At 40.2% G+C, this 144,179-nt stretch overlaps 2 protein-coding genes across 4 annotated transcripts; both read left to right on the top strand.

Moving 5' to 3' along the window:
* Positions 1-33,832: 33,832 nt before the first annotated feature.
* On the top strand, positions 33,833-54,963 carry mtdh.S (metadherin S homeolog). Of its 3 annotated transcripts, NM_001092994.1 has the most exon segments (13): positions 34,066-34,461; positions 41,323-41,427; positions 43,673-43,757; positions 44,108-44,260; positions 45,853-46,065; positions 46,700-46,789; positions 46,964-47,062; positions 48,110-48,231; positions 49,145-49,261; positions 49,595-49,711; positions 49,986-50,145; positions 53,670-54,576; positions 54,902-54,963. In NM_001092994.1, coding segments are annotated over 12 exon segments (1,686 nt in total). In that variant the 5' UTR covers positions 34,066-34,107; the 3' UTR covers positions 53,741-54,576; positions 54,902-54,963.
* A 12,820-nt stretch (positions 54,964-67,783) lies between these two features.
* laptm4b.S (lysosomal protein transmembrane 4 beta S homeolog) lies at positions 67,784-132,722 on the top strand. The gene is made up of 7 exons (XM_018223879.2): positions 67,784-68,124; positions 97,181-97,292; positions 101,103-101,176; positions 104,487-104,609; positions 113,504-113,602; positions 114,793-114,888; positions 129,814-132,722. The coding sequence occupies exons 1-7, from the start codon at positions 68,026-68,028 to the stop codon at positions 129,886-129,888; spliced, it is 678 nt and encodes a 225-aa protein (XP_018079368.1). The 5' UTR covers positions 67,784-68,025; the 3' UTR covers positions 129,889-132,722.
* The last annotated feature ends 11,457 nt before the right edge of the window (positions 132,723-144,179 follow it).

Below are 144,179 nucleotides of genomic sequence, written 5' to 3'. Positions count from 1 at the left end.
GGGCCATGTTTCCTTTTTTTTTCAGTACTGCCCTGATTTATGGCTGAACATGTAGTAATCTTTTTAACAGAGCCTTTATTCACAAATCTAACCTGCATCCCATGGTTTACAACACTGTAACATTTAGCGGCAGATTTATCAAGGGTCGAAGTGAGTTTTCGAAGTTAAAAACGTTGAATTTCAAGTTATTTTTTGTGTACTTCAACTAGGGAATAGTCCAACTTCGAATTTGAAAAATTCTTCGAAATTCGAATATTGAGATTTATCATGTACTGTCTCTTTAAAACTTCGACTTCAACCATTTGCCATCTAAAACCTGCCAAAGTGCTGTTTAGCCTATGGGGGACCTCCTAGAACCTATATGGAGTCAATTGGTGGACTTTGAGAAATCTAAGTTTCTTGGGGAAAAAACTTTGAATCGAATTCGATCGAATGCGCTATTCTTTCAATCGTACAATTAGAATTCTGCCGAATACGGACCTCTTTGAGCCAAAAAAAAACTTCGACTTCACTTCGGTTGGTCTTTTTGAAATCAAAGTTTTTTCAATTCGAAACTCGACCCTTGATAAATATGCCCCTTAGAGTTCAAATATCCATAGTCTCTTATTCAGAAGAAAATCACAGGCCAACCTCTAATCTTTAAGTAGATACAAAATAAAAGCAAAAGAAGATAAAAAGAGACAGGTCTTAAGTGAAAGGAGCTACGTGAAATAATTTATTGTGAATATTAAAGAAGATGTTTAGAAAAATGGGATGTCATGGGTAAATTATTACATAGTTATATAATTAGATCCATAGTTTGGGTTGAAAAAAACATGATTGATGATCCCCAACACACACAGCACTCACACACATACAGTCATATCAAAACAGTTTGGGAACCCCTCTTAATTCTTTGGAGTTTTGTTTATCATTGGCTGTGCTTTCAAAGTAGCAACTTCCTTTTAATAAATAACATGCCTTATGGAAACAGTAGTATTTCAGCAGTGACATAAAGTTTATTGGATTAAAAGAGAATATGCAATATGCATCATAACAAAATTAGACAGGTGCATAAATTTGGGCACCTCAACAGAGATATTACATCAATACTTAGTTGAGCCTCCTTTGTAAATGCCTTTGTACAGGGTCGGACTGGGGGGGTCAGGGCCCTGCCGCCCCCCCCCCCCCAGTTGCAAGGCCTGCACTGCTACCCCAGTTTCCAGGCTCCCCCTCCTCAAAAGCTGCATCGTGCCATCCTTATGCAATCAGGCGGGGGGAGGTCAGAAGCACAGGCTATGTCTGGCAGATCTGGGACCAGGGTCAGACTGTGGAGGTCAGGGCCAACCAGGGCTGACAAATCAGGGCCCCGCCATGGTCGCCCCCCAGTAGCAGGGCCCTCACTGCCCCCACCCCCTTGTAGCAGGGCCCCCACCACTCCCCCCCCTCCTAGTGGCAAGGCCCCCTGCTGCCGCAGTCTCTGGCTTCCCCTCCCCCACCCGGGTGTGTACCTGCATCGTGCCTTCTTCATGTGAATATCCAACCCCTACGTAACTTCAACTTTGTGACTTATGCTTGAACATTATCCTGAAGAATTTGTTGATATTGGGTTGAATTCATCCGACCCTCAACTTTAACAAGGGCCCCAGTCCCTGAACTAGCCACACAGACCCACAGCATGATGGAACCTCCACCAAATTTGACAGTAGGTAGCAGGTGTTTTTCTTGGAATGCGGTTTTCTTCTTCCACCATGCAAGGGGCTTTGTGTTATGACCAAATAACTCAATTTTTTGTCTCATCAGTCCAAAGCACTTTGTTCCAAAATGACTGTGGCTTGTCTAAATGAGCTTTTGCATACAACAAGTGACTCTGTTTGTGGCGTGAGTGCAGAAAGGGCTTCTTTCTCATCACCCTGCCATACAGATGTTCTTTAAGCAAATTGTGCTGAATTGTAGAAAGATGTACAGATACACCATCTGCAGCAAGATGTTCTTGTAGGTCTTTGGAGGTGATCTTTGGGTTGTCTGTAACCATTCTAACAATCAACCGCATATGCCGTTCCTGTATTTTTCGTGGCCTGCCAGACCTTGGTTTTACAGCAACTTTGCCTGTGGCCTTCCATTTCCTGATTACATTCCTTACATTTGAAACAGAGTTTAAACCTCTGAGATAGCTTTTTGTAGCCTTCCCCTAAACCAATACTGAACAATCTTTGTTTTCAGATCTTTTGAGAGTTGCTTTGAGGATCCCATGCTGTCACTCTTCAGAGGAGAGTCAAACAGAAGCACAGCTTTCAATTGTCCACCTTAAATATCTTTTCTCATGATTGGACACACCTGCTTATGAAGTTCAAGGCTTAATGAGCTAATCCAACCAATTTAGCGTTGCCAGTAATCAGTATTGAGCAGTTACAGTTTTCCACATTTGATTTAATTCCATATAACTGAATACTACTTCACTGCTCAGAAAACACCCCAGTACTCAGATGTTCCTGGGAAATGAAAGACATACCACTGCAATCTTTTTTTGTTGAAAGTGGAGTCAATTATTATGCAGGCTGAGAGGGGTTCCCAAACATTTTCATATGACTGTATGTAATCCTGAATTACAGGCTGACAAACAGACCTGGACTGGCAATCATTGGGCCTTTGTGTAAATAAAATGTGTGAATTTGTGTGAATTGTATGCAGTTCTGGGGAAACAAGTAGAACCAAAATAAAGCAGAGCATTAAATGCCTAAAGATAATTACGGTCCACATTTGGGTCTAGTCTAATAAAATGTCTTCTTGTATATACCATGGAGCTTATTTGAATTTGCATCTTTTTTGTCAAAATTCATGAGAAATGGTATAAGCACATTATGCCTCCTAATTTTGGGCAAGTAATAAGGGGAAAGGCAGTGTCGGACTGGGACACCAGGGGCCCACCCAAAAACCTTAGACCAGGGGCCCACAAAAATACCTTAGATCAGGGGCCCACTCTCACTACTCTTATAATTCCTCTCCTCATGCAACCTCTATTCTGCTAGTCTTTCATTTACATGCTATAATCTATTATTCAATCTATTTAGTCTCTTTGTTCCCATAGAAATAGGGAATGGCCATGAAATAGGCCAAATGTTTTGAAGCAGGAAGACCCACTGACACCTGGGCCCACCAGGAGTTTTCCTGGTATCCCTGTGGGCCAGTCCGACACTGGGGAAAGGTACCTATGGCCATAAAAGTGGAGGAAATCGAATTTGATACAAATACACAAAAATGGTCAATATGAGAAGCAATAGCAATGTACACTTTAGTCTCTCTTGCATAATACCGGTGTTATATAATATTTATTGTATTTAATTATTTCCTTGAGAACGTAAAACGTAGCTTATAACTAAACCAGAGGAAAGGAAATAAAACATTTAAAGTTGTCTTTTACCAAAGAAGGGGAAAAGAACTCTTCCTGACCTCAAAAGACTAGCCATTGACAAGTCCCTGGACCAACACTTTAATATATATTTTTATCAGTAACCATGAATTCTTTCTTATTACATCAAGAAGGAGCCTCCTGATGAATAAGCATCCAGAGGATTTATTGTATGCCCCACTTTCATGCAGTTCCTTGCAAAAATATTCTGAGCCATGAAATTGTCTTTAAGTGAGAGGCAGAATCAGAGTAGTTAGTAAAGCAGCCAGAGGCTCCAACAAGGAAGCAATGAAGGGTTAATGCCCTGTGGTGACAAGGCTGCTAGTATAGGAACTCAAGTGGTTAGGCTCAGGGATAGGAGATGTGAGCTTCAGCTAGTGTAGAGGATTGATGACCGAGGGAGTAAGTATTGCCTCTGGGGCATTGTGGAAAACTACAGCTGAGAAGTGTGAGTAACATCTGATGGATGGAAGTATTCGAATCAACTGTAAAGTGGTTGATGCATTTACCATCAGCACCTATCAAAGCACCACTAGCAACCAAGTTATTTGTGAAATCAAGTTCCGTTTGTAAAATTAGTGGGGGTCATTTATCAACACTGGGCAGTAACCAATGGCAACCAATAAAATTATTTCATTAGTTGTCCTACCTGCAGCTGGCTGAAAAAAGCCACTCACTTATTGGATGCTATGGGTTACTGCCCATGGGAAAATCAGCCCAGTGGTGTTAAATAAGCTTCAGTGTGTTTAACCCTTCGAATAACAGTAGATCGAGTGCCCACCCAAGAGGAAAGAGTCATTGTAACACAGGCTGAACAGGGAGTTGCAGGGAGTTACTGCTCAAGCTTAGCCTGGGTAAGACCTATACAGGTACAAGCAAACAGTAAGCAGGTCATTTTCTAAAATTTGTTACATGTACGTGTTATTATATCTGCAAAAAACTTTGCACGTGTTATTCCATTGCCCCCTTGTGTTTAGACTAAACTTATGTTCTGTTTGTTTGCTGCACAGAAAGGAAAGTTTGACACTTCAGTTTAGTTTGGTTTTAGACAGAATTTAATTTTGTTTTTAGAGTCAACAACAACGCAGTTTATCACCTTTTTTACACAGGGACAGTACGTAGGCTACAGCTATGTCTATGCAACAAATCCTGATTGATGCTTCTAAAGTGGCCACTGAACAAACAACAGCGGCTCACGAAAAAAGTATAAATTTCTTTTATACCAAAGTCTTTGTCAATCTCTTTTCACAATTATCAATCAAAACAGTTCTTTGTAAAGACCATGTTACCATGTTGATCCTGTCTTGGGAAAATTTAATATATCAGATAAGGTGTTGAAATGCAGAAAAGGTAAGATGTCTAAATGCCCCTGAGTTAAATAAATAAACCCTTTAAAGGGAAAGTGTTCTGTGTAGTAAAAACATTCCAAAGGAAAAGCCAAATACAGATGGCATATCTATATTCTTGTTCCTTATTTGCCTGGGAAGTGTGTCTATACAGAAACCCCCAAAAAAAGCTCAAATACAAAGGGGTTGTGGGAGTTCTCCAAGCACTCCAAGGTGACATTGCTCTGGCCAAACTTACAAAAAACATACAAAATAGAGAGTGGATTGATCAATGCACATTCCTTGGTCCCATGTTGTGTTAGAAATTTAATCTAAGAGCAAATAGGATAGGCTACTCATCTGAAGAGGTCACTCTATGAGTAAAAAACAGTCAGATTATTTATCTGAGCAGCCTGAGGCTCCTACAAGGTAGTGTGAGTGGGATTAAGATCCCAGGTACTAGCTGCCCAGAGTAGGGACTAAGTGTACAGACTTAAGGATGTAGTGATTCCCCTGGGTTCCACTTAGCGAAAAGGCTGAAAGCTGGGTGTACCTTCATCATTGTTACACTGATCCTTGGTGCCTGTGAGTATATGCCTATCCACTGTTGCTCTATGTTCCTGCTCGATCTTTATGTACACTCCTTTGTTGACTACTCTGTTCAATAAACACGTTCTCTGGTAAAAGAACCACTGGTGCCCAATTATTGTGCACTGCACATTTTTACAGTTGTACTTTACCCTGCCTCCACACCATTGTGAGAGCTTACCCCCTGAGAATGAAGGTCTCATCTGAAGCAAAGTATTGGGGTAAAGCTCATAGAGAACAGTGCCACTCAATTTACTATAGGGTTACAATAGTAAAACTGGCAAGCCTCCTTAACATGCCAAGTAAACCCAACATGGTGCCCCTTACAAATGACCTCTGCCCATATTTATACTAGGCTGGTAGTGGCACCGCATTGGTTAGCAGTATTTCTTGGTAAAAGCAGGCCCAGACTGGCTTTGGCTCTGTGGATTCTTGCAAATGCCAGAGGGACTCTGTAAGATGCAATAGAAAGTCACTATTTAGTGGGTTGGTGGGGAGTTGTTTGGGCCTCTGTGTATTTGGAATTTGAGGGCCTACTTTGTCTCCAAGTTCAAACCTATATAAAATAGTCTAATGGCCAAAGCACTGGTCCAACAGACTGATCCTCTATCACTGTAGCTTTCATAGGGGAGAGGTCTTCATGTCAACATCCATCTTTAAAAGCCTAATGCCACCATTAAAGGGATGTGGGGAATGCTGCAACCACATAGAAGTCTGGCCTCCCTTCTGTCCGAATACCTTTCCTAAACTATATCTATATATACAAGCTAAGCAGGGTTTTGAGTCAGCTAGGACACATAAGTTGGGGGGCAAAAGATTTTACTGGGGGACCCCTGAGATATACAATAAAGGGGCTACGACAGCAATAATCTACTTGTTAAATAAATGGTTCCTTTGTTTCTACTGAGACTAGTGATTCATATTTGTATTGAAAATTAAACCCCTGTTTAATTCTATGATATCTAATCTGTCAAAATATACAATGTAGTCCAATGTATGTCCTTTGTGATTGTATCAATAGTGATGGGCGTATCTGTGCAGCCTTCGCCGGAAAATTAAAGAAATTACCGCGAAATTCACGAAACACATTGAAGTCAATGGGTGTCAAAATAATTTTGCGCGCGTCAATTTTGACAATTTTTATACGGGTGACTATTTGGTCCAAATGCATTAAAGTCAAAGGGCATTTGAATAATGTTGAGGGGAGAAATTTTTTTTTGCAGCAGATTTTTCGTAGGCGAGTTGTCACCACAGTTTCGCAAAAGAATTTGCTTGCAGCGAAACTCAGAAATTCACCATAAATGTGTCTGGTGAATTTGTTCCTTTCGCTTTGCCAAAAAAATCACGAATTTCCCATGAAATTCGCGAACTGGTGAAATATTCTGAAAACGGAGTGAAGTCAGTGAACATCAAAATTATTTTGACGCTTGTCTATTTCGACACCTGCGACAATTTTTATATTCATGCCTATTTTGTCCAAATGTATTTAAGTCAATGGGCATCCAAATAATTTTGACGCTCGACAATTTTTATTTGCACGGCCAAATTTTTTTGATGCAGCGGATTTTTCGCAGACAAATTTTCACCCCAGTTTCGCACATTTATTCGCTGGTGACAAAATGCGGAAATTCACCGCAAATTCTCGCCTGACCAATTTATTCACCCATCACTATGTATCAACATTGTCAGGCTCTTGACAAATGCTCTATCCCTGATATACCACTATGAAATAATCTCCTAGTAAATACAGTACAGGTATGGGACCTGTTATCTAGAATGCTCTGGATCTCGGTTAATCCTAAATCTATTAAAAATCATTTAAACATTAACTAAACCTAATAAGATTCTACTTCCATTAAAGCGTATTATATCTTAGTTGGGATGAAGTACAAGGAAGTTTTATTATTACAGAGAAAAAGAAAATCATTTAAAAACGTTTGAATAAAATGCAGTCGATGGGAGAGGACCTTCCTGTAATTTTGAACTTTATGGATAATGGGTTTCCAGATAACAAATCCCATACCTGTACTAAGATACCAGTCCATACAGTAAATTTACAAGCAAAATAAGACCTTGAAGGGGCCCAGATACTTATTTGACTTGTAGTGAAAAGTCTGCCTTTTCAGCAGTTCCGTTATATGCCCCAGATCAGAAAATGGGCATTATTTAACGAAACGAAAAAGTCGATAGCAACATGGCAATGCTAATATGGAGAATGGCATTTCATTTAAGAACACAGGCTGTTAAGGTTAGTTTGGTTTATTGAGAGAAGCCAAATGATTAATAGGTTTGCACAGAGGGCAGCAGGGTATCCCTTCCCATTAGATGAATGGAGGTTTCAACATCAGCTGCTGAAGGTGCTTGTTACAGTAAGAGATGAATGAGCCCTCCCGTTACAAACAAAGCAATAACGGAATGGAAGGGGCTGCCTTTTTCAATGTCCATTATATATCAAGAATAAAAGGAAAACCCAATCCCCCATTTTTACACATCTGAAAAGTTCATAATAGGAATCTCTCGTTTTATTTTGTTGCTAATTCATATATCATCCCCAATCTTTCCTCTTTTATTCTCTGTGATAAACAGACAAATAATCTGAGCAGTGGGTGCTGGGAAGATAATTGATTATCCATTAAAAAGTGACTGCCACAGCTATTTACACACCATTTACTGTCACAGCAGAGCTTCACTTGCATCCGTATAAGTAGGGAATGGACCTGGGAAATAATGCATAGTCATACAGGCTCATTTAACACTGCAGTATTAAACTAAATGCAAATTACACTTGGAATGTATCCTACTAATAGCAGGGATGGAGTCTTCTATTGAGAGGGAATTAATACTGGGAAATAGTTCTATCTCAATGTGCTTATGGCTACGAGTTCTGTATGTGTTTCAGATAGATAACTCGTGCCTCTTGCTTTATGTCCAACCATAAAGCTTGACCAGCCCTTCTCACAACATTGGTCATGTCTCTCTGAACTTCATGTATAGAATGCACATTTGCAGGCCCAGATTTGTGGCAAGGCCACAAAGGCCGGGACCTAGGGAGGCAGAATTTCGGGGGTGGTGTGCTGCCAGCCACATCCGAGTAAGTAAGAAGCACTGGTGGACCAAATGGGGCTGATTTGGTCTATGGAGACATGTCAGGACAAAATATTTAACCGTGTCTGATAGATCTGGCTAATCCCTAAACAGATATCAGTTGGCTGTTTTGGCATTGTATAAGGTTCAGGGCACACGCTCAGATTCGGGGAGATTAGTCGCCCGCAACAAATCTCCTCTTCTTCGGATCAACTAATCTCGTCGAACTGCCTCCTGCCGGCTAGAATGTAAATCGCCGCTGGGATGGCACTTGGAGCACTTCGTGTAAATTGCCGGTGGGATGGCACATTTAGAGCACTTTGCTTTCCAAACTCGGAAAACTAAGTGCTCCGAGTGCCACCCCGCCGGCGATTTACATTCTAAACAGCGGGAGGCAGTTCGGGAGATTAGTTGCCGCGAAGAAGAGGAGATTTGTTGCCAGGCAACTAATCTCCCTGAATCTGAGCGTGTGCCCTGACCCTAAGGGTCAATAAACTGTTGCCTCAGGCTCACAGATAAGGAGGTTTATCTCTGGGTATTTAATTCTTAATCATGGGAATGGGAAGGAAGTTATTTATATAGTTATCATAAAAAAACTTGATATTGTGGATATAAACCATCTACATGTGAGCCCTATGCAAAAGTCAAAAAGCACAAAGCAATTAATCAATGAAACATGCAAATTGACTCACTTTAAACATATATTTGCGCAAAATAACAACAGCAAATAATTTCAAAATATGAAAAATCGACATAAAGGCATTACATCATAACATACCACTAGGCAATGTCTTCCCCCTGTCTGCATACCGCTTGTCAGCCTTTCCTTCCTGACACGTTTCGCCAGAGGAGGTATAATTTATATAGTGTTTTTCTTCCATGGGACTCAAAGCATTTTAGAGCATTCAAGTCATTTTAGGCACCCCTAAATGGGTGATCTCCTGGTGCCCAAAGATATAAGGGGACATAGCATTAGGGTTTGGCCTAGGGCGGCAAAATTATAGGGGTGGTATGCCGCTCAGCTGAAATTTAATATTGTGTGCCTGCATGCACTCACAAAGGCAGGGACGCAATTGCAAGGGGGAGCACGCTCATGGAGGGGCAATCTCATTGGAGACCCGCTGGACTAGGCACGGCCCAAATAGAAATACAGGCCTGGAAAGGAATGGGACTTGGGCAAACTCATTGGCAAACCCTATTCATTAAACTGTTGAGCAAGGGGCATATTGACACTTTAAGGCTGCTCTACAGTGATGCTTATTAGGCAATAATAAAATAAATACATTTAGGTAGTTAGTAATAAGGGGCACTATTCTAGTTCACCGATTCCAGGGAATCACCAGGGGGAATAAAGGCCATTGTGAGGCTAAAATTTTACCTGGGGGAGCAACTCTGTCCTTCAGTTTAATCAGTTTGAAAATACATTATAATTGTCATGTAATAACTCAGAGTTCCTAAGTCCTTTGTGATCTTCAGGGTACATCCAGCAATGTTAACACAGGAAATATGTGGAGAAAGCTGAAAGAGTTGAACAGGGGAGTTTCAGACTAGATACTGTCAATCTTCTAAAGGTTCACTTCTGCTCTCTGACAAAAGGCACATTCCAATCAGTGAAGCATGACAGGGAAGCAGATAGAGCAGGACAGAAGGTCACTGATAACTGCCCGCTGAAAATTTACTCTTCTTTTGGCTTTATCCATCAGTTTAATTGGAGACAGCGCTGGTATGCGGGCAGCAAAGCCCTCTTCTTGCTACATACATGTGTCTGGGGCTTGTTTACATTGTTACTGCCTTGCATTTAGTACACCAAAAAAAGATGCATAGCTTGGCATTACACCATAATAGGGATGTACCGTATCTTCCAGCATCTTCTGAATTTTGCACCGAATCTGAACCCTAATTTGCATATGTAAAATTAGCATTAAAAGGGGGTAAAGAGAACCACGTGTATAACATGCAGTTAACTTGATTTTCTTCCACCTTTGTGTTGACGACAAGCCATGTTATTTTACCTTTAAAGTAATTTTGAGTATGATGTAGAGAGTGTATTTGTATTATTTGTGCGTATTTAGTGATGGGCGAATTTATTCGCCAGCGAATAAATTCGCGAAAGGCCCGCGAAAATTTTTGTCAAAAAAACGGACGCCGGCGTCAAAACGAGACGCCGTCGGCGCTTTGCGAATTTTTTGCCGTTTCGCAAATTTCGCGCGAAATTCGCGAATTTTTCGGCGAAGCGAAACGGCACAAATTTGCCCATCACTATGCGTATTATTTGACCGGAATATGAATAGGAGAGGGACTGATTAGAAGGATCAGTAATAAAAGTAGCACTTATTTGCCCCTAGAGAGCAACTGATTATAAGGAACATCCTGTCTCTATTTTACTCTTATGTGTTTTATCCGTATGTTCGCACACTCAAAACAGACACAATTTAGAGAAAAGGTGGTTCAAAAAAATGATTTTTACTCAGAGAAAAATATTTTACATGAACAACGCAATAAGAGAATGGCCCCAACGTTTCGGCACCAAGGCCTTTGTCAAGGGGAATCCCCTTGACAAAGGCCTTGGTGCCGAAACGTTGGGGCCATTCTCATTTTTCTAAATTGTGTCTGTTTTGAGTGTGCGAACATACGGATAAAACACATTGGTATAGGTTACCTTAGGGGTAACATTTGTTCTTGCACCTCTAATTCCTTTTTGAAAGTTTTGGTGTGCCCTCCATTCGCTATTAATTCTATTTTACTCTTATAAAAGAAAACTAAACCCCACCAATTAAAAAAAAACATCTACTACCCAAGATTGTCCACCCTCCCTTACTATCCACATGCATTATTCCAGAAATTATCCCTGGTAGCTGCTCATTTATTCATGCAGAGCAGTGCAGCGGAGCTCATGGTTGCCATCTTTAGGGTCTTCGGTCTTCTTCCTTCTCTTCGATAATACACAGAACTTTTTGGTGCTTGTACAGTTGGTACGAATACCGGACTGCTCCAACTGTGCATGGGGGGGGGACTATCTAGGGTAGTAGATGGGGCTTGTCTAATGGGGGGGTTAGTTCTCCTGTAAAGGTTATTATACCCTTGTCACTAATTCCAAAAAACAGTACTGGGGGAGCAGCAGAACTCAGGCCCACTCCCCCAGTAGGGCCTGCTGGAGTCATCAAGTGCACCACAGACAAGAAAGTTTATTGTTATTTCCTTCCCCACTCCCACCCCTGTGCACATCCACTTTCCACACTCACTTACATATTACTCGTTACTCCCCCCCACACATACATAAAGATACAATCTTGTGTGAGCATATACTGCCATAAATACATGTGATGAACCCTAAACAACAATTTGTGCTTGTAATAAACGCTTACCCTGGTGGTCTAGTGGCTGGCAGGGACGCCACGTGGTTCCATGCTCCTCAATTGCCGGTTTCTCTATGGCGCTTATGGTGTGCACTTCCCGGGTTTTACGCGCCGGCGTGATGACGTGCTTTGGCGCAGAATTCAAAGGTATTAGTTGCCCGTTGTTAGGTCTAACTTGTTTAGTTCCTGGGTGCTTTTTATACGTGAATTCTATTGTGTATCCTGGTTTTGACCGTTGCCTGCCTGACAATTCCGAACTCTCCAATCCTGATCCTATCCTCTCTGACTATCCTTGAACTCTGCCTGTGCCGACCCGGCCTGTCTGACCACGCTATTCCGTTTGTTCCTCCTGAGTTGTGTGGCCTTCTCTCCTAAATCCTTGGAAAACAATTGTGCCCCTTTGCTTGTCCAGAACTCTTGCTTAGCTCCTCTCTTATTAAGACCTGGCGGCATCCGATTAGCCGAGGGCTCCTCCCGAAGTGACAGGCGGCTGCTATAGGCAGAAGCGGAGCCTAGACCAGGGAGCCTAGCACTTCTTCTGGATTTAGGGTGCTGATCGTGACAGTGCAAAATACTTGTACGTATAATACGTATACCCTATGCAACAGTTTGTGCAAAATACTTGTATACTCATGCACTAAAAGAAGATCCAAAAGCAAGAACGTGTGTGCATGTCCCAAGGGGGGGCAGACTGGGTTACACCTTGTCTTATAGCACATACTATTTACTGAATTGCATGCTAGTGTATGAGGTCAAGCCAGCATACTTATTTCTCTCTGATAACACCACCATACATATTGCAAGCACTAAAATTCATCCAGCTTAGTTGCTTAATATTACTGTGGTTTGAATTGGGTCCAGTCGTGTGTCATCTAAGCACTATTTCAATATCCAAGACTTAAACTTTTGAACTTTTGTTTGGAGAATCCCAAAGTGTATGGATTTCTTCCCAATAACCTGGCGGAATTGCAGTATGTATGGGATTACCTCATGCACGATTACAGGATTGTTGGTTAAAAGCAATTTTATTCCGTACACGAAGAGCCTGGTCAGATATCTGGAGGGAAAGATTTAGAGAGAGCGGAACACGCACATGAATAAAGTAAATGTAAGCCTTCCCCAATCTCCACTTCTGAAAAGTGAATGGTTTTAACATAATAATAAATAAGAGAGTTTGGCATTTGCCCAGCAGTTTGAGCCTTGGCCTTCCCTGAATCTCATCTCACCTAATACTTATCAAGTAAAAGTGTCTCCCCATAAATATGTCACAGGGCCAGTGTGAGTCATGCGAATGGATCCGTCTGTCTGGGCATTGTGCCTCAGTGACATTCAAGTGTTTATATCGCACGTGTGTTAACTGCGACCAGAGTCCATGACGTGAGAAACTCAATCAGTGGGCCAAGCTAGAACTTGCAACTGCAGCACCGGGGACTCTTTAAAAGCTGCTCATAAAATGCAGTTCTGAAAATCCGATCTTCTTATTAAAATAGGGGTATGCTGACGTTTGCAGCAATACAATTCCTCTCACTTTCTCTGATCTCTGATATATACAGTATATATATTACATTACAGGTCCATGTTTTATACATTAAACAAACCTGAGCAATCACCCGGAAGAAAACCTCACCCTTATCATACGTGCAGTTAACAGTAAACATTAAGGTTGCCCTAGACGTACAGATTTACCTTCACATCGGACAAACTATTGTTCAGTGCCATCTCAGGCGATTTTCTGACCCTAACAGCAATCCGACAAAAGCTGGTGACAGTCTCCCACTGATATCATCAGATCAGCAATACATGCAGAGATATTATCGGTAGCCGACAGAAATTTTCTAATCTGTCAGATCGTCTGAACAACTGATCGCCATGGCACGAAAAATGTCGGGACACTGCACACACGGCCCCCAAAATCAGACGAATCGAAGTCCGTACAAATCTTTGTGTCTATGGCCAGCTTTAGGTTGGGGATTCCAAAGAGGAAACAGTAATATTATAAACTACAACACCCATCATCCTCCACAAACAGGAACAACCCACCTAAGGATATCTAAAAAAAACTAAAAAAAAACATACATTATTCCACTTATTTAGCCTTACAAATAGAGCATGATTATTAAAAACACTTAAAAACAATTATTTTAGCACCATGTTATTGCCACAACCCCTTGCATTCAAAATAAGTGTTAAATAAATAAATAAAAGTGACCTAAACATAATATAATACTCACCTAAGCCTAAGGGGGTTTTTTTTTTTAATTATCCTTTCATTTATATAATTTGGTGTGCTCCAATATGGTGCTACTGGTCCTTTACTCTTTCATACAGTACTAATTTCAAGAGTCTGTCTGTTGTAACAAAGATATCAGTAAAGCCCTTGGACTGGCGGGGGGGCCACAAGTCTCTTGAAGGGTCACATCCATCCCAAGGACTTCCAGCCCTGGATCAGAGGAGCAAAAGAATCTTTTCTTTAGCTTCATGACCTTTTATGTGCTGTTGTATCTGAAAGAATTTAGTTTACATTGCATTTACCTGCTTTATTCTAAATATAACAAATATGTGACGTGGAATCAGTTGCTCTGGACTGAATTTCAAAAGTTGTCTTATGTCTCTGTCTGTTTCTCCATTGTACTGTATATCAGCTGCTGTTGTTGCTCAATACTTGGTATTACACCCTATTCCCATTACTAATAGTCATACAGGAGTGAGTCAGCCCAGGGAAGAAACAAACATAGAACAGGACATTTTGCCATAATATATGACTTTGTTGAGGAAGAGTCAGAAGCCCCCATTCTGTCTCCCCCTCAGATTTTTGTAGTTCATACAATCCATACACATCTGCTAACTCTTAGGGGGTTATTTATTAAAGTCCAATGCCAAAAACTCGATATACTTATACTATAAAATCCGAAAAAAACTCAAAAATTTTTCATGATTTATTATACTGCAAAAAGTCAAGAGTCACGAGAGTCAAGAGTGATTTTATTGTCATTTAATCCATATACGTTTGTACAGTACACAGTGAAACGAAACAACGTTCCTCTAGGACCATGGTGCTACACACAACAGAGATGTACTGGAAAACAGACAAAAAGTGCAAGTGCAAAAATATGCAACTCCTGCAAGACAGGACAGCACAGTGCAGGGACAGGACAAGACAGTGCACAGATGCAATGTAATATGTTAAGTAAATAATGCTAAACGTCAGACATGATGGGTGTCTAAATCCGAAAAGCTGTCGGATTTATATTTGAAGATATCATGGTCTGCGCTGAGTTTTAGCCAAAAATCCGAAACTTTGAGCATTTAGGGCATAAAACATCAAAAAACTTTCTTTTTCACAAAAACCTGAATTTTTCTAGTTTTTTTCTGAACCAATTTTAGTGAGTTTTTTCAATCATAAATAAGGATGCTAGTCAGACTTTTTTTTACCTAAAAAACAGAAAAAAATCAGATCTTGAAAAATAACCCCCTTAGTTTGGCTGGATTCTTCAGGCCATTGCTAGTGATTGCTAACCATTGCTAACCATTGCTAAAGTTAACTATACATTATCTTTTAACAGCTGGGACCTCTGCTGGTGGGACGAAGGTAATAAGAACATTTTTTTAACCTGCTGATTCCTGTTCCACTTCTTCAATAAACACCTGCTGTCTCTGCTCCCATTTCACTAAACCTTGCTATTGTTATAAAAAGGAGACAAAAAGGAGATTGCTATTGTTATGTTACCACCCCTAACTCTTCTGGATTTCCTTCTACCCCACTAAATCATAGTATCAGCCCTATCCATTCTGTTAACCAACACTGTCTCATCACATATTAAGCAGTGCTGTTTTCACCTCTATTATTCTAGTACCACCTGTTACATCTGTCACCCTATTAACCACTAGTGATGGGCGAATCTGTCCTGTTTCGCCAAAAAAATTGCAAAACTCTGTAAAATTTTGCAGATTCACAAAATGCATTGAAGTCAATGGGCTTCAAAATTCTTTTGATGCGTGACAATTTTTACACATGCAAAAAATTTTTTACACACTCAACTTTTTTGTTCAAATGCATTAAACTCAAAGGGGGGTCAAATTTATTGGCGAGAATTTTTATATGGCGACAATTTTTACGTGTGTGACAATTTTTACACGCAACTTTTTTTGTCGCAGTGAATTTTTGCAGCAGTTTAGAGAAAAAAATTGCAGGTGCTGAAATGCAGAAATTCGTCTAATCCATGCCTGGCTAATAAATACTTTGCCTATTTGCTCTGTATCCACTGCTTCCTCTGTCTGCTATGTACTTATTCCTACTATCACTCACTGCCTCTTTCTGCTACTCCTCTGATAACTCTTTCTCTGATCACCATTGCTGCCATTACATTCACATCTGTATGAACAACAGCAGTCTCTAGCAAGTCTCCCAATTACCTCTTTTCTGCACTCATCATCCCTCTACTAGAATTCATTTCCTGGTGCCAGCCCCTCCATTTATTAACAGCTGAGAAGTCATTTTTAATAAAATAAATGGAGCCACTACTTAGCAGAAATAGTCTATTTACACCTATCACAGTGTTGCTTCCAATGAGTTTATCAAAGAACTAATAGACAATCTCTGCAAGGTTGTGTATTAACTAATTCTACTGCTTAGAGCTGGCTGCCTTCAGTTCCACAACATGATTCTGTGCGATACCAGTGAAACACAGAACTCGGGCTCCCTCTGCTTCCCAGCCTCATACAGCTCACAGATGCCTATGCTTAGAGCTCATTCGTATTAATCGTGGCTTTAATGTTTAAATAGTGACTATTAAATACATTACATCTAGGACTGTATACAGATTTTCAGAGGATACAACAGCAGCTCATTTAGGAGATAGAAAGACAGACAGACAGACAGACATAGAGAGAGAGAGAGAGAGAGAGAGAGAGAGAGAGAGAGAGAGAGAGAGAGAGAGAGAACGATAAATATGTACATAGCAGATAGATAGATAGATAGATAGATAGATAGATAGATAGATAGATAGATAGATAGATACTGTAGATAAATATGAGAAAGAGAGAGAGAGATAGATAGAGAGATAGAGAGAGAGAGAGAGAGAGAGAGAGAGAGAGAGAGAGAGAGAGAGAGAGAGAGAGAGAGAGAGAGAGATATGAGAAAGAGAGAGAGATAGAGAAAGAGAGAGAGATAGATATAGAAAGAGAGAGAGAGATGGATAGATGGATAGATAGATGATAGATAGATAGATAGATAGATAGATAGATAGATAGATAGATAGATAGATAGATAGATAGATAGATAGAACTAAGATACAACAAGGTAAATAAACTACAAGCTTATAATTAATGCAATTCATAAAATTAGCTTTCCCTTGCCCTTGTGTGTCAATCACATTCTCAGTAATAATTTTTTACACCGTAAGGGGCAAATCTACAAAGCTGTGTTAAAAAGGTGCAAAACTCATTGTACGGTAATATATACAGCATATTTATAAATAGTGATGGGCGAATTTATTCGCCAGGCGCGAATTCGCGGCGAATTTGCGCGATTCGCGCCGAGCGAATAAATTCGCGAAACGACCGCGAAAATTCGCGGTAAAAATTCGTCGAAAACGAGACGCCGGCGCCGTTTTGCGAATTTTTCGCCGTTTCGCGAAATTCGCGAATTTTTTGGCGAAGCGAAACGGCGCAAATTCGCCCATCACTATTTATAAATCTTTGTCTTCCTTACGTGTGAATTATCGCCAAGCGACGTGACTGTAGAAATGATGCATTACACAGAGCTTTACGCTAGAAAGGTGTCTATTATTATTAATGGCAGAACAACTCTGAAAATGACAACACCTTAGACCGGATATAACTTATTAAAGGCTGCAAAGTATATCTGGAGTAATAAGAGGTTTCAAAAGAAGCAGCACTTAACACAGTCCTTTAAGTGGCTTTTTTCAAGTTATAATGTTACAGCTAGATATTTGCATAAAATCATTATAAATACTTGTGATATTACATTGCCAATCTTTTTTTTTTTATTTGCTCCCCAACACCTTTATAATATGCTCTTTAATCAGCGACCTGTTCAATCCAATCCCATTTTAAGCAGCATATATATAAGGCAAAGACAATTCTTTATCACCATCTAGTGGCTGATATTAAGCAGTAACAATAGATATAGAATAACAAGGGCCGGGTCACCTGATTGCAAAGCCATATATCATCACGTGAAACAGTATTTATAACTCAAATAAGCCCTGGGTAAAAGTTTTCCAGACTGTATGGCCAATTGTTTTGTCAATTAGGGTGAGACTTTGGGTGCTTATTGTATATCCTGCAATAGGTCTCATTTCCATAAACAAGTTGAAATGCAAAGTGCAAAATTGTGCCCAGAACAAACACACAGTTTGTATCCCCTTTTCTGGATAAGGTGCATGGAAGTACAGGGTGCATGGAAGTAATGAAGTCCTACAATTAATATATACTTGATGAGATGTTTCTTGCTGCACCTACATAATAAGCACAAAGACCCAAGCCTGATGACTAGGACGACTATTACAAATTTGCTGGCAATGTATTTGACATTAAATCTGAAATACTCTCTTGTTCTGTCCCTGGCCCATGCACTTAAGCCCTGATCCATCCCAAAGCCAGCTCCAGTCACATATCCTCTCCATTTCTATCACTATTCCACCCAGTGGTGTTACTGATGCACCCATTTACATCTTATTCCTGCTTCCTACATCATTATCCCTGGTACCAGTCTGCCCACCCAATGACCCTGACCGTAAGTTAAAATTTAAAGACCTAGTGGGAAAAACATAGCAGGTTTCACCAGTTTTTTTTGTAGTTTGTGTAATGCCCTGCTGATCATAACAGAGCCCTGATGTCTTAAAGAGTTCCAAACACCTTTTTCAGTTGAGTTGGTTTCAAATTGTTCACCAGAAATAAAGACTTTTTTTGATTGCTTTCCATTTTTTATTTTTTATCATTTTTACAAAATTGAAGTTTAAAGTTCCTTTCTCTGGTTTTTCAGACTGGCAGATTCTGAGCTGTTACAATTTGCTACATTAAGTTGATACCATTTGTTGATACATTTCTCAGCAGCATCTGTGGAATATTAGCAAATATTGTATCAGTTCCTTTAATGAAACTCAGGGATTCTGCTCATCAAGGGACAAAGATAACAAATGTAACAACTATCAATTTAGAACAGTTACATAATTGGCGACCGCCCTCCCAGAACTGCTTTAAAAGCTGAAACTTTGTGTTTGAAGGAGAACAAACCCTTTAAGGGTGAATGAAAGCGCCAATTTAAGCTACTGCTGCTCCTGTTAGCAGGTAAGTCATTACAATCCTTCAATCCCCGCATAGGTGATTAACCTTGAAAGTGCCCCTAATTCATTATTCACGTATAGGCGCAGAGTAAGTGCAGCGGAGAGCCATCTTCCGGCTCTCCTGTATTCTTTGGAAAGTTAACACCGTATTGGTGCATGCACAGTTGGAGCAGTCTTCCTGTTCATAGAAACTGCACTTGTGGAAAAAGTGCCAGAATTTGCTGAAGGGAAGGAAGAGGACCCAAAGAATACAGAAGAACCGGAAGATGGCGCCTATGAGCTCTGCTGCATGTGAGAAAATAGCCCATCACTATTCATGATTACCCAATGGCTCATACTATTAAAAAGGTATATTATAAGGAAAAAGGTTTATTTACATGAAGCAGGGTTTTACATATGAGCTGTTGTATTCAATATATTTTTATAGAGGCCTATATTATTTTGGGGTATAGTTTTCCTTTAACCAACAGATAGTTTTAATCATATTAAGTGGCCTATTAAGGGTCAAGCCACACTGGGCGTTTTGGGGAGATTTGGTCGCCTGGCGATTTGTTTTCCGAAGTCGCCCGAAGTTTCCTCGTGAGGCAACTTCTGACGACTTCGAAAAACGAACTGCCGCGTGTGATTAGTGCCAGCGTTTTTTCATTTTAAGCCAATGCAGAGTCAGGGAAGGCATTTGAGGAGATTGGTCACCGCAAAGACGAGGCGATTAGTCGCAAGGCGACCAAATCTCCCCAAAACGCCCAGTGTGGACTTACCCTGAAGAGTTTTACCAATCTGTAATATAGATATGAGTAAATATTGTCCTTTTACACCTTTTTCCTTAAGCCACCATTTTATGATATTCTCTGTGGCCAACTCAGAACCCTAATTTGTATATGCAAATTAGGCATAGACGGAAGAGAGGGAAAAAAGTCTGACACATAAAAGAATTTTAATCCCCTTAATCACATCAACAGAAATGATCCATTACCCAATGGCTTCCAAAAAGGTACACTGGCACACAGGGCAATTGAAAAAGCAGGGTTACCCCTTGCTACTTTTATTTAAGCGGACGTGCGACGTTTCGGGGTTCCTACCCCTTTCTCAAGCATGGTATGCTTGAGAAAGGGGTAGGAACCCCGAAACGTCGCACGTCCGCTTAAATAAAAGGAGCAAGGGGTAACCCTGCTTTTTCAATTGCCCTGTGTGCCAGTGTACCTTTTTGGAAGCCTTTACCGAGGGGGTTGCCGAGCCCTCTACCCTGAGCACCGGGCGTCATTGATTACACTGAGGAGTGTGCTCTGCTTCACCACCTATTTTAGCCATTACCCAATGGCACATACTGCTAAAAAGTGTATTTTTATGAAAATTGATGATTTGCATGAAGCATGGTTTTTACATATGAGCTGTTTTATGCAATATATTTTTATAGAGATAAGAGACCTACATTGTTCAGGGGGGGTATAGTTTTCCTCTCAATATAGCACCAACTCTCAATATTGAGAGTTGGTGCCACCTGCTGGATAAACTAAATATTGTCTAAATTATTTCCATTGATATAAAGTTACATGTCACCAATTTACACACCTTAATGTAAAATATCCCCATTACCTTAGGCTTAAGGTGTGTAAATTGGTGACATGTAACTTTATATCAATGGAAATAGTTTAGACAATATTTAGTTTATCCAGCAGGTGGCACCAACTCTCAATATTGAGAGTTGGTGCTATATTGAGAGGAAAACTATACCCCCCCTGAACAATGTAGGTCTCTTATCTCTATAAAAATATATTGCATAAAACAGCTCATATGTAAAAACCATGCTTCATTAATTAATTAACCCTCGATATTCGACCCTTAGTGAATCGGCCCCCAAATGTTTTTAATAGAAATGTGCAAACTCATTTTTGGCCCTATAGCACCATTTGAATTATACTACTATGGATTTATAACAAAAAGACTTTGCACACAACATACTGTACAGTAAGCGCAAGACTATAGGAACAGTAATAGATTAATTTATGATTAAAAGAACCTCACACTGAGATAGTTTTTGAATGCTGTTTTTTTTTTTTTAAAGTGTAATCTCCCAGTAAGCTTTTAACTAGGAGGGTGAATAAATGGGTTGAACACCTTTGCATCCTAAATTTGTGGATTGTGATGTGTGGGTCAACAAACCAACAACTTCTAGAGAAAGTGGGATGGGGCAAAAGGATGCCAGAAGAGAGACATGAAATACCCTATGTGTCTCTTTAAAAGGCATGTAAAGGCAAAAAATAAAATCCAATTTTTACTTTCTTTAATGAAAACGAAACCTATCTCCAATATACTTATAAGAAACCTGACTGTATGCAGTGAAATTCTCCCTTCATTTACTGCTGTGGATAGGAATTGTCAGATGGTCCCTAACTGCTGAGCAGGGAAACAATCATACTTATGAACAGCAGGGGGAGCCCCCGCCTTACTTCCCAGCAATGCAGAACTCAAGCAGCTTTGTTTATGACGATCCCTAAGCAGCCCAGACCACACTGAGCATGTGCACAGTCTTAGTCTTGCAAAGATGTTTAACAAAGTTACAAGATGGTGACCCCCTGTAGCCAACTTTGAAAGTATAAATTATTTGTTTGATTAGGCTTGTGGTGCAGTAAGTTCATGTTTATATTTAGTATACAAAATACAGCATTTCTAGCCTTATTCTATTTTAGACTTTACATGCCCTTTTAAGTTATAAATGGCATGTTCTGACAGCAATACAGTGTCACACACTGTACCCTACAGCTCCTTGACACTGAGCACTTAATCTGTATTGTAATTATATTTTATATTTATGTGAATTGTATTTCTAATAATGCACTTATTGTTACTTTTTATTGCAGTGAACCCTTGTTTGTTACTACTAATTTATTGTTTTGCTGTAAAGTACTTTGCCCTCAAGGAGTGCTATACAAATAAAAATATACATACATACATACATACATACATACATACATACATACATACAAAACAAACAATTTATAGGGATATTTTTTAATTTACAGTTTGTCCCAAAAGGAAATGGACAAACTGTAGATTATAAATTGGGTTGCTACCCTTTAAATTGCTTAAAGAGTACCTGTCACGCAGACATAAAAAGCTGTATAATAAAAGTAATTTTCAAATTAAACATGAAATCCAAATTTATTACAGCATTCATATCTAAGTTTGGATCAAGTACAAGGTAATGTTTAATTATTACAGTGAAAAGGGAAATCATTTTAAAAAATTTGAATTATTTGCACAAAATTAAGTCTAAATTAAAGTTTTCTGGGAAATGGGTTTTTGGATAACGGATCCCATACCTATATATAAACTGGTTTATGTTTGTTCATAAGTTGATAGCAGTTGCAGGGTTCACTAGGGGGATTATTATAAAAATCTGAAAATTTCTGATAATTTTCTGTCAATTAGTCTGACCAAATCCGCACTGATATTTTCACCTTAATTATCAATACATTTTTCAGAAAATTTTCTGTGTGGGAAAAGACTTGATAAAAATGTGACAAAATTTGAAACGTACAAATTTTTCTGATTTGACGCCCGAAAACAGATTTTTTTCATATTCATATTTTTACCCGAAAACCCGACTTCCACATGAGCTCGGCAGGTCTGAATTGGAGTACTTTTTTATTCTGACATTTAACACCCTCAGGGTTTTTTAAAATTTCGAGTTTTTGGCATTCAGACTTTAATAAATAACCCCCAAGGAGTCAGGAGTTCATAAAAGAGATAGCGAGGTTTGTAAGGGCCCAGTATGTGGAGAGCACCATAAAGGTGACATCAGTCTGCAGGTAGGGGACAGCTATTACATCAATACTGAAGAGACAAATTAGGTTTGGAAGAGAACCTTTGGTAGCTTCAAACTTGAAACCAAAGGGGATGCCCAGAAATGCCACAGGAACCAGGCAAGGCAGATGTTATGGATTCAGCTCAATTTAGGATTTTAAGAGAGGTTCCCTGGTAATGATGAAATGTTGGGGTAAATAAAAGCATCAAATGATTGTGATGATGTTATTGACACCAAGGGGCACATTTACTTAGGGTCGAATATCGAGGGTTAATTAACCCTCGATATTCGACTGTCGAAGTTAAATCCTTCGACTTCGAATATCGAAGTCGAAGGATTTACAGCAATTCGTTCGATCGAAGGAACGATTCGAAGGATTTTAATCCATCGATCGAAGGATTTTCGTTCAATCAGAAATTGCAAGGAAAGCCTATGGAGACCGTCCCCATAGGCTAACATTGATGTTCGGTAGGTTTTAATTGGCGAAGTAGGGGTCGAAGTTTTTTTTAAAGAGACAGTACTTCGACTATCGAATGTTCGAATAGTCGAATGATTTTTAGTTTGAATCGTTCGATTCGAAGTCGTAGTCGAAGGTCGAAGTAGCCAATTCGATGGTCGAAGTAGCCAAAAAAAACGTTTGAAATTCGAAGTATTTTTTCTTCTATTCGTTCACTCGAGCTAAGTAAATGTGCCCCCAAATGTACTATCCAGTAGCGTAACTAGAGGAGGGCGGGCCTTGGTGCGACACCTCACGTACGGCCGCATTTTCTGTGGCGCACAAGCTGCCAGGGGGGCCCTGCACCCCCTGCTCCCCCGGTAGTTCCGCCACTGGTACTATCAGTCTATTTGTAATGGGAGAAAATATATAGAAATAAGTCTGTCTGTGAAGGAAACAGCTCGAGCGTGATAAAAGCTTTCTAGCTGCCTGAAAGGCGGTATCTACAACCTTATTATATCTAGGCAGAGGAATTAATCCAAAGTAGTGAATGTGTAATCATCAGTTTCAAACAACCCCTCCCCAGGAATTACTAGCACTAACCTTCAATGAAAGCGCCTGCAACACACGTTTCACTAATATAACTTTCTCAGGCAGGGCCGATCCTGCGCATTTCGCCGCCTGAGGCGGGCTTCGTTTTGCCGCCCCCCCCTTCCCCATGGTACTCACTTTTCCTGACATGGACTGGGTAGGGGAGGGTCCACGTCGCTAATGCAGAGCGCGCAATTGCGCGCTCTGCACTAGAAGAGCCGAATTTCCGGGTTGAAAACCGGAAATTCGGCTCTTAGTTACCAGGAGCGGCATTTTTGCCGCCCCTGGTAACCAGGGGGGCGCTGCCGCCTGAGGCGAGTGCCTCAACTCGCCTCATTGGCGGAGCGCCCCTGTTCTCAGGGTATTTTAGTCTTAAGTCGACTAAGGAAAAAAGCAGTATATTTATGATAACTCTGTTGCAATTGCATCCACTTTTTCAGCAGGTGTTTGTGCATAAAGTCCGAAGCCCTTCTGATTTACTGGTTTTGACCCATTCTAACTAGAATTGCTTTCAGGATTTCCCCCCTGTTTGACTAGCTGCCCACTTCCTGATTATACACCTAATTTTTCATTTTGAATTCTGCTGCCTCATACCTGTCCTGGTCTGACCTAACCAGTCAGGCTTGATTGTCTTCTCCATGTAGATCTGCTGATCTTTTTATGGCAGGTGCCAGGGATGCCCAAAATGTAATGTATAAAGGCTGGAGTGACTGAATGTCTAACATAATAGCCAGAACATTACTTCATGCTTGAGAAGAACCGAGCATGCTCAGGAGCCCCAACAGCCAACATAAATTCCCAAGGGAGGAGGAGAAGGAATCCTAAGTGATTATGTGGATGCTGCAGCCTTACTATTAACATTTTAGCAATCAGAGTGTCAGTTATTTAAAGGGGTGGTTCACCTTTAAAGGGTACCCGTCAACCAAAAAAATTATTTACATTAGTCAACTTTAATTACACTATATAAATAATTTGAATCTTGTTTCCTTCAGTCTGGGAATTCATAATTATAACATGCAGGCAGGAGCCATTTTGTGGACACTGTTATTAAGACAAGCCTTGTATCATCTCAGAATCTTGTTTGTGCATCAGAATGGGGGACCTGCTGTCCATCCCCATGTACTGGCTACACAATTAAATGGTGAAGAGAAAGGGGGAATATGGGGAGAGCAGTGACATCTAGGAAGTGCTGAATGGAAAGTGAAAGTAATTGTCTTCCCCCGCTTAAGACAATATTTGATTGACAGCTGAGATTTTTAAATGAGTTTACAACAGCTATGAATGCTTTAATAAAAAATAGAAATTGGATTTCGTGTTTAATTTGAAAAGGACTTTTATTATACAGCTTTTTATGTCTGGGTGACAGGTCCACTTTAAGTTAACTTTTAGCATGTTACAGAATGGCTAAGTCTAAGCAGCTTTTCAATTGGCGTTAATTTTTTCTGTATTTGCCTTTTTCTTCTGATTCTTTTATGCTTACAAATAGGGGTCACTGACCCCATCTAAAAACAGATGCTCTGTAACGCTACACATTTCATTATTGCTTTTTTTATTACTCGTCTTTCTACTCAGGCCTCTCCTATTCATATTTCTGTCTCTTATTAAAATTAATGCATGGTTATTAGCGCAACCTGGACCCTAGCAACCAGGTTGCTGAAACTGCAAACTGTAGAGCTGCTGCTTAAAAAAGCTGAATAACTCAAAAACCCAATAAAAAATGAAAAGCAATTGCAAATTGTCTCAGGATATAACGCTCTACATCATACTAAAAGTTAATTTAAAGGTGAACAGCCCCTTTAAAGATTTTAAACAGGTCGTTCACTGATTATTTTTTTGGGGCGGTTTATATATCCTTTAAACGTGGAGTATTGGCTCATAGCAAAGACAAACACCAAAACAGCAATGTTTCAGGCCCTTCTGGGCCCTTTACTAAGCCTCCATTCATCAAGTCTGACATAGTTGCTTGATCTGTTTTTATCTGTTTACAGAAAGTGCCTTATATAACATGAGCCTGTAACAGACCAGGGATGAGCATCCCTGGTTTATACAGAAGGAAGAAGTTCAACCCGGTGCCCCCTTTTTTGGTACAACCTGCACAGTCATACATGTTATACACCCCAAGGGCCACATACATTTCGTCTAAAAATATCTGTAACTAAAATTTACCAACTTTCTTAATGTAATAGTAACATCAAAAAATTAAAATGTTTTAAAGTAATAAAAATATAATGCAGTGTTGCCCTGCACTGGTAAAACTGGTGTGTTTGCTTCAGAAACACTACTATTGTTTATATAAATAAGCTGCTGTGTAGCAATGGGGGCAGCCATTCAAAGGCTCAGGTTACTCAGCAGTCAGCAGATAAGCTCTGTATAACTATAACATAATGGTGTTATCTGATATCCACTATTTAACATGTGCCATATAGTCTTTTTTCAATTTCCACCATTGCTACACAGCAGCTTGTTTACATGAACTATAGTAGTGTTTCTGAAGCAAACACACCAGTTTTACCAGTGCTGGGCAACAGTACATGATATTTTCATTACTTTAAAACACTTTTTTTTGTTGGTGTTACTGTTCCTTTAAAGTCTGTTCTGGTTTTAATACTTCCGTCATTCCAAAATAGGCATCAAATGTATGTCTGTGAATCTGTGTAGCACGCTACAGATGGTGCAAAAGACAAAAAAAATGTACAGCTGAGTAAAAAACAGTTTTCTGATGGACTGAATGCCATTGAGAAGTACATATATATCTGGGTCCAATGCAGCACCTCTGATTAACATTGCACTGGCAGAGACTGTAACAACATGCTCTCGGCAATATGTTCGCTGGGGAGAACCCAGCTCTGTAATTACACGAGAAGTTGATTCTCTCTCCCCGGGAGCCTAATTTCAGCCGCAGGCCATAGAAAGACTTTGCTGTCTTATTTCAGATAAAGATGCAGTGGTTTTTCCAAGGCATGTTACTTAGCAATGTGAATTATTCATGAGTGGATAGAAATCAAAACTGTTACAGAGCACCGAATGATTGATATAGAGCTGCAGAGATTTTGTAAACTGGAGACCCTCAGTCTGTGTGCCCTCTGTTTTAGTTCAACAGTGGTTCTGGAACTGTGTAGCTGTTGGTAATGGATAGTGATGGGCGAATTTGGGGCGTTTTGCTTCGGCGAAAAACTTGCAAAACGGCCCGGTGTCTCGTTTTTGACGCCGCGGTCCATTTTTGATGTCGTCATCCAAAAAAAACAGACACCAGCATCCATTTTTTTTTTACACCGCCAAATTTCACCACGAATTCGCGCCTGGCGAATAAATTCGCCCATCACTAGTGGTGAGACTCAGCCTGTACAGCAGTTGTAGGAGCATGCTTCCACTATTGATAATATGGTCTATATGTTAGTAACCTTGAGCAGTGGCGTAACTAAAGTGAGCCTGGGCCACGCTGCAAAACAATCTTCAGAGGGGTCCAGCACACTTCCTGCATCCGCCTACTCTCCATCCCAACCACTCCCACTCCCCACCCTGACTCCACCCACTCCCCACCCATTTCCCTGCTCCTTGCCGATTTGCTCTCCGATACCCCCGTTGGAGGTAAGAGAGCTGCTGGGGAAGGGGGGTTCTTGTTAGCTGTAGAGAACTACTTCCTCTATAGTTATGCCATTGAGCTTGAGCTATATTTTAAGGGGTGTCTCTAGACATAGTAGGAGTGTTTTTGGTATGCCTATGGGTAATGTAAATCTCCTATGGGGGTAGCCCATGTCGAATAACTTCTAAATGAGTTTACTTTCTAAAAAGTAAATTTAGTAGGGATGCCCTGAACCCCTATTTTGGGATTCAGCATAACTCTGAAATTTCAGAAAGGATTTGGCCAAATCCAAACCCTAATCTATCTCTCTCTCTCTCTCTCTATATATATATATATATTTATACATGTATTTACATATCTATATAATATTAGTCATTTTACATTGTGTATAATTAACATACAATGTACCAGATGTTCTGTTTTTTTATTCTATTGTTAAAGTGTTATGTTGTACCTTAACTGTTTAAAGACATATTATATATTTTACAAATGAGCCACTCCGCCTAAGACATTTTCTATTGGCTCCCTTTCCTTTAAATATTGTGTATGTGTTATGAGCAAGTTAGCCTATGATTAAGTGTCCTTGGGGGACACGAAACGTGTAAGGCTTTGATCTTTTATACTCAATGTAAAATAAAAACTTTTTTACTATTTAATTTTTGGGCTCCTGGATTGTACTAACCTAATGATTTTGGTGTTCCGGAGAGGTGCCTGCCTGTAATTGAAGTTTCCATGGGGGTAGCCCATGTAGAATAACTTCTAAATTCTTTACTTTCTAAAATATAAATTTAGTAAGGATGCCCTGAACCCCTATTTTGGGATTAAAGGGCATGTAAAGTCTAAAATAGAATAAGGCTAGAAATGCTGTATTTTGTATACTAAATATAAACATGAACTTACTGCACCACAAGCCTCATCAACAAATAATTTATGCTTTCAAAGTTGGCTACAGGGGGTCATGATCTTGTAACTTTGTTAAACATCTTTGCAAGACTAAGACTGTGCACATGCTCAGTGTGGTCTGGGCTGCTTAGGGATCGTCATAAACAAAGCTGCTTGAGTTCTGCATGGCTGGGAAGTAAGGCGGGGGCTCCCCCTGCTGTTCATAAGTATGATTGTTTCCCTGCTCAGCAGTTAGGGACCATCAATTCCTATCCCCAGCAGTAGATGAAGGGAGAATTTCACTGCATACAGTCAGGTTTCTTATAAAAACGGTACACATTTTTTTTTATTAAAGTATATTGGAGATAGGTTTCTTTTTTGTTAAAGAAAGTAAAAATTGGATTTTATTTTTTTGACTTTACATGTCCTTTAAGCCTAACTCTGAAATTTCAGAAACGCTAATCTGTATATGCAAATTAGGCAATGGAGAAATTCTGACATTCACTAAATTAATTTTGATCCTCTTCATGAATATGTTCTATTTATAATTAACCAATGGCACATATTACTAAAAAGTATATTTTTATGAAAATTGATTATTTACTGTACATGAAGCAGGGTTTTACAGATGAGCTGTTCCATGCAATATATATTTTTAGACCTACATTGTTCGGGGCAGTATAGTTTTCCTTTTTCCCTCTTTCTATTTCCATAATGTTGGGAAGTATGTAACGCTGTTAATCAGCCTCTACTATAATCAGGGCGGCCTTCAGGGGGGCATGGGGGGTACAAGTGTACCAGGCCAGGGACTGAAGGGGGGCCTAGCAGTGCTGAACTTTTCGAAAGAGCCTTGACAGCACCGAAGCTGTGCCGCCCCGTCCAAAGTTCCAAACAGCCGAAATGCGGAAGTGCCGAAAATACAAAGTCCTGAAGCGGCGAAAAGACCCAAAGTCACGAAAACAGCCGAAACTGAAGTCCTGAAGCGACGAAACTGAACACCAGTGGGTGTTTTTTTAATCCCCTGGCCACCAATGTATTATTTTAATACTCTATAAGCCCCTGCCACCAATGTTTTTTTAAAAAATATTCTCTGAGGCCCCAATTTATTTTTAAATTGTAAGGGGGGCCCTGGCACCAAAGTTTTTTTTTAAAAAAAATAAAAACTTTTGTGGGGGACCCTGGTGACAATGTTTTTTTTTTACTTATAGGGGGACCCTGGTCACCAATTATTTTTTTAACTTGTAGGGGGGCCCTGACCACAATTTTTTTTTACAAAAAATTTTATGGGGGGGCCCAGGCACTACAGTTTTTTTTAACTTATAAGGGAGATCTGACCATCAATAACTTTTTATAACGTGTGTGGGGGGGTTACCTTTTTAGCGCTTTTGTATTTGTGGTCTTTTAACTGTGGTGTGGGCGGGATCTGGGTGGGGCTTGAGGGCTGGGGTGGGTGGGGCTTGAGGGCTGGGGTGGGCGGGTCTGTTGTTGTAAGGGCCGTGATTTGTGATGGCGGCTGTTAAGGGGTTATGCTGTCACCTAGTGGCAGACCGTATATTAGCACAGGATGTGTTTTGTATTCCTAGCACAGGAAGTGATAAAGCTGTGACAGCCATGTTATGTATGGTGAGATCTGCACTGCAGCATGATTAAACAGCAGCTCTGAGTGGACCTGCACAGTCTCTGCATTATTGAACAGAACCACTGCAAACATGGTGTCAGAAGCTTGAACTACAGCACACCATCCACGCATCCAGCTGGAAAAGAAACTCTCAGCATACTAAGCATTGGTATTTAAGCAACCATGTACGCAAACATGATACCTCCACCAGCCGAGATGAAGATGTCCGGCGACTTGGCTACCAACTGGGAAACATTCAAAGCTGAATTTCAAGACTTTATGTTAGCTTCCGGACTGGACGAGAAATCGGAAGAGGTACAGGCAGCCACTCTGAGGCGTCTAATGGGTGGTGAGTGCAGACACATCTATCGCCATAATCTGCATCTGACAGAGGAACAGCAAAAGAGCGCCACTGCCATCTTGGACGCCCTTGAAGCACATTTCAAGCCGACAAAGAATGTAATCTTCGAGCGCTTTGTCTTCGGATCATGCAAGCAAGAGCAGGGTGAGACGATTGACTGTTTTGTAACCAGACTGAGGGAGAAAGCAGCAACATGTGATTATGGACAGTTAAAAGATGATATACTAATAGTGGGTTGTGGAGACTCACTAGAAGAGGCCACTCGCGACCACGATGCCAACATGATTGCCCTTATGAACCGCTGCAGAGAAGTGAAACTGAGACTGAGCATCAAGAAGCTACAGTTTAAACTTAATGAGGTCCGCTTCCACGGTCATATACTATCAGCAGAGGGGTTAAAGCCAGATCCTGAGAAGGTGAGGGCAATAAAAGTCATGCCTGCTCCAACCGATTCAAAGGGAGTGCAAAGGTTCATAGGATTCGTCACCTACCTGTCAAAATTCATGCCCCGCCTCTCAGCGGTGTGCGAGCCCTTGCGCAGGCTCGTGGATAAAGACATGCCATGGCACTGGCTGCCAAAGCACCAGGAAGCAGTTGATGAGGTCAAGCGACTAATTACCACAGCACCGGTACTAAGATACTATGACATTAGCAAGCCCATTACAGTTCAAAGTGACTCCAGTCAGAATGGCCTCGGATGCTGCCTATTGCAAGATGGACAACCTGTAGCATTTGCTTCCAGAGCCCTCACTGCAACTGAGCAGAATTACGCTCAGATCGAGAAAGAATGCCTAAGCATTGTGTTTGCCTGCCACCGTTTCCACAGTTATTTGTACGGTCGGGGAAACATCACGGTTGAAACAGACCACAAACCGCTAGTCGCGATATTCAACAAACCTTTGCTTAGTGCCCCAAAACGACTTCAAAGCATGCTACTCTCGCTCCAAAACTATGCTCTGGAGGTGACCTATAAACCGGGCCCATATATGTATGTCAGTGATACACTGAGCAGAGCCACAGCACGCTGGCACGAAGCGGACGCACCTCATGCCCAGCATTCAGTCTGCAGCATGTACCGTGAAGAGCTCGTCATAGAGGGCATAAACCAGGCCGACTATTTAAATGTCACGCATCAGCGTCTTGCGCAGATCAGGGAGTCCTCTGAGCAAGATGAACACCTCAAGATCCTCAAATCAGTTGTGCTCAACGGATGGCCTGATTCAAGGGCAGAGACACCTGTGGCTATTAGAGAGTATTGGAACTACCGGGATGAAATAAGCTTACAGGATGGGGTGTTCTTCAAGGGCCAATGCATTATCATTCCAAAGCAACTACGTGCAGAGATGCTACGTCGCATTCATTGGAGCCATATAGGTGGTGAGGCATGCTTCAGGCAGGCTAGAGAAACACTGTTTTGGCCGAATATGCATGGGGAGATTAAAGACTATGTAGAACAGTGCACTGTGTGTAACGAATATGCACACGAACAACAAAAAGAGACTATGATGTCACATCCCCTCCCTACACGGCCATGGCAGATTCTGAGTATGGACATATTCAACTACGCTGGCAAGGATTTTCTGCTTATCGTCGATCACTATTCAGATTTTTGGGAAATAGAACTGCTGCCTGACCTGTCGGCGGACACCACCATTAAGAGATGCAAGGCTCAACTTGCCAGGTATGGCCAACCCGACCGAGTCGTCACGGACAATGGTCCACAATTTGCTTGTGCTCTGTTCACCAAGTTCTCTCAGGAATGGGGTTTTGAGCATGTTACTTCATCACCAATGTACCCTAAGGCTAACGGTAAAGCAGAATCGGCAGTGAAAATTGTTAAAGGCCTGTGCAGGCGAGCAAAACGTGCAGGAGACGACCCATGGAAATCAATCTTGCTGTGGAGAAATACGCCAACAATTGGCATGGACACTAGCCCCGCGCAACGCCTAATGGCCCGCAGGCTGAAAACTCCCCTCCCAGTGACTGACACACTACTGGAACCTTGCGTTGCATCAGAAGTTCCTGGCAAGCTGCATTTCAAACGGCAAGTGGCAAAACATGCATATGATAAAACGGCCAGGGACCTTCCGGCACTAAATGTGGGGCAAAATATAAGAATGAAGCCTCTTCCAGGTGACAGGACTGGCATATGGAGACTAGGAACTTGCCTCCAACAAACAGACCCTCGCTCCTATCTGGTTGAGGTGGAGGGTACACTGTACAGGCGCAATCGAGTGGACCTCAGGCCAGCAGAGCGAGTGGACCTCAGGCCAGCAGAGCCCAGTCCTAGCAAGCCTGCAGTAACAGTAACAGAATCCAGTGAAACGCCGAGACTAGAAGTGGAGGCCACAGTGGAGAGCCAGTCTGAGCACTTGCCTGCAACGGACTGCACATCGGCCTCACAGCCTGAGAGTGAGTCTGAGATCCCGCGTTACTCACGCAGTGGCAGGCGAATTCAGCCACCAAAAAGACTTAACCTTTAAATAGTTTTAAAACAGTCATGTTTGGTTATCTTTGAAAAAAGTTACATATGTGCATATTATTTAAGTACAGTAGGGCAAATAACGTTACTACTTGAAGGCTTGAAATATTGTTTAAATATGTTAGATTATACAGTTAGAAAAGGGAGATGTTAAGGGGTTATGCTGTCACCTAGTGGCAGACCGTATATTAGCACAGGATGTGTTTTGTATTCCTAGCACAGGAAGTGATAAAGCTGTGACAGCCATGTTATGTATGGTGAGATCTGCACTGCAGCATGATTAAACAGCAGCTCTGAGTGGACCTGCACAGTCTCTGCATTATTGAACAGAACCACTGCAAACAGCGGCACTGACTTAAATCATTTCATACCTCCCAACTGTCCCTTTTTCGGAGGGTCAGTCCCTCTTTTGACAGCTCAACCTGCAGTCCCTCATTTGTACTGGAAAGTCCAGATTTTCGCTGCACTGAACAGCCAGAAATAGAAACAAAGTTTTTAACTGAATTGGCTTTCAGCAGAGAGCACAAAACAGCTAACAGGTGCAAATAAGATACTTTGTAACAATTTTGAGACACAAAAAAATTTAGATGAGAAATATTTTCAAACTTGCATAACCTGCCAAATTTTGTAAAATGAACATGGTAATTAGGGTGTGTGGCCACAGAAGAGGAGCAATTTCATACATTGTCACGAGAAATTCGGGCCTTAAAAAAAAAATCACGTCGCGTCACAAAACGACTTGTATGTGTCACTCAAAACAAACTAGCGCCGGGCGGAAATCGTCCTCTGGTTCTGTCACAAGGCCGGAAATGCTTTCAGCGCCATATTTACTCCTGGCTGGTTCAAATGCCGTAACATTTTTTTCCTGACAAAATCTATGCGTTTACACAGATTTTTTTTTTTTTTAATAAGCCCTTGAATATACCGATACGGATACAAGGGCTGTGGACTGGCTCATGCCGGCCATTGTTGCTAAATAAAACTCCCGGCGTCCCCCTGTGGCGGGCGGTACTACGCAAATCACTTCAGAATGGGATGCGGATCCCTGGTGCTTCCACGTCTGCAATTCCAGAGTGTCACGTGACGCGCGCGTGTAGCGTGCCGGCCCCTTCTCTCCTATGCCAAGATGGCGGCTGGGAGACCGGAGTGATGACGTTGCTTCGCTAGGCCTGGGCGGAGCCGGGACGCTACGTTTCGCTTTCTTCCAGCCTTTTGGTGCGTGTCAGTGCCACTAAGAGGCTCCTGCTGTGGGCTGGACAGGAAGTAGAGGGCAGCAGTCTGTAGTTGGCAGTGGTAGAGCCATGGCGGCTGGTTGGCAGGAGGCTGCGGCCCAGCAGGCCGAGGAGGTGTCTGCCCGTGTTAGGCAGCTGGTCAGCACCGGGCTCGGCCTTCTCCGTACAGAGCTGGGTGTGGACCTTGGCCTGCAGCCACAGCGCTACCCGTCCTGGGTGTTTCTGGCGGTGCCACTGTCCCTGGGCCTGTTAGTCCTGTTTGTGTGTGCTGGGGCGCTCGGGCGCAACTCCGCCGGGAAGAAGCGACTCAGGGAGAAAAGAGAAGAGCCGCTGCAGCTGGACAATCCAGTCCCCCTACCCAAGAGCCTCAAAGCCGACGATCCGAAGAAAAAGAACAAGAAGAAACCAACCGAGAAACCAAAGGTACAATTGCCAGATCATTCTTCCCTGGACTGCAACTCCTGCAAGGGTATTGGCACTGGGGCTCCTAGTGTACGACCCCTCCCTAGTGAATGGGCCCCCCTAGTGTACCGCCCCCCTAGTGTACTGGCCCCCCTAGTGCACCCCCCCAGTGTTTCCCCTCCCCCCAGTGTACGCCCCCCCCTAGTGTACGACTCCCCCCTAGTGAACGAACACCCCAGTGTACGCGACCCCCCCTCGAGTGTACGACTCCCCCTCGAGTGTACGACCCCCCCTAGTGTACGACACCCCTAGATACAACTGGAAACCTTCAGCCCTCCAGCTGCCAAAGGACATATAACCCTGGCAGGAAAGAAAATATCATCTCAAGCAACTTTCCTTCTAACCTTCCAGTCATTCCTAAAGTCCTGTGCAAACGTTATCCCCATTGAAAGCAATGTCTACTCTCTGCACTGCTGCTTCTGACTTCTGTGTGTAGCCACAGGCAGCAGATTAAACAGCCTGTGACAGTCAGAGACAGCAGTACAGAAAGGGACAACACAAATAGGGCTGCCACATTTTCCGGAAAAAAAAACGCCTTCCTATGTATTTTTTTCCCCTATTAATAACATTGGGATCAGCCATCATTTTTATCAGCCAGGCCAGTAAAATACCGGCCAGGTGGCAACCCTTAACACAAAAGATAGCTTTTTAAATTTCCAAATTACTTTAAAACCATAAACTGTATGCAGTGTCGTCAAAATGTTATTTTGGGGTTTGCATCCAGTTTAAACTGCAACTATGTGCGTGTTATGGACAGCTGAATGCCGGCTCTGATTTATGTCACTTGCCCAGGGGCCTCGTGTTCCCTAATACTGAGTGCAAGCAGCGTGCTCTAGTTTATGTCTAATGGACCTACCTGTACTTAAAGGGCTTGTAAACCTTTAACTGACACACTTTGCATATTTATATATATATATATATATATATATATATATATATATATATATATATATATATATACATTTTTTTTTAGATATGTAGCTTTTTATTTATCAGTTCTGCAGTTTTAGGGATCTGGTTGCTAGCGGTCTAAATTAGCCTAGCAACCCTGCTTTGATTTTAACAAGAGACTGGAATATGAACAGGAGAGGCCTGAATACAAACACGAGTAATAACAAGTAGGAATAACAATAAGTTTGTAACCTTAGAGCATTTGTTCTTTAGCATTTGTTCTTCTGAAAGCTGGAAAGAGCCAGAAGATGGCAAATAATTCAAAAACAAAGAAAAAAAACGAAGGCCAATTGAAAAGTTGCTAAGAAGTTGCCATTTTACTAACATACTAAATGTTGAAGGTGAAACAGCCCTTTACAGTGTATAGAAGCAAAATGCAATGCCATTGCAAGTATAAAATATTACTAAGTCTGGTGATCTGCTTGTGGACTTGTGTACATGTAGGGGATCTGTTATCCAGAAAGCCCTGATTTACGGAAAGGCCGTCTCCCATAGACTCCATTTTATCCATATAATCCAATTAAAAAAAAATGATTTCCTTTTTCTCTGTAATAATAAAACAGTAGCTTGTACTTGATCCCAACTAAGATATAATTAATCCTCATTGGAAGCCTATTGGGGTTATTTAATGTTTCATGGTTTTCTAGTAAACTTAAGGTATCAAGATCCAAATTACGGAAAGATCCGTTATAACTCCAGGCCCCGAGCATTCTGGATAACAGATGTCATACCTGTACTGAATAAAGAGCCTTGTTTCTGATGGAGTAAAGTGCACAATATCATATCAGACCTGCATTGACCGCATACGTTATCATTCGCAATAAGCAATCAGTTTAGAGTAATTGTGCCAGCGATTTATTAATGATGTTGGCAGTTCCCCAGTTCACTGCTGTGATTATTTTATTTTTATATAGAGGAACAATTGAAACTGGTGATCACAAAATATTGAGGTCTGCATGCTGTGCCTTTAAAAAAAAAAATACTGCTTAAAGGGGAAGGAAACCTAGTCGGCGCAAAAACCCTCCTCCCCTCCCGTGTGTTTCCCTCCTCCCCCCTGGCCTACCCGTCCCGCTGGGCAAATGCCCCTAACTTGTTACTTACCCTTCTGCGCAGGTCCAGTTCAGGGAGTTCACAGACGACATCTTCTTCCCGTAATCTTCTTCCTGCTTTGAACGGCGCATGCGCAGTAGGAGCATTTCGCCGGTACGATCTACTGCGCATGCGCCAAAAGTACTTAGTGACTGTTGGCGCATACGCAGTAGATGCGTACCGGCGAAATGCTCCTACTGCGCATGCGCCAAAGCGCTGTTCAAAGCAGGAAGAAGATCGCGTGGAAGAAGATGTCATCTGTGAACTCCCACGGGAGGGGGGGAGGGTTTTTGCGCCGACTATGTTTCCTTCCCCTTTAATATGATGCAAAAAATGTTGTCTGGGGCAGTAACCATCCTCCGCTTCATTCCTCGACTGGAAAAACCCTTATGTTGGTGCCACATGGCAAGTAGTTTCACTCTCTATAGCAACTCCCGAGTGATTGAACTGGGGGGATGCAGCAGAGACAAGCCCATGATATTTCATTGCTAACAGCAGGGGTCCCCAACTTTTTTTTTTTTTTAACCTGTGAGCCACATTCAAATATAAAAAGAGTTGGGGAGCAACACAAACATGAAATAAGTCCATTGAGGTGCCAAATAAGTGCTCTGATTGGCTATTTGGTAGCCCCTATGTGGACTGGCAGTCTACAGAAGGCTCTATTTGGCACTATACTTAGTTGTTATTCAATTACAACTTGCTTTCAAGCTTGCAATTCAAAATAAGCACCAGCTTTGAGGCCACTGAGAGCAACATGTTACTCATGAGCTACTGGTTGGGGATCACTGGCTACCAGTATGGGTTGCCTGCACTGCAATATTAGCCTCATCAAGACTGCTTTTTTTTTTTCTCCGTTGCTTATCCAAAATACAGGTTTAAAGTGTAATGTTCCGGTCTCTATTTCATTCTGGCAGCTCAGTGATCCAGGAGCAGATTCTGAACTGTTACAATTTGATACATTTAACTGATACAATGCTCAACAGCATCTGTGGAATATTGGCAACTATTGTATGAATTCTAACAGCTGCCTTTAAAGTGGTGTTTCACCTATAGAGGGAAAGTAAAGTCTAAAATAGAATAAGGCTAGAAATGCTGTATTTTGTATACTAAATATAAACATGAACTTACTGCACCACAAGCCTAATCAAACAAATAATTTATGCTTTCAAAGTTGGCTACAGGGGGTCACCATCTTGTAACTTTGTTAAACATCTTTGCAAGACTAAGACTGTGCACATGCTCAGTGTGGTCTGGACTGCTTAGGGATCGTCATAAACAAAGCTGCTTGAGTTCTGCATGGCTGGGAAGTAAGGCGGGGGCTCCCCCTGCTGTTCATAAGTATGATTGTTTCCCTGCTCAGCAGTTAGGGACCATCTGACAATTCCTATCCACAGCAGTAAATGAAGGGAGAATTTCACTGCATACAGTCAGGTTTCTTATAAAAACGATACGCATATTTTAATTAAAGTATATTGGAGATAGGTTTCTTTTTCATTAAAGAAAGTAAAAAATAGATTTTATTTTTTTTGCCTTTACATGCCCTTTAAGTTTAACTTTAAGTATGTTATAGAATGGTCAGTTCTAAAACTTTTCAACTGGTCCTCGTTATTTATTTTTTATATCTTATTAATTATTTGCCTTTTTTCTTCTGACTCTTTCCAGCTTTCAAACGGGAGTCACTGATCCCATCTAAAAACAAATGCTTTCTAAAGCAACGAATGTATTATTATTGCTACTTTTTATTACTCATCTGTCTATTCAGCCTCTCCTATTCGTTTTCCGGTCCCTTATTAAAATCAATGTATGGTTGCTAGGGTAGTTTAGACCCTAACAACCAGACTGCTGAAACTGCACTGCACTGAACAGTTAATGAATAAAAAGCTAACTCCAAAACCAAAAATAATAAAAAATGGAAACCAATTGCAAATTGTTAACTCAGAGGTGAACAATCCCTTTAATGAAACTCAGGGATTCTGGTCTGCAGGGCAGAAATAAGAATTGTATCAACCAGAGCTGCTTTACATTCACATAAGAAAAATGAAACTTTCCATTTCGGTCTTAGAAAGCTATAGGAAAAAGTAATTCTGGTGAAATACATGAAAACCACTGAACTAAAAAAAAAAAAAAAAAAAAAAAAAAAGTTTTGTATTCAGTAAAGGCCCCAGTTTCTTCATACTTATCAAGAGCTCATTGTGTAGCACATGACTATATTCTGCATGGGTGTTGGAGGCCTGTCGCATGTCCAATGTGGTGTTCACACTAGGGGGTAGATTTATTAAGGTTCGAATGGTAAATTTGAATTTTACATTTATTTATTTTTTGTGCCAAAACTCACACATTCGAATTTAAAAGCACCAACTAAAATGTGAGATTTATCGCACCTCGGCCATGGAAACAGTTCTAATTAGAATATTCGCACCCAAATCCTTCCGAGTTCATTTACAAGTCAATGTCAGTGGTCCATTGACCTATTTGAATATGTTACTTGCATTCCTGACATTCAAGTGTTTTGTTTTTTTTAGGGGGAAAATTCAATTAAAATTTTCGGGTCGGGACTATTCAATAAAATATTAGACGTTCGAGTTTTTTCATAAATAACCTCCCAAATTCATATAAATTCGAAATTCGACTGTGGATAAATAACGTTCCAAAAGGCAAATATAAGCACACATTTGTCTATATAGTGTAGATAAGTCACCAAAGTGAAGCAGTGGCCCAGGTGCTCCTGCCGCAGGCCCTCGGCTAAGGAGGGGCGGTGAATCCATGTAGAAACAATAAAAGCTATCGGGCACTCTAAGAGTTGTATGCAGATCAGACGAAAAATATCTGTTAAAAAGTAGAAAAAAATGTTTATTTCGACAATCATTTTAAGCTTTACGAGTTACGTGTCCATCTGACACTTAGCTGGCCATACATGGGCCGATAAAAGCTGCTGACAGGCTGAGTCAGCAGCTTATTGGCCCGTTTGTAGGGCCCTCTGACGGGCTTCCCCTATCAATATTCGGTACATTCATTAATTATTTTGTTTTTAATCCAAGATATTATAGGATGCACATAATGTTAATATGAATGAATTTTGTTACTACAGCGCCTCCTGCTGGTCAGTTTCTGACCATTCTGACCACCAAGTAGTCCAGGAAGTTGTCAGGAGAAAGAAAGATGCTGCTCTGATTTAGGGTAGACTTGAAATGTTTCTTGACTACTTGGTGGTCAGACTTGTGGGAAACTGACCAGCAGGTGGCGCTGTTGTAACAAAATTCATTCATATTAACAGTACAGGTATCCCTTAATATCTTGGATTAAAATGATAATAAATAGTGAATGTACATTGCAAAAGTGCTTAGAACAGCACCCACTTCAATTTTACATTCACTTATTTTAAAGGTTTACTTATCCTTCAACCCTTTGATCAGTATACCACATGTCTAGCCCATACACTGACGGTCTTTCTGCTGTATATTGCATCTCATCAGATTAACATTGTGTAACTACTTAATCCCTGCACTCCTTGCTAATATGGCTTAAGGGCAATGTCACACAAGTGGCCTCATGCTTTCAGTTTAGCCGTGGTCAGTATCAGACTACAATCATTGTGCCACTTCATGGAACATCTATGGACTGTGCCCACTTATCTGTGATCAGTCCATAAACTGTTTGCCCACATCTAGTGAGACTCTATTGCACTGGCTCGTTAGTTATTAATTTATTATTATCATCGTTAGTTTTTATCTGCAGCTACAGAAACTGGAGAAAGATGGTGCTGAATAGCTGGAAAATGTTCTCACGTCCCCACGCTATGCTTGGCTCTAACAGGGAGTCCTTGTTGCAAACATAATAGTTCTGAAGTGCGCCGGGGGCTCCGCCAATGTGCTGCAACTATAATAGACCTTGAGCTCATGGGCTTTGCCCATCCAGTAACGAGTTGTTCGCTTTGTAACAATAGACGTTCATGCATATTATCAGCTGCTCAATGACAATGCCAAAAAACTCACCAGTGTTCTCTTATCGTAAGAGGAGCGTCTGTACTGTTACTGCTCCTTCGCCTAGATAATGATATTAAAGGGGAGCTGATTTTATTTTTATAACTAACACAGTTTAAAACATGTTTCTTTTTTTAAAGAGATACGGTGTTTTCAAAACACATCAGTTAATAGTGCTGCTGCAGCAGAATTCTGCACTGAAATCTGTTTCTGAAAAAAAAAGCAAACAGGTTTTTTTATATTTCATTTTGAAATCTGACATGGGACTAGACATATTGTCAGTTTCCCAGCTGCCCCAGTCATGTGACTTGTGCTCTGATAAGCTTCAGTCATTCTTTACTGCTGTACTGCAAGTTGGAGTGATATCACCCCTCTCCCTTTCCCCTCAGCAGCCTAACAACAGAACAATGGAAAGGTAACCAGATAGCAGCTCCCTAACACAAGATAACCGTTCCCTGGTAGATCTAAGAACAACACTCCATAGTAAAAATCCTGGTCCTACTGAGACATTCAGTTACATTGAGTAGAAGAAACAGCCTGCCAGAAAGCAGTTCCATCCTAAAGTGCTGGCTCTTTCTGAAAGCACATGACTAGACAAAATGACTTGAGATGGAGCCTACACACTAATATTACAACTAAAAAAATACACTTGCTGGTTCAGGAATTCAATTTTATATTGTATAGTGTGTATTGTGTGTGCTGATTGGATACGCAGTCTTTCCCTTGTACCATGTAAAATAGGCTGATTTTTTTTAATAGGAAACATATTGACCTGATCACAATTTCTATTTATTTCTTTAAGCAGCCTAATGGAAGACCCGTGGAGCTGGTGGAGGAGGACATAACATCCATAATTAAAAAGGAGAGCCTAAAACAGTCCTTAGAAGCTGACAAGAAGAACGAAAAGGTGTGTTGCTTAAAGGGATACTGTCATGGGAAAAAAATTTTTTGTGAATGAATCAGTTAATAGTGCTGCTCCAGCAGAATTCTGCACTGAAATCCATTTCTCAAAAGAGCAAACAGATTTTTTTATATTCAATTTTGAAATCTGACATGGAGCTAGACATTTTGTCAATTTCCCAGCTGCCCCCAGTCATGTGACTTGTGCTCTGATAAACTTCAATCACTCTTCACTGCTGTACTGCAAGTTGGAGTGATATCACCCCTCCCTTTTCCCCTCCAGCAGCCAAACAAAAGAACAATGGGAAGGTAACTAGATAACAGCTCCGTAACACAAGATAACAGCTGCCTGGTAGATCAAAGAACAACACTCAATAGTAAAATCCCATGTCCCACTGAGACTCCTTCAGTTACATTGAGAAGGAAAAACAGCAGCCTGCCAGAAAGCATTTCTCTCCTAAAGTGCAGACACAAGTCACATGACCAGGGGCAGCTGGGAAATTGACAAAATGTCTAGCCCCATGTCAGATTTCAAAATTGAATATTAAAAAATCTGTTTGCTCTTTTGAGAAATGGATTTCAGTGCAGAATTCTGCTGGAGCAGCACTATTTACTGATGTGTTTTGAAAAAAACATGTTTTCCAATGACAGTATCCCTTTAACTTGTATGAAGTTATAGATGCATAAAGCCCTTGCCAGACACAATTAGATATGACAGTTTAAAGGTAAATAAAGCAATACCATCATCATGTAATTACCCCTTTATAAAATGCATTTATATACTTGCTTTAATTCTTCTGTTGCATATTTATTTTTTGTCATAGTGGTCCAGATTTAATTTATGTAAATACAAAGTGTCTGTACAATTTCCATTTTACCGTTCCAATGACTCCAATTTGTAGACTTCAGTAAAAGGGTTTTTCCAACACTTTTTCTAGTTCAGTTGATTTCAGATAGTTTTCTAATATTGATGTTTAATGGGGGACTATTGCAAAAATGAAAATTTAATATAAGCTTCAGCATACTGAAATAAGAAACATTCTATATACAATCAAATAAATATTCTTTACTGTTTCTGAAATAATCAATTTTATCTTCACTATTCCTCTCTCAGCATGTTTCTCTTTATTCTTCATGCAGCAGATAATCATTGACAGTTAGAGCCAATATATCTCATAGGGTGGCCCTTTTTGCCTAGAAAATGTATTAGAGCACACTTTATTAAAATCACCAGACATAATGTCTCTCTACATGCAGAATTTAAGCAAAAGGCAGTTATTTTGTTTCTACTGGAATCAGTTGAGTGAGCTCTGATACATCTGCTAGGAACGGAAGCCCCCCTATAAGATATATTGGATCTAACTGTCAATGAATATCTGACACCCAACTGTTGCTTGAAGACAGAATGAAGAGAAACAGATGCTGAGAGAGGAATAGTGAACATAAAATTGATTATTTCAGAAACAATGCAGAATTTTTAATTGATTGTATTTAGAAAGTTTCTTTCAGTATGAGGAAGCTTATATTAAATTTTCATTTTCACGATAGTCCCCCTTTTAAAGTTTAATTTTTCACCTTATGTCTTTCTGAAGCAGCTTGGTGGGGTCACCGACTCTGCAACTGTTGTAAATTAATACTGTGTGTAATGGCTACACATTTCTGCTTCATGCTCAGCTCATTGAACTACATGTAGTGACATACAGGGGCAGACAAAGAACTATTGGGACAGCAGGCAACATGGAGCTGCCATGTCTCTATATAAAAATACCAGGACCTGCAAGGTATTTAATAGGAGGGGCATTAGCCAGCGCTTTCAGGAAATCAGCTGGGGGGGGGGGGGTGCCTTACAAATCAGCACCAATATTTAGTTATTTTAGCTGCTTTAAGATTTATTGTCACAAGGTTGAGTGACATTCTGGTGATTAAGCCATTTGAAGGCTCAGTGGCTGTGTAAAGTAGAGATGCACCGAATCCAGGATTCTGTTCGCGATTCAGCCAGGATTCTGCCTTTTTCGGATTCAGAGGTAAATGTAGTGACTTTTTGTCACAAATCAAGGAAGTAAAAAAAAAAATGTTTTCCCCCTTCCCACCCCCAATTTGCATATGCAAATTAGGATTCAGTTCGGTATTCGCCCAAATCTTTCATGAAGATTCGGGAGTTCGGCCGAATCCAAAATAATGGATTCGGTGCATCCCTAGTGTAAAGTGTGTTCTATAGCAGTGACTGACTTGGCTCTTGTTACCTTTCACAGGCAAAAAAGAATAAAAAAAAGCTTAAGTCTGATGCAAAGCAAACACAACAGTCGTCAAATCAAGATAAAAAAGAAGTTGAAGAAGGTAATAAGCCACCAGATCATTTTCTCACATGAAATCTGATTTCTCACATGAAATATCTGGTAGTGAAACGGTGGATTTAGCCTACTGTTTAACAGAAGCTTGTAAGGCATTATGGAGGATTGGAGTCCTGGCTGCTGCTTTGTTTAGTCAGGACCAGCAGTGCAGAAATGGATGAAAAAATACTATCTTTGGTTGTAATTGCATTTTCATATAACTTTAAAATTACTAAGCATTTTAAATGTTTATTGCAAAGTCACTTAGAAATACATTTTCTTTTTAATGCTAAAAAAAATATTGTGGTGGCGTTCTCCTTTAATTAAATTATCGCTAAATTCTGCTTCTTCCTATAGGGAATTGGGAAACTAAAGTAAGCCACCGAGAAAAGCGGCAACAACGTAAGCGCGATAAGGGAACGGACTCTGACATTGTTGAAACTATAAATTCTGTTGTGAATGAGCAGTTTACATCTGGATCTCATTCTGCAGGCACCAGGAAATCCAAAGGTAAATACAGGAGAAGATTATAAATCGGCTCCAACAACTTTTTTCGTTCCGGTGTAGTTGAGTCAGAATAGAGCATTCAATTTTTTTTTTGTCAGTAGAGAGCGAGTTTCTACTCACTTGTGCTTTCTAATAATTAACATGTTCCTTCCTGATAACAAGCACATGCTAATTGAAGCATCTGTTCATCTGTTCAACAACTGTTGTGAGACAGTGTGTCTCTAGTGACTTGATTGGCTCCTCTTATGAGCCCTTTTAGTGCTTCTCAGAACGCATAGTACAAATTACAGCAAAACAGAGTTGAATGGGTTCACATTTTAATCTTTCCCCATGGCATTTATTGTGGCTGGAGAGTCTGAGTGGGGTATTAAACTTGGAATATCCAGGACATTACATACCATGGAAGTTTAGCACTGTAGAAACTTTTCCTTTAAAGGAGAACAAACCCCTATAAATGAATGTGGCTTAAAATTGCATATTTTATATACTGAACTTATTGCACCAGCCTAAAGTTTCAGCTTGTCAATAGCAGCAATGATCCAGGACTTCAAACTTGTCACAGGGGGTCACCATCTTGGAAAGTGTCTGTGACACTCACATGCTCAGTGGGCTCTGAGCAGCTGTTGAGAAACTAAGCTTAGGGCTCGTCACTAATTATAAAGCATGCAATATAATGCTACAGGGCTGATTATTAAATGCTAATTGCATTGGTTTCTGTGCTGCCATGTAGTAATTATCTGTATTAATTACTAAGCGGCCTTAGATTGTGACATTTCTATTCTATGTGTACTGTATATTGTGAGTGGGTCCCTAAGCTCAGTAAAGCTGGCCACAGACGCAAAGATCCGATCGTACGAATCAATGTACGATTGGACTTTCCCATCTCCCGACCTGTCACTAATCATTCAGATCAAAGTCTTACCATTCTGTCCAAATAAAGTAGTAAAAGAACAGATCAGCAGCCGATGTTCTGCCCTTGACAGGAATCGTACGATAGACAAAGCTAGTGACAGTCTCCCACTGAAAATCGTACGATCGGCAATACACGCAGAGATATTACCCGCAGCCGACAGAAATTTTCTAACCTGTCCGATCGACCAAACGACTGACCTTCGCCGGACGAAAAATGTTGGGACTCTCCACACACGTTTCGAAAATTGTACGAATCGAGGATTCGTACGATGAGATCTTACGTCTATGGCCAGCTTAAGTGACAGCAGCACAGAGCATGTGCAATGAATCAGCAAAAAAGAAGATGGGGAGCTACTGGGGCATCTTTGTAGACACAGATCTTTACTGCTAAAAGGCTGTGGTTGCCTTGGGCTGGTACAGAATCCCAAAACATAATGTACAATATTTCTAGCTACTTCTTTAGTTAAGCTTTAGTTCTCCTTTAATCATATTGTGCATGCTGTACATAAGTGGCTATACAGCCTTGTGCTAGTCGCATACAGTACAGTCCGTAGAGATAAATTAACTGTTCTGAGGTCATTTAGTAAGTGATTCGCTAGCCGTGAACATTTGCTATTCATGCAAGAGAACACGCGGACATGTATATGCAAGTGAAAAAAAAACCCCAACCACCTTTCTTCTAGGTACAAGTGACAATAATGTGGTTAATGGAAGTGGGTGGAGGGAGAAGCCAGCAAAGACGCTCTCCTCCCAGCTCGGAGAGGAAAAGTGGGCACTTTCAGCTTCTGCTGGGAAGAAGAAAGCAGAGCCTTGCACTTGGAATCCGAATGCGAACGACACTAATGGGAAAGACTGGGGTGTATCTTGGAGCGAGCGTCCGATCTTTCCTAGCATATGTAAGTCATAAGAATCTACAGTTACAGATATTCAATGGGGCTCATTTATTAGGGATGCGCCGAATCCAGAATTAAGCCTTTTTCAGCAGGATTCGGCCAAATCCTTCTGTCCAGCAGAACAGAATCCTAATTTGCATATGCAAATTAGGGGTGGGAGGGGAATCACATGACTTTTTGTCACAAAACAAGGAAGTCAATTTTTTCCCCTTCCCTAATTTGCAGATGCAAATTAGGATTTGGTTAGGTATTTGGCAAATCTTTCTTGAAGGATTCAGGGTTCGGCCGAATCCAAAATAGTGGATTCGGCGCGTCCCTATCATTAATAAACACTGGGCAAATCTGCACCTGAGCATAGCAACCAATCAAATGATTGCTTTCATTGTTCAACCTGCAGCTGCCTCCAAATACACTGGTTGCCATGGGTTACTGCCCAGGTGCAAATTTGCCCCAGTGTTTATAAATGAGCCCCAGTATGTTTTTGCAGTTTCATGGTTATTGCATATCCTGCTGTCTTTCAATAAAATTTAATAAAGTTAAAGGACATCTTTTGCCTTTCTCAAAAATATGGTATGGCGTTAATTTTACAGATTTTTTTAATAAAAGGTTTTATGCAAAATCATTTTGTGTTTTCTAGCTGCATGGTCAAATGTGGATGGAAGGATGACCAAAACCGAACAGAGAAAAACTTCATTTACTGCCATGGGACTAAATAATTCGGTTCCTGGTAAGTATAGTTGGCATTTAAGTAGTATGTAGATTTTCTGGAAAATTTCTGATGTTAGTTAAAAAAAAAAAAAAAACAGTTCAGTATTCACCAAGCAGTTAGGCAAGTGTGTATGTGCATCAATAAAATATATCGTCACATTGTATTTATTTTTCTTGTCTCTGTATTCCTTAGCTTCTGTAAGCGAACCCATTTCTCAGCCGGCTATCTCTGAAAGCCAGTGGGATTCTACTTCTAATGAACCGTGTATTGATGACGAATGGTCTGGCCTTAGTATGTACAGTTCCTTCTTTTACTTACTACTTAAACCTAGATATTTGCATGAAAATTATTAAAGAGCCCCTATACTTTTTTTTGGTCATATTTAAAGGTAGGAGATCCTAAAGTCTCTGCTATAAAAAAAAGTGCCATTAATATGCCTATGTGGCTACCCGCATTATTATTGACATTCCACAATACATGACCTGTTAATTCACACCCCTTTCGGAGAGAAAACCATATTATGGGTGGTCACAAGGTGTTTGTGCAAAGTCTGCCATTGAGACATTAGCATCTTGGGCAAGGTTAAAATTGCAAGAACAGAAATTATACTTCTGTAGTATCTAGGGTTAATAAAAGAAACGGAAAAATGTACACAGCACTGTATATATGTAGCACTATATAAATAGATATGCATTGATTTATAAATACCTATACTTAATATTGACAAAGCCTTAGGATTGCCTCTTATCAGAATTGATGTTACAATACATTTTATGTTAAAGGTCATGTAAATTCTAAAATAGAATAAGGCTAGAAATGCTGTATTTTGTATACTAAATATAAACATGAACTTACTGCACCACAAGCCTAATCAAACAAATAATTTATGCTTTCAAGGTTGGCTGTAGTGGGTCACCATCTTGTAACTTTGTTATACATCTTTACAAGACTAAGACTGTGCACATGCTCAGTGTGGTCTGGGCTGCTTAGGGATCGTCATAAACAAAGCTGCTTGAGTTCTGCATGGCTGGGAAGTAAGGTGGGAGCTCCCCCTGCTGTACATAAGTATGATTGTTTCCCTGCTCAGCAGTTAGGGACCATCTGACAATTCCTATCCACAGCAGTAAATGAAGGGAGAATTTCACTGCATACAGTCAGGTTTCTTATAAAAACAGTACACATTTTTTAATTAAAGTATATCAGAGATAGGTTTCTTTCTCATTAAAGAAAGTAAAAATGGGATTTTAGTTTTTTGCCTTTACATGCCCTTTAAAAAACAGACTGTACAGCCTTCTCTTGAAATCACTGGTGGTATAAACTATCAATTCATATCTGCAGATGGCCTGAATTCATCTGACCCAACTTCTGACTGGAATGCGCCAGCAGAGGAATGGGGGAACTGGGGTGAAAAAGAGCCTGTGAACGTTCCACAAGCTGAAGAGCCTGAACAACTTACAAAGGTTTGTTGCAAACTTGGCTCACAGAACCAAAAATTGTATTAGAGATAGGTAGTTGTATAGACAACTAAACTGCTGTAGACAAAATTCTATTGACTTATTAAAGGGGACCTGTTGCCCATAAAAAAATATTCAAAATCCTATTTTATAACATTAGTCAAGCAAAATGTATTTTAATTATACTGTATAAATTATTTGAATCTTGTTTCCTTCAGTTTGGGAATTCATAATTATAACAATCAGACAGGAGCCATTTTGTGGACACTGTTATTAAGACAAGCCTTGTATCATCTCAGAATCTTGTTTGTGCACCAGAATGGGGGACCTGATGTCCATCCCCATGCCCTGGTTACACAATTACATGGTGAAGAGAACTGGGGAATGTGTGGAGAGCAGTGACATCTAGGAAGTGCTGAATGGAAAGTGAAAGTAATTGTCTGCCCCGCCTACAGGGCATAGAGGCGTGGCAGACAATATTTGATTGAAAGCTGAGATTTTTAAATGAGCAATGAATGCTTTAATAAAAAAATAGAAATTGGATTTCATGTTTAATTTGAAAAGGACTTTTATTGTACAGATTTTTGTGTCTGGGTGACAGGTCCACTTTAATGGAGGTTGTTTCTTAGGTGTTCTTTCTGCACACTGAATACAGTAAAAGTACAGAATAACTGGCATATGGAGAAAGGCATATCACTGGTACATTTCTCAGTGAAAACTAATAAGAAAGTTGTGTGACAGTACATGTGTTTAAGGGTCTTCCTTATATAGGTGGGATAAGTGCTATATGTTCTCTGAGAGTGTTAAATGTGGCTTTCAGATTTTTAATGTGTTTAATCTTAAAACACAGGGGGGATAGGGAAGCTGATTAAAGGGAATCTGATGTAAAGTAATTACCAATGACATTCCATCAATTTAGGTATTAGAAGAAGAAAAGGAAAATGAGGAATCTTCTGCTCAAGGTGCGGCAAGCAGCAAAACCAAGAAGAAGAAGAAGAAAAAGAAGAAGCAAGGAGAGGAATCTGGTTCTGCACAGGTAGGGAAATCCATATTGCAAATGGCCAGGCTAGTTAATTCCCTAAAGATTTTGTAGGTGTTCAGAGTATTTCCCATTTGCACTAAGAAGTAATTTTATGTATCTTTGCCTGTCCACGTTCAGGGAAATGAGATCTACAGCAGAGCAGTAGATTGCAGAATAACGGAGTTCAAAAACTCATTTGCAGTTTATTTGTTTGCCCAACTCCCGACAGGTGTAGATTCAGAAAGGTTTTTCAATGCAAAACACGGGTTTATTACATCACTTTAGAGTGTTCTGCTTTACAGAATTTATATTCAACAGATGTCACAAATCTTCATATTCTCATTTTAGGATACAGAGAATGCTGAGAGTGAAGCTGTGGGTGAATTCCATGAGGAAAAAACACCGGCTCCCCCGCAACCAGCGAAAATTAGTCCTGCTGTTGTTGTAAAGGCTAGTGAACCTAAGGTAACATGCCTTAATTTAGTCTGGATTTCCGCTTCTACATAGTGGACTGCCTTATTTTGATGTTCCTTCACTGCAGAGCCCTGACATTTATTCTTCTTCTACAGCAGTTTTACTAACCGGTCCGGTTTCCTGTCGGGCACTTATACATTAAAAATTCTATTTTGCTTGTTTGATCTTCTCTTCATTCTTGATATCGGTGCTGCATATCTTATTACCAATATGTGGTCTAACAGCCCATTACTCTGTTTTTTTTTTTTTTTGTTTTTTTTTTTAGAAACAACCTGAAGAGGAGACTCGTCACCATAATGTATTTACTGAGCCTTCAGTATCCGTCAAACACAGCATTTCTGAAAAGAGTCCTTCCCAAGTGCAACAGCAAAAGGAGAAAAGCTCTTCCAATAGCAAGCAGAATAGTGTGCCTCCACCCTCACAAGGTAAACCCAAAACTGTGTGAAGAGCTTCACTGTCATGTCTTACAACACTGCAGCAGCTGAGTGACACCTTTCTATATTTTTTGATCATTTTCAAGGCTTTACTAGAATAGGTTATAGGGCTGGTCCACCATTGTTAACTTTCAGTGTGCTGTGGAATGGCTAATTCTAAACTTAATAATTGCTCCTCAATTTTATTTATTTTTTTATAGTTTTTGAATTATTTGCTTTATTCTGACTCTTTCCAGCGTTCAAAGGGGGGTCGCTGAACCTGGAAGCAAAAAAAAAAAAAGCTTGTTCTGTGAAGCTACAATTTTATTGTTACATTAATTTATCTTTCTATTCAGGCCTTTCTAATTTATATTCTAGTCTCTCATTCACACCACTGCTTGGTTACTGTAGTAATTTGTACCCTAAACCAGATGGCTAATAAACAAAAAACTAAATCCTAAAACCCACACATAATAAAAAAAATGAATACCAACTGCACATTTTCTCTGAATATCACTCCATATATCATACTAAAAGTTAATGTAAAGGTGAACAACCCCTTGAGATCACACCCTCTACATCTAATTATACAAGTTACTCACATAGTTACTTACTTTTCATTCATCCAATAGCCTGGTTGCCAAGCTTTTAGATCCTGGAATACAGTTCTTTTCCCAGTGAGATTCCTTTTTTTTTAACTTGCTCGATATCTAACTGGTATACTAGTGGCAACCATTTGCCCAAAGGATACCTATTTGTTGAGTAGTCTACAGATTGCTGGTCGGTCTAACCAGTCACTTTACCTAAATCAGGTCACTGGTCTTAGTCCCGATTTAGATGGAGGCCTTTATCCTGGTCAATTAAGAAACCTGCATTCAGTAAGTGAGGCACCTCACTCCAAATAACGTGCTTTAGTTTCATGAAACAGTCCACTATGAAGCACAATTAAACTGTTATACATATTTATACAGGTATGGGACCTGTTATCCAGAATGCTCGGGACCTGGGGTTTTCCGGATAACAGATCTTTCCATTATTTGGCTCTTCCTATCTATAATCTACTAGAAAATCATGGAAACATTAAATAAACCCAACAGGCTGATTTTGCTTCCAATAAGGATTAATTATATCTTAGTTGGGATCAAGTACAAGCTACTGTTTTATTATTACAGAGAAACGGGAATCATTTTTAAAAATTTGGATTATTTAAATAAAGTGGTGTCTATGGTAGACGGCCTTTCCATAATTCTTTTGATGGGGTTTTTTTCTTAAAGGAACAGTAATGCCAAAAAAATTTAGTCTTTTAAAGTGGACCTGTCACCCAGACACACAAATCTGTATAATAAAAGTCCTTTTCAAATTAAACATGAAATCCAATTTCTATTTTTTATTAAAGCATTCATAGCTGTTGTAAACCCCTTTAAAAATCTCAGCTGTCAATCAAATATTGTCAGCCCCTCCTCTATGCTTAGGCATAGAGGCGGGGCAGGCAGTTACTTTCACAGGATTTTGGGTGACAGGTCCCATTTAAAGTACCGTATATACTCGAGTATAAGCTGACCCGAGTATAAGCCGAGGTACCTAATTTTACCTACGAAAACTGGGAAAACTTATTGACTCTAGTATAAGCCTAGACACAACTACAGCCCTGTCTCCCAGCAGCGCACATTCTGCCAAAGCGACCCCCCCCAGCGATCAACTGGACTTCTTTGCAAAGTTAATGGTGACAGAGAATTGCCAAACGGATTACTGTGTGCATTGTCCCACTGTCCCACTACCATGTGCAGAGGGTGCTGTTTGATATTGCCATCACTGTTAATCTTTAATATAACCAACAGAGGGCGCACTGTTATTCTTTCATACAACCAACAGATGGCGCTGTGTGATATTGCAATCACTGTTATTCTTTCATATAACCAACAGAGGGCGAACTGTTATTCTTTCATATAACCAACAGATGGCGCTGTTTGAAATTGCAGTCACTGTTATTCTTTCATATAACCAACAGATGGCGCTGTGTGATATTGCAATCACTGTTATTCTTTCATATAACCAACAGAGGGCGAACTGTTATTCTTTCATATAACCAACAGAGGGTGCTGTGTGATATTGCAGTCACTGTTATTCTTTAATATAACCAACAGAGGGCGCACTGTTATTCTTTCATACAACCAACAGTTGGCGCTGTGTGATATTGCAGTCACTGTTAATTTTTCATATAACCAACAGAGGGCGCACTGTTATTCTTTCATACAACCAACAGATGGCGCTGTGTGATATTGCAGTCACTGTTAATTTTTCATATAACCAACAGAGGGCGCACTGTTATTCTTTCATATAACCAACAGAGGGCATTGTGGGATATTGCAGTCTCTCCCCAAGTGTACTGTTGGTATAGGAATGATTAAAGGTGACTGAAATCTCAGCTACTGGGGTCGGGTATCGCTGACCCGAGTATAAGCCGAGGTAGAGTTTTTCAGCACATTTTGGATGCTGAAAAACTCTGCTTATACTCGGGTATATACGGTAATAGAAATAGAATGTACTGTTGCTCTGCACTAGCAAAACTGATGTATTTGGTTCAGAAACTCTACAGCAGTTTATATAAACAATGGGTTTCAACGGTTAAACTGTGTATCCTGTGCTTGAATGGCTGCCCCCCATGGCTACACAGCAGCTTGTTTTAAACTATAGTAGTGTTTCTGAAGCAAGCACACCAGTTTTACTGGTGCAGAGCAACACTACATTATATGTTTGTTACTTTAAAAAACTTTTTATTTTTTGTTGTTACTGGTCCTTTAACCCCTTCCTGTGTGGGATGTGCCGAGCAGTTGCTATTAAAGGGATCCTGTCTTCGGAAAACATGTTTTTTTCAAAACACATCAGTTAATAGTGCTACTCCAGCAGAATTCTGCACTGAAATCCATTTCTCAAATGAGCAAACAGATTTTTTTAAATTCAATTTTGAAATCTGACATGGGGCTAGATATTTTGTCAATTTCCCAGCTGCCCCTGGTCATGTGACTTGTGCCTGCACTTTAGGAGAGAAATGCTTTCTGGCAGGCTGCTGTTTTTCCTTCTTAATGTAACTGAATGTGTCTCAGTGAGACATGGGTTTTTACTATTGAGTGTTGTTCTTAGACCTACCAGGCAGCTGTTATCTTGTGTTAGGGAGCTGTTATCTGGTTACCTTCCCGTTGTTCTGCTGTTTGGCTGCTGGGGGGGAAAGGGAGGGGGGTGATATCACTCCAACTTGCAGTAAAGAGTGATTGAAGTTTATCAGAGCACAAGTCACATGACTTGGGGCAGCTGGGAAATTGACAATATGTCTAGCCGCATGTCAGATTTCAAAATTGAATATAAAAAAATCTGTTTGCTCTTTTGAAAAATGGATTTCAGTGCAGAATTCTGCTGGAGCAGCACTATTAACTGATTCATTTTGAAAAAAAAATTTTCCCATGACAGTATCGTTTTAAGTCATTTTCACAGAAATAACCTGCATGTCATTGTTTACTCGAGTGATCTTTCTGTTGTAGCTAAATCTGAAGAGAGCTGGGAATCTCCAAAACAAGTGAAAAAGAAGAAGAAAGCCAGAAGGGAAACGTGATCGCCCCCTGGTGAACGGAGCACATGTTCAGACACTATCTCGGAGATTATGCTGTTTATGCAATAATTTGTGAACATGTACAGAATTTTTATATGTTTGGTCTCTATTTTTAAAACCAACTGCTGTCAAATGTGATCTATGACAGGAGGAGAAACAAATTAACTCTGACCTCAGAGGTCAACATGCAACAGTACTGGAAATTCATTGGAAGATGCGTTTTTTTTTTTTGCTTTTGTTTTTTGCCAACTTGGAACACTCGCAATTTGATAGGAGAAAAGTCTGTTTAATTCCTGATTTTACAAAGCAGTGACCTGTTTACATTCATATCGTGCCCTATATGTTGTCTCTCAAGTGGTGGAAGATTGATTTTACCGTTTCAGTACTTTGACACGGACGAGAGAATTGCGCTCAAGAGGAATCTTATTCAATGGAGTATGTTTAGATCGCTTTATACTGTATAGCATTTGTTTTTTTTGTCTCCGTATAAATCTAACTTAATTTTTTAGGCAAGTATGGAATGTTTAATAATTTGCTTCCTGTTCTAATGTACTTTTATCTGGCAACTCCCAGCATTCCACAGGCAGCTGGAACGACAGGAGTTGCAGTTCTAGATCTGTTGAATCCTGCTTTACTGCTTACATTTTATCTTTGGTATGACTGAGCAAATCGTGTTTTGTAATGAAAATGATGATGGCCTTTGTAAGCAATCATTCTCACTTTTTCTATGAAATCCCATTGGATACACACACACACTCGCCCTTTTCATTGTTAAAGGAACAATAACTCCAACAAATGAATGTGTTTTTAAAAGAATGGCAGTATAGTGTACAGTTGCCCTGCACTGGTAAAATTGGTGTGTTTGCTTCAGAAACACTACTATAGTTTATATAAACGAGCTGCTGTGTAGCCATGGGGGCAGCCATTTAAGTACGGGATACACCGTAGATAACAGATAAGTACTACTATAGTTTATATAAACAAGCTGCTGTGTAGCCATGGGGGCAGCCATTTAAAGCTGAAAAAGGAGAAAATGCACAGGATACACAGCAGATAACAGATAAGTCCTGAAGAATCCCATTGTATACTACAGAGCTTATCTGTTATCTGCTGTGTATCCTGTGGCTTTTATCCTTTTTCAGCTTTAAATGGCTGCCCCCATGGCTACACAGCAGCTTGTTAATATAAACTATAGTAGTGTTTCTGAAGCAAACACTTCAGTTTTACCAGTGCAGCACAACAGGACATTATATTTTTCTAGGGATGCAATGAATCCAGGATTTGGTTCGGGATTCGGCCGAATCCTTGTGCCTGGCCGAAACGAATCCTAATTTGCATGCATATATAAAGTAGGGGTGTTTAAGGGAAATCAAAGTCACAAAAGAAGAATTTTTTCTACTTTTTCTTTCCGGACCCTAATTTGCATATGCAGGTCGAATCTTTCACCAAGGATTCAGCCGAATCCGAAATAGTGGATTTGATGCATCCCTAATATTTTCATTACTTTAAAACACTTTCATTACTTGGTGTTACTTCCTTTAAATTTGACCTGTATTTAAAGGGGTACAGCGGCTTTGGACAGCTTTAATCGACTCCTGTCAAGACCCCCAATAACCGGGAATGTTTTTTACTGCCTTAATCTGTAGTAGGTACAACATAACTGTAGATTCCAGAAATGCTACTTGTGTTTCATGATGGCCGCTGGCTATTGTTTGGGGAAAATCTTATCCGCCCAGATTGCAGATTTCGCTTTACGGCACTGTCATTCTGTTTAACGGACCCCCACGGATACATTCATATGTCAAAATCGCGCATAATAAGTCCTACTTTGTAAATAACCTCACCAAAATGTGCTCTTTGACAAGGACTATCACTATAAAACGTGTATGAAACAAAGCCATGAATGATGTCATTTGTCCCGCTTTATCCAATCACACGGGAGGACACTCGCTGACCAACAGATCCGTGTCTCGGCCATTAACCTCTTCTCTGCCGGAGTAGACAGCAATACACTCCATTGCTGTTGTTTTTTTTCTACCAAGGTGTTAAAAGGGGGCAATGCAGTGGCTTCATAGTGAGTATGTTGAGCGCTGTTTATGGAACATTCTTTTTTTTTTTTTTTTTCTGATAAAATGACTAATTTTTACACAAGTGTATTAAAACAATCTCGTTTCAGGAACATGAAAAGTACATTTACATGTTCGGAAGTTTTGTTTAATTCTGTGAAATTTCTAAGTTGATTTGTTTAAATAAATCTTGCAAATTCCATAGTGTCTGTGTCTCTACCACTTCTTGTCTTAAAAGAGAAGGAAAGGCTAAAACTAAGCTTAATCAGAAAGGTCTATATAAATACACCAGTGAACCCTCAAAGTAATGCTGCTCTGAGTCCTCTTTCAAAAGAAACACCACATTTCTTTCCTTCTATTGTGTACTCATGGGCTTCTGTATCAGACTTCCTGTTTTCAACTTCTAGGGCTTGAGCATGCTCAGTTTGCCCCTCTTTCCCCCTCCCTCTTGTAATCTGATCCCAGAGCTATGAGTGAGCCAGGAGAGACTCGGGCAGGAAGTGATGTTACACCAAACTAATATGGCAGCTGCTATCCTAAACAAACAGAGAGCCTCTACAGCTGTTTACTCGGGTAAAGCATTCTACAGAATAAATCTAGTGTTCTAGATTTAAGTTTAACGTTGAATGTTCGTGTCTCTGGTGTTTGAGTCTGGCAGTTCAGTAATTCAGGTGCAGATTCTGAATAGTGGTGGGCCTGAAACGAATTCCCGCATTTCGCAGCCGGCAAATAAATTTGCGAAGTCTCCCGCGAAAATTCACCTGTGAAAATTTGCCGGCGTCAATTTCCGATTTTCACTATTTTTCCGTGAAAACGTTCGAATTGCTTGATTTTTTCGTGAAAAGGTTCGAATTGCTCGCTTTTTTGTAAACTTTCAGATTTCACGAATTTATCGCCGTTTCATGAACTTGGCGGGAAATTCGCGAATTTTTGGGAGAAGCGAAACGGGAGAGATTCACCCATCACTAATTCTGAACTGTTACAATTTTGCAACATTTAGTTGATACATTTCTCAGCCGCATCTCTGGAATATTAATAACTATTGTATCAATTCCAACAGCTGCCTGTAATGAAACCCAGAGATTGAGCAGGGACAAAGATGAGAAATGTATCCATTAAATGTACAGTTTAAAGGGTCGGCGACCCCCCCTCCCAGAGCTGCTTTAGAAGGTGAAAAATTACTCTTTACACTTCAATATCAGAAAAAGGGTGACAAAAAGAAAGTAATTGTAAAAAGTCTTTATTTCTGGGGAACAATCTGAAAACAACTGAACTGAAAAAAGTGTTTGGAAGGTGAACAACCCCTTCAAGGGGACAGTCATGCCAACAGATTGTTTATACAGATACTGCTGGTTTCATATTCTGTTAAACAGGTAGTGCTGTAAAGTGTCCTATTCACCTTGCCTAGGCTTAGCCGTGGCCTGACCATTAAAGGGATACTGTCATGGGAAAAAAACATTTTTTCAAAATAAATCAGTTAATAGTGCTGCTCCAGCAGAATTCTGCACTGAAATCCATTTCTCAAAAGAGCAAACAGGTTTTTTTTTATATTCAATTTTGAAATCTGACATGGGGCTAGACATATTGTCAATTTCCCAGCTGCCCCTGGTCATGTGACTTGTGCTCTGATAAACTTCAATCACGCTTTACTGCTGTACTGCAAGTTGGAGTGATATCACCCCCCTCCCTTTTCCCCCCCAGCAGCCAAACAAAAGAACAATGGGAAGGTAACCAGATAACAGCTCCCTAACACAAGATAACAGCTGCCTGGTAGATCTAAGAACAACACTCAATAGTAAAAACGCAGGTCCCACTGAGACACATTCAGTTACATTGAGAAGGAAAAAAGTGCAGGCACAAGTCACATGACTGGGGGCAGCTGGGAAATTGACAAAATGTCTAGCCCCATGTCAGATTTCAAAATTGAATATAAAAAAAAACCTGTTTGCTCTTTTGAGAAATGGATTTCAGTGCAGAATTCTGCTGGAGCAGCACTATTAACTGATTCATTTTGAAAAAATGTTTTTTTCCCATGACAGTATCCCTTTAATGGTCAGGCCACGGCTAAGCCTAGGCAAGGTGAATAGGACACTTTACAGCACTACCTGTTAAACAGAATATGAAACCAGCAGTATCTAGCTCTTTTGAGAAATGGATATTAGTGCAGAATTCTGCTGGAGTAGCACTATTAACTGATGTGTTTTGAAAAAAACATGTTTTCCAATGACAGGATCCCTTTAATGTGCATAATCTGGATCTTGTCAGCTGCTAATGAATAGGGGATGAGCATTGAAGAATTGATTAATAAAGTAACGAGCTGGTGTAGAGAGGGAGGGCAAGCTACAACTTCTGCCACTAATGCAAAATTACGTTTCTATTAATTTGCTCTAAGGGCTCCTACACATGGGCATTTTTTCCCTGCGTTACGTCTTAACCCGTTCAGCCGCAGGGGAGCACAGGAGTAAACTCATCCAATTCTTCCGTATGGACATTACTAATGACAATACGGGGCAGATTTATCAAGGGTTGAATTGAAAATTCAATTTTTTTTATGGTCAAAAGTGTCAAATTCGACTAGGAAATTATTCAAATTCCATTCGATTTTTTAAAAAAAATTTGAATTCTATTTTTGAGATTTATCATACGCTGGCCCTTTAAGAACTCAAACTGCCACCTTAAACCTGCCGAATTGTTGTTTAAGTCAATGGGAGAGGTCCAGGGATCAGTTTTGAGTTGTTTGCAGCCTTTTTGACTCGAATCGAGTTTTTTAAAAATCAAATTTGAGTTTTCGGGTCGATTACATTCATCCGAGTTTAAAAAATTATATTTTTATAATAATACATTTTGATTGTTTGAAATTCGAATTTATGGGAGTTTAGGGGAGTTCTTAAAAAACTCACATAAATTCGAGATTTGAACTTTGATAAATGTGTCTCCCCGTGTAAGTGTGGAACGCAGCATGTTGTTCCGTGCTTACGCTCTGCGTCATGAGTACGTGCCCCTAAGGGCTCTTACTCGTGGGCATTTTTTCTTGTGCTCAGATGCAATCAATTCTTGACTCCCGATGATGCATGTAAGAGATAAATGCAGGTGAAATGCAGCATGCGAAGATCTGAGCCTCCGCACCCCTGCAGCTGAAGGCATTAAAACTAAACGCAGGGTAACGCAGGAAAAATGCCCATGAGTAAGAGCCCTACGGGCTCTTACACACGGGCGTTTTATGCTGCGCTCCCCTGCGTTGTGCTTTCTTTCGTTTAGCCGCAGGAGTAGACACTCAATTATTGTGATGGGGGCTGTACTCACAGACATGTATGCACCAAACGAAGGTGAAATGCAACATGCTGCGTTTGGCGCTTACATGCAACTGTGTGAGTACAGCTCCCTTCACAATAATTGAATGAGTCTACTCCTGCGCTCCCCTGCGGCTGAACAGAAGAAAACGGAATGCAGGGGAGCACAGCAAAAAAACACCTGTATGCAAGAGCCCTTAGGGCTCTCACACTCAACTGTTTTTCACTGTGTTCCATTTTTAGGGCTCCCCTGCGTTCCGTTTTTCTGCGTTCAGCGGCAGGGGAGCGCAGGAATAGATGCATTAGGTTTTTTTCAATGGGGCTGTACTCACACAGGCGCATGTAGACGCCAAACGCAGGAAAAAATGCAGCATGTTGCGTCTCGACCTGCGTGGCTGAACGTAGAAAAACGGCACTCGTCAATAAGAGCCCTAATGCATTCAGCCTCAGGGGAGCGCAGCAATAAATGCATTTTGTTAATTCAAAGGGGCCCATACTTACACAGAAGCAAGTAAGCCCTGAATGAAATTTGTGGAAGAGCCCTAAAGCCCAAGACTTACTGATGGATTTGTGGAATCTTTATTCACATACAGTTGTGTTCACCACAGAATAATCAAGCTCAAACCCCTTCTACCTGTTATCCAGAATGCTGGGGACCTGGGGTATTCCGTGTAACAGATCTTTCCATAATTTGGATCTTCATATCTAAAGACTACAAAAAAATCATTTAAACATTAAATAAACCCAATAGGCTGGTTTTGCTTCCAATAAGGACTAATTATATCTTAGTTGGGATCAAGTACAAGCTACTGTTTTATTATTACAGAGAAAAAGCAAATCATTTTTAAAAACTGAAGTTATTTGGATAAAATGGAGTCTATGGGAGACGGCCTTTCTGTAATTCTGAGCTATCTAGATAATAGGTTTCTGGATAACTGATCCTATAACTGTGAAAACTCTTGTTTTCATACGCGCAAATGCATTGGGAACACTGCACATTCTATTCCAAATCAAAAAGAAAAATTTATCAAATTTGTGTTATTCCTTTAGAGAAAGTGAAGATAAGGGAATATTAGGCTGTTCCAAAAAATAGCAGTGTCTGCATTCTTCTTTACAAACTCAAACATTCAACTGTATAAACTGAAAAATGTTTCAAGATTTTGCTTTCCTTTGAACAACTGAACTGATATTTAGTTGTATAATCAGTGTCTCTGAGAACTGCTGCACATCTGTGTTACATGGAGTCCTCCAACTTCCAACAACCTGTTACATTCCACAATTCTTCTGCATTTCTTACTCACAAACACCATTTTTCACGTCACACCATACATTTTCTATTGGATTAATGTCCAGGGATTGGTTTGCTCCTTCCTTCCTTAAATAAGGGCCAGAATTGACACCTGTTTTTTCACAGAATGAATGAGATCACTAATTGAACTCCACACTGCTGATATTTGGAACAAGCCTCAATGAATGATTCAATGATACAGAATCAGCTGCATGTCATGACTGTTGGGTCTGTTGGGTTTCTATTACTCTACTGCATCGACTAGTAAATGATTTGCCATGTAGAAATATAATTTCTACTAAAACACTGATTGATCAGGTTAGTGATGTCCGACTGCTATTATTCGGAAGTCAACTGTATATGGTATATTAAAGGGATACTGTCATGGGAAAAAAAAATGTTTTCAAAATGAATCAGTTAATAGTGCTGCTCCAGCAGAATTCTGCACTTAAATCCATTTCTTGAAAGAGCAAACAGATTTTTTTATATTCAATTTTGAAATCTGACATGGGGCTAGACATATTGTCAATTTCCCAGCTGCCCCAAGTCATGTGACTTGTGCTCAGATAAACTTCAATCACTCTTTACTGCTGTACTGCAAGTTGGAGTGATATCACCCCCTCCCTTTCCCCCTCCCCCCAGCAGCTAAACAAAAGAACAATGGGAAGGTAACCAGATAACAGCTCCCTAACACAAGATAACAGCTGCCTGGTAGATCTAAGAACAGCACTCAATAGTAAAAACCCATGTCTCACTGAGACATATTCAGTTACATTGAGAAGGAAAAACAACAGCCTGCCAGAAAGCATTTCTCTCCTGCAGGCACAAGTCACATGACCAGGGGCAGCTGGGAAATTGACAACATGTCTAGCCCCATGTCAGATTTCAAAATTGAATATTAAAAAATCTGTTTGCTCTTTTGAGAAATGGATTTCAGTGCAGAATTCTGCTGGAGTAGCACTATTAACTGATGTGTTTTGAAAAAAAAAACATGTTTTCCGATGACAGAATCCCTTTAAATGTGCTGAATAAACAACGTTTAGATTGCTAGAATTTGCCAAGGAATGTAATGAACACATAAAGGCATAAATATGCCAATTGGGTATTGCTATTCATGTCATGGAACTCAAAGGTGATTTTAAATATCCTCATGTTTTGCTAGAGTCCTTTTTTTCCAAAACAAACACTTTTCTCTAGCTGCTCTCCCTGTGCAGGGTAACTTCATGAATACAAACAATTCTCTACACTTGCCTAGGACACTTGTAACTAAGAGATGATCACTCTGTGTATATGGAGGTGCTGATACATGGGCTCCTGTGCTTGTGTTCTTCTTATCTGATCATGGGGGGTCGTATTCGCTGCTGAGCTGTGGTACATTGTGCTATACACAAGTCTGTGTATTAGGGATGCACCGAATCCAGGATTCGATTCGGGATTTGGCCAGGTTTCTGCCTTTTTCAGCCGAATCCTTCTGCCAGGCCGAACCAAATAGGAATCCTAATAAAAAAATGCAAATAAGGGACGGGGGTGGGGGGGATTTCGCGTGACTTTTTGTCATAAAACAAGAAAGTAAAAAATGTTTTCCCCTTCCCACCCCTTATTAGCATATGCAAATCAGTATTCGCCAGAATCTTTCGCAAAGGATTCGGAGGTTCGGCCGAATCCAAAATAGTGGATTAGGTGCATCCCTACTGTGTACTGAGCAATAATATAGGAAACGATGTTTGTGCAAGTTTTGTCTAAACAAGGACCATGAAACCAGGGCACGGCTAAAGCAGATTACTTACTTAATCTCACGGACATTGTAAAGTCGGCATCAGTAAATGACTGGATTAGGGGGTGACCGTTTGTTTAGACCGGCAAAAAAATGGCAGCTTAGGCCAAGTCAGGAGAGGGGTTTAAATAGCTGCTGTCTGAACATGTAGCTCTTTGCCTGTCTTTCAATCAAGCAAAATAAAACGTTCCCTTGCCTACAAAGTGACTGTAAAGGCTTGTCCCTACGTTCAGTTTAAATGCGTTTAGTTTAAATGCTTTCAGCCGCAGGGGAGCGTAGGACTAAACACAATACTTGCCTGTAGTCACAATGACACACGTAAGAGCCGAACGCAGGAGGAATGCAACATGCTGTGTACAGGCCGCAATTAATTGTGCTTAGTCCTGAGCTCCCCTGCAGCTTGACGCATTTAAACTGAACACGGGGGGCACAGGGACAAGCACTCTTGAGTAAGAGCCCTAATGTTCATTCAGGCAAATGCCGGAGATACAGTGGCCTCTTATTGCTGCTACACACACATAAACTGCAGACTATTGGGCAGTGTGTGTAGTCACAGCTTGGTGTTACATTATTAAGCTGGCCATATGCCAAATGATCTTCCAGAAAACTAAACATAAAGACAGCTTGCAAAATGTCTCCAAATCTCATTGACAAGTCAATGGCAGAGGTCCGTTGAACAATTTGAAGATAAAACTTAACTAAAGAAGTAGCTAGAAATGTTGTACATTATATTTGAGCTTCTGTACCAGCCCAAGGCAACCACAGCCCTTTAGCAGTAAAGATCTGTGTCTCCAAAGATGCCCCAGTAGCTCCCCATCTTCTTTTCTGCTGATTCACTGCACATGCTCTGTGCTGCTGTCACTTACTGAGCTTAGGGACCCACTCACAATATACAGTACACATAGAATAGAAATGTAACAATATAAGGCTGATTAGTAATTAATACAGATAATTACTACATGACAGCACAGAAACCAGTACAATTAGCATCAGAATTTAATAATCAGCCCTGTAGCATCAGCTTACTGTATATTACAGACCAACCTCATTTTCTGCTGGATAATTAGTGACGAGCCCTAAGCTTAGCTTCTCAACAGCTGCTCAGAGCCCACTGAGCATGTGAGTGTCACAGACACTTTCCAAGATGGTGACCCCCTGTGACAAGTTTGAAGTCCTGGATCATTGCTGCTATTGACAAGCTGAAACTTTAGGCTGGTGCAATAAGTTCAGTAAATAACATATGGCATTTTAGCCATATTAATTTTTAGGGTTTAGTTCTCCTTTAATAGCCTTCCTGACGTTTGAGTTTTTTTCGCAGAAAAAACTTGAACTGAGTTCCATTCAAATTCAGTTCAAGTTTTCGGGACATTACCATTCGATCGAATATTACATATATTATATAATATATGTTCACGTTTTTTCTTAAATAACCTCCCATTCAAGTTGTGAATACATTCGAATTTATTTGAGTTAAATAAAATTCACATAATTTCAATTTCGACCTTATAATAAATCTGCTCCTTAAGGTTCAACCTGCATATTTATCCACTTTGATGCGCTACCCAACCCGGACCCGCAACTGCCTTACCCGCAACCCGACCTGCAACATGCTGTCCACCATCAAACAGGAAGTGATGGTGCTGCAAACTGGAAGTGACATCATCAAAAGTGGGTGGGGACAGAAACATGCTTTGTAAATCTTTAAAAGGAGTAAAATATAAACAATATTCCATAAGATAAGAAATTTAGATGAGACCCACAACCCGACCGGCGACCCGCACCCGGAGCACGGCTGTAACCCTAGCTGACAATGGTTATAATGAGAGACTGGAAAAAGGATCTGGAAAGACAGAGACAGTAAGTAATAACAAGTGGCTTCACAGAGCAATAATTGGCTGAAGGGGTCAGCGACCCTGATTTGATAGCTGGAAACAGGTATAAGAGGAAAGCAAGCAACTCAAAAACTTTGAAGAGCAAATAAAAGGTTGGTAGATATAGTATTAAATGTACAACATACTGGACGTGTACTGTTCATACATTACATTTCATAAGCAGGAACTATGGCTGGAACATGCACTTTGCTGCTGTTGCTTTGAATGTATTTACTATATAGGTGCCTCCCCACCCCCGGGAGCAGCAGGGGTGCCTTTGAAGTCCATAATCACAGATAGGTTTTAGGGTCTGGCCACACGAGCAGATTCGGGGAGATTAGTCACCCCAGCGACAATCTCCCCGAACTGCCTTCCCCCTGCCCACCGCCGGCTAAAATGAAAATCGCCTGAGCATGGCCGGAACTAAGGGTAGTCAGAGTAGGCACATGCCTAGGGTGCAAAGCTGGGGGGGTGCCAGGAACGTACCTTCTCTGTCGCCTACCCCAAGTCGCTCTCCGCCTGACTTTCTGTGCTGTTTCTCCTCTCTTGCACTTCCAATTCGCGCATACGCACAAGAGCTCAAATTCGTGCATGCGCACGCCAATTCGTGCACGCAACCGTCAATTCGCGCATGAGCGCACTAAGCCAGCGCCACGTCTGCCCGGCGTGGACCAGCTCTGCGCCCGGGGGAAGGCACATGCGGCGCTCCCGAAGTATCCTCGTTGGGAATCTTCGGGTGACTTAGGAAAACAAAGCTCCATGTGTGCCTTCCCCCGGGTGATTTTCATTTTAGCCGGCAGAGGGCAGGGGGAAGGCAGTTCGGAGATTGTCGCCCCGAAAGAAGAGGAGATCTCCCCGAATCGGCTCACGTGGCCTGACCCTTATAGTGTAGTATGAGATAAACAGAAACATCTGGTGCATGGGATGAGAATCCTATGTGAGACCATGTGACACAAGCAGATTTAGTGAAGCCTGAGGACATAAGTGTGTAAATTAGACAAATGGTCTCTAATCCTTCTCAGCTTCCTTCCTCCCAGCAACGCTCTATTAGGTCTCCCCAGGTCTTTGGCTTCTGAGAAAACTTTATATTTCTCACTGAGTTCCTTTTTGGCTTAGAGTAAGGGCAGAGACACATGCGAAGATTCAGGGAAATTTAGTTGCCCGGCGACAAAACGCCTGTTCTTTGGGAGACTAATCTCGGGCGACTAATCTCACTAGGAAACTTCGGGCGACTTCGGAAAATAAAGCATTCAGAGTGCCATCCTGCCAGCAATTTAGATTCTACCCGGTCAGAAGGCTTTTCTGGGAAATTCCTCGCCCGAAGAAGAGGCGATTTGTCGCCGTGTGACTAAATCTCCCAGAATCTTCACGTGTTTCTCTGCCCTAAAACTACATGGGAGCGTTTGATCATATTTTGTGGGTGAGACTTTATCTGATCACGCAACGCCACGTAACAGCACAAGATTTGTAGTATCCTACAAAATCAGATCCCCCCATTGCTACAGTATAATGTAAAGTCAATTAGAGTTCGAGGGGGGTTTGTTCCTGCATCTACATCCAACAGAGGCACATTTATCAAGGGTCGAATTTCAAATCATGTTTTTTTTAAAACCTCTTAAATTCTAATGGATTCAAAATTCGACTTGGGGAATTTTGTTGATCGAATTTGATTCTAATTTTCCAAAAAAAAAAACCTCGAATATCAGGAGGGCTGAAACATCTCCAAATGGATCCCTGGAACTCTCTCATTAACTTAAACAGCTAATTGGCAGGATTTAGGTGGCAAATAGTCGAATTTGAATTCTTTAAGGGTCAGAGTATGATAAATCTCGAAAATCAAATTCAAATTTGTTTTTAAAAAACTCAAATAGAGTTTGGATAATTCCCTGACAGTTTTGAGCATAGTAAAAATTCGAATTAGAATTTTCAATTTAACCCTTAATAAATCTGCTCCCCAATGTATTTCAATGGAAAAAAAAAAAAGTCGGTCAGAAACCATTAGATTTTATGTCATTGGAAAGATGCAGCATGCTGTGTTCCATCGGACAGTCGCTTCGGACGGAAACATTTATAGCATGTCGTTTACGCATCAGATTTTATTTTGACGCATGTAACTACATCTGATGCATTCGGTTGATCCGACACCAAACAACCAAATCTCCTGTGGAGTTTAGCCCTTAGCCACATCATAGTCTAATGCATCATTTCATTATGGAGATAACTGGGCATTTAACTGCTTGAGAGTCGGAGAAAGAGATAGTGGAATGGGGATGAGCAAGGAACCAAAATCAAAGCCCCAATGAACTTTTCGCCAGCTCTTATGTACCAGAATCCAATGTTCACCTCCTAGTTATAAGGAGCTGGTACTGCCGATTCTCTTGAAGGGGAATATGGAATTCCAACTTTGTAATATAGTGGTATGGTTCTGTTATCCGGAAACCCGCAATCCAAAAAGCTGCAAATGACAAGAAGGCTGTCTGTCATGATACAGCCCTGTAAGGGCAGAGACACACAGAAAGATACGGGGAGATTTAGTCGCCCGGCGACAAATGCAATCTATACAGAAATTGAAAGCAGCTCAATCCGAAGTTATAAATTATAAACACAGGTTGCTACTAAATCAGAGCTTTGACTATAACATTGTATGTATCAACTCGATCTAGCAATAAGGCCCCTCAAATAGAAGCGCTTACCCTGTAAATATTTTGACATGGGTGTAAAAACCCCAGGTCCCACGATTTTGTAATATCCAACTCTTGGGCAAAACTGCAACGAAGGGAAAATGCAGTCACCAAATGAACCGAGTGGCCCGGGTGTATCGGCCCGAACCCGTAGCAGGAGGCGTCTGTACAAATTGAAGAGATCTTGGCAAGCACATAACTAGAGGGGGACGGGCCCTGGTGCGGGACGCGCAATTTCCTTGCCGGATTCCAGTGGCGCACGAGCTGCCGGGGGGCTCGAAGGGGGTGCGTGCCCTGGCCTAATCGCACCACCTGCACCCCCAGTATTTACTCCACTGCAGTCGGCTTGTCGAGCGGTCCAGGTGGAACATTTTGATTGGGCGTCTTTGAAGGCACCTGAACATTGGCTACTGTTTAGTGCTGACGCGTCAGCCATACCTCCCAACTGTCCCTTTTTTGGAGGGACAGTCCCTCTTTTGACAGCTCAACCTGCAGTCCCTCATTTGTACTGGAAAGTCCCTATTTTCTCTGCACTGAACAGCCAGAAAAAGAAACAAAATTTCTAACTTAATTGGCTTTTGGCAGAGGGCCCAGAACAGCTAACAGGTGCAAATAAGATACTTTGTAACAATTTAGAGATAAGAAAATAAGTAATTGTAACAGTTTAGAGAAGGAGAAATATTTTCAATCTTTCATAACCTGCCAAATCTTGTAAAATGAACATGGTAATTAGGGTGTGTGGGCAAAAAATGGGCGTGGTCAAAAAATGGTTGCCGCGCTACGTGCAAAAACATTTTTTGTCCCTCTTTTTACTTCCAAAATGTTGGGAGGTATGCGTCAGCTACGGGTAGAATTCTATTGTTTCTATATATCTGACAATTCAGCTCTACGTGTGTGTGTATTGAAACGAACAATCTTTCTTGGAAAGATCATAATTGTTATGTCTATAGTCTAACTTAAATCCAGTGAAATGATGCAGCGGAGTGCCACCACCTTCCCACTAGAGGGGGCTGCAAACCACAGCTTTTTGGTGACGCATGATATGTCATATAATCTGTTCTTATAGGCTCAGCGTTGGATTTACTTGTTGAACAGGAGAATCCTGCGGATATGACTGCTGATGCGGCTGCTGCTACTGCTGCGGGCTTGTGTTCTCCTTGGCTCATAGGCTTCATGTGCACTGGGCAAAGCTGGATGTTTCTCCTGCACTGAAGGAAGCCGCTTGCCCCCAATTTGCAGCAAGGATACCAGGCGTTTTATCCTCTGATACTGATCAATATTCCTGCTGTCGAGTGACAGATAGCAGACATCTGGAGAGATGAAGATGCATTCGCCCTGGGCTCGGTTTTACTCCAATAGCTGTTGCCTGTGCTGTCATGTGCGCACCGGGACCATCATCCTGGGAGTGTGGTACTTGGTAAGGACCCTCTGTCTTGCATCTTGGGGGGGGGAGAAACACCGACATTCTGTAGCAGACGGGACTGATAACAGAATTCTACTGTTTGCACATTAAGAAACTCCTTTCATTATTATTATTTACAAACATGTATTTATAAAGCACCAACACATTCCGCAGCGCTGTACAATAGAAGGGAGTATATAATACAATTTACAAATTTATTGTGAACCTTATAGCTCTGCTTAGATAGATGTTAATGCACCCGTGGGGGTTTCTGCTCTTCCAGTGAATCAGTAGGGTAACGCTGCCTTTAGTAAATGCCGTCACTGATGGAAATCTCCCTGCAGCGCCGGCTGCTTGCTCATGCACAATACTTACTGACTGTGTCTGCTGCCTACCCGACCTGAAATAATGAGCCCACTCCATTGTGTGTGACAGGATTGAGTCAACCCCAGTCAGTCTTTTTGCAAGACTGTTGTGCAGTTTCAGCACCTGCCATAGACACATAGGGGTACATTTATCATGGGTTATCGAAGTGAAAATTCGAATTTTCAAGGTTTTTTTGTGGAATTCGACTAGGGAATTCAATTTAAGTTTTTAAAAAATTCAACTTCGATTTTCGAAAATGTATCATGCCCTTTAAGAATTAGAATCCGACTATTCGCCACCTTAAAGGGCATGTAAAGTCTAAAATAGAATAAGGCTAGAAATGCTGTATTTTGTATACTAAATATAAACATGAACTTTCTGCACCACAAGCCTAATCAAACAAATAATTTATGCTTTCAAATTTGGCTACAGGGGGTCACCATCTTGTAACTTTGTTATACATCTTTGCAAGACTAAGACTGTGCACATGCTCAGTGTGGTCTGGGCTGCTTAGGGATCATCATAAACAAAGCTGCTTGAGTTCTGCATGGCTGGGAAGTAAGGTGGGGGCTCCCCCTGCTGTTCATAAGTATGATTGTTTCCCTGCTCAGCAGTTAGGGACCATCTGACAATTCCTATCCACAGCAGTAAATGAAGGGAGAATTTCACTGCATACAGTCAGGTTTCTTATAAAAACAGTACAATTTTTTTAATTAAAGTATATTGGAGATAGGTTTTTTTTTCATTAAAGAAAGTAAAAATAGGATTTTATTTTTTTGCCTTTACATGCCCTTTAACCACTTACCCCATTACTCCTATTAGCCTTAATAGATACCCCTTATTAAATTCTTAGATTGCTTATCTATCACTTCTTATTCACTGTATCAACTTATAATTTAAAAATAAAAATGATGATACACCGTCCCCTATTGGTATTGTTATGTGGGGGAGCTCACTGTGCAACTATAGCATTACCCCACATCAAGAGGCTAAACAATTGGTAAGCTGTTTATATACAACGTCATGAATGGAGAGATCATCCCATCAACATAGGGAAAAAAAACCTTTGAAAAAATCGTTGAGTCAACCCCCATTTATAGTTTAAAAAATGTGAAAATGGTCCCTAACTGCTGAGCAGAGAAACAATCATACTTATGAACAGCAGGGGGAGCCCCCGCCTTACTTCCCAGCCATGCAGAACTCAAGCAGCTTTGTTTATGACGATCCCTAAGCAGCCCAGACCACACTGAGCATGTGCACAGTCTTAGTCTTGCAAAGATGTTTAACAAAGTTACAAGATGGTGACCCCCTGTAGCCAACTTTGAAAGCATAAATTATTTGTTTGACTAGGCTTGTGGTGCAGTAAGTTCATGTTTATATTTAGTACACAAAATACAGCATTTCTAGCCTTATTCTATTTTAGACTTTACATGCCCTTTAAGGCACCAACATCAGCCTAAAAGAAAACTTATTACATCAGGTTATAGTACTTCCGGTAGATCTGAATAATTTTTCTCAATAATTAACACATTTTGAATAGGGCAACCATTGTTTATTACTACTTTAAGGAGTGATTGCTACATGATGTTTGGTTTTAACTTTTTTAACATTGTTTTAGTTTAAACTCATTGTAATTTATAGCTGAAGTGCAATAGAGGTTAGAGACTGTGATTTTTAGTCTGTTATTCACCTGTGTTTAATGATCATTTTCATAGCCACAGCTGCCTGTTTTCCCACCAGCTTGAAGACCAGCAACACCGATATCTTTTGTGAAAAAATAATTCAAGTGTATTGAAGATGTAGGCTGTACATGCATCTTCAATACACTTGAATGATTTTTTCACAAAAGATATCGGTGTTGCTGGTCTTTTTTGTACTATGTAAAGCTTTTTTACCTTGCACCCGAGTTTAAATAGTTTGGCGGTATATATATATATATATATATATATACTTGATACTGCACCCAGGCATATTTAACCATCATTGACGTGCCGGTTTCAAAATGGACACTATATATATAAATATATGCCAGTTAGAGTGAGAACTGGGAGAAATGTCTATTTGCTCTCTTAGATACACCAGAAAACCCAGCTAGGAGGTCAGTTAGGGTGAGATTTTGGTGAAAATGTACAGCATATGCTGAACTATATATTCTTGGAACTGTAGCTGAATAGCTGATAAACAACTGTGTTCCTATATGTGTAATTTTGTTATGAGCTAAAGGGAACCCTGACTAAAGGTTGAACATCCCATGGGGACTTAAGCTACAGCGCATTAACCACTGTTCTGTACATGCTGATTTTCTCTGTATGATATGGACTTTCATAGTCTTTTGGTGTCTCATAAAAATGTAAAATCTATCACTTCCAGTATCCATTTACTTGCATCTTACTAGTACAGCAATGGAAATTAATTTAGATGATGGCAATTAGAAAACTCATGAATAATACAGTTACAGTAAAGCAGAAAGGCCACATTATGTAAATATTATGGACTGGCCATGCCAGTGTAATAAGAACGCACCCGGCATTATGCTTTGTAAGTGGCATTGCTCTCTACAAGGCAACACCAAAGGATTTCCCATGCACTTGGATTTAATTACGTCCCAGACCTAACAAAAGGCTTTGGGCTTGGCTGCCCTCCTGCCTCCCCCATACTGTACAGAAGATCAATTTCATTGGATTGGGATAAAAACAAAAGAAGTCATGTGATATTGGGCTTTGTTTATTGTGCTGGCAAAGATACCTGAGAGTCCAACCATGGCCATTTATATATGCATAATGATTCATGTCGTCTCCTCTTATACATTCAACAACTTTGAGATGGGTGGCAGAATGTGTTTCAACCTGATATAGGCACTTTTATACAAATACAACAAACGAGAGCACGCTTATGTCACAAACTGGACCGAACTAGAGAGCGAGGCCAGGTAACTAACTTAATGCAAGATCTATATTCTGGCAGACAAGATGGAATTATTTCAGTTGAAGAAGATATGATTGCTCTATATAAATATGAAGGACATGGAGCCACTGGTATCTAAAGATGCCCATACATGAGCCGATAAAAGCTACTGACAGACAAAGTGGGCAGTGTATGGGGCCTCCCGATTGGCTTTCCCCATAGATATCTGAGAGCGAATCAGACAGGTGATAATCAGGCAGGCTAAAAATTCAGTGGGATCGAGGGCTGCATTGGTTTGTTGATGCGGTTGTTAAGTGGACCTTTTCGATATGACATTCACCGTTCCAGAAAGAGGACATTTGGGGGCCGATTCACTAAGCTCGAGTGAAGGATTCGAATGAAAAAAATTCGAATTTCGAAGTATTTTTTGGGTACTTCGACCATCGAATTGGTTAAATTCGTTCGAATTCGAACGAAATCGAACGTTTCGAACGAAAAATCGTTCGACTATTCGACCATTCGATAGTCGAAGTACTTTCCCTTTAAAGAAAACTTCGACCCCCTACTTTGGCAGATAAAACCTACCGAAGTCAATGTTAGCCTATGGGGAAGGTCCCCATAGGCTTGCTAAACTTTTTTTGATCGAAGGATTTTCCTTAGATCGTTGGATTAAAATCCTTCGAATCGTTCGATTCGAAGGATTTAATCGTTCGATCGAACGAAAAATCGTTCGATCGATCGAACGAACGTTTAGCGCTAAATCCTTCGACTTCGATATTCGAAGTCGAAGGATTTCAATTCGAGGGTCGAATTTCAAAGTATTTTTTACTTCGAAATTCGACCCTTAGTGAATCTGCCCCTAACTATTCAAGAAATCAGAATAAATATTTCATGGTAGAGTGCTGATGGAGATATTTTTTACAGTATAAGCAGTGATTGAATGTACCGGTGTATGCTTTGGGTTCACAAAAGTTTTGGACATATTTTTAGCAAAGCTAAAATCTTCTCAAATCTAGATCCATTAATGGAGTCAAGTAAAGTGGAGACAGCTTCAGACTGTTTTTCCAATTTCACCTAGATCAAAACATTAGGAGAGGATATATTTGGGTAAAAAGGTTGGACTTAATGGAGGTCTATCATTTTGGAGTCTACCATGGTAATACATATAGTGAATGATGTCTCCCCTGTTATAAAAGATAAGGATATTATACATTAAGTCATTGAGGAACATATAAAGGCACAAGCACAAAGTTTATACAAGTCATGGAACTCCAAAAATCCAGAAAGGTGAGGTGTACCAGTTTATGTGGCCTAACCCCCAGTCCCTCCTTTCCAAGGACCCCAGTTGCTATCCTGTAAACACCAGCCAGGGTCCCTCTTAGTTAAAGGCTCACTGGTCTTGGCACTTTTTTACAGGTTCTACAGTGATGCCATATTGCCTGCTGTCCCAAAGGTTCATTGTGGAGGCTCTGAATCAACATGTGCATATTACAATGTACTGAGAGGGGAGTGGAGCTGCTTATGTGCCAATCCAGTAGAAATAATGCAGAGATGGTGCAATTGCAAGGAACTATAGGGACTGCAGCCATTATAAATAGGGATGGGAGAATTTTTTCACCTTGTTTCGCTGCGGAATTGACGCCCATAGACTTGTATGGTGTCGTAGGACAAAAAAAAAGACGCGGGTCAAAAAAATTTTTTGGCGAAGCGAAACGGGTCAAATTTGCCCATCCCTAATTATAAATCATCACTACCAGAACCAGCAATGTTTTAAAAGAAAGGGGGCATTGTCCAGCACTTTCAACTGAGGTCTCTGGAGGGGTGGGTGTATCTTACAAACTGGCAGTGCAGCAGGAGGAGAAGGGGACACAGTCATTGTTAGCAAACATAGCTTCCACCCTTCTTGCCCATACTGATGTAGCTACTGCCTTTTTTTGCAAACCCGACCAGGTTGACCCACTTCCCTCTGAGACCTGACTCTTGTGCAAATATCATATGTCTGACTTCACCCCTTGCCCTTGCAGCTCTTACTAATCCTCGTGACAGCTCTGCAACTGAGCCCTTAGTACAACTGTAGTTTCAATGGATTCTCTTCCCTGGCAGCTAGGAGACTTACAGCCCTTGCATGAAACAAAGATGAACCCTCATTAACTAAATTAGCAGAGGAAATACAATACTTTAGCCTTCATTCCAATCATCATGAATATTTCACCGCTGATGAAAGAAGAAGCTTCAAGACACATTATGGATGTTTCATTTCTTTATCTGCAAATACCAATGACCCTAAAAATTATTCTGTGTTACTGCTATCCAGCCTGTGTGTTTTACTGGGATTGTTTTAATTTTCTTTGCCGTGGTTCTTTAAAGGCTGCAATGCCAATGTCAGTACTGTGCAAGACCCATTCTAAGCACATTTGCATTTGTATAGTGGCATGGTAGTAAAATGTAGCATTCACAGGAATCTCCTCCATCACTCGGATGCTGTAGAGTTGAACTAGGGATCAGGGCATTCATTTAATTTGCCGAATAGATAGGCGGAACAATACTGGAAGTGACCCAACACTTGTCACTAAATGAGCCAGCAGTGTGGCATTAAAGGGCCGTGTGCGGATTAATATATCATGGAGGCATCCAACGGGGGTCAGCGTTTTCTATTGATTGATCAGCGGCAATGAAAGCCTAAAGTGCTTGTTTCTGTCTCTTGCAGCGCCAGAGTAACACATATATGACCTACACTAGTCCTACCACCCTTATAAATATTTATAGGTGTCTTTTATTGGCCGAGTCCTTTTCAAATAAATATTGTTTGCCTTGTGTTTTATTTAAAAGCATTCAATTATGCATCAGAGCTGTACAATGGGAAATGGATATTGATTGATTATAATAAAGTTAGAAGCACATAAAACCCAAAGTACAATTTGCTAATAAATGAAACAACTATATTTATGCCTCGATTTTTATTAGAGGGAATGTGATGCAGCATTCACTTCCCTTCTTCTCGGGGTGGTAGTGTAGCATATTTTTATTGCGTCTTGCTATAGTGGCTCCAAAGGAATTTTGGGGTGCTTATATATACGTTGCATATACAGTATTTGGGAGTTGCCATACGGTGTGTCTTACAGTCTGTCTGTAGCAGACAGACTGTAAGACACACCTAAATCCTACAAATGTGGATTCGGTGCATCCCTGATTTTAAACCCGTGAACTAATACATCATCATTCATTAACTTATTTTTCATCGATAAAGTCAAAGAACTGGCTAGGTATCCAGGTTATGTTATCGAAAGACTGATTAGTTTAGGAAAAGTATCTTGAACTATGATCAAAGTATCTTCAACCATGATAGATAAGATTCATTAACAATGTAAAGAATAGGTGCAATGCTTGGTCTGATTCATCCTACAATTACTGGTTTCTGAGAATAAAATCAATTTATGGTCTTTATTAGTCTGGCTGGACCATCAGGTCATCCAGTGATAGAGCAACCCATGCATGAAGCCTTCTGTGACACCATTGGGCTATCCAACTGATGACTTAAACTTACTTAGTTTCCGTTGATAATAAAGTCAAAAAACTGGACCTGCCTAGGTAGCCAGGTTATGTGGAGGAGAAAAGTATCTTCAACCATGATTAGAGGTTCATATCTAGTACTGATAAGCTCAAGGAACCTATGTAGGTCAGTAATCCCATTTTTACTTTCTTTAATGAAAAATAAACCTATCTCCAATATACTTTAATTAAAAAATGTGCAATGTTTTTATAAAAAACCTGACTGTATGCAGTGAAATTCTCCCTTCATTTACTGCTGTGCATAGGAATTGTCAGATGGTCCCTAACTGCTGAGCAGGGAAACAATCATACTTATGAACAGCAGGGGGAGCCCCCGCCTTACTTCCCAGCCATGCAGAACTCAAGCAGCTTTGTTTATGACGATCCCTAAGCAGCCCAGACCACACTGAGCATGTGCACAGTCTTAGTCTTGCAAAGATGTTTAACAAAGTTACAAGATGGTGACCCCCTGTAGCCAACTTTGAAAGCATAAATTATTTGTTAGATTAGGCTTGTGGTGCAGTAAGTTCATGTTTATATTTAGTATACAAAATACAGCATTTCTAGCCTTATTCTATTTTAGACTTTACATGCCCTTTAACTATGTTATGATGTATGTAACCTATGTGTGTGACCTTACACTTGCATTTTGTTAACAGGGAGCCATTCACAGGCACATTCATATCAAAGCTCATACACGCTATTAGCTGTAAATTTTACTCACAAAGCAGTTCAAGATTATTATGGAACTGCTCATTTAATTACGCTTTATAAATCAGTTAGGAAGGAGCAGTCGGGTTAATTATAGACCAGAGTGTATATTGCTGAGGAATTAATAGAGACAATGATGGAACCGAGAAATGCGAACAGCAATCCAATCCAACCTGCATTTATTGATTTATGAACATGAACTTGAACTAATTTACTAGGAAAGGGGAAATAATTGGGGGTGACACAGTAGATCTAGCATATCTAGATTCCAGAATGATGCAGTCAGATATGCAACGTACAAGAAGGCCAGTTGACTGTGTTTAAAGACATCTTGCATCCCATGACAGGAAGTGATGTAAATTAAAATCTAGCGTATATGGGGAAGTACAGGAAGGGGCATGTCCAATGCCTGAGCCTTACCAGATATGAGGGAAAGAGCTGTAGAGAGATTGGTTCCTTAAAGTGGACCTGTCATCCAGACACAAAAATCTGTATAATAAAAGTCCTTTTCAAATTAAACATAAAATCCAATTTCTATTTTTATTAAAACATTTATAGTTGTTGTAAGCTCATTAAAAAACCCCAGCTGTCAATCAAATACTGAGGCGGGGCAAACAATTACTTTCATTTTCCGTTGAGCAGTTCCTAGATGGTACTGCTCTCCCCACATTCCCCCTCTTCACCATTTTATTGTGTAGACAGGGCATGGGGATGGACATCAGGTCCCCCATTCTGGTACACAAACAAGTTTCTGAGATGATACAAGGCTTGTCTTAATAACAGTGTCCACAAAATGGCTCCTGCCTGCTTGCTTTAATTGTGAATTCCCAGGTGGAAGGAAACAAGATTACAATAATTTATATTGTGTTATTAAAGTTCATTTTTTCTTGACTAATGTGATAAAATAGGATTTAGAATATTTTTTTGGGTGATTTGTCTTTAAGAAAGACAAACATTCTGTGAAACTCTATTGTATGGCTCCTCTAGATCTAGGAATGAATTGCTGGTCATTTTGAGTAATGTTGGAGGGCTAAATGCCTCCCAACATGGAGACAAAGAAATCAGACAGATATGAGTGGTATTTACCTAGGAGAACTCACCCAGAAGAATGAGTGTTTAGAGTAATGGGGACATGGTCAGAAATAGTGTTATGATTCACTGTTGTTATGCTATATTGATATTGCTACGTTTTTTCTCATGCTGTGTAGGTTAGAAGACAATTAATACTGATAAACTTATAGAGTGAAGCTAATTTATAGTTAAAAGAACCCCTGGCCAATATATATAGAGATGCACATACACACTCTACTACTGGTGCTCTAGAGTAGTGTTAAGGGCAACCTGGCATACAGCAAGGAGATGTCTGTCCAAACGAATTTGTTCTTCTACAGATATATTCTACAGATATATTAACTAATCGGGCTATACACATTGGTAGCATGATAGTATAACAGCAGTTGATCCACGATGATTGGGTTTCATTGAAAGAGAATCATTGGAGCAGTTTCTTAAAGCATCTAATGGAATCTAATGTAGCTTGGCCTTTGTCGTTGTGTCGGCTGTGTATAATACACTGTCCTCTCTCATTTAATTTTAGGGGAACATTTCCTGCCTACAGCTCTATGTGACATTTAAAAACAGCTCACTTGCCTCCAGCTTCTTTTTACCTTGCTTGGATTATGCCATAAAAAAGTTATTATTTATAAAATTATAATTATAAAGATATAATTAGTTCTTTCAAACATCATGTAAACTGAAGACTATATCTCAACAATGTGTAGGGCTGTAGAAGTTTACTAGAGAGAGAAATATCTAATCTTAAACTAATACTAGGTTTAAAGGGATTGTGGTGTACTTTTTATTTCTAAATTACACTGCAAATAATTCACTCTACCATATAAAAATACTGTATAATAGGTGTATTTTTTTTTAGTTGTAATATTGGTGTGTGGGCATCATCTTAGGTCATTTTGCCTGGTCATGTGCTTTCAGGAAGAGCCAGCACTTTAGGATGGAACTGCTTTCTGGCAGGCTGTTGTTTCTCCTACTCAATGTAACTGAAGGTGTCACCGTGGGACCTGGATTTTACTATTGAGTGCTGTTCTTAGATCTACCAGGGAGCTGTAATCTTGTGTTAGGGAGCTGCTATCTGGTTACCTTCCCATTGTTCTGTTTTTAGGCTCCTGGGGGGAAGGGAGGGTGGTTATATCACTCAAATGTCTAGTACAGCAGTAAAGAGTGACTGAAGTTTATCAGAGCACAAGTCACATGACCGAGGGCTCCTGTGAAACTGAACATATGTCTAACTCTATGTCAGATTTCAAATTTAAATATAAAAATAATCTGTTTGCTGTTTTAAAAAATGGATTTCAGTGCAGAAGTCTGCTGGAGCAGCACTATAAACTAACTTGTGTTTGAAAAAAAACATATTTTCCCATGACAGTATCCCTGGAATGTATCACCAGGGCAAGTGATGCTAGGAGGGGCTTCTGTTGTTTCACTGACCCTATGGTCTGCAGTGAAGCAACCTTAGGTGTTGTTTTATTCCGTGATGGGTTCATTTTAAGGAGAAATGCCTTTGGTTGTATGTGCCAGATGCTTCTATTAAGGCAGTTCCATTTGTGCACCTAGCTTCTATAACCCTAATTTGGTTACTGTCTCTTTAAATAGCCATTAACCCTTGGCAATCCAGGGCCCTGAGTGCCTTTTGCATATGAAATGTCTTGGGAACTGGGATTTACAGCGCAGTGCCTCCACCTAGGGAATACTGAGGAGCACACCTCAGGGAATTTCCACTGGGAAAAATAAAACAAAATATAAACTTTATGTAAAACTGTATTTAGTAACTTTAAATGCAAATCACACAATATAGCTTTTACTCTAGCGAACCTGTGTGTACTATCAACCCCTGGCACAGTCTCTCAATGCCACAGTCCCACACCGGGTGGATAAATGTAGAATAAATCCGGTCAGTTTAATGTCCATTCCCCAAGAGCTCTTATGTCCCCAGGTAGCGCTACCTTATAACAAGACACAAACAGAAACATCATTAAAGAAAAAAAGTACCAACAGCAAAATATTCAGCATTCTGCCTGGTTGTTCTGCCAGGATTATGGTCTGTACGAATTATGATATTGTGGCTAGAGGTCTGCATGTTTAATGTAATATTCCTTCAAGTAAAAGAGATTTCTGTACTGTTTACTTTATGATGCCTCATACATCTTTATGCTGATGGTTGTTTGTGGGATGTGGATATTGGAAGGCCTGCAACAGCTGTATAATACTGTATAATTTATTTAATTAGAGTGGGGCCAATCTCTCCTTCAGAGCCCGGGACACCAACATCTTTTAAGGGCATATAAAGGCAAAAAAATAAAAATCCCATTTTTACTTTCTGAAAAAAGAAACCTATCTCTCTCTTTAGTTCAAAAATGTGTACCGTTTTTATAAGAAACCTGAAATTCTCCCTTCATTTACTGCTGTGGATAGGAATTGTCAGATGGTCCCTAACTGCTGAGCAGGGAAACAATCATACTTATGAACAGCAGGGGGAGCCCCCGCCTTACTTCCCAGCCATACAGAACTCAAGCAGCTTTGTTTATGATGATCCCTAAGCAGCCCAGACCACACTGAGCATGTGCACAGTCTTAGTCTTGCAAAGATGTTTAACAAAGTTACAAGATGGTGACCCCCTGTAGCCAACTTTGAAAGCATAAATTATTTGTTTGATTAGGCTTGTGGTGCAGTAAGTTCATGTTTATATTTAGTATACAAAATACAGCATTTCTAGCCTTATTCTATTTTAGACTTTACATGCCTTTTAAGACCACTTTTCTGGCTTTAGGGTTTGTACTTGATGGACTTTGTCTTTTTTTTTAAACCCAACTTATCCTTGTAACTATGTAACTCAAACCATGTTTAAAGACAAAGGTGCAGATAATACCACCAGTTAGGGCTATGGGTTGCCACCTTTGATATCCTGAATAAGGAAAAATAGTTCAGAAGTAGGAAATTGGGGTTTTTTTCAGAAAAGTGAGCAAACCTAATTAAGATTAGAGATGTCGCGAACTGTTCGCCGGCGAACTTGTTCGCGCGAACATCGGGTGTTCGCGCTCGCCGGAAGTTCGCGAACGTCGCGCGACGTTCGCCATTTTGGGTTCGCCATTGTTGGCGCTTTTTTTTGCCCTCTCACCCCAGACCAGCAGGTACATGGCAGCCAATCAGGAAGCTCTCCCCTGGACCACTCCCCTTCCCTATAAAAACCGAAGCCCTGCAGCGTTTTTTCACTCTGCCTGTGTGTGCTGAAGAGATAGTGTAGGGAGAGAGCTGCTGCCTGTTAGTGATTTCAGGGACAGTTGAAAGTTTGCTGGCTAGTAATCGTTTTGATACTGCTCTGTTATTGGAGGGACAGAAGTCTGCAGGGGTTTGAGGGACATTTAAGCTTAGGTAGCTTTGCTGGCTAGTAATCTACCTTCTACTGCAGTGCTCTGTATGTAGCTGCAGTGGGCAGCTGTCCTGCTTCTGATCTCATCTGCTGACTGCTGCAATAACAGTAGTCCTTGTAAGGACTGCTTTTATTTATTTTTTTGTTGTTTTACTACTACTACTACTACTACTATAAGAGCCCAGTGCTATTAGTCTAGCAGTGTTGGGGAGTGGGACTGGTGTGCTAATCTGCTGCTCCTAGTAGTTCAGCAGCACCAACTTTAATTTTTTTTTTTAATATTCATTTTTTTTTTATTTTACTTTTTTTTTATTTTACTACCGCTGTAGTAGTGTATAAGTTGACCTTTTAGGCATTATTTGCCCTGTAGGCATTATTTGCACACTGTTTTCTTCAACCCGCCATCTAGCTGTGTGACCTTGTTCACATTCTGTCTAAATATCCATAATATTACCGTCTCCAGAAAAAACACCGGAGTGACTTTTTTCAAGCAGCCATAATATATTTTACGTAATCCGTATCCACCGCTGTAGTAGTGTATACGTTGACCTTGTAGGCATTATTTGCACACTGTTTTCTTCAACCCGCCATCTAGCTGTGTGACCTTGTTCACATTCTGTCTAAATATCCATAATATTACCGTCTCCAGAAAAAACACCGGAGTGACTTTTTTCAAGCAGCATTCATATATTTTACGTAATCCGTATCCACCGCTGTAGTAGTGTATACGTTGACCTTGTAGGCATTATTTGCACAGTGTTTTCTTCAACCCGCCATCTAGCTGTGTGACCTTGTTCACATTTTGTCTAAATATTGATAATATTATCGTCTCTAGAAAAACCACTTGAGTTACTTTTTTTCAAGCAGCATTCATATATTTTACGTAATCCGTAACCACCGCTGTAGTAGTGTATACGTTGACCTTGTAGGCATTATTTGCACAGTGTTTTCTTCAACCCGCCATCTAGCTGTGTGACCTTGTTCACATTTTGTCTAAATATTGATAATATTATCGTCTCTAGAAAAACCACTTGAGTTACTTTTTTTCAAGCAGCATTCATATATTTTACGTAATCCGTATCCACCGCTGTAGTAGTGTATACGTTGACCTTGTAGGCATTATTTGCACACTGTTTTCTTCAACCCGCCATCTAGCTGTGTGACCTTGTTCACATTCTGTCTAAATATCCATAATATTACCGTCTCCAGAAAAAACACCGGAGTGACTTTTTTCAAGCAGCCATAATATATTTTACGTAATCCGTATCCACCGCTGTAGTAGTGTATACGTTGACCTTGTAGGCATTATTTGCACACTGTTTTCTTCAACCCGCCATCTAGCTGTGTGACCTTGTTCACATTCTGTCTAAATATCCATAATATTACCGTCTCCAGAAAAACACCGGAGTGACTTTTTTCAAGCAGCCATAATATATTTTACGTAATCCGTATCCACCGCTGTAGTAGTGTATACGTTGACCTTGTAGGCATTATTTGCACACTGTTTTCTTCAACCCGCCATCTAGCTGTGTGACCTTGTTCACATTCTGTCTAAATATCCATAATATTACCGTCTCCAGAAAAAACACCGGAGTGACTTTTTTCAAGCAGCCATAATATATTTTACGTAATCCGTATCCACCGCTGTAGTAGTGTATACGTTGACCTTGTAGGCATTATTTGCACACTGTTTTCTTCAACCCGCCATCTAGCTGTGTGAGCTTGTTCACATTTTGTCTAAATATTGATAATATTATCGTCTCTAGAAAAACCACTTGAGTTACTTTTTTTCAAGCAGCATTCATATATTTTACGTAATCCGTATCCACCGCTGTAGTAGTGTATACGTTGACCTTGTAGGCATTATTTGCACACTGTTTTCTTCAACCCGCCATCTAGCTGTGTGTATTATCGTTTCCAGAAAAACCAACTGAGTTTTTGTTGTTGTTGTTGTTTTTTTAAAAATAATGCCAGGCAAAGGCAGGCCGCCACGCAGAGGCCGTGCTAGGGGCCGTGCTGCTATGCAATCCTGTGGCCCTAGCAAATTGCTCAGTTTTAAAAAGCCAATGACCCTGAACTCCCAAAATGCTGAAGAGGTAGTTGACTGGCTTACACAGCACACCCCATCCTCTACCGTTTCTAACTTTACCACAACATCCTCCTCATCCTCCACTGCTATGGCCACCCCACGTAACACTTCCTCCACCACCGGTGCCCCTTCTTCACTGGGGTCAGAGGAGTTATTTTCCCATGAGTTTCTTGAACTGAGTAATGCGCAACCATTATTGCCAGAAGAAGATGAAGGAGATGAGGACCTTACACCAGATTTAATTCTGGCAGAGAACACGATAGAGATGGACATAATGAGTGAATGAGTGAGGAGGTCCCCGCTGCTGCTTCCTTCTGTGATGTGTCAGAAGAAATTGATGCATCTGAGGAGAATGATGATGAGGAGATTGATGTTTTGTGGGTGCCTAGTAGAAGAGAGCAAGAGGAGGGTAGTTCAGATGGAGAGACGGAGAGTCAGAGAGGCAGTAGGAGAATAAGACTTAGAAGAAGCAGGGAGGACAGCCCGCAGGGATCAGTAGGGCAACAACATGTATCGGCACCTGTGTTCAGCCGGCCAACGCACCCGCCATTGCCGCCAATGCCGCCAACTTCTACTGTTACCGCCAGATCGCACACTTCCAAAAAGTCAGCAGTGTGGGATTTTTTTAATGTGTGTGCCTCTGACAAAAGCATTGTAATTTGCAATGAGTGCAGTCAGAAACTGAGCCTTGGTAAGCCCAACAGCCACATAGGTACAACTTCTATGCGAAGGCACATGAGCGGCAAGCACAAAGCACTTTGGGAGCAACACCTCAAAGGCAACAGGCAAACTAAAAGCCACACTCCTTCTGGTCCAGCATCTTACTGCTCTACCTCTGCTCTCCTTGACCCGTCTGAACCACCCTCCACTCCGCCTTCCACCTTGACCACCTGTTCCCATTCCCAGTCATCTGCCACCAGCCAAGTTTCTGTGAAGGCCATGTTTGAGCGTAAGAAGCCAATGTCTGACTGTCACCCCCTTGCCCGGCGTCTGACAGCTGGCTTGTCTGCACTCTTAGCCCGCCAGCTTTTACCATACCAGCTGGTGGACTCTGAGGCCTTCCGCAAATTTGTAGCAATTGGGACACCGCAGTGGAAGGTACCCAGCCGCAATTTTTTTTCTAAAAAGGGAATACCACACCTGTACCAACATGTGCAGAGCCAAGTTACCGCATCTCTGTCACTTAGTGTTGGGCCAAAGGTCCATATGACTACTGACGCATGGTCCTCCAAGCATGGTCAGGGCAGGTATGTCACCTACACTGCCCACTGGGTGAACTTGGTAATGGCTGGGAAGCAGGGAATGGGTAGCTCAACAACAACAGTGGAGTTGGTGTCACCGCCACGGATTGCACGCGGTTCTGCCACCACCTCTACTCCTCCATTGCTCTCTACCTCGTCTTCTTCTTCTTCTTACTCTGCTGCTGGGTCCTCCTTCTCCTCCTCCACACCTGTGCACCCCCAGCTCCCCCTAGGCTATTCGACGTGCCAGGTACGCCGTTGTCACGCTGTCTTGGGGATGACGTGCCTGGAAAGCAAAAACCATACCGGATCTGTACTCCTGTCATCTCTGCAGTCACAGGCCGATCGGTGGCTGACCCCACACCAACTGCAGATCGGAAAAGTGGTGTGTGACAATGGAAGCAATCTGTTGGCAGCGTTGAGACTAGGCAATTTAACACATGTGCCCTGCATGGCACATGTGTTAAATTTAATAGTCCAACGTTTTGTCTCCAAGTACCCAGGATTCCAGGACGTTCTCACCCAGTCCAGAAAGGTGTCGGCCCATTTCAGACGTTCCTACACAGCCATGGCACGCCTTGCTGACATTCAGCAGCGCTACAACATGCCAGTCAGGCGTTTGATTTCTGACAGCCAGACTCGCTGGAATTCAACGCTCCTTATGTTGGAACGTCTGCTGCAACAACAAAGGGCCGTCAACGAGTACCTTTTTGAACTGGGTGGTAGGACTGGATCTGCACAGCTGGGGATTTTTTTCCCCCGTTACTGGGTGCTTATGCGCGATGCCTGCAGGCTCATGCGACCTTTTGAAGAGGTGACAAATATGGTCAGTCGCACCGAAGGCACCATCAGCGACCTAATACCCTTCGCTTTATTCCTGGAGCGTGCCGTGCGACGAGTGACAGATGAGGCTGTAGACCAGCGTGACGAGGAGCTGGAAGCGCACGATTTCTGGTCGGAATCACCAGAACGAACCCAGGCACCTGCTGCAACGCAGGGAGAGGTGCCAGAAGTGGAGTCAGAGGAGGAAGGTGGCTTTGTGGAGGAGGAGGAGGAGGACCAACAGGAGCAGGCTTCCCAGGGGGCTAGTGGTGACCTTTTGGGGACCCCTGGTCTTGTACGTGGCTGGGGGGAGGAGACCGTGGATGATGCAGTCCTTGATAATGAGGAAGCGGAGATGGATAGCTCTGCATCCAACCTTGTGAGAATGGGGTCTTTCATGCTGTCATGCCTGTTGAAGGACCCCCGTATCAAGAGGCTTAAGGAGAAGGACCTGTACTGGGTCGCAACGCTACTAGACCCTCGGTACAAGCATAAAGTGTCAGAAATGTTACCAACATACCACAAGTCTGAAAAGATGCGGCATTTACAAACCAGCCTGCAAAACATGTTGTACAATGCTTTTAAGGGTGATGTCACTTCAGGAACTCATCAACATTCCAGGGGCAGAGGTGCCAGTAATCCTGCCACGAGCACACCTGCAAGGACAAAGCCCTTTGGCCAGTCTGTAACGTCAGACATGCAAATGTTTTTCTGTCCAAGGCAGCGCCACAACCCTTCTGGATCCACCCTCAAAGAACGCCTCGACCGGCAGGTAGCGGACTACCTGGCATTAACTGCAGATATCGACACTCTGAGGAGCGATGAACCCCTGGACTACTGGGTGTGCAGGCTTGATCTGTGGCCAGAGCTGTCACAATTTGCCATGAACCTCTTGTCTTGCCCAGCCTCAAGTGTGCTCTCAGAAAGGACCTTCAGTGCAGCAGGAGGGATTGTAACTGAGAAGAGAACTCGCCTAGGTCACAAAAGTGTCGATTACCTGACCTTTATTAAAATGAATGAGGGGTGGATCTCGGAGGGTTACTGCACGCCGGAAGACTTGTTCTGACTTCTATGCAGCTGTCCTTCTCTTCAAGCCTCATGACTCCACACACAGCTGTCCTTTAGCGTCCTCCTCCTCCCTCCGCCACCGTTACAAACTAGGGTGCAAACCCTACTGGTTTAATTTTTTCTGGCCTCTGTGCTTCAGTGGCTGCAACCAAAAAAACTGGGCAAACAATGTCTACAAGGTCAACGTATGGCAAAAAATGACTATTTTCAGCATTTATATGGCATATTTTTTCTGGCAACTGTGCTTCAGTGGCTGCGTCCAAAAAATGCATATTTTCTGCATTTATATGGCATAATTTTTCTGGCCTCTGTGCTTCAGTGGCTGCGACCAAAAAAATTTATATTTTCAGCATTATATGGCATAATTTTTTCTGGCAACTGTGCTTCAGTGGCTGCGGACCAAAAAAATGCATATTTTCAGCATTTATATGGCATAATTTTTCTGGCCTCTGTGCTTCAGTGGCTGCAACCAAAAAAATTTATATTTTCAGCATTTATATGGCATAATTTTTCTGGCCTCTGTGCTTCAGTGGCTGCAACCAAAAAAATGCATATTTTCAGCATTTATATGGCATAATTTTTCTGGCAACTGTGCTTCAGTGGCTGCGACCAAAAAATGACTATTTTCAGCATTTATATGGCATATTTTTTCTGGCCTCTGTGCTTCAGTGGCTGCGGCCAAAAAAACTGGGCAAACAATGCCTACAAGGTCAACGACGTTGACCTTGTAGGCATTGTTTGCCCAGTTTTTTTGGCCGCAGCCACTGAAGCACAGAGGCCAGAAAAAATATGCCATATAAATGCTGAAAATAGTCATTTTTTGCCATACGTTGACTCAACGTATATGGCAAAAAATGACTATTTTCAGCATTTATATGGCATATTTTTTCTGGCAACTGTGCTTCAGTGGCTGCGACCAAAAAAACTGGGCAAACAATGCCTACAAGGTCAACGTATGGCAAAAAATGACTATTTTCAGCATTTATATGGCATATTTTTTCTGGCAACTGTGCTTCAGTGGCTGCAACCAAAAAAACTGGGCAAACAATGTCTACAAGGTCAACGTATGGCGAAAAATGACTATTTTCAGCATTTATATGGCATATTTTTTCTGGCAACTGTGCTTCAGTGGCTGCAACCAAAAAAACTGGGCAAACAATGTCTACAAGGTCAACGTATGGCGAAAAATGACTATTTTCAGCATTTATATGGCATATTTTTTATGGCAACTGTGCTTCAGTGGCTGCGTCCAAAAAAACTGGGCAAACAATGCCTACAAGGTCAACGTATGGCAGTTGTTTAAAGAGAACAGTAGATTACTAGCCAGCAAAGCTACCTAAGCTAAAATGTCCCTCAAATCCCTGCAGACTTCTGTCCCTCCAATACAGAGCAGTATCAAGCAGATTACTAGCCAGCAAACTTACTATCATCTGTCCCTGAAATCACTAACAGCTCTCCCCCTACACTATCTCTTCCAAGCACACACAGGCAGATTTTTCAGATACATTTTTGCCCTTGATCCCCCTCTGGCATGCCACTGTCCAGGTCGTTGCACCCTTTAAACAACTTTAAAATCATTTTTCTGGCCAGAAATGTCTTTTCTAGATGTTAAAGTTCGCCTTCCCATTGAAGTCTATGGGGTTCTCGAACCGTTCGCGAACCGCTCGCGTTTTTTTCCGACGTTCGCTACATCCCTAATTAAGATGTGTATTTGAAACCAAGTGAATCGGCGTGTGCCTTCCCTTTTTAAGTAAGACTAGAGAACTGCCATGTTTGAGAAGAACTTAGTTCAAATGTTATTAACTAGTAAATCCACAATTGGCTTTTTGTGTATTTCATTGTTTCTTTTTTCCAAATTTGTGGAGGCTTATTTCATTGAAATTATGTCAGTCCCCAAACTAATTTTGCAAATATGTAAATAAATAGGTCTTTTTGGGTACAGGTATCGGATCTGTTATCCAGAATGCTCGGGACCTGTGGTTTTCCAGGTAATGGATCTTTACGTAATTTGGATCTTCATACCTTAAAAGTCTACTAGAAATCATTTAAACATTAATTAAACCCAATAGGCTGGTTTTGCTTCCAATAAGGATTAATTATATCTCAGTCTGGATCAAGTACAATGTACTATTTTTCTTATTGCAGAGAAAAAGGAAATAACTTTTAAAAATCTAAATTATTTGGCTACACTTTTAACCTAAAACTTTCTCGATAAGGTTTCCGGATAATGGATCCCACACCTGTACTAGAAATGTGTTAAAGAATAATGTAAAATGAAGCCTACTGATACAATGGTTGTATTCTTATCTGTTTTGTACAAACCTTCCCTTTTCTAATTCCATCTCTAAGAGCCATTCTGTATGTTTTAGCTTCACTCCCTGACGGAGTTTTATGGCGTACAGTAACTTGCATTTCATTTTCCTAACAATTAAATGCTAGCCATAAATATTCCCTGCAGACGGCTCCTCACTGTCCTTGTTCTGTGCATGCATTAAACCATTTTTCATTAGCAATATGTAGGCTCTGGCTGAGATGCCTTTCCATTAGAGCAGCCTCACGCTATTTAATGTCGACCGCTCATTAACAAAGTGGAATAGCACTAAATCTGCTTTACTGCATTCTCTCTATCGGTCTGTTCCTGGCAAAAGAACTCATACTTGATGTATATCTGAACTGGGATAAATCTGTTTTGCGCAAGGATGAGGACATTATGCTGAATAATTCCTACTCTTGCTGGGAGACACTTTACAGGTAATTAGAAAGTCTCTGAGAATTCTCTCTCATAGTGAAAAGCTAAATACATCTCTATCAGGTCAAAAAGCCAGATATATATGTTTAATCATTTTCATGATTTATTTATGTGGCATAGCTGGTGTCCTGACTTCACATCTATGGCTTACCTGTGGGCTCTCTAGGTTCTTCTCATGTGCCAAGAACACACAGAAGTCCCCAATGTTGGTCCCTAACATTTTTAGCCATTTAAAGCTAAACAACTGGAAGTTTACCTACAAAGGCGAGATTTAAAAAAACCTCTTTCATGGTACTATACCCTGTTGTGGCAAGCCAATCCTGATCCACTGGCCAGGATAAAAGAAAAATGGCAGAATGACGTACCAGACCTCGAAGATGAAATGTGGGTAGATGCCTTAAAGCAAGTCCCAGATATTACAATGTCCGTTAGGGACAGGTTTATTCAAATTAAATTCATTAACCGAGCCTACCTAACACCAGGCTGGCCGAATTGTACCCCCAAGTATCAGATACATGTCCCAAATGGAATTTTGTGGTAGGCACCTTCCTTCATGTTTTTTGGGAATGCCCAGTCATTTAAGAATTTTGGTCTGCTATGTTAATGTATTTTAATGAGAGGCTGGCTCTCCTTAATAGTCAGTGCCCAAAGGTATGCTTACTTGGGGTGTTGTAAGATTTGGGTCTATCATCATACCAACGGTTATGCTATCTCCAGCTGTTGTTTTATGGGAAAAAAGCCATTCTGTTGACCTGGAAATCTACAACAGCTCAAGCATTCACCCTCTGGAAAAAACGAATTAATGATGTATTACCCAAACAAAACTTGGTTTACTTGTCAAGAGGATGGTCAGATAAGTTCAATGCAATATGGGACACGTAGTTGAATGCTCAATCCGTATAAATTGATATGACTCGCAATGGCTTAGTTAGCTATATACTCTTTCTATCTCTACTCTTCTCTCCTCGCTTTACCTAAATGTTGTAACAGCCTTGGAGAGCCAAATAAGTTCCTGGGGGTTGCTAAATAAGGATTGTGATTGACTATTTTGTAGCCGTATGTGTGCTGCCAGCATTCAGGAGGTGCTGGTTTAGTACTTAGGGTAGAACTACATGGGCGACTTTGGTGCGCTTCCGGCGGATCCGACGTGGTGCGCCAAAACGCAAAAATAAGGTAAGCAATACAAATGTCGGATCTTGTCACAGCGTTCATCCAACACGACTGTGACATGCAGCGTCTGCATCCAACAGTCGAGTCAGATGAACGATGCGGCACCATCCGACATTGCTATTGCTTATCTTACTTTCCTTCACATCCGATTTTACACCTGCGTTTTGGCGCAGCGCGTCGGATCAGCCGGGAATGCACCAAAGTCACCCATGTAGTTCTACCCTTATACTCCAAAACTTGACTCCAAAAATAATTTTCAAATTGTGCACCTGCTCTGAGAGCGATATCATGTGAGGAGGGGAGTCACAAGTTGGGGATCAATGCACGAGAGCAGTCCGACTGTGATACAATTCACCAGTAAAGCAGTGCTGTGGTATCGAGCATTGGAAATTTTCTTGACTGCATTGTGTAGGGCTGATAACGGAAGCCAGTTTTGACCACACCAACTTTAAATCACACACATGTTATCACAAGAAAAGTTATTAATGGTCGGTTTGCAATTTCAGCATTCTGATTGCTAGGGCCCAAATGACTCTAGCAACCATGTATTGATTCGAATTTGAGACTAGAATTTGAATATGAGAAGCCCGAATAGAAAGTCATAAAAAAATGAAAAAAATAAAGGCCAATTGAAAAGTTGCTTAGAATAAGCTATTCTATATACATACTAAAAGTTAACCACCCCTTTAAACACCGTGGGGACCCCCTAACAAGCATTTCCAAATGGTAACAACCCCCCACCAGTTTCACCTCCCACAAAGTGTTGCACAGGCAGAGTATGGCACACACGCAGGTCGGGTAGAGCAGGCACAGGCAGAGTAAGGTTGGAGGCATGGACAGGGCCACTCTAGGAGGAACAATATCAATATCAAAGCAACCAGACTTTAATGGAGGGCCACAGAATGGGGGGGCAGGGCGCAGGCCACCAATTGGATAGCACTGGTAGAGGATTAGATTATTTTTCTCCACTGAAGCTCCACCTGAACATTGATGACATTGTTAAAGGCCATCAAATGAGCCCCTGGTTATAGGCTTTTAAAGTCTGCCAAGATTTGAGGGCATATTCCCTAGCAGCAACATGTTGACAATGAATCACTAAAGCTGGCCATACTCTACCAGATCCACCCGTGTCAATCTTTGCCCAATTTGGCCACCCCCTGGGCATAATCAGGTCTGATTTGATCAAGTCATACAACTGAGCCTACAGTCGATTTGATTGAGTCATACAAATGAGCCTACAGTCCTATCAGAGGAGGGGAACCGATTCAATGCACATATATGATCCTCAATGAATGGCAAAATCAAACCTGCCTAAATGATATATGTCCAATTTATGGTCATATAATGGTCGGGTAGATCTGTCAGTGGGTTCCATACATGAGCCAATAAGCTGCAGACTATGTCTGTATGTTTCTCATGCGAAATATATTTTTCTGGTGGACTTTCTGAAAAAGGCGACATTTCTTTAGCTGAGCTGACCAGAATGGACAACCCTTTCTCCAGCAGCCTGTATGAAATAGGAAGCAGCTTCTTAGTGTAGCACACCTGTGGTGGGCCTGAGAAGTAGTGTAGGATGTGTGACTGGCTGACAGTGTACCCAAGATTCCCATAGGCTGCTGGCAACTCCCTGCAACTCCCAGTAGTGTGTAGTGGCCACTTTAAGCACCTTACCCTCAGGTGGGTGTCTCCTGGTGCAGAGATCAATCAGGATGAAAGTAACAGCAGTCCAGGTGAATTGCTTCACACAAATAACTTCTTTATTGCACAATGGCAGATAACATGGCTCACAGCAGTCAGGCTCTCCAAACTCCAAAACTCTCCAAATACAATCACATACCTCCCAATTGTCCCGTTTTAAAAGTGACAGTCCCGATTTTGAAAGCTCAACCCGCAGAAGTGTCTAGACTTTCTCTTTGATCTCCTGCACTGAACAGCCAGAAAAAGATACTAAGTTTCTAACTTAATTGGCTTTTGGCAGAGAGCCCAGGTGCACTAAGATACTTTTGTAAGAATTTAAGATTAGCAAATAAGTAAATGTAATAATTTAAGATAAGCAGGTCTCTTGGGGAAACTGTGACTTGCAGCTTAAAGGGCAATTCACCTCCATTAGCAAAACTGTAATAACACATAAACACCACAGAAATGTGTTCAAACTTTCATAACTTGCCAAATTCTGTACACAGTAATTAGGGAGTGTGGCCACAAAAATGGGCATGGTCAAAAAATTTGGTGCGCATAGCTCAGCAAATCTTTTTGTCCCTCTTTCTATTTCAAAAATGTTGGGAGGTATACAATCACAGCACATAGTGGAAAACCTTCACACTTTCTGATTTTGCCAGTAGATCCCTCTCAGGGGTAGTTCAGCCTGTCTTGGTGATTTTCTCCAGCACCAGGGATCCCACGGGGTATCTTGTGCCTTGGCACTTTTCTCACTCCGTCCTGACCTCACCAACTCGTATTCGTCGCTGGCGGCTTGATCACCACAAGGGTGCTAACCCAAAATATTCTTGTTGGAGCCAGAAAGCAGCTCATTAAATTACCAGCCACACAAGTTTCTAAAGATGAACCAGTGCTAAAAGCAGTTTGAGAATAGACAACACAAAATTATTTGTCTAATATAGTGTAGTAATTCCAAGGCTCTATGACACACCTTTATGTAAATTCACACTTATCAGGGCAAGTGCTCTTCTTCCTTCATCTTTTGGGTTTATATGCCCTTTAACCAATCTTTTTGAACAGTGACACCTTCTAGGGTTTGAGATTGGATACTTACAAACGTTTAAATAATCTGCAAGCCTTGATATATTTGATCTTTTCTCCAATATTCAGCCACCAGTAGCTCTGAAAGATGCATTCAAAATAGTATAAACCCCTTTCAATAAATCAATTTTTGTTCAAAATTACACTCACGTGTTTAACAGCTTAAAATCATATATGGAAAATCTGTGCAGTGTAAATATTCTGGACTTGCCGATGTCAAGTCAGTAGTGATTGGCGTTCTGACCACAGCGTGCAGTCCTCAGATGATGTCACAGCCTGACGCATTTCGTCTTCTGACTTCCTCAAAGGCTTGCAGATTTTTTAAACATTTCACAAACAGAAAAGTACTAGGAACTGGGATTTACAGCGCAGTGCCTCCACCTAGAGAACACTGAGGAGCACACCTCAGGGAACTTCCACTAGGACACATGAAACACACAGTTTGCAAATGAAACAGATATAAACGTTATATAAATAGTAGTGAAAGAACTTGGGCAATCTAATACACAATGCATTCCTTCACTGGGGACATGTGGGACACTACATAACTCACTATTAGGTACCTTACTGTTTCTTCAACACAGTCTTTTTATTATCAAAGTCTCAATCCTCTGGAAGGGGTAAATAACCACACAGTTCAAATAGAATGTCCCTTCCTCAGAGCTCTTATACCCCTGGTAGCACTACCTTTCCCCAAAGTACCTCTCCCTTTGGAACTTAGCAGCCGCTCCCATGTAGCAGGTAAATGCACAAGATCTGTCTTCAAGTTGGGGCCCCATGCTTGTACAGTGTCGGACTGGGACACCAGGGGTCCACCTAAAAACCTTTGGCCAGGGGCCCACCAATTAATCTTAGACCAGGGGCCCACTGTTATTACTATTTTTCTTCCTCTTGTCACTTAAACTCTATACTCCTATACATACATTCCTATTCTCTTTTCTATACATACTATACTCTATTTTTCCATCTATTTAGCCTTTTTGTTCTCATAGAAATATGGAATGATCATGAAATAGGCCAAATGTTTAGCAGCATGAGGGCCCACTGACACCTGGGCCCACCGGGACATTTCCTGGTATCCCGGTGGGCCAGTCCGACACTGCGCTTGTATACTTGCCAGTATCCTCCCTTGGGTGGCTCATTTACCAGGGTGCTCTCAGAGGCAGTCACACTGGAGAGTACAGGTGGTTCGGCAACAGGATCAATCTCACCAGTGGCACCTTTCTCCTTCTGAGTCTCTAGCAGCTTGGCAGGGAACAGGATGGGCTCTTTCTGTATTCCCACAGATCATCAGCTTGGACAGTTTCACAAGACTTGGTTTGGGCTAGATCTTTCACCACACAACCCCTGTTAAACTCTGTCAGAGACCCTGTACAAAAGGCTCCAAAGTCAGGCACACCCTCTCTCCCAAGGTTGCACTGGGTTGCCCAGCCAATCGGATGGCTTTCCAACCTGTAACTGGGCTTGATGAGGTCACAGACAGAAAAACAGGAGAAGAATTTCTCTGATCCCCTACATAAAGGAACTACAGATATCACGTGCGAAGTTTAGGAAAAATCTTTGCAAGGAGACACGTAGGATGCACTGACTGCCCAAGGGAGAAGGTTTTGTGGTCAGAGTTAACACAAGTGTAACTCTCTGCTTTAGTGCTAAGGGTTGTGATTGGAGTAAATCTATCTCATACCCCAGCCTCATTTGCACAGGACAGCACAATTATAATTTGCAATACTGTACAATACTGCAATTTTATTTCATTAAAACATCCATGCCTGTTATAAATGTATTTAAAGATTTCAGCTGTCAATCATATCTAGCCTTATGCATTGAGAGACGGGGCCGGCAATAACTTTCACTTTCCATCCTGCATTTCCTACATGTCACTGCATTCCTTACATCCCCTCCCTCCTCACAGTCTATAATTGTGTAGCCAATGACATGGCATGGGTATCAGGTCCACCTTCTGGGACATAAACACGATTTTGAGGTGATACAAAGCTTGTCTAAATAACCGTGTCCACACAATGGCTGCTGCCGGCGTGCTGTGATTTTGAATTCCAAGGCTGAAGGCAACAAAGCTTTAAATAATTTATTTAGTGTGAGTTAAGTTTATTTTGCTTGACAAGCACAATAGAAACACATTTGGAATCATTTCTTAGGGTGGCAGGTCCCCTTTATTGCATTCCTTTTGAATACCTCTATAGCTTTTCTTCCATACTGAGGATGAGACAATCTCTTACTTATAGTATTGTATTTTATAGGCAGGAGAAAGTGAAACCCTTATTATGCTGTGTTAAAGCAACGCCTCCTCTAGTTTCCAACATATTTAAACACACTGTAGTCTGTGAGATGATTTTAATTAGCAGCCTTTATCTAATTAGTCTGAGAAAAAAAACGTACAAGGCTCTCTTTCACTATTAAGCTCTGAAATTATTTATAGCTTAATTCTCAGAAACGTTAGACCATGGATATGTTTATCTTGTTTTATAATCTGAAAGCGGATTAATAACCAGGATTGAAAAGGTGACCTCTCTGGGTTGGGCTCCATGAATTTCTTTGGACTCTTGCCCAAACTGAGGTCATTCCACAGTAACTTTATTGGCAATGCCAGCCATTTGTGCAGCTTCAGACTTATGTTGCTTCTTAAATGAAGGTGAATAATGCCCCTTTAAGTCAAGGGGAACCTGTTATCAATGAAAATGCAGGATTAAAACCTGCTTAATGAGATGCAGGATAAAAGTGTTATAGAGTAGTGGCTGCAGTTATTTCCTGAATTGGTTCATGCGTTTGTCCTAGATTAATTTAATTATGGAATAAAGGATTTGTTGTTTTTGTTCTCATGTTACTACTTCCATTTCTCATCAGGTGTATATTCTATTTTCATTCTTTTTTCAGCAATCATTATAACCTTTAGGATAAATTGTATCAATATCTGGGGAATTGTCATCTTGAGAGGCGATGGGATCTATTTATTAAAGACTGATATCAGGGCTTGCCACAGTCCAATATCCATTATCAAGTCCATTATCAATTATTATTCTGCCACTCTGTAATCATTTAATTGGGATTTTTGGAGTATGTTTATCAGGGGGTGAAAGTCAGAGCTCTAATTTCGCTTGGGCTTGATAATGGATATTGAACGGTGGAGAGCTGTAATTTAATAAATATGCCCCTAGGAGTCTACAATGTGTTTGGATGATGACTGAATGTAGTGTCTTCTATATACAATAAAAACACACACTTTTTCTCTTCTGTGGAAAAGTCGTGCCTGTGGATGCACCCACACCTATGCATTGTGCCATATGGCTGGTATATGTCTGAAAAATGTAACTTAATTTCAGATTGGTGCTCCTCTAGAGGAAGGCATGAAGGAGTTATCAGAGACAAAAGGGGTCATTTATTAAGTGAAGGACAGGGCCCTGCATTTGGCAACAATGTAATCATGAGGGGTGAGGAGGGGCACATAGGTGTCTCCATACTACATCCTACATGTCCCCTAAATAGCACATCATGCAGACACAGAGCCTTGTTGTTTCCAAATGCCCCATGGGAGGCAGTTAGCACAGGGCTGCCTTGTTGCCTGAAGCCACTGCTCTCAGACCCCCAGACACAAGTGCTTTTACAATGATCAATAAGGGGTGCGATTTTGACTAAATGGCCCCTAAATCCCATAAGGCATATAAGGTGAAAGAGAGCTTTCCTGCAAATGCCAATTCTCTTCGGGTAAACCTCACAGATTCTTTGTTGGGTTTCTCAGTTTGTAATGACTCTTGTCCCTTGTCCCTTTTATGGCAAATCACCTCTTTTTCGAACCACTAATCTCCCCTAACTGCACTCCCGCTGGTTAGAATATAAATCGCCGGCGGGATGGCCCTCGGATCGCTTCGTTTTCCAAAGTCGTCCGAAGTTTCCTCGTGAGGCTATTTCGGGCGACTTTGGAAAACGAAATGCTCAGTGTGCTATTCCGCCGGCGATTTAGATTCTAGCCGGTGGGAAGGCACTTCGGGGAGATAAGTCACCAGAAGAAGAGGCGATTTGTCGCCGGGCGACTAATCTCCCTGAATCTCCACGTGTATCTCTGCCCTTAATATTGTAATGAATTTAGCATTATTTAAGGCTTAGACCAATCGTCATGATTAATCCTCATGTGATCAGCAATGCCCTCCAATATGTCATACTCCATTCATTCAAAGCCAACAACTGCATTGTCTGCCTTAAAGGACATTTATCATCTACAGATAACAATAAACATGCAAACACACTGCAGTGAATGCATCAACATGCTTTTCTCATGTAGGTTTTATTACGTGGTTTCTTCTCATTTTTGAGATATAAATGACCTTCATCCTCAACACAACATTTATTTTTCCTACTGCAAACAACTCATCCATGTTGTGCCTCATTTATGAACTGCAAATTGCAGACTTACAGCAAGACTATGTTGATTGAAGCTTTGTGTGAGTCTCTCTAGGTTTCCACTCATCACAAAAAATCATAAAAGCAGGTTAAAATTGTCTCTGGACTCTAGTGCGTGTGAATGTGATAGAGACCTTACATTGTAAGCTCCACTGGGGCAGGAACTGATGGGAATGATGTATCATCTCTATAATAAGCTGTGGATTATGCCATTGCTATATAAATGAAAGGATAATAATAACAAGGTGACCTTACCTGTAATAGAGAAGTATAATTCTCTTACTGACACTAAGGGGCAGATTCATTAAGGGTCGAATTTCGAAGTTAAAAATACTTCGAAATTCGACCCTCGAATTGAAATCCTTCGACTTCGAATATCGAAGTCGAAGGATTTAGCGCTAATCCTTCGAATCGAACGATTCGAAGGATTTTAATCCAACGATCGAAGGAAAATCCTTCGATCAAAAAAAGGTTAGCAAACCTATGGGGACCTTCCCCATAGGCTAACATTGACTTCGGTAGGTTTTACCTGCCGAAGTAGGGGGTCGAAGTTTTTTTTAAAGGGAAAGTACTTTGACTATCGAATGGTCGAATAGTCGAACGATTTTTACTTCGATTCGTTCGATTTCGTTCGAATTCGAACGAATTTAACCAATTCGATGGTCGAAGTACCAAAAAAATACTTCGAAATTCGAATTTTTTTCATTCGAATCCTTCACTCGAGCTTAGTGAATCGGCCCCTAAGCTATGAATTAACCCTGCACTCTTTCCCCTCTCTTTTATAGATAATAAATTCTGTGGTCCTTCTTATATTACTGAGTGCCCTGGCCGACCCTGATCTGTACCATCTTCCCAACAATGAACTAAGAAATGACTTTGACTTTATGGACGATGCTAGTAAGTATTAAGAAAAGGCAACAATGAACATTGCTCGCAGGTGTAAAACACAACGTTTCTGATCTTCACATGCATTGTAAGAAGATTTGTCTGCCTTAAGCTACTCTTTAAAGATAAGAGGATAATGTTCGATTAAATCCCACAATCTGTATCATTCTCATAGATAGCTTGTGGCAACCTCAAGCAATTCTCAATCTTTTCCACCAAAGCCTCCCATGCTCATCACAACCTCACCATAAATAGTGTTAAACACAGAACTCAGACATTTTGTGTATAAAGGTATGAGATCTGTTATCCGGAAACCCGTTATCCAGAACGCTGTGAATTATGCAAAAGTCATCTTGCATAGTCTTCATTATAATAAAATAATTGAACATTTTGAAATGTATTTCCCCTTTTTCTGTATTACTAAAACAGTAGCTTGTACTTGATGTCAACTATGATATAATTAATCCTTATTGGAGGCAAAACAATCCTATTGAATGAAATTAATGTTTAAATTATTTTTAGCAGACAAAGTATGAAAATCCAAATTACAGAAAGACAATTTATCCAGAAAATCCCACGTCCCAAGCATTCTGCATAATAGCTCCGACACATAGATGTGTTTTTCATTGCTTTTACACATGAAAATAAAATTTTGGACTCCCCATTCTAGTATAAAATATTAATTCATGACCCAAGTAAGTAAAGAAAAGGAATGCAGGTGCTTTAGACTAAGGCAACTGTAAATTCTCAAAAACCTGTCCATAAATTGGTCTGGGGCTCCTCCTAATTGCCACCAAACCCACTTAGTTGACCTGTGTGACTCACATGCACATAGAGTTCTGTATTTTGGCCCATTTCTAGTATCCTTCTTTTATTGTGGGCTCAGGAATAGTGATGGGCGAATTTATTCGCCAGGCTCAAATTCGCAGCGAATTTGCGCTATTCGCCGCCAGCGAATAAATTCGCCCGAAAAAATGCATCAAAAACGTCCGCCGGCGTCAAAAAACGGGCGCCGGCGTCAAAAACGAGATGCTGGCGCCAATTGGCGAATTTTCAGGCAAAGCGAAACTGCGCAAATTCGCCCATCACTACTCAAGATGCTGTTCACCATGATGCACTGCTGGATATTTTATTCCATATATTTCCATATACAGGTATGGGACCTGTTATCCAGAATGCTTGGGATCTGGAGTTTTCCAGATATCGGATCTTTCCGTAATTTGGGTCTTCATGCCTTAAGGTACAAGAGGGGGGTTGTGGGTGCACTCCTAAGGCCATATAAAAAATATTTAAATACAATAATCCATTCTAAATCTATACTCACACCTGTACTTATACTTATACTCACACACATACACACACAAGTGTGCACTTATATATACAACTTTACTTTTCCTTCATTATAGTCTCTTCACAATCACATTTTTTTTTTTTTTTAAATGGGCGTTGGTCTGGGCAGTCTCCCCTTCAAAAGCCGCATATGCAGGTGGCGGGGGAGGATCTAGTCCAGATTGAAACCAAGGTTTTAAATTTTGATCACAGGTAAACAGGTTAGGGACCGCCGTATGGGGTTTACCTTGACGTGGTATGGCGGCTTACCAATTTTATGATCATAACTTTGTAACAAAAAACCCTGTTTTTCTCTTTTTAGACAGGGGATTATTGTATTTAAATATGTTTTATATGGCCTTAGGAGTGCACCCACAACCCCTCTCTTGTACTCTTCATGCCTTAAGTCTACTAGAAATTCATTTAAACATTAAACCCAATAGGCTGGTTTTGTTTCCAATAAGGATTAATTGTATCTTAGTTGGGATCAAGTACAAGCTACTGGTTTATTATTACAGAGAAAAAAGAAGAAATTGTTTTTAAAAATGTGGATTATTTGGATAAAATGGAGTCTATGGGAGACAGCCATTCCGTAATTCGGATCTTTCTGGCTATCGGGTTTCCAGATACGGGATCCTATACCTGTATTTGCAATCAGTTGCATGGGCTTCTTATCATCATCTCCTCATTATCTGATCAGCATCAGCAAGAGGTTTTAAAGAGACATATTTATATACAGACCCAAGTTTGCATTAGTTGAGTGATGGGACCCCCTAACCTCTTATACATTGTTTAAAAAAAGATATACAGAATAAAAAGCATTTTGGATAAAACCAAGTGGAAATCCTTCTATTCTTAAATCAAATTTTATATACTTATTTTCACCATCCTAGTCAATTTGGGCCCTTTGTAAAACGGTGTTTAAACTTTTGTTTACAGAGTTTCCCAAGAATCCTCACTAGAGATGTTTAGTAGCCCTATAAGGGCAGCGGCTGATGGAGAGATTTGTCGTCTGCAATAAAAAAAATCAGAAAATCTCCTGAAAATGCTTCTCAATTGGAAATTATTGAAATTGCTGGTGGTAAAACCAATGCATTGCTTCGTTCTTCCGAAGTCACCTTGGGAGGAAACTTCAGGCGACTTCGCAGTATTTATGTTTTACCACTCCCAATTTTAGTTTTTCAGGAGGTTTGTCGTCCGCAGTCGTGCATAAATAATTGCAGGCAAGAAGTCTGTCCTTTGGCTGCTCCCCTTACAGTAATGATCCAGGCCTTCAAAGTTGTCCATTTTCTGATCTTATAGGACCACATTTGTATGTCATAGACACTGCACATGCTCAGTGTGCTTTAGGCTACTGTTGAGAAGCTAAACTTAAAGGAAAACTATACCCCCAAAATGAACACTTAAGCAACAGATAGTTCATATCAAATTAAGTGGCATATTAAAGAATCTTACCAAACTGGAATATATATTCAAGTAAATCTTGCCCTTTTACATCTCTTGCCTTGAGCCACCATTTCGTGATTGTCTCTGTGCTGCCTCAGAGATCACCTGACCAGAAATACTGCAGCTTTAACCAGGCCTGGACTGGCAATCTGTGGGTTTGGGCAAATGCCAGAGGGGCTGCTATAAGGTCCCATAGAAATTCACTATTTAGTGGGCTGGTGGGGACTGTTTGGGCCTCTATGTGGGCTGATTGGGCCTCTGTGTCCCTGAAATGCCAGGGCCTATTTTAATTCTCAGTCCAGACCTGGCTCTAACTGTAACAGGAAGAAGTGTGGAAGCAAAAGACACAACTCTGTCTGTTAATTGGCTCATGTGACCTAACATGTATGGTTTGTTGGTATGTTTCTGAGTACAGTGAATCGTACGATCCCAGGGGGCGGCCCTTATTTATTAAAATGGCAATTTTCTATTTATGATTACCCAATGGCACATACTACTAGAAAAGTATATTATAATGAAAATGGTTTATTTACATGAAGCAGGATTTTGCATATGAGCTGTTTTATGCAATAACTTTTTATAGAGACCTACACTGTTTGGGGGGTATAGTTTTCCTTTAAGGAATGGTCAGAAACCACCAAACAGAAAATGAGATTACAGAAGAAGGCATTGTATATATACTGTATATTGTCCATCTCTAACATCAGGTAACTGACAGCAGCCCAGAGCATGTGCTGTGATTCTTCACTGCTAAAGGGCCATGGTAACTCTGGGTTGGTAAAGCAGTCCAAAACATAATGTAAATAATTTTTAACCTAATCTGTTTTTAAGATTCAGTTCTCCTTTAAACATAGGGTGGATTAAAGGGAAAACTGTATCTAAAGTATATATTGCCCAAATGCAAATAAATATTTTTTTAGCTTAATTATAAGCAAATATTTCTATCTCCATGCAGATCCTACTGTATCTTTAGAGGTGTACGACATGCCATAGAGCATTTGGAAATCTTCCTTACAACCTTTATTCTTGTTTACTGCTTCTATTTAGATATGTGCATCGCAACTTCTATATCCCTCCTGATGATTCTCATCTGCGCCATGGCAACGTATGGAGCTTACAAGGTGACTATGGGGTTATGGGCCAAGTCTATAAGAATTTAGATACATTTTGTCTTTGTGCCTTCTATGTACTTTATTTTTTTTGATGTTCAAAATTGTGGATTCATACTGGAATCAGAAAGTCAATGGTGAACTTAATTGCCTTGTTTTTAGACCATCTATTCGTTGCTTCACATATGAATATGGACTTCTGCAACTGTCTGATTAAGGCAGCACACAGAACAGTTGGAACTAGTTTCCGTACAAGGTTCCCCATTGACTCTTATGGCTTTGTTCATCTCTGCAACATCAGGCACACCTTGTACTGTGATCCCACCTGCACTTAAAGGGGGTTATTTATTAAATTTGAATTTTTCGGACCTTAAAAAAAATCAGAATTTTTCGTGATTTATTAAAATCGAATGGTATGAGAACTCTGAATCCAAAAACCCAGCATCTCAAAACTCCGGGGTCTTATATTAGTCAATGGGGAAGGTCCCAGTGTCTTCTTTGCTGTCAGTACCGATATCCAACAATTTGGAAACTACGAAATATTTGTGTTTTTTGCAGAAAAGTCCAAAAACTTCAGACTTTTCAGGCAAAGGTCCAAAGTTTGCCCGAACACATTTTTTCTGAATAATAAATAAAGCCCATTCGGGAATTCAGAGTTGCTCAGACTTTTATCTTAGAAATACTGAGATAAATTTGGAGCTTGATAAATAGCCCCCAAAATGTTAAGGGGTTTATTTTATATAGTTATGGTCATTGTCAAAATACAGTTTAGAATGTTGGCATACCTACACTTGCTCTTCTGTTGCCCTATTGAAATAGGAAACCTGCAGCTTTCTGAGACTCAAAGAACAGGATTTAGCTTCAATTGACCAACAATTGCCACTGCTAACTGTACATTAAGGGGCCTGTTCAGTGTCGGACTGGGCCGACGGAAAACCGGGAAAAAACCCGGTGGGCCCCGGCCCTCTTGGGCCCAGACTGGATCCTAGATTAGCCCCCAAACAAAACAAATGTGTGTGGCGCAATGTGCTTACCATTAGCGCAGGCGCGTGGTTGACCTTTCGTTCACAAATGCACGCTGTAAGCCTGTAGTTCATGCATGCGTGTGGTGCATCTGCCACTCGCGCATGGCGCACCAGCTATAATAAATCTCAAGAATCTTTTTTTCCCCCTCTAAAAATCAGAATTTCTCACCTTAAAAACTCGACCAGAAACATTTGAGGCTTATTAAACAGGCCCCGGGTCGGACTGGCGCAATTTGGGCCCACCGGGTCCTGCGCGCGGGGAGCCCCCGAGGCGCAGGACCCGGTGGGCCCAAATTGCGCCAGTCCGACCCGGGGCCTGTTTAATAAGCCTCAAATGTTTCTGGTCGAGTTTTTAAGGTGAGAAATTCTGATTTTTAGAGGGGGAAAAAAAGATTCTTGAGATTTATTATGCGCTAAAGCTGCAGAAAATCCAAAAATACTCCAGCTAAAACCTATCGAAGTCATGCAAAAGTCAATGGCAGATGTCCCCTTTTACAATTGGAAGATGTTTTTTGCATTCTTGATGTTTGAGGATTTCGGGCTGTTTGATGCAGATTTCCGTTCAAATTAGTTGACTGAGTTTTTCGGGCAACAATTCGAAATAGTCCAATGATTCGAATTTTCTCACGATTTTGTTGAGACTTTTGCCACACGTACAATTTTCCTTTGGATTTTTTAGTACATTTTTATTGATTTATTTATTTTTTAGCCAAATCATGGTTGCGAATTAGTTTGAATTTTTATTTATAACACAAAAAGGAAAATTATGAGTTTTAGGAAATACCTCCCTAAGACTAGTGTTTTCCCTACCATACCCACTTAGGCCTGGTGGGGGAGTATGTGACCATGCTAAAAACCCCCATGAAAAAAACATCTACAATACTTCTTAGATATTAAAATGTATGTTTTCATTTTCTGTTAAGGCTATCAGCTAGGGATAGACTGAATTTCATATTTTTAGGTACACCTAATGCCATATCCTTCACAAAAGATTTGACAGAATACTGAACCAAGTCTGAATCTTAATTTGCATATTACGGTTTGAATAAAATACTTAAGTATATTACTTAAGTGATCACTTGTCTAGTGCATTAAAGCCACTTTACTGTAGGGCAGTGATCCCCAACCAGTAGCTCGTGAGCAACATGTTGCTCTCCAACCCCTTGTATGTTGCTCCCAGTGACCTCAAAGCAGGTGCTGATTTTTGAATTCCAGGATTGGAGGCAAGTTTTGGTTTAATAAAAACCAGGCGCACAGCTAAACAGAGTCTCAATGTAGGTTTACAATCCACATAGGGGCAACCAAATGGGCAATCACAACTCTTATTTGGCACCCCAAGAACATTTTTCATGCTAACGTTGCTCCCCAACTCCTTTTACTTCTGAATGTTGCTCACGTGTTCAAAAGGTTGGGGATCCCTGCTGTAGGGGCTTGAATTTGGTTCAGCTAAGCACTAAAGACTTGACCAAATCAACCCATTAGTTAATAGTACTAATGAAGCAGCATTCTGCACTGAATCCATTTTTCAAAAGAGCAAACAGATTTTTGTAAATGTAATTTTGAAATCTGACATGGGGCTAGACATGTTGTTAGTTTCCCAAGTGCCCTCAGCCATGTGACCTGTGCTCTGATAAACATCAGTCTCTCTTGAGAGGAGAGGGGTGATATCACCCCTCTCCCTTTCCAACCCATCAGCAGAACAACGAGAATTGTTACAAATTATCTCATGCCCCACCTAAAGGTAGATATGAGAACAGCACTGAATAGTATAAATCCAAGTCCCATTTTGACTTCTACAGTTACACTGAGTAGGCGAAACAATAGCTTATATGAAAGCAGATAAATTGTGAAGTGCTGGCTCTTTCTGAAAGCACAATGACCTGAGATGTCTGCCTACACACTTATATAACAACAAAAATATATTTGTTGGTTCAGGAATACATTTTTGTATGGTAGAGTTAATTATTTGTAATGTAAACAGTGCAATTTAGAAATAAAAGAATCCACATAAAAAGCACAACAGAATTAATTTAAATCCAAATCAAGTCCTGTAAAAAGCACTGCCAGAATAGGAAGGTTACAACATCAAAAATATAGTTTCTAATTTGATCTTAACACTGACGCCACTGGGTGTTGCTTGTCACACTTTGACCATAATTTCTGAAAAATAAAGATACAGCAGAATCTACATTTTTTTACCTTATCCAATTATGAAAAAGTACAATTCAATGTAATATCCAGGGCACTGATGTAAATAATTCTGTGTAAGTGACTTTCTTTTTTCTTCCCATTTTCAGCAACACGCTGCCTGGATCATCCCATTCTTCTGCTACCAAATATTTGATTTTGCCCTCAACTCTTTGGTTGCCATCAGTGTGCTCGTCTATCCAAACACCATTCAGGATTATCTCCAGCAGCTGGTAAATCATTGTTCAGTGACATTATCTTTGACGTTGATGATGGTGACAAAAAAATGAAATCATGTCCAATTGCTGGGACAACATTACTTTGCCTTATTATATACTCAGGGAAAGAAGGGTCAGTGTCAGAGACTAGGGATGGGCGAATTTGACTTGTTTCGTTTTGCCGGCGTAATGTTGCAGATGCCCATTAAAGTCTATGGGCGTCAAAAAAATGTTGTCGAGCAGCGAAATTGTTTTGACGCGCGTCTTTTTTTTTTTTGACGCATGCCGCAATACAAGTCTATGGACGTCATTTTTTCGGCGAAATGAGCCGAAAAAGTTCGCCCATCCCTATCAGAGACGCAGGGCAAATGGTGGGAGCTCCAACTTCAGGTAAAATTCATGTAGATATCAAATATACAACCTTTCAGTTGATGAAAATGGAGACTGCCTACTTTAAGTCTGGTCTGGGTTTATCCAAGAATAACTGTCAGTCACTGGAAGGGTGTGGCATCACGGGAGGGGACCTGTAACTAGTTTCTCCTTAAAACAACCAGATACTGCAGTTAATTCTGCTGCCTGGAGAAATTTGGGACATTTCAGAGTTGTTCCGTGAATGGAATTGTTAGTTCCCTGACCTTATAATAAGAGAAGTAGCACTTCAATTTACTGACTGCCTCTGAAATATCCCAAGCACTGCCTATCAGTTAGAACAAAGGGTTGCATAGACTTGTAAATGGCACAAGGGTTGCCACAAGATCATAAACAAGCCAGAAAGCCAGGGAATTGCCAGGCATCAGGAGCCCTTTTCCCTCTTGATGAAAACTTCCTTCTAACCTTGAGATGACACGTATTTTATGATGCACTCGTTAAGTTATAAACGTTGCAAGTATTTCAGATGTTTCAGTGTTTCTTTTTATCCTACAGCTCCCAGGTGTAATCTTCTTGCCATTTTTGCAATGAGGTTTTATTTTCTAATCCATTTAGGAAATAAAGGCGAGCCAATAGACTCTAATACAGTCAAATAAATGTCCTTAATTGCATTGGAAAGATTCCTTAACTCGTTTTCTCCCTGATATCATGTTTTGTTTGGCACCATCTGCATATGAGTAAGACTGCACTCTGTGCCAGGGACATACCTACAGTTTATTGTTCTCCCCACAATTTGCAAATCAGCTGGGCAAGGATTGTCACATGCCCCTTAACTAAACTTATAATATACCCTAGTCGAGGAAGCTCAAAATACAGTGAGAGGAATATATAATGTGGGGTTAGGTAAGCTATGGTAAATTTGCTCCTGCTTTTAGAGAAGGCAGTGCGTCCCAGTACTAGGTCTAGTTTTGCTACTACTGTAGCACTTAACACAGGGCTGCCATCGGAGTATACTTGGGAGTACTACAGTCAGAGGCTGCCATGGTAGGGGGGCCTGAGATGGAAAAGTGGCGTGGAAATAGAGGACATAGCACCCACTGTGATGCTGGCAGGTGGTTGGAATGCAGCATTCAGTTACAGATGAAGCCACTTGGATTTGTGAGTTAAATGCGTCATGACTCAGAGTTAATTGAAGAAACTGTGTTATCTAAAGTTATCTTAACTCATTTAATGCATTTAACCTTTTCATTAGCATACCAAAGCACCATTGTTCACAATGGTGAATGCTTTAATTAGATGGGATGTTGTGTCACAGTTTTCTGTGTTAAATGAGATAAATGGGATATCTGTGTTTAGTTATTCTGTGTCAAACAGACAAACCAAAGTGGCTGCATCTGTACTTATTAAGGAGCCATACTCTTCTTCACATGCAGATAGGGTTGCCACCTGGCCGGTATTTGACCGGCTGATCCCAATGTTATTAATAAGGAAAAAAGATAAATATATAGAAAGGCCGGTATTTTTTTCCAGAAAAGGTGGCAACCCTACATGCAGACCAAATCATGCAGCATGCATAATTCAGTAACTAGTGGTTTGCTCAGTGCATACTCACCTCCCATTAGATGGAAAGAAAAATGCATTATGCAGTCAGATGGTTCGGTTTTAGTAATCTAGGGATCAGTTCACAGTACTGTACTACAGTAAGAATTTAATCTGTAGTCAGAAAATACAGTACTTCTGCCGGCAGTTTAGAGAAATGCATTAATTAGTCAGTTTGTTGTAGGGGTGGATAAAAGAAGGTCTGCTTTTACTCGTAGGTGTAGGATTGAGTTAATATCCCCCATATTGACTTGATGATGAAACACTGTACGTCCACTGGCAAGTTATTAGAATGTAACCTCCAACCTGTCAGCAGAAGTAGAGTCAGGATTCAGACACAAATTTGTTTTATGCCCTGTAATCTTTTGCTATGAATTCTAAAGCCAATAAAGCATCTTAGAACTAGATGGGCTTCTGTCTGATTGACTTACCATAATTTTAAAGAGACTCTGGGGTCCCCAGCTTCAGAGAGCACATCTGGGTCTCATCTTGTCCAGACGACTGGTTATAATGTCTACAGATATTCGATGTAATGGGATAGCTCTTGGCTACTCTGTCTTGTCACAAGTGACTTCAGGCAAAACATAAAGCAGCAAAAACCAGATTCTAACAGGAACATTGTGCTTAGCTGGTTACATTCTGTCTGAAGTTCCACCGACTAAATCAGAGCAGATATACCAGTTGTGTCTCCTGTGTAGATACCGCCACTTTTATCAGCCAGTAGGAAATATTGTAGATCATACCCTCAAAAAGCCTTCTGGATGGTGTTTATTGCAGGTGTTATGCCCATATACATTGACCTACATTGCTTTTATTTTCTGTATGCGTAGTACCTTCTATAAGTTAATGGAACATTTATTCATTGTGCCATTCAATCTCCTTAATGGTTGTTAGAGGCATTAAAATGATTTACTGTTTTTCTGTAGCAAATGGAAATATATCTTTCTAAGCTATTTGTCAGCGGAAAAACACAGGCCAAGAATGAACCCGTACACTCCTATCAGCTTTCTCATGTGCCTGCACCCAGAGCCACAGTGTCAACCCTAATTCAGGCACACTAATTGGATTTTGAAGCCAAGATATATACTCACAGGTTTTGGCACCAAAATCTGATCCGTGTGTCTGCACCTAGGCTGTGGCTTTGGGTGCAGGGTGCAGGCACATGAGAAAACTGATAAAGCCGATAGGAGCAGATTACAAAATACTCCTTGTTTTGAAATATTGTAAGGGGTGCACTGAATCCAGGATTTGACTGGGCATTTGGCCCAATCCAAGAAGGCTGAATTCTTAGAGGTGTTTCTTCAAACACGTAAAGGGCCATTTATCAAATGCAGGCTAGGGTGCAATGCATAGTGCAAAATATGTGTGCAAAGCTCCAAGGTTTTTGTATACTTTTGCCCTGCCCTGCACTTTGTAAATGACCCCTAAGGGAAGATTCCCGCTGCTATTTGGAGAGATTAGTCACCCAGCGACAAAATGCTTCTTCTTCGGGCGACTAATCTCCCGAACTGCCTTCCCGTCGGCTAAAATGTAAATCGCTGGCAGGACGGCACTCGGATCACTTCGGCTTTCTGAAGTCGCCCGAAGTTTCCTCGTAAGGCAACTTTGGGTGACTTCGGAAAACAAAGCGCTCCGAGTATCTGCACCGAAGGGTAAGTAAAACGTTAGGGGCATTTGCCCAGGGTAACACTTAGGCTGGGGTGAGGAGGGAGGGGGTCTATGTAGGGTAGGGGGTAGGGGATTTTTAAGTTTAGGGTTGAATTCTCCTTTAAGGGCCCGAAGGTGACTGCTCGTAGGGGCACTGTGGTGATCTCTTACTTCACTCTTTGTGTGGGGTGCTGACGGGAGCACAATATGTGGATGTAGTATTTAGAAAACTTTGCCTTAATTCTCTATGTATGGATGCATTACATAACTGCAGAATTAGCTCCTGTATTCTAAAAGGGGTTGTTCAGCTTTACATTAAGGGGCCGATTCACTAACTTCGAGTGAAGGATTCGAGGGTAAAAAACTTTGGATTTCGAAGTTTTTTTTGGGCTACTTTGACCATCGAATGGGCTACTTCGACCTTCGACTATGACTTCGAATTTGAACTATTCGAAGTAAAAATCGTTCGACTATTCTACCATTCGATAGTCGAAGTACTGTCTCTTTAAAAAAAACTTCGCCCCCCTAGTTCACCATCTAAAAGCTACCGAAGTCAATGTTAGCCTATGGGGAAGGTCCCCATAGCCTTGCCTAACTTTTTTTGATCGAAGGATATTCCTTCGATCGTTGGATTAAAATCCTTCGAATCGTTCGATTCGAAGGATTTTATCGTTCGATCGAAGGAATTATCCTTCGATCGTTCGATCGAACTATCTGCACTAAATCCTTCGACTTCGATATTCGAAGTCGAAGGATTTTAATTCCTAGTCGAATATCGAGGGTTAATTAACCCTCGATATTCGACCCATAGTGAATCGGCCCCTAACTGTTAGTATGATGTAGAGAGTGATATTCTGAACAATCTGCACTTGGTTTTCATTTTTTATTATTTATGTTTTTTGAGTTCTTATTCAGCAGCTCTCCAGATTGCAATTTCAGCAATCTGATTGCTAGGGTCCAAGTTGGGGGTCAGTGACCCCCATTTGAAAACTGTAAAAAGATGGAAAGAATCAGAAGAAGGCAAATAATTAAAAAAACTAGAAAAAAAAAGTTGCTTAGAATAAGCCATTATAACTTAAAGGTAAACCAACCCTTTAACATAAAATGGGCCATGAACTTGAGCCCTGAACAGCTTGAGGCTATTTCAAGCCTCTATATTCAATACAAGTGTATTGCTTCAACTTTTAGCATTTTGGAATGGCATGAACTGAGAGGGTTCCCATGGCAATGAATGGATTTGAAGCAAAATAATTGCCTGCCCTTTCAGTTAAGCCATCCGTGTGACTATACCAGAAACCTTTGTGTGATTAGAATTTCCAAATGAATTGCATACATAATAATGTGCGGCCAGGACTGCCTGGAAGGCCAGTTAAATTTGTGTATGAAAATATCAGTCAAAGGCAAAGACACTTCTGCACAATTCACCTCAAGTTACAGACTTGATGAATAAATAAGCCTGTTGTGATGGGACTTATAGGATCATCACCAGATCGCTTGGTAGAGCCTAATGGTCTTTAAAGGGCATGTAAAGTCTAAAATAGAATAAGGCTAGAAATGCTGTATTTTGTATACTAAATATAAACATGAACTTACTGCACCACAAGCCTAATCAAACAAATAATTTATGCTTTCAAAGTTGGCTACAGGGGGTCACCATCTCTTAACTTTGTTAAACATCTTTGCAAGACTAAGACTGTGCACATGCTCAGTGTGGTCTGGGCTGCTTAGGGATCGTCATAAACAAAGCTGCTTGAGTTCTGCATGGCTGGGAAGTAAGGCGGGGGCTCCCCCTGCTGTTCATAAGTATGATTGTTTCCCTGCTCAGCAGTTAGGGACCATCTGACAATTCCTATCCACAGCACTAAATGAAGGGAGAATTTCACTGCATACAGTCAGGTTTCTTATAAAAATGGTACACATTTTTTAATTAAAGTATATTGGAGATAGGTTTCTTTTTCATTAAAGTAAGTAAAAATGGGATTTTTTTGCCTTTACATGCCCTTTAAGGTGAATTTCTGAAATGCTTTTGCACCAGAATAGTTCTCCTACGCAATAGGTCAGTGGAAAAATGTGTTTACGTTTTCAATACTCTTTCACTTTTTTTGCCAGCCAATTCGTTATGTAAACAAGGAACACTTGAGGCAAAATTACGTGGAAAACGCTGAGTGTGGTCACATGATACAGGTCACATCCTCTAAAATAGACAACAAATCAGAAATCATATAATTACGTTTTTCTTATTTTTTTCTTTCTGTTTGTACAATATGGTACATCTGGTCTACAATTCTGTATCCCCTTTAACCACAAACTCTTGGAAATTACAGTTTCAGCTAAATATTAGATGACATAAGTGAGCTAGCCTGTATGTTCCACTAACAACTGTGTGTGTGTGTGTGTTAGGAATTTTATTCATTGTCTTTGGCTTTAGAAATACAGAGACGCTGCCAAGCGATTGACATCATTTTCTGTGGGTCAGTGTAAGATATAACCTCAGCTATTTGTCTACAGTCTGTAACCACTTCAAGGCCTTTTATTACAGTAACAAACAGTGTAAAGCAATATATGGCCCAACATTGTGCAAAGAATTGCACCAATCCTAACTCAGTAAGGTGCCTGCACCAGTGACGGAGCTAGGTGGGGGCGGGCCCTGGTGCGGGCCGTGCAGCCGGGCCCCGCCCCCACCATCGTCCGTGTGGCTGCAGCCAAATACAGTGGCGCGCGTGACTGCCGGGGGGGCCTGCGGGGGTGCGGGCCCTGGCCCAATTGCACCCACTGCTCCCCCGGTAGTTACGCCACTGGCCTGCACCTATTTGTCCGTACTTGTGCCATGAGTCAATATGCCCTTTGCACTGTGCCACGAGGGAGCCCTGTAATTTAAAATGGTTTTCAGCAGGGGGTAAGTCCTGGGTTTCCTTTTGCTTATTTCACATGTACAGATATGGGATCTGTTATCCGGAAACCCATTATCCAGAAAGCCCTGAATAACAGAAAGGCCGCTTCCAATAGCCTCTTTTTAACATTTAACCCAAAAATGATTTTCTTTTTCTCTGTAATAATAAAACAATACCTTATCCAAACTAAGATATAATTAATCCTTATTGGAAACAAAACCAGCCGATTTGGTTTATTTCATGTTTTCATGATTTTCTAGTAGACTTAAAGTGGACCTGTCACCCCAATGCAAAAAGCTGTATAATAAAAAGTCCTTTTCAAATTAAACATGAAATCCAATTTTTTTTTTATTAAGGCATTCATAGCTGTTTTAATGTCATTTAAAAATCTCAGCTGTCAATCAAATATTGTCTGCCCCTCCTCTATGCCTTAGAGGCGGGGCAGACAATTACTTTCACTTACCATTTATCACTTATTAGATGTCACTGCTCTCCCCACATTCCCCCATTCTCTTTACTTTATAGTTCATTTTGCTTGACTAATGTGATAAAATAGGATTTTGAATAATTTCTTTGGGTGACGGATCCCCTTTAAGGTATGAAGATTCAAATTACAGAAAGATCTGTTATCCTGAAAACCCCAAAAGCTCCAAAAAGATTTTGGATAACAGGTCCCATACCTGCCAGTTGCTCACAAATGGTGTTATTGACTTCAGACTCATGAATGGCCATATTGATAATGATGATGATCCAACTTGTAGACAACTTATCACGGTTGCAAGTTTTATGCAGTAAAGATAATCAAGAGCAATTTATTTTTTGCACAATTATCCCGAGAAAGAACATTATATTGTGAGTAAAGAAAGACGCTGTGTACAAAGACACATTTACTGGTTTTTTTTAACCCACCATGCAGTATCTCTTCCCAGAATTCCAGGGCAGTTACACCTTATGCAATTACAGCTGATGCATTAAAATTGATGCAGTTGTACTTGCACTTTGAATGCAAATGGCTCTGAAATTTTCCAGTTTTATTTCCAGCATACATTGTCAAGTTTGAGATCTTTTATCCCAAAACCTGTTATTTGGGAACTTCCAAATTCCAGGAAGGTCATCTCCCTAAGAGTCCATTGTGAGCAAATAATTCTTAATTTTAAATATGATTTCCTATTTCTCTGTAGTAATACAGTACCTTGTAATTGATGGTAACTAAGCTGCATGAATATTAAGAAATGCTGGAGAGTCTTCAAATAAAGTTGTGTTGATTAATTGAAGCACTACATGTTTCGGACCACAAAGGTCCTTCCTCGGTTTTATGTAGGACCTTTGTGGTCCGTAAGATGTAGAGCTTCAGTAAATTAACACCAAGGGGATTATTTATCAAAGTCCGATTTTATCTCAACATTTTCTGATGCAAACTCTGATCAAATCCGCTCTGGTTTTCTACCCTTATTTATTATTACTTTTTGGCGAAAATTAGCTTTTTGGAAAAAAATCTGATTTTCGACGATTTTTTCGGATTTTTCACCCGAAAGCTCAGATGTTTTCGGATTTTTATGGATTTTTCACCCGAAAACTCAGAATTCCTCAGGGTTTAATAAATTCCGAAAATTTGTGATTTTGTTTTACTAAAAATTCAGGTTTTTTACTAAAAAAACACAAATTTTTCGGGTTTTTGGCATTCAGAGTTTAGTAAACAACCCCCTTCATTTTAAAAGCTCTCCAGTTTTTCTTGCTACATATGGTACAGATGTGGAGGTGGCTACTCCATGAACTGTTGAAGAGCCCAATTAAAACTTACGAGAGGAGGATCAGTTGTAGCTGTATGAATCCATATTGGTGGCAAGACAATCCCATTGGGTTTAATCAGTGTCTAAATGGTTTAAGTAAATGTCAGATATAGCGATCCAAATAAGGGATGCACCAAATCCAGGATTCGGTTCGGGATTCGGCCTTTTTTCAGCAGGATTCAGATTTGGGGGTTCCGAATCCGAATCCAGTGAGCGAAATCGAGTGACTTTTTGTCACAAAACAAGGAAGTAAAAAATGTGTTCCCCTTCCCACCCTTCGGATTCGTTTCCGTATTTGTCCGAATCTTTCGCAAAGGATTAGGGGATTCGGCCAAATCCAAAATAGTGGATTCGGTGCATCCCTAATCCAAATTACAGAAAGATCTCTTATCCAGAAAGCCCCAAGTCCCAAGGATTCTTGATAACAGATCCCATGCCCGTACTTTTAAGACTAAATTCACAAATACTTCAGTGGGTTACAGAGGCAGTAATTAGTGTTGCTGAAAGCTGGTGAATATTTTCATGAAGCACTGGCTGACATATGCAGCGTATTTATTTGTATTATTCGAGAATGGAATCAGTTTTGTTAATAACACTTTTCTCTCCTTTTCAGCCGGCCAATTTTCCCTACAAAGAAGAGATAATGTCTGTGAATCCTACATGCCTCGTTGGGATTATACTGTTCTTTATCAGTGTCATATTGGCTTTTAAGGTAAGTGCTGTAGTTTGTCACTACCCCAAACTCATGTTGCAGAACTGAATGGAGTAGTTTCTTATCTTTGTGCCATGGAATACTATTGAACATTAACAATAGCGCTGCTTGTTGCTGGAAAGCTCTTCCTCCAAACACCTCTTAATATTTGTATAATTAGAATTTTTTTTTTATTAAACACAAATGTTGATTTTATTTTCCTTTTTTTTGTATTGCTGTCTCGTCTATTCTAAAGCATTTCAGTGAGTGATCCATGGGCCTGGGAAATGACCTGTAATGAATACGTACAGTATCAATTTGGTTGTATGGGTCATTGGGAATCTAATTGCTGAGGCTCTATTGCTCTCCATTTTTTATGTAGCTGCAGGTATTCACTGCTTCTATTCCGACCTTTTAAAGGCAAACTAAAGCTCAACAAAGAATTAGGCTACAAAGGCTACATCTTCTGTTTTGGAAGGATTTTTTAAAAGGGAAAGTACCCCACTTGTAGCCCAAATATCAAGTATCAAATGTAACTTAAAAGATAGTTTTCAACTACTCAGTGATTATTAATAGTGTAATACTTATCTATATCCCAAATTTTATAACAATAAACTTAGAGTATCAAACTAAAGTGCAGTGCACTTAATCCATTTAATTTATTTCAATAGCTAGTTAAAAGGATCAATCAATTGTTTGTAAAGTGCTTATTTGAACGTAATTAATTATAATAAAATAAACATATGAACGAATTCATTCAGGGGCAGAGACACACGGGAAGATTTGGGAAGATTTAGTCGCCCGGCAACTAATCTCCCTGAAAAGCCTTCCCGCCGGCTAGAATCGAAATCGCCGGCGGGATGGCACTCAGAGCGCTTCGTTTTCTGAAGTCTACCGAAGTTTCCTCATCAGGAAACTTCTGGCGACTTTGGAAATTTAAGCGCTCCAGATGCTTTCCCACTGGTGATTTAGATTCCAGTGGGAAGGCTTTTCGGGGAGATTAGTCGCCCAAAGAAGAGGCTATTTGTCGTTGGGCGACTCAATCGTCCTGTGTGTCTCTGCCCTAAGAACTCACAAACTCCCGGTTTTGTTTTGATTTGTATTTTTTTATTTTAACTCCTATATTGCCAGGCAGCCAAGAGTCTTGCTAAAACATCAATGTCAAGATGTTCTGCATCAGTTTCCTGACTACAGTTTGTGTTTCTCCCCAGGCCTACCTAATCAGCTGTGTGTGGAACTGTTACCGTTATATCAATAACAGGAATTCCTCCGACGTCCTGGTCTATGTAACCACTAATGATACCACAGTGAGTACATGACATATTCCTGCTGAGTCTAAATGACTAACATCAGGCACACAGGTAGCCACAAAAATGTGTGCAAGTCCATGTATCTTTACAGTGTATTTTTCATGTTTTGTTGCCTCACAACCTGGAATTAAAATGGGTTGTTTGAGAGTTTGAACCATTCCATTTACAGAACATGCCTACAACTTTGAAGATTAATTTTTTTTATTGTGAAGCAGACAACAAATAGGACAAAATAACAGAAATCTTCAGCGTGCATAACTGTTCGCTCCCCCTAAAGTCAGTACTTTGTAGAGCCACCTTTTGTGGCAATTACAGCTGCACGTGGCTTTGGATAAGTCTCTATGAGTTTGCCACATCTTGTCACTGGGATTTTTGCCCATTCCTCAAGGGAAAAGTGCTCCAGCTCCTTCATGTTGGATGGTTTTCACTTGTGAACAGCAATCTTCAAGTCTGACCACAGATTCTCAATTGGATTGAGGTCTGCACTTTGACTAGGCCATTCCAACACATTTAAAGGTTTCCCCTTAAACCACTCGAGTGTTGCAGTTTAGCAGTATGCTTTGGCTCATTGTCCTGCTGGAAGGTGAACCTCCATTCGAGTCTCAAATCATAGGCAGACTGACACAGGTTTTTCTCAAGAATATCCCTGTATTTAGCACCATCAATCTTTCCCTCGACTCTGACCAGTTTCCCAGTCGCTGCTGCTGGAAAACATCCGCCAAAGTATGATGCTGCCAACACCATAGTTCACTGTGGCCATGGTGTTCTTGGGGTGATGGGATGTGTTGGGTTTGCGCCAGACATAGCATTTTCCTTGGTGGCCGAAAGTTTCAATTTTAGTCTCATCTGACCAGAGCACCTTCCTCCACACATTTGGGGAGTCGCCCACATGCCTTTTGGCAAACTCAAAACCTGCCTTCTTATTTTTAACTTTAAATAATGCTTTTTTCTGGCCACTCTTCCATAAAGCCCAGCTCTATGGAGGGTACGGCTTATTGTGGTCCTATGGAAAGATACTCCAGTCTCTGCTGTGGAACTCTGCAACTCCTTCAGGGTTGCCTTTGGACTCTGTGCTGCCTCTCTGATTAATGCCCTCCTTGCCCGGTCTGTGATTTTTGGTGGGCGGCCCTCTCTTGGCAGGTTTGTTGTGGTACCATCTCAGAAAAGGTGTGTTTATACTGACAGCTCATGTGACACTTGCACACAGGTGGACTTCATTTCACTAATTATGTGACTTTTGAAGGTAATTAGTTGTACCAGGATTTTTTAGGGGCTTTATGGCAAAGGGGTGAATACATATGCACATGCCAATTTTCAGTTTTTGTTTTTTTTTTAAATTCTTTTTTATATATATTTTTCTCATTTCACTTCACCAACTTAGACTATATTGTGCAGATCCATCGCATGAAATAAGATTAAGAAACATTTAAATTACAGGTTGGAATGTAACAAAAAGCCAAGGGGGTGAACCATGCAATACATTACTTGGCTTGGCCTCTCTGTACCATTTTGCAGCATACAATTCTGAACCATTCCCTTCTCAAAGATCTGGCTGTGATGATGCCACTTTAATCAGTATACCTACAGTGTGTCGTCTGAAATACTTGTACTAATAATAACAACAAGCATTTACTGAGCAACTACTTTATGTCGCTTTTAAGTGAAATATACCGCATTTTTATATGTGTTTTTCACACCAAAAATACTGTGACTTGTTTTCCAAGTAAGAACTTGTGAATTCATGACTTTCAGGCAGCGCTATATTTCCCACACCTGGAAACTGGAAACAATCCATATCCAGTTCGGCAGGATTACAAAAGGATTTAAAGGGCCACTTTCCTCTTTTTTTTTTTTAAATTTTCCGTGGGGAATTATTTTAAAATTAATGTATATTGCATTTTTCAATTTGCTCTATTATCCCAAGCTTCTTCTCTAAACGTATCATGTGTTCAGCTTGCTGCTTTAGCCTAAGTAAGCAGCCATTGTCTCACTGGTAGGCTGGTCACAATATCCTTATTAGCCCCTCCTCCTGACTGAGCTCAGCAGGGACGCCTCCCTTCCTGCTTCCTTCCTGCTTTTCTGCACAGGATGGCTGCTGGGCCCTTCATAGCCTCTGATGGTGCATTCTCCATTTTGGGTATCAAATTCAGGCTCCTCTTGGATCCTCTTCCCAGAGAAACCTTGCAGATCCCTCAGACCATAGTCTGCCGCACACCGGCGGTAATTGTTTCTGGCAGTTGAGGGCATCAATCTGCCCTTGTAGGAGCTGCACAGATAGAGGGTAAGTCTCTTCTGCCCCTTACAAATATTAAAGTGATACTATTAACTTTTCTATTTAGAGTTATACATTATTTATCATTTTAAAGGAATTGTTCACCTTAAATTAACCTCTAGTAGTAGCAATTGGTTTTCATTTTATATTATTTGTGGTTTTTCAGTTTTTTAGCTTTTTATTCAGCAGCTCTGAGTTTCAGCCATCTGGTTGCCTTGATTTTCATTTATTTGAATGAGAGACTGGAATATGAATAGGAGAGAGGCCTGACTAGAAAGATGAGTAATACAAATTAGCAATAACAACACATTTGTAGCCTTACAGAGCATTTGTTTTTTTTTAGATGGAGTCAGTGACCCCTATTTGAAAGCTGGAAAGAGTCAGAAGAAGAAGGCAAATAATTCAAGAACTATAAAAATAGAAAAAAATGAAGGTCAATTGAAAAGTTGCTTAAAACTGGCCATTCTATGACATACTAAAAGTTAACTTAAAGGCACAGCTCCCCTTTAATAGACACCGCCAATGTATTCTAGAATTATTAAACTACAAGTATGGCTTAGTATTCATTTATTATTTATTCTCACTCATTTATATATGTACCTGACTGATTGGTAAGGTAAATTAAATTGGAACAAAGACCAGTTTGTTATGAACAGCGTTAGAATGTTTGCATGAAGTGAACACATCTCAGGGGTTAAAATGCCTGAGAACCAGCATGGAATGCGATGGGTTTTTGTGCATTAAAGGGGACCCGTCACCCACACCTGAAAATCTGTATAATACAAGTCCTTTTAAAATGAATCATGAAACCCAAATTCTTTTTTTTATTAAAACAACCATATTGGTTATAAACTCATATATTGCCTGCCCCCCCTCTATGTCTTAGGCATAGAGGCGGGGCAGGCAATTAATTTCACTTTCCATTCTGCAATTTCTAGATGTCACTGCATTCCTTACATTTCCCCTCCATCTCCAACATTTAATTTTAGTGCATAAACAAGATCTAAAGCTTGTCTTAATAACTGTGTCCACAAAATATCTGCTGCCTGTTTTAAGTGCTTGTGAATTCCAAGACTAAAAGAAACAAGATTTAAATAATTTTTTATAGTGAAAGTGAAGTTTATTTTTGTTTGACTTAACATCATAAAAAAGGATTTGGAATTATTATATTCATTAACAAACAGGGACTAGTGATGGGCGAATTTCTTCCGTTTCGCTTCGTCGAAAAATTTGCAAATTTCCCACAAAATTCGAGAAACGGCGAAAAATTTGAAATCGGAAAGTTCCCGAAAAAATCGTGCAAATTGGACGTTTTCATGCAAAAAACGTGAAATTAGAAGGATTCCCCTCAAAAATCATGAAATTTGAAGGTTTTCACTAAAAAATTGTGACATTAAGGGGCCCATTCACTTAGCTCGAGTGAAGGAATAGAGGAAAAATAGTTCGAATTTCGAATGTTTTTTTTGGCTACTTCGACCATCGAATTGGCAACTTCGACCTTCGACTACGACCATCGACTTCCATTCGAACAATTCAAACTAAAAATCGTTAGACTATTCAACTATTCTATAGTCGAAGTACTGTCTCTTTAAAAAAAACTTTGACCCCCTAGTTCGCCACCATAACTTACCGAGGCCAATGTTAGCCTATGGGGAAGGTCCCCATATGCTTTCCAAGGTTTTTCTGATCGAGGGATAATCCTTCGATCGATGTATTAAAATCCTTCGAATTGTTCGATTCGATGGATTAAAATCCTTTGAAACGTTCATTTCGAAGGATTTAATCGTTCGATCATTCCTTCGATCGTTCGATCGAACAAATTGCGCTAAATCCTTCAACTTCGATATTCGATTATGAAGGATTTCAATTCAGCCGTTTAATATCAAGGGTTAATTAACCCTTGATATTCAACCCTAGGTAAATCTTCCCCTTAAAGTATTTCACAAAAAAATCGTGAAATTTGAAGGATTTCACTCAAAAATTGTGAAATTTGAAGGATTTCACAAAAAAATCTTAAAATTTTAAGGTTTTCACAAAAAAATCGTGAAAATCTGAAATTTTCACAAAAAAAATCGTGAAAATCTGAAATTTTCCCGAAAAAATCATGAAAACCAGAAATGGACGCAGAGAGATTCGCAAATTTATTCGCTGGCGGCGAATTTATTCGCCCATCACTAACAGGGACAGCTGGAACCAGCATTAATACACAGAAACCCATCAGCCTGACCTGTTCATATAGGGCCATTTGTAATGGTGGTGGGACACAGAGCAGACGTGGGTCTCATTAAATTATATAAAGTGAATCTGGTCATACTTGTAAAGGTGCGCCGGATGGCAAGCTCTACAAATGAGCAGATCCTTATCCAGTTTGGCCATCCATGTGCAGAGCCAAATCAGGCTGATCCAATTGTTGGTGTGGGGGACAACTGTGAGATCATACTATGAGATCATACTGTGAGGGACCGGCTGGTGCTGATGTGGTTCTTTCCCAACAAGATTGTCAATCCAGCCTGTTAGATACAAAAACGATAAGCTGCTGTTAGTCTAGAAAAGCAGAGTTTTATCAGCAAAACTATAAATGTTTTCAAAAAACAAATCCCCAGCACCCTCAGCAACCTTCCAATATGTACCTAATTCACCCACCAGGCAAGTATTAGAGGTTTGGGACATTCTGGCTGTGCACATATAGCTGATCTGTCATTCATACTGGGCAGGGAAAGGCACAATCCTCCTACTGGATGGAGACCCTTGATAATGGGTGGGAGCATCCAAAATGTGCCAGGCTGTATCCCATGTGGTGTGGATTTGTTATTAGAATTATTTTTCAATAAAATGAGAGTTTCTGCTTGTTTTTATGGATTGGCTGGAGTGGCCCAATTTGACTGTGCTGGGGCGGTTGGAAGTTTAAAATCTTTAAAGGGAAACTATCGCGAAAATGAAAATTTAATATAAGCTTTATCATACTGAAATAAGAAACTTTATAAATACAATCAGTTAAAAATTCTGTACCGTTTCTGAAATAATCAAGTTCGTGTTCACTATTCCTTTCTCCACATATATTCTGTCTTCATTCAGGAGTTGGGGGTCAGATGAATGATCCAATATACAGTCCTTTTGCCTAGAAGATGTATTAAAACTCACTCTATTATAATCACCAGACATTAAGGGGCCGATTCACTAAATTCGAGTGAAGGATTCGAATGTAAAAAACTTAGAATTTCGAAGTATTTTTTGGGTACTTCGACCATCGAATTGGTTGAATTAGTTCGAATTCGAACGATTCGAACGATTCGAAGTAAAAATTCGTTCGACTATTCGACCATTCAATAATCGAAGTACTGTCTCTTTAAAAAATACTTCGACCACCTACTTCGGTAGATAAAACCTATAGTCCCCATAGGCTTGCCTGTGATTTTTTGATCGAAGGATTTTCCTTCGATCGTTGGATTAAAATCCTTCGAATCGTTCGATTCCAAGGATTTAATCGTTCGATCGAACGAAAAATCCTTCGATCGATCGATCGCAGGATTTGCGCAAAATCGTTCGACTTCGATATTCGAAGTCGAACGATTTTAGTTCCCAGTCGAATATCGATGGTTAATTAACCCTCGATATTCGACTATTGATGAATCAGCCCCTAAGTCTCTCTACAAGCAGGATTTGTGCAAAAGGCAGTTATTTTGTTAAATTTTGTTTGTACTGGAATCAGTTATTTGAGTGAGCTCTAATACATCTGCTAGGAAAGGGAGCTCCCGTATAAGATATATTGGATCTAACTGTCAATAAATATATGACACCCAACTGCTGCATGAAGACAGAATGAAGAGAAACAGACGTTGAAATAGGAATAGTGAAGATAAACTTGATTATTTCAGAAACATTGCAGAGTTTTTTATTGATTGTATTTAGAAAGTTTCTTAATTCAGTATGAGGAAGCTTATATTACATTTTCATTTTTGTGATAGTTCCCCTTTAAAATTTCACTTCCTATCACTTTAAAATGTATGGTTTTCATTACAATTTCTGAACTCCTCCAGAAACTATAATATAACATGCTATTAGCTGCCAGGCATCCAAGTCGGATTCATAATAACATTGCAGCCAAGGGACATGAAATCATCAGAATCAGTGCTATTGCTCTGGTTCCTATGGGCTGGAAATTGCTTTCTGTACATTTGGGTCGCAATTATTTCATGAAGATTTCTCAGAATAATAATGTGATCCTCCCTCCCAAACCCTTCACAGTATAGGAGGGCAGGGGATATCAAGGCATGATATAAAGCAGTGCTTTCCAAATGGAGACCTTATGGACTTTTCAGACAATGTGGGGCCCAAGTCTTTATTTTCATATAATCTAGCAATAAACATGCTGCACATCAGATACTTCCCTTCTGTATGGAGAGAATGGAGTAGGGAAAGCTCTGTGAAAGTTGACAGAGACCTACTGTTTCCCCCACAAATACTGATGACTATTTTAGTCATAGACATAAGTGTCCTCCTACCACCCCCTACCTGTCCCTTTACTTGTCATTTATACGCCCAAGGTAGGGAGCAGTACAAATTTCACCATGTACAGATTTTTTTGCGAAACTGTGACGAAAATTCGCAGAGAGAAAACACCCATAAGAAAAACGCCCATTGACTTTAATGCATTAGAGCAAAAAAGTCGCCATAAGAAAAAATGCTCATTGACTTTAATGCATTAGGACAAAAAAGTCGTGGTAAGAAAAAAAAGTCCACTGACTTTATTGCATTAGGACAAAAAAGTCGCCATAAGAATAAACGCCCATTGACTTTATTGCATTAGGACAAAAAAGTCGCCATAAGAAAAAATGCTCATTGACTTTAATGCATTAGGAAAAAAAAGTCGTGATAAGAAAAAAAAGTCCATTGACTTTATTGCATTAGGACAAAAAAGTCGTGATAAGAAAAAATGCCCATTGACTTTAATACATTAGGACAAAAAAGTCGTGATAAGAAAAAATGCTCATTGACTTTAATACATTAGGACAAAAAAGTCGTGATAAGAAAAAAATGCTCATTGACTTTAATACATTAGGACAAAAAAGTCGTGATAAGAAAAAATGCCCATTGACTTTAATGCATTAGGACAAAAAAGTCGCCATAAGAAAAAAAAAGTCCATTGACTTTAATGCATTAGGGAAAAAAAGTCGCCATAAGAATAAACCCCCCACTAACTTTATTGCATTAGGACAAAAAAGTTGCCATAAGAAAAAACGCCCATTGACTTAAATGCATTTGGAGAGAAAAATTGTCGGGCGTGAAAAAAATGATCGCACGTAAAAAAAACCATTGTGTAAATTTATCAAAGAGTGAAGTTCCGCCACTAGAGTGAAAGTCTGCAGCTCTCAATTAATTTCTATGGGATTTTGTAAGGCGTATTTATCAATGGCTGAAAGTTCACCCTTTGATAAATACACATTTAAAAATCCCATAGAAATGAATGTGTGAAAGTGGCGGAATATTACTTCGAATCGTTAGAATCGATGTTGAATGGTCGAATATATCCTATTCGATGGTCGAAGTACCCAAAAATTTACTTTGAAATTCGAACCATCACTCGAGCTTAGTAAATCTGCCCCTATATGTTTGGTCCCTGCTGAAAGACAAAGGCCATATATGAGCATATATATTCTTTGTGCCCAATGATGTCCTCAAAAAATTATGCCCGTTATGTATGTTGTTTTTTAACTTTGTTGGATGGTGCTTTTAAAAGAACAATAACACCAACACATAGCGTAGAGCACTCGCCCTCTTCCTCGCTAGGAGTCGACCGAAATCCCTGTGCTGCCACGTGACCAACGCCTCCGGAAAAGACGTGAACATATGTAACAACTTGAAATTTTTCACTGAGCACCAGGCAACTTCGGGTCTTAAAACTCTTGATTTTATTAGTGCATTAAAAAGAGTTAATATCCGCAGTAGTGAAACAAAAACCCCACGCTTGACGCGTTTCGTGGCTTCACGCCACTTCCTCAGAAGCATAGGAAACAGCCCTGTTAACCACCCATAAATAGTGATAGACCCCACCTCTTAAAAACATTTAACCCTTGGTGCTAATACATAATACCATTATGCATTACCCACTGAGATCCCTGCACCAGTGGTTTACACACTACCAGGGTCCTAACCCCACTTTTTCTCCTCGTTGGAGTGGAAGCTGTTCACTAATTTCCCTGAGTTGCTCCTAGAGCAACTATTACTAAACTTACTATCACTAAATAACTTTTCTAAATCTTGACCACCACTGTAACCCTGAGCCTGTAACAACCTCTCAGAGAGGTGAGGTCCCAGGAAAGACCTTCAGCACATGAGGCTACACCCCTTTATACTTTTAAATGCTGCCACCTAGTGGGCAAACCTTGAAATATTGTGGACCCAGGAAAAGGGACATAGCTGCCTGGGTTGATTAAAGAACCACTAGGACCACTTTAGGGGGCCCATTCATTGAGTTCGAGTGAAGGAATAGAAGAAAAAATGCTTCGAATTTCGAAGTGTTTTTTTGGCTACTTCGACCATCGAATGGGCTACTTCGACCTTCGACTACGACTTCGATTTCGAATCGAACGTTTCGAACTAAAAATCGTTCGACTATTCGACCATTCGATAGTCGAAGTACTGTCTCTTTAAGAAAAAACTTAGACCCCCTAGTTCGCCACCTAAAAGCTACCGAACTCAATGTTAGCCTATGGGGAAGGTCCCCATAGGCTTGGCTAACTTTTTTTGGTCGAAGGATAATCGTTCGATCGTTGGATTGAAATCATTTGAATCGTTCGATTCGAAGGATTTAATCGATATTCGAAGTAGAAGGATTTTCATTCCCCAGTCAAATATAGAGGGTTAATTAACCCTCAATATTCGACCCTTGATGAATTTGCCCCTTGGTGTCCGAATACAAGGGAGACTGCCTGAGTAGACCATACTTAAATCTCAGGGTCCCTACACGTATATAGAGTTTATGTGAGTGTATGGAGGGGTCAGTGTGTGTGTAAAGAAGCTGGGTTACATTTGGAGTGGTTGAACTTGATGGACTTCGGTCTTTTTTCAACCCGATCTAACTATGTACAGATAAGCTCTGTAGTAAACAATGGGGTTCTTCAGAACTTATCTGTTATCTACTCTATATCCTGTGCTTGAAAGGCTACACAGCAGTTTGTTTATATGAACTATAGTAGTCTTTCTGAAGCAAACACACCAGTTTTACGAGTGCAGGGCAACACTACATTATATTTCCATCCCTTTAAAACACTCATTTTTTTGGTGTTACTGTTCCTTTAACATGTGCTGTATGTATTAGCTGATAGCTAAGCCCACTTCCAAATTAAAGTAGAATTAACAGAGAGGTGTGGGGGATATTCACAGAGGAGATGCAATTTTTCCTGTTCCCAACAGCCGTTTCACTTCCTAAAGCTTTCTGACGAGCAGCACCCCAAAAGCAGCAGCTGTATGGAACAGGAGACCCCCCTTGAGGAAATGAAACATTCAATTGAATCTGTCTGCTTTACATTGGTTACTTGGTTTGTTTAAGAACATGCAGCAATGTTGGTGATATCTGCCAATGAATGAGACTTCTATGCTGTCCCTGTGTATATACATTGATTGACTGACCTCCATTCATTGACAAAAAACTGTCAATAAACATACACTGACACACTGCTGTGAATTACATTGTTTTTCATTATGGGTAAAGATCCTTTTTTAAGCTTGTATATTTAAAGGGGATATTCACCTTTGAGTTAACTTTTAGTATGATGTAGAGAGTGATATTCCGAGACAATGTGCAATTTGTTGTCATTTTTTATTATTTGTGTTTTTTTTAGTTATTTAGCTTCTCCAGTTTGCAATTGTAGCAAATTACCAAATTACCCTAGTAACCATGTAATGATTTAAATAAGAGACTGGAATATAAATAGAAGAGACCTGAATAGAAAGATGAGTAATAAAAAGTAGCAATAATAATAATACATTTGTAGCTTTACAGAGATTTTGTTTTTAGATGAGGTCATTGACCCCCATTTGAAAGCTGGAAAGAGAAGAAAAAGGCAAATAATTAAAAAATATTAAAAAATAAATAATTAAGGCCAATTGAAAAGTTGCTTAGAACTGGCCATTCTGTAGAATACTAAAAGTTAACTGGTAACTTGTGAAAGTTAAAATGTGAACAACCAATTTAAAAATCCCTATAAAGTAGAATTAAGGGTCGAAGTGAATTCGAGGGAATTTTCGAAGTAAAAAAGTTTGAAATACGAAGTAATTTTTTGGATACTTCGACCATCGAATAGGAAACTACGACTTCAAATTTACTTCGAATTTGATTCGAAGTAAAAATAGTTTCAATATTCGATAATCAAAGTACTGTCTCCATAAAAAAATGACGACTTTAATACCTCGCCAAATTAAACCTGCCGAAGTGCTATATTAGCCTATGGGGACCTTCTGCAGCAGTTTTCCAAGATTTTGAAGTCGAAGTAAAAATCGTACGATAAAATCGCTCGAATCGTTCCATTCGAAGGATTTAATCGTTCGATTTTAGTTTGATCGTTCGATGGCCAAATTTGATAAAAAAAAAGTTTGAATTTGATATTCGAATTCGAAGTATTTTAATTCGATGGTCAAATTTCGAAGTATTTTTAACTTTGATAAATCTGCCCCTATTGCAAAGTATGAGGATATTATAAGTCAGTCCATGATCATATAAAAGTACGAAGGCAAAGTCCAAGTGTTTTTATACAGGTCATGGAACTCCAAGGCTACTTCTAATATCCTCATATTTTCCAACAAGGGTACTTTATTTATTATAATACACAAGTTTTAGTGAGTCATGTGACAAAAATAACATCACTAGTCACTGTTAATTACTGATGACATCACTTGTCACCGTTTATAAGGATATCATTTACAGGATATTCATGACTCTTGTGTAATATATAGATATATATGTGTGTGTGTGTGTGCAATTCTACAGAGGAGTGGGAGCTGCCATATAGCTTGAGTTTGCAGATACAAACCAGGAATATTCCTTGCTGTTTGTGGCTGCTATGAGCGCTGTTTATAGTTTTTAATGGTGAATAATTTTGCCACGCAAAACACTACCACAGATATGCAGAGAAGGTGTATTAAGGCTGTATGGTAACATATACCTTCATACAGTATATTACAGTAAATAGGATGGTGTTTTGGTGGTTGTGTAGAATGTGCATTTTGCCCTAGGCCCTGAGCATCTTAGGGTACCCTTAGTGGTTCATAAAACCACCATGATATGTGTATATTATTATTAGTGAATATTAGTCCACTAGGATATCCAACTTGTGTCCCACCAGCTGCTGTAAGGGCTCTTACACATGAGCGTTCTGACCTGCGCTCCCCTGCGTTCCGTTTTTTGGCGTTCAGCCGCAGGGGAGCGCAGGAATAGACGCAAGTCATTATTTGAAATGGGGCTGTACTCACTCAGGCGCGTGTAGGCGCCGAACGCAGGAAAAATGCGTCTATTCCTGCGCTCCCCTGCGGCTGAACGCCAAAAAAACGCAGGGGAGCGCAGGTCAGAACGCTCATGTGTAAGAGCCCTTAAACTTATTTTTTGTTATTGGGGATGTGAACTAGTGTCCCAAAGGTTTCTCTTGCACTTTACAGCTCAGTGCTGATCACTAGGTTTATTACCTCACTGGAAAATAGGGGGTGTCAAGCAGGTAATAGTCAATGATTGCTGACATCAATAACCGCTCCTTTATTTTCCTCTGCAATCCTACCTCATTGGTGCTGGAAACTAAGGTTTTGCATTTTCTGCCTTTTTAAATGTCCCTGTGTAGTTTTGATTTACAGGCCTTGTCAGTCTGTTCACTCTTCTGTCTGTCTCCAGGCATTCCCCCAAGGGCCCCTCTGTTCTTTATATATTCTTTATGGCAGGCAATTGCTTCCTGTAAGAATAACAAATTATCACTGCAAGCATCAACTCTTCTACAGAATGTCACAATATACAGTCCTTTCCTTCCACTCCCACACACGGCATTGTGTTAATCCTTATACAAATGATTAAACACATAATTTCGCCTTGGCGTCATGACTCCATCTTTGTAGGTCAGTAACAAGGCGTATGTTAAGTTGTAGGCGCTGTGTAGCTATTTTTAATCTCAGTGTGAACTCTTTAATAATGAATATATTTCTTGTAGCTGTTGCCATTCTTAGTGATTCATGACATGCCTTTAAACCAGCCATCATGGTTGCAGGTAGGCCGGATATCATTGTAAGGTTGAATATCAGAAACAGAGAAAGAAATTGCCAGCGATCGGTCTAACTCACGCTGTGGCATTGACCAGCTGCCAGAAGCACCCTTGTGCCAGCGCTCGGTCAGTTATAAACAATATAATAAATAAAAAATAAACCAGCTGCTATAAACAATAAAAAAGCCAATATTTGTACACAAAGAGAAAGAGAAATGTTGCCAGTGCACGATTTGCTTTTAAAAATAATTATTACAAAAGATGAGGAGTTAGTACCATACTTTGGCTAAAATATGTAAGCTCACGTTTCACGTAAAGGCATTCTAAGTTTGTAGTGCATTGAAAATCAAATCCCCCAGCAAACTGTAGTAAGACCACAGTGCACTTACCCTTAAAGGGCATGTAATGTTTAAGATAGAATAAGGCTAGAAATGTGTATTTTGTATACTAAATATAAACATGAACTTACTGCACCACAAGCCTAATCAAACAAATAATTTATATTTTCAAAGTTGGCCACAGGGGGTCACCATCTTGTAACTTTGTTAAACATCTTTGCGAGACTAAGACTGTGCACATGCTCAGTGTGGTCTGGGCTGCTTAGGGATCGTCATAAACAAAGCTGCTTGAGTTCTGCATGGCTGGGAAGTAAGGCGGGGGCTCCCCCTGCTTTAGCCCACATACATACAAGGTAAGGGCAACGTTTCGGACCCCACTGGGCCCTTTGCTGTTCATAAGTATGATTGTTTCCCCGCTCAGCAGTTAGGGACCATCTGACAATTCCTATCCACAGCAGTAAATGGAGGGAGAATTTCACTGCATACAGTCAGGTTTCTTATAAAAACTGTACACGTTTTTTAATTAAAGTATATTGGAGATAGGTTTCTTTTTCATTAAAGAAAGTAAAAATGGGATTTTTGTTTTTTTGCCTAACCCCCCCAATTAGAAAAGTCCCATCTACTACCCGAGATAGTCCCCCATCCCTGCTTTCTACCTACATTATTCCAGAAAGTGTCCCTAGCAACATGCTCACTTATTTATGCAGAGTAGCTCAGCGGAGCTCATGGGTGCCATCTTCCAGTCTTCTTCAGTCTACTTTGGATCTTCTTACCTCCCTTCACCAATTTACTGAACTGCATGCACAGTTGGTACGAATACCGGACTGCTCAACTGCAAATGTGCCAAATACGGCATTCCCTTACAAAAGAAGACCAAAGACCTGGAAGGTGGCGCCAATAAGCTCTGCTGCGTTACTCTGCATAAATAAGTGGGCATGCTGCCAGGGATTTAGTGCAGACTTAAAGTTATGTAGATGGGAGATAAGAAGGGAAAGCAAAAAAACACTTGACCACAATAACCCAGACCAAATATTTTACATTCTTTACAAAGCAACACAAAAAGGCTAGACTGGGCTGCCATGGTACCTAAGGATCCGTCTGTACTAAATCTGAAAGTGAACCCTACTTCAATATCATTTCTGTACATACTTGGACTTTCTTTATGATCAAGCTGTTTGCAGTTTGTTCCATTGGGAGGGAATACATCCCACAGCTGTAAACGAATTTGTTGCGACCTTGTAATTGTTGGTTAATTTTGATTAAGCCTCTTCTTGTAATGAAACAACATTGCTACTGCCCAACCTCTCATTATAGGCTTTGGAGGCTTTTAAAAGAGATATATGTCTTACAGATGGTCTATGATGCTGTCAGTAGAAAAGTGCTGTTCTGTAGCGAATCATGCCTTGGTGTGTTCCTAGTTCATTAGGTAGTGTGGAATCTGCGGCTGTATAAGGAAGAGAGGTATCTTTGCACTATGGATGGAAACAACTTATCTTTGGGCTGAGGTTGCTCTTGTCCTGTTTGGAAGGTGTTTCCTGGCTACAATAGAAGCTATTCAATGGAACAATAGAAAAGTTGTATAAAATAGGCTTGGCTGGCTTGGGTAGATAGAGGAAGTAATCCAGTTTAATGGAGAACTAAACCCTAAAATAAATGTAGCTAAAATGCCATATTTTATATACTGAATTTATTGCATCGGCCTAAAGCTTCAGCTTCTCAATACCAGCAATGATCCAGGACTTCAAACTTGTCACAGGGGGTCACCATCTTGGAAAGTGTCTGTGACACTCACATGCTCAGTGGGCTCTGAGCAGCTGTTGAGAAGCTAAGTTTAGGGGTTGTCACAAATTTACAAGCAGAAAATAAGATTGACCTGTTATATAAGCGGATGTGGTTCTTGGCTTTTGGCTAGGGTCTGCTCCTTTGTGCTGAGCACAATTTAGGTCAGTTCTAGGTGTAGGCGATTGATGAACACATTAACACTTGACACAATCAACATTCAAAGAGATTTACAGTGTCATAAATAAGAATCAAATGTATTTATTAATAGAATGCGTTGTATTTGTTGTTGCAGGTTCTGCTTCCCCACTATGATGAGAGCTTGAGTGGAACAGCCAAGGAGCCTCCTCCACCTTATGTGTCAGCTTAACAGAAGAACCAAGACTCAAAACAAAAAAAATGAATCTTCAAGCAGCAGCTTTACACATTGGCCGAGATACTGGGGCAATAGTACATTTCTTTCCCTGGTTATACCCTATTGAAGCGACAGCACTACCAAATATCCTGTGAATAAACATTTAATGGTCCAGAATTTCTAACCCTCATCCATGGGTGCCACAACCTGATCTAGGGATAGATAGGGGAACTGGGCCCAGTGAGATTGCAGTGTTTTCTTCTTGGCTTCATTATGTGTAAATCGCCATGAGGCCTGTGTATTTGCAAAGTGTATTTGTGAGGTATAGTAATGTACATCCACACATCTGTGCTGGCAACCATCACCAACAAACAGCACCTAACTGCCTACATGAAGCTGCTTTTTACTAGATGGTTTTGCTGCTTTTTATTTGTTAACCTCTACCTTGGACACTGGTCATACTGTATATAGAGGAACACAAGGGGGTGATGTAATGACATTGGGAAAGTCTGCCCCTGGTCCAGTAACCCATAGCAACCAAGATACTGGTTTAGTCTGTAGAAATAAGTCAAATCAACTGAACTTGCTTTGTTTTTTCTTGAAGATGTTCCACCAGTCATCCAACAGACTTTCTCAATTCAGAATGACTTGTAAATAAGATCTTTTTGGTATAAATACCCTGAAATGTTGCTCCAATCAGCATAATCTGTTTATCATAATCAGCGAGGATCTCATGAAGTTAGGTGTTAATTGTATTAACATGATGGCAGATTTGAGGTGTTATTATCTGAGGTTTTATTCCAGAAAGATCTTATTTACAAGTCATTCTGAATTGAGAAAGCCAGTTGGATGACTGGTGAAATGTCTTCAAGAAAAAACACAGCAAGTCCAGTTGATTTGACTTATTTCTATAGATACACCATGACCTGGATGAATGAGAATCTTCACAAACATAATCCAGTTAGTTTCGTTGATTTTCTACTATAGGTTACTTGTAAACATTTCCCCTGTTGAAGTTACTAGTAAACATTTCCCCAGTTGGAGTTACTAGTAAACATTTCCCCAGTTGCAGTTACTAGTAAACATTTCCCCAGTTGGCGTTACTAGTAAACATTTCCCCAGTTGGAGTAACTAGTAAACATTTCCCCAGTTGGAGTAACTAGTAAACATTTCCCCAGTTGGTGTTACTAGTAAACATTTCCCCAGTGGGAGTTACTAGTAAACATTTCCCCAGTGGGAGTTACTAGTAAACATTTCCCCTGTTGGAGTTACTAGTACACATTTCCCCAGTTGGAGTTACTAGTAAACATTTCCCCTGTTGGAGTTACTAGTAAACATTTCCCCTGTTGGAGTTACTAGTAAACATTTCCCCTGTTGGAGTTACTAGTAAACATTTCCCCTGTTGGAGGTTAACGGCAGTTTTAGTAATGCTGGTATCCTGCCTCTAGCTGTACTTAATAGTATGCACATAGGGCATTGCTACAGAGTGTATAGTATGAGTAGGGTAGCTTGCATGAACCCAAAGGAAGTAGTAACTTAAATAAAGACCAATGAATCATTAGTATGTTGACTTTAATTTTTTCCTATGGAACAAGACACATGAACTATCTGAAAGGGATTATTATTAGAAGCTAATACTGCAATAATTTAAATAAATTTGAGCTAAAAAAAGAGCCACCTGTTTCATTGCCCAATGATACCCTTGCTAGACTTGAATTAAGTGGGTGCCCCACCTCTTGCCCATTTTACTATAATTCTATGAATGGGTCTAGAAGCCCAGCCAAGGGAAACACAGTACATGTGCTATAATAGATCTCTTATTAATTAGAGGACATTCAGCACGCCCCCTCAATGAATTCTATATAATCATATAATGTTGGCAGCTGCAGATTAAGAGCAATAATATGTATTATAGTCAAGTAAAAGATGGAACACCTTACATATTAACAAGTTAGGAATGTGAAAGTAAACTGCCACAATATGGTGATAATGACATCTCTCTCCTTCTGTAGAGCTTAAGGAAAGCCTGGTGGGAATCATGTAAAAAAAAAAGTGCACTAAACCATTGCAACCAATTAATAATGAGATTTGGTTGATCTAAAGGAGGTTAGTAGGGGACCCTGCTAGGGGCCACACCTTGTGGACTGTGCTTGGCAAATATGCCATGTCACCTCAATTGTATATAAACCCCAAGTAAAACTGAAGCACTTACAATCTAATTTTGTGCCTGGGTGACACTAGGTTGGGGAGAGTCAGTGGCTGTGGTTACAATGAGCTGCTGGGTAAGGTCCAAGCTTCCCTGAAATAAGATAAATGCATTAGCTGAGATACCTGTCAACAGACACATCATTCTATTTAGTTGCATTCAGCCGGGGCAGCGAATTGACCTTGATGGCCTTAGCTTTGTATTTCTGGTTGAGGGATTACTAATAAGCATCAGGAGCCTAAAATTAGCTGTACCTGTAAGTACCATGTGTTCGTTACAGCTCACAGGTACCCCTGACATTCCCTTCCCACCCGTGCAGTATCCCCAGGAATAAACTAACTAACATTTCCAACAATATCACTAAAACGTACAAATCTGTAGTCCGGCTAGAACCGATTCATTGGTTTTCATTCCATTTCTAATAGGTAACTCGGTTATTCATAAGTGAGGAACCATTTGAGGCTAGCCATGTGCAAGTATCATAAAACTGCTCTAACATTTCCACCAAAATAGGATCAATTTCATATTTAGACCAGTCATTGTATCTAACAATTCAAAGGGAATCCGTTATAATAAACTGTTCTAATTTGTGCCTGTAAATCGTGTGTAGCACTGAGTATAGTAAAGTAATATTGTAAAAATATGTGCTGTTGTTTTGTTTTTCATTACTCCACATACTGCGTTTCTCAAAGTTTCTCAAATATATATTGAAAACACAATTTAGAATCCTTTTTATATTGTGCTGCCCAAAGACGCTGGGTCTATGGCCCCTGTGGGGTTAGTTACTGAAAGGGCAGTCAGTAGTGATGGGCGAATTTGGGGCGTTTTCGCTTCACAGAAAAATTTGTGAATTTCCTGCGAAATTTGCAAAATGGCGAAAAATTCGTCCATTTTTTTTTGAGGCATTCGAATTTTCGTGGCGGTTTCGCAAATCTTTTAGACCGCGGAGACCTGCAGGAATTCGCCACAAATTTGCGCCTGGCAAATAAATTCTCCCATCACTAGCAGTAAGGTTATTGAACTTATTTAACCAAGATGTGGTGGCAATGGGCTATTTATTGTTGGGTTTAAATATTTGGTTTGGATGCCTTTCCAAGTCACTTTGGGGGAATTCACAAAAGTAGAGAGAGCCCATTTTTGGAGTAAAAGTGGTGGTAAACTGGAGTAAAATACTTTCTCCTTATTCACAAACATTCACCTAAATTCCGACTCAACCGCCACTTTTTATATATTACTGAAAGAAAGACAGTTTACAGACACTTTTATGAATTTGTATTTCAAATGACATAAAAATAGTCTAAAAACTGCATTTTAAACAACATTTTCTCCCATTTTAAAAATGGAGTAAGCTCAGTATAAAGATGGCCATACACGGAGAGAGATGAATTTGTCTTTCAAATGACATAAAAATGGTCTAAAAACTGCATTTTAAACAACATTTTCTCCCATTTTTGATGTGGGCAATATTGGGCTGATCCGATCGTGGGCCCTAGGGATCCTAACGAATGGGAATGGGCGGTCGGATCGAGGGACCGCATCAACAAACAAATGCGGCCGTGATCCGACGGGATTTTTAGTCCCATCCGGTCGAGATCTGGCCGACTTTCGGCCAGATCTCAATCGGGGAAGCCCCTCGGGGGGCCCCATACACGGGCCAATAAGATGCCAACTCGGTCTGTCGGCAGCTTTTATTGGCCCGTGTATGACCTTAACTGTTCCCCATGTTACCGATCAATTCTTAAATAATTTGCTCTGGTTCAGCCAATCTTCATTTCATACCTCTTGTAGGTGCCCCATTGGGGAATTATTATCATATTAATAGTCAGGGCACAAATTTGTGTCTAACCCTATAGGTGTAAAAGCCTCATCAACAAAACAATTAAAACACTCATTACACAAAAAAGTGTATTTTATACAGTTTAATATGTAAAAAGTTTTTAACTCACACTTGTGTTATTTTACTAGTTTAAGATTAATGGGTGAGGCAATATCAGCAATTTGAGTGAATATATTATCTAAGGGAAAAGTAAATCCTCCCAGCCATTATTTTAGTTTTAGCAGCAATTGGACACTTGACCTGATATAATAAAAAATATTTCTGATACAAATCCTTATATTATACAAAATCCTTATGTTATGCAAAATTTTGTATCTTGTTACAGAATTGGAATTACACAAACATGTAGGCAGATTTAGAAAGCCCAGGTTATTCTAAAAAAAAATGATGTGTAATATTCGTAGGTAAAACAAACCACTGCCCCCAAAAAATACAATTTAATGTCTGACTGACAGGTGTAGTAAGAGCTAAAGACGAATTCAGAAAAAATGTCTTTAAAATGTTGTGCAAAAGACAAAATCTGAGGACTGTGTGTTTAAAAGACAAATTCACAAAAGTGGAGCTGGAGGTTTGTGAATTTGGTGGGAAATCCGACACTTTTATCTCCACTTTTATTTTGTCTCAATATCACCACTTTTGTGAATTCCCCCCCTATGACTGCCATAAGATACAGCTGGAGCAGTTTAATTGAAGCCGTCCCGAGGTGCAGTGGATCACACTTCTGACACCAGATGAAGAGTTCGGTAGTTAAAGGGATACTGTCATGGGAAAAAACATTTTTTTCAAAATGAATCAGTTAATAGTGCTGCTCCAGTAGAATTCTGCACTGAAATCCATTTCTCAAAAGAGCAAACAGATTTTTTTATATTCAATTTTGAAATCTGACATGGGGCTAGACATATTGTCAATTTCCCAGCTGCCCCAAGTCATGTGACTAGTGCTCTGATAAACTTCAATCACTCTTTACTGGTGTACTGCAAGTTGGAGTGATATCACCCCCCCTCCCTTCTCCCCCCAGCAACCTAACAACAGAACAATGGGAGGGTAACCAGATAGCAGCTCCCTAACACAAGATAATAGCTGTCTGGTAGATCTAAGAACAACACTCAATAGTAAAAACTCATGTCCCACTGAGACACATTCAGTTACATTGAGAAGGAAAAACAGCAGCCTGCCAGAAAGCATTTCTCTCCTAAAGTGCAGGCACAAGTCACATGACCAGGGGCAGCTGGGAAATTGACAAAATGTCTAGCCCCATGTCAGATTTCAAAATTGAATATAAAAAAATCTGTTTGCTCTTTTGAGAAATGGATTTCAGTGCAGAATTCTCCTGGAGCAGCACTATTAACTGATTCATTTTGAAATATTTTTTTTTCCCATGACAGTATCCCTTCAAAGTCCCAGGTAATTACCACATCTGGACACACAGATAATGCTCAATGCGTAAATGTTTATTATAAGGTGCACCAAACTGCAGATTAGCAAAAAAGCAATCACACAGGTCCGGACAGCAGCTCGACCCTCTTTACACTGTGTTATACAATTTTATACCAAGATCAAAACATCATCAATATTTTTGATTACGTAACATATTTGATTCAATTTCATAGGTTAGTACATCACATATTTAATTATTGCTTATTTCTCATTGGTTTTTGTATCCTGATATTATCTCACTGCCTAAAAGAAATTAAAAAAAAAAAAACTCAAGAAATTGCAGACTTATAATATCCTTGAGACACTGAGCTGTTTTCATTAACTGTGTTTCAATGTCCTTGATAGTTTCATGGCTTGTCAGGGATTCTTGATAAGAACCACATACCACTGCAAACACTTTCTGTTCCTATTTTCCAAATTAATGCAATATGACAATTTAGCAGTATTAAGATTTAACTCCATAATAGCAAGCAGAAGCAGCTTGACCTGTCTTTGAGGGCTGTTGCTTTATGTTTTGATCTTTACAATCTTATTGTCGATTTATGGTAGCATGAGGATTCATTCCTGTCACATTGCAGTCTTTGGAAATATCCCTTTTCATCATCAATGAAAGGGCTGCAGCTCCTCCTCACTTATATCTTCTTATTCATGAATACAACAGTGCAATTGGACCTCCTACATGAATGGCCAGATCTCCAATAATTTCTCTTATAGGCATTCAAGTCCAACGGCCAGATATCTATAGGCTGTCTATGTATGACCTGCTTTATTCTCTTCCTTTCTGTCTTCAATTTTGTTTATAGATATTTCTAATTTTATTTTGCATTCCTATAAATAGAAACTCTAGTCCAAAGGTAAGGTGAATCATATAAGTCTTACACAGTTCTGCACTCCTGGCTTCCCATACCAGCCCTATCTAGATTGTTGAGTTAAATTGGGTTGAAAAAATACCAAAATTCATCAAGGTCAATCCCTCCAAAGAAACCCCAGTGCAAATATATATTCTCCTAGTTACAAAGTTAAGTTGGGCTGAAAAAGGATCAACGTCCATCACGTTCAAACCCACTCTAAGCCTTCTTGCTAACATAGTAACAGCCAATACATTCTCCCTACTGCCTGCATGTTAAAGGAAAACTATACCCCCAAAATGAACACTTAAGCAACAGATAGTTGACATCATATTAATTGGCATATTAAAGAATCTTACCAAACTGGTCTATTTATTTAAGTAAATCTTGACCTTTTAAATCTCTTGCCTTGAACCACCATTCCAAGATGGTCTGTGTGCTGCCTCAGAGATCGCCTGACCAGAAATACTACAGCTCTAACTGTAACAGGAAGAAGTGTTGAAGCAAAAGACACAACTCTGTCTGTTAATTGGCTCATGTCATGTAATGATAAACTGGCAATCTGGGCAGCTAAATGGCAAATCAGATTAAATGTTGATAAATGTAAAGTCATGCACCTGGGATGTAAAAATATCCACTTATACCCTTAATGGGACTGCACTAGGCAAATCCATTATGGGAAAGGACCTTGGAGTCCTTTTAGATGATAAACTGGGCTGTAGCAAGCAATGCCAGTCAGCAGCATCAAGGGCAAATAAGGTCTTGAGCTGTATTAAAAGGGGCATAGAGTCACGGGAGCAGGGGGTCATTCTTCCACTGTATAGAGCACTTGTAAGGCCCCATCTAGAATATGCCGTACAGTTTTGGTCTCCATCACTCAAACAGGACATTATTGTATTAGAGAGGGTACAGAGAAGGGCAACTAAGCTGGTAAAAGGTATTGAAAATCTTAGCTATGAGGAAAGACTGGCCAAATTGGGGATGTTTATACTGGAGAAGAGGAGCTTCAGGGGAGATATGATAACTATGTATAAATATATAAAGGGTTCATATAATAATCTCTCTAATATTTTATTTACCAGTAGGTCTTTCCAGCTGACACGAGGTCACCCATTCCGATTAGAAGAAAAGAGGTTCAGCCTAAATATTTTTTTACAGTGAGAGCTGTGAAGATGTGGAATTCTCTCCTTGAATCAGTGGTACAGGCTGATACATTAGATAGCTTTAAGAAGGGGTTGGATTGGTTTTTAGCAAGTGAGGGAATACAGGGTTATGGGAGATAGCTCATAGTACAAGTTGATCCAGGGACTGGTCCAATTGCCATTTTGGAGTCAGGAAGGAATTTTTTCCCCTCTGAGGCAAATTGGAGAAGCTTCAGATGGGTTTTTTTGCTTTCCTCTGGATCACCTGGCAGTTAGGCAGGTTAAAATAAAGTAAAAAGGTTGAACTTGATGGACATGTGTCTTTTTTCAACCTATGAATCGTACGATTCATAGTGAATCGTACAATCCCATGGGGCGGCCCTTATTTTTTAAAATGGCAATTTTCTATTTATGATTACCCAATGGCACATACTACTAAAAAAGTTTATTATTATGAAAATGGTTTATTTACATGAAGCAGGGCTTTACATATGAGCTGTTTTATGCAATTTCTTTTTATAGAGACCTACATTGTTTGGGGGGTATAGTTTTCCTTTAATAGCTCAGCCAAATTCCTACAAATGCCACAGAGAAGGTGCTGCTTACCTATCAACTTTATTACTGGCACTTCCCTTCAGATATCCCTTCTGATATCACTGTGTGAGTAAACGTTGATGAAGGCTTTCCTTTAGATGGGAAGTATAAAAAACGTTTTTGGGAATCTGAATTTCTAGGAATTAGCTGAAGAAGTCAGGGTAGAGTAACTGCCCCCTCTTGCCCCCTTCTGGGGATACCCCTGTGTGTACATTGTGCCCGTCTATGGTCATCTTATTTCCTTATGTTGAGAATATTTTGAGATAAACCATTGCACCTAAAATGACCAGACCTTTTCTTACACAATATTATCCTTCAATGCATAAACCTGAGTAAAAGCCCTTATTTTTTTTTTCTTTGTCAAGAAACTAGTATCACTTTCTAAACACTCCAAGTTTAAGTTTGTTTCTGTAAAGATTCTCTATAAAAATAGATTCACAGAGTGCTGTAATGGAAAGACCAAAAACTGTTTTTGTTTTTTTGTTGGTCGGTTTTATATATTTATATCATTTATAATTTAAAAAATGATATATTTAACTTCAAAGAAGTTGCCTATAGCAAAATGTAACTTTGCTTTTATTTTTAGAGGAAATGTAGTCATCGGTTCAACTTGGTCTCCTTATTGTGTTCTTTTGGTACTTTTAGTCATAATTTCAATATCATATCATATTGAAAATATCATATCATAAGTAACTGATCTTTACATCAAAATATAAGAGTAACCAGTTTCTAGGTTTGCCAGCCCACCCTGATAGAATTGGACACATATAATATCCACAAGCTGAATGGCTAATATGCAATTACTCCATTGCTGTGCAGAAACTAGTGGCAGAGCCTGTGGCATATATCTATAGTGATGGGCGAATCGCTCCTGTTTTGCTTCGCTGAAAAATTTGCGAATTTCCCGCAAAATTTGCAAAACAGCGAAAAATTGGCGTAAAATAGTGAAAACGGAAAGTTAACTAAAAATTCATGAAATTCGTCTGTTTTCATGAAAAATTCAAGCAATTTGAGCCTTTTCACGAAAAAATCGAGCAGATGGGAAATTGCCACAGACGGATTTTTACCGGTGAATTTTCGCGAGAGATTAGTCAATTTATTCCTCAGCGGCGAATTAGTGACTTGCGAATTTCGCCGCGAATTTGTGACTGGTGAATTTATTCGCTCATCACTATTTATGTAACTTAATTTCTACTGACACATGCAGAATAAAAAATTATTTTCTTTTAGCAAAGAATACCTTGAAATGTGTTTACTAATACAGTATATATATATATATATATTTAGCAGCCTGGTAGCATCCCACTGATGACACTGGGCCATATCCATTATTAAAGTTTAAAATACTAAGATTTGCAAGATTAGCGAAAAAAAACACACACATATCACATCAATGCAGCACTGGAAATTGTAAGGGGCAGCAGTGGAGTAGTGGAGCAGTGGCAAGAGGAGCAGTTAATTCTGATAGATAGAGCATATTCTGATAGATAGAGCATACCTCAGGCGCCACAAACCCTTTAAGCATGGACCCAAAATGTGCTTCTGTAATGCTTTATGGGCCAGGTACAACCAGCAACACAATATGAAAAAATAATAAAGATAAGAAAAGGATAAATGGAACCTCATTTCCACAGGAACCAGTATAAGCAGAGGGTAGATGAATCTATAACAGAGAAAGAAATAACTCACTGCTGGATACTTGATGTGCCCCCTCTGGAAAACCCCAGCTCTGATATATTTTGGTATACACTTTTGTTACATATCTCTTCTTCTCTGCTGGTTGTCTACTTCTACTTGATACGACTGTCTCATCATGTTATCTACAGGTTGTCTGTTTCTATTACTCACTGCTCTTTTGTTCTCTACTATTGTCTGTTTTTCCTCTACAGTATACGTCACTATTGTTCTCTACAAGTTGCCTATTTCTGTTGCTTATTGTTCTTCTTTTGTACACTTTGTTGTATTGGTTGGGAAAGACACGCAGAGGCAAAATAACTGTGATTTAAGCTTTTATTGTGGGTCCACACAACATGTTTTGGGCATCAAGGTCCCTTTTTCAAGTCAAAGATGTTGTATGGACCCACAATAAAGGATTAAATCGCAGTTATTCTGCCTCCATGTGTGTTTCCCAACAAAATGATATCACAAGTACGATTTCAGTGACGGAGCATCCAGGGAACCACCACAAATACTACTTTCATCTAAACCAGAGGCTATTGTGTGTACCTCTAATTTGTGTTCTTTTCTACACTGGTTGTTGAGTTCTGCTACATACAGTACTGCTCTCTTTTGGTTCCGTGTTTCTGTTTTGTACCGTTCCCTTGCTCTTGTTAATTATTTATATGGCATATTCTTCCTTGTTCTTGTCTCTTTCTATTTCATAAGTCTCTCTTTCTCTATACCAGTTGTCTGTTTGTGTTACGTGTTGCTCTTTTGTTCTCTATTCATTGCCTCACAATTCATGATTCAGCCTCTTAATTTTCTTTGAATAATAAAAATGCTCTCCAACACATTCCAATATTGCAGATGGCCTTGACTGTATCAGATTCTCCAAGTGCCAACATTTTGAAGTCCTCTCATCCATGTAAATATATCATATAGTATCCAAAATCCTCCAGCTGAATCTCAGGCAGATCCCTATACACTTTGCAGCACGTAATAAGTAATTTAAAATAATTTTCAGCACCGCATGGATCATTAACAGCTTTAAGAAGTCTATAAATTACGGTACAAAAGCAACTGGCCTTTAAAGGGCATGTAAAGGCAAAAAAATAAAATTCCATTTTTACTTTAATGAAAAAGAAACCTATCTCCAATATACTTTAATTAAAAAATGTGTACCATTTTTATAAGAAACCTGACTGTATGCAGTGAAATTCTCCCTTCATTTACTGCTGTGGATAGGAATTGTCAGATAGTCCCTAACTGCTGAGCAGGGAAACAATCATACTTATGAACAGAAGGGGGAGCCCCCACCTTACTTCCCAGCCATGCAGAACTCAAGCAGCTTTGTTTATGACGATCACTAAGCAGCCCAGACCACACTGAGCATGTGCACAGTCTTGGTCTTGCAAAGATGTTTAACAAAGTTACAAGATGGTGACCCCCTGTAGCCAACTTTGAAAGCATAAATTATTTGTTTGATTAGACTTGTGGTGCAGTAAGTTCATGTTTATATTTAGTATAGAAAATACAGCATTTCTAGCCTTATTCTATTTTAGACATTACATGCCCTTTAATAAAGAAATGATGATATAAATATGACTGGCAATGAATGGCTGAGATAAAAAAAATTCTATTTAGTTACATTTAATTGACTTAAATGACAGGACAATAATCCCATGTAGTTCCTTTAGTTTTGACTTCTTGGCATAAATGGCTGGACATGAACAGAAGCCAATAATTTGCTTACAAAGGTTTTAACCCGTTTTACAGATTGATTGGCATGAGCTTGAGTTGCAGAAAATTGAAGGAGATTACAAATTCCTGTTACTCTTACACAGGTACAGAACCTGTTATCCAGAATGCTCAGGACCTGGGGTTTTCAGGATAACAGATCTTTATGTAATTTGGATCTTCATACCTTAAACTTACTAGAAAATCATGTAAACATGAAATAAACCCAATAGGCTGGTATTCAATAAAGGATTAATTCTATCCTAATTTGGATCAAGTACAAGGTACTCTTTTATTATTACAGAGAAAAAGGAAATCATTTAAAAAAAAATTGGATTATTTGGATAAAATGGATTATGGAACTGGAACGAGTACAGACAACTAAATAAATAAGGGTCTTCCAAACGTTCTCTCATGAAGAAGAAGGTTGTCTAAATGATCTTTCTATACTTTGTAGACGAGGCAGCTGTGGTAGGGACGTGATCACTTTATATAAACATCTAAGGCAATATTCATAAACAACCTCAGGGTTTCATTTACTAATAGACAAACGGAGAACCACGCAGTCTCCACCAACAATAACAAGAAAGACGATTAAAGCTGCAGTTTCACAAGAGTCCTTTGCAGTGAAAGCCTAACACCAGAAAACAGCACATGGGCCATTACAAGGCTGTTAGAAAGGAAGGAAATACAGGCATCTATTATCCAGAATGCTCGGGACCTGGGGTTTCCAGAAAAGGGATCTTTCTGTAATTGGATCACCATACCTTAAAAGGCACCTTTTGCCAAAATATATAATGAGCGAATGTGGCAACTCGCTCAATATGCACTTTGACCAAAATAGCCACTCACACTGAGAGCAAATTTATAAGCCAGGCATGGTTTTGTGGTGCATATCCACACTTCACCTACTGCGAATGTCTTCGAAAATTCGCTATGGAAAAATATGGTGCGACAAAAAAAAAAATTTGACGTGCGTCAAAATGATTTTGATGCCTATTGACTTTAATGCATTTGGACAAAAGAGTCACGAGTCAAAATTGTCACGTGTTTAAATAATTTTGACACCCATTGACTTCAATGAGTTTCGCAAATTATTCGATGTTATATTTACCTGTTATCCAGAATGCTTGGACCTGGGGTTTTCCAGATAATGGATCTTTCTGTAATTTGGCTCGTCATACCTCAAAGGGCATGTAAACCCTAAAATAGAATAAGGCTAGAAATGCTGTATTTTGTATACTAAATATAAACATGAACTTACTGCACCACAAGCCTAATCAAACAAATAATTTATGCTTTCAAAGTTGGCTACAGGGGGTCACCATCTTGTAACTTTGTTAAACATCTTTTGCAAGACTAAGACTGTGCACATGCTCAGTGTGGTCTGGGCTGCTTAGGGATCGTCATAAACAAAGCTGCTTGAGTTCTGCATGGCTGGGAAGTAAGGCGGGGGCTCCCCCTGCTGTTCATAAGTATGATTGTTTCCCTGCTCAGCAGTTAGGGACCATCTGACAATTCCTATCCACAGCAGTAGATGAAGGGAGAATTTCACTGCATACAGTCAGGTTTCTTATAAAAACGGTACACATTTTTTAATTAAAGTATATTGGAGATAGGTTTCTTCTTCATTAAAGAAAGTAAAATGGGATTTTATTTTTTGCCTTTACATGCCCTTTAAACGAACAATCTAATCAGGGAAATACTATTTTGGGTGTATTTTGCAAGTGTCTCTACTGATTCTGCAACTGCATGGTCTAACCGCCTTCCAAGAAACGTTAAGTCTCATACACTGAAACTATTCCATTATACAGTATATGTATTAGGCTTTTGGTAACATCCTAATTCTGATCCAGAAGTTTCAACAACACTATTTACTCTGGAACTAATAAAGAATGTTTGGCTCTTGCTGACCTCAAAGGATGTTTTTGGCTTTGTCTGATCCAGGGAACATCGTAAGCCCCAGCTATAGAACTGAACTCATCTGACCTGGATGTTTCACATGCATAGAGCAGAAATGAACCTTGTGTATACTGATGCAACTATGTTCATGATAACAATGAAGAGCCTGTGAGAGAGATCCCAGCTGCTCTTTATGCTGCGACTCTTTGTTGAAGTGGCTCTCTGCCATAGACAAGCAACAGAGCTGAAGCACTTCAGCAGTGAAAATCTTTAATGGTCTCCCAGACTGATCTTATCATGTTTTTGATGGAAATCAGCAATGTCCAACCTGCAGCCTTCCAAGCTGTTGTTGTTGTGCTGCAACTCCCTGCCACCTTTGAGCCAAGGGTTTGAGTGCAGCTCCAACACACAGGCCGTTCTCACAGGTGTAAACCCAAGTGATTGTTCACTGTTAAATGAACATTTAGGGGGTTATTTATCAAAATCCAAATATTTCTCATGTTTAAATAAAATATAAGTCAGACCAAACTAGAATCCACAATTTACCCTTATTTATCATTAAAAAAAAACACAAGCAAATCGGATCGGGAAAAACCACGACTTTTTCAAATTGTCGCACGAAAACCGTTACTTTTTCATACTGTAACGCAAAAAGTCAAGATTTCTCGTGAAATCAGCAGAAAAGCCGAAATGTTCGGATTATCATATGAAACCCAGCGCAGACAGGCGTGGATTTGCAACGACGCCGCAAAGGCCCGGGCCTAAGGCGGCACAAGCCCATCGGCAACATGCCACCGAGCCCTCTGGCTGTAGATGAAACGGATGCACATGGGCGGGATCCAAGGGGAGGGTGGGGGGCGACGGAGGAAGCCGGCCTCCGGGTGCACAAAGCAAAAATCCAGCCCGGGGCATAGACGATAATATCAAGAAATTGCAAATAGGAC

This window comes from Xenopus laevis, chromosome 6S (assembly GCF_017654675.1).
Source record: "Xenopus laevis strain J_2021 chromosome 6S, Xenopus_laevis_v10.1, whole genome shotgun sequence".
Classification (NCBI taxonomy): Eukaryota; Metazoa; Chordata; class Amphibia; order Anura; family Pipidae; genus Xenopus; species Xenopus laevis.
Note: the sequence above shows the minus strand (reverse complement) of the source record. Positions and strands in the feature narration are given on the sequence as shown.

Bases quoted from the DNA above. Each gene is read 5' to 3' on its own strand.
- laptm4b.S (XM_018223879.2), top strand. From the start codon at position 68,026: ATGAAGATGCATTCGCCCTGGGCTCGGTTTTACTCCAATAGCTGTTGC. The intron at 104,610-113,503 runs GTAAATCATTGT...TCTCCTTTTCAG, and splicing joins AGGATTATCTCCAGCAGCTG to CCGGCCAATTTTCCCTACAA. The intron at 113,603-114,792 runs GTAAGTGCTGTA...GTTTCTCCCCAG, and splicing joins GTGTCATATTGGCTTTTAAG to GCCTACCTAATCAGCTGTGT.
- mtdh.S (XM_041567173.1), top strand. From the start codon at position 34,108: ATGGCGGCTGGTTGGCAGGAGGCTGCGGCCCAGCAGGCCGAGGAGGTG. The intron at 46,066-46,699 runs GTAAGTCATAAG...TGTGTTTTCTAG, and splicing joins TCCGATCTTTCCTAGCATAT to CTGCATGGTCAAATGTGGAT. The intron at 48,232-49,144 runs GTTTGTTGCAAA...CCATCAATTTAG, and splicing joins AGCCTGAACAACTTACAAAG to GTATTAGAAGAAGAAAAGGA.